Source organism: Triticum urartu, chromosome 1A (genome assembly GCF_056163025.1).
Source record: "Triticum urartu cultivar PI428250 chromosome 1A, HENAU_Tu73, whole genome shotgun sequence".
Taxonomy (NCBI): Eukaryota; Viridiplantae; Streptophyta; class Magnoliopsida; order Poales; family Poaceae; genus Triticum; species Triticum urartu.
The window spans coordinates 423,620,483-423,764,661 of NC_141873.1; positions in this window are offsets into that span (position 1 = coordinate 423,620,483).

Consider the following 144,179-nt stretch of genomic DNA (forward strand, 5'->3'; position numbering starts at 1 on the left):
CATTGTTCCCCGCTTATTTAGTATACATGTATGGTAAGTATAAGTTGTTCAATATGACCATTCCAAGGCATCATATGTTTAGAGGATACAATATTTTGCATTGTTTGTTGTCATTTGAGTGTTTTCAAATCCCCACAAATCTTCTCACGACTGTCATCTTCCCTCCGAACTAGATAAGGAGATTCCAGAAAAAATTGTCTCACGCTCGTCATCTTCCCTGAGTCTGGTGGTAGGCGACGTGTGGGAAGCTCGCATCCATTACCGATGGAGAGGCTCGAGCTCGCGGGCGAAGGTCGGGAAGAGGGGTGGCGGAACTGCTTGGTCAGCACCGAGGATGGAGGAAGAGAGCGATGGGAGCCATGGCCGACTAGGAGCGGCGTGCAAGGTTAGAGGGGCAGCTCGCCAGCCGGGGCTAGCCGCCCGGGTAAGGACCGTGCTAGCTGCAGCCTGGCAGGCGTGGCCATCGCGTGGAAGTAGGGGTCACGGCTGGTGCAAGCGCGTTCTCGCCCGACGACCAGGCTGTAGGTACAACCAGGTTTGCATTACAATTTCAGAAATCATTTCAAAAAGCAACAAAAATTTGGCCAGTTTTAAACTACAACTCACAGAAATCTCATATGACCCTTACTTTAAACTACTAGGTTATACTTTTGCCTTGAAACACAAGTACAGATAGGATGGGTTGATGAGACGGTTGATCTATGCCAGCCTCAATCTAACATTTTGATCTTGAGATGGGTTGATCCCAACATCTTTCATCTTACCGGCCAGTCCGTGCTTCCTCCATGTCAGAGTAGGTCCAACATAATCATGTCATTTTTGTTTTGACAAAAACCATAGAGATTCAACTGTGTAAATTAACAACCAAACCAATTTCGTTTTGAGAACTTTGTATTAGGAATGTGTTGTTACGTCATGGATCAACGATTGTGTATCTTTGTTTACTCCCTAGTTGTCATTACAAAATTCAAACTTGGGATATATGTCAAATATTTGTGCGCTTGCCGGTCAGATCCGTCCTGCACCGGAACACGCAAGAGGGGGCGAAGGAGCCCTGCCACCGTCAAGCCCTCTAGCGGTGACAGAGGAGGGGGGGAGCGAGCGGCAGGGCGCTTGGAGGCGTCTACGGATCCCTCCCGTCACCGTCTGCAGCTTGCGCCACCTGGTGCTTGGGACCACGAATCTGGGTGAGATCACCACCGCCACCATGACCCAGCACATCCCACCACTCAAGGTCACCCGCCTCCTGACGTAGCCGCTAGAAAGCCAAATCGCGCAGCTGCGACCCTCCGCATCATGACGCGCTTACCCGTCAGATCCGTCCCGCATCGGATCCACGCGCGAGCGGGTGAAGGAGCCCTGCCGTCGCCGCTAGGCGGACTTTGCCCAGTCATGCCCTCTGGAGGCAACAATGAAGGGGAGGAGGGGGAGGCGGGATGCTGGGAGGCGGCTAGGGATCCATCCCATCGCCTGCGGGGGCGACTCTGGAGGGAGTGATCTCAACATCTTTCATCTTAGGAAAAATTCCATTTTAAACCTTGAACTTGTAGAGATTCGGCAAAACGAACCCCCACGTCGAAATCCCTGTCGATTGCACCCTGAACTATCAAACCCTGACAGATGTCAACCGAGATTCGCATGACTAGTGAGCCAGAAAGCGGCAGTATTGACCACGGCGCGCTGGGCCGACCCATTTTTTTATGTTACACTGCTAACAAAAATCTAATGTGTGAAACTTTTTTCCTTTTTATATAATCCGTGAAAAAATGTCTAGTGCGTGATTTTTTTTCTTTTTTATATAATCCGTGAAAAAAATATCTAATGCGTGAAACATTTTTCAACTTGTTTTTTAAATTTTCGAACCTTTTACAAATCTAGTGGACATTTTAGAATCCATGAAATTTTTCTGAAATCCGTGATTTTTTTCTAAATCCACGTTTTTTCTAAATTCATAAACTTTTTTTCTAAATTTATGAAATTTTTCCAAACTTGTGAATTATTGTTGAAAATTTATAAGTTCTTTTTAGAAAATCGATGTTTTTAAAAAAAATATGAACTTCCAGCCGCAGTGTTCACCATGGTGTGCACCCGTCCCCGTGCCGGGCCGGTCCATTTTTCTATTACACTGCTAAAAAATATTTAATGGAGATAACCTTTTCCTTTTTCATATAAACCGTGAAAAATTATTTAATTCATGTTTTATTTTTTTATTTCTTAATAATACGTAAAAATTACCTAATGCGTGAAACTATTTTAAATATGTTTCTTTATTTTGTGAACTTTTTTACAAAGCTCGTGCTATTTTTAGAATCTCTGAATTTTTTTAAATCCATGAACTGCTTTTTCTAAATAGATGAAAATTTTCCAAACCTACGGACTTTTTTTGAATATTGATGGGATTATTTGAAAATCGACGATTTTTACATTTATGAACTTTAAGCCGCAGTGTTGACGACGGTGTCGTGATTTTTTTGCCAAATTCATGATCTTTTTTTTCCGTGAACTATATCGAATTCTTAGAGTTTTTTCCATTTCCGTTAACTAAGGAAGGGTCAAATAGGACTAACTATTTTTTATTGGACTACTAAGTGAAGTTAACGTAGTGGTTAATGGCTACAACTCAGCGTACTGCAATGCAGTTCGATTCTTGCTACTCGCATATTATTATTTTTTCTTTTGCATTCTCTGTAGGTTGCTGGGCTTCAAAGACTGCACGAAGTGGATAGCCTGCTGGGCCAGACTAGGCTCGCCCAGTTTTTTTCGGCACGCTACTAATCCTGGGCACGATACACAATCCCTATATTCCACACGACCCTAGGGTTCGTTTTAGACCGGGATTACACAGTCTAGGGTACAATTGACAAGGATTTCGATGTTGGGGTTCATTTCGAAGTCAACATAGTGGTTAATGGCTACAACTCAACGTACTGCACTGCAGTTCTATTCTTGCTACTCGCATATTTTTTTTTCTTTTGCATTCTTTGTAGGTTGCTGGGCTTCACAGACTGCACGAAGTGGATAGCCTGCTGGGCCAGACTAGGCTCGCCCAGTTTTTTTCGGCGTGCTACTAATCCTGGGCACGATACACAATCTCTGTATTCCACATGACCCTAGGGTTCGTTTTAGACCGGGATTACACAGTCTAGGGTACAATTGACAGGGATTTCGATGTTGGTGTTCATTTCGAAGTCAACGTAGTGGTTAATGGCTACAACTCAACGTACTGCACTGCAGTTCGATTCTTGCTACTTGCATATTATTATATTTTTCTTTTGCATTCTTTGTAGGTTGCTGGGCTTCACAGACTGCACGAAGTGGATAGCCTGTTGGGCCAGACTAGGCTCGCCCAGTTTTTTTCGGCGCGCTACCAATCCTGGGCACGATACACAATCCCCGTATTCCACACGACCCTAGGGTTAGTTTTAGACCAGGATTGCACAGTCTAGGGTACAATTGACAGGGATTTCGATGTTGGGGTTCATTTCACCTAACCTCTACAAATTCATGGTTTAAAGTAGACTTTTTCCATCATCTTACCGGACAGTTCGTGGAGGGGTCCTCTGCGCCAGAGTAGGTCCAACATAATCATGTCGCTTTTTTAAACAAAAATCATAGAGATTCAACCATGTTAATTATCAACCAAACCAATTTAGTTTTGAGATTTACTTATTGACATATCACATATTTGTCAAAAACAACCTATTCTTTAATTTACTATAAAAAAGAAAAAATATATTCATACCTAGGCGTGCGGTTCTAGATGACTTGACGATAAGTGGACGTGTTACTGTTGTATTCCATCCACATGTGACTGTTGTAGGATCCTACAATGTGCTCCTGAGACGATGGGCGTGTGAGAATTTGTTGTTGGAAGAACTTCATTGGTCGGGTGGGCTGCAAAGCGAAGACTAAGATTGTGATGCTGTTCTGCCGTCGTGATGACATGACCTGGCTGGTTGTTGTCAAAATTTATTCAGAGTTTAACGAACCATATGATTCAACCTTTTTAAATCAACTTAATTACATGAACAACTAAATGGACAAGAGACACTAGTCATTGGTGGCTGAATTCTTTAACAGGTTGCAGCTCTGAAGTTTCGTTTCAGGTGCAGTTAACCTCACAGGTATAAGATATTTAGGATGAGACCCCCATAGTTTCAGCAACACATGTATAACCAAGTGGTTTGAACTTTGATCTGGATCGGCATTTTTCACACCAGGGCCCCTCTATTTTCGACTTCCATCTGACAAGTCCATGATTTTGGCAGAAAAAACAATAGTTTTAAAATGGCAACAACTTGCCCATTTCAAATCCAAATGTTAAAAAATTAAATATATATTCCTATCAAGAAAGTGTGTTCTATCCATTTATAAACTTTTTCCACTTTTTTGGTTAATTAAAATTTGTGCAATTAAAATATATTTTAATTACTCCTTAAAGCTTGCAAAAATAATAAATTAATATCCATAAATTCGAACAATATATTTTCCCATTGTTTTAGTTGTAACTGCAACGTCACACCGATGTTGCAATATCTTTCTGAATATTGCCACAAATAGTTATTCTGTTGAAACACGTAATCTCTATTACAGCAAAATGACTGCCTCGCGCAACGGAATTTGTTTGTCGCAATATCGCTACCATATTGCAACGCTGATGCGATTTGTTGCAATAGCTAGCCACTTTTTTGCAACAATATTTGTAACTAATGCAACGACACATCAATGTTGCAAATATTTTTCTGAATATTGCCACAAGTAGTTATTCGATTGAAATACCCAGTCCCTATTACAACAAAATGACTACCCTCGCGCAACGTAATTTTTTTGTCGCAATACCACTACCATATTGCAACACCGACACGGTTCGTTGCAATATGAGTCCTCTATTGCAACAAAGTTAGTATTTATCGTGACCAAACTAAGTTATGGCAATAAGCGCAGCCTATTACCACAACCGGAGAATTTGTGGTAATATTGCATTTTATTGCAACAAAATGTAGTTGCAGAAATAAATTTTGTTGCAATAGACCAGAATCTTTGTAGTGCTTACTCCTCGTCTGGAAAGTCTGCAACATAATACGTTGCAGCCCGAAAATGGGTCAACACATGGAATATGCTCGCAATATAACATAGTAGACCAAGAACTGAATAATGCTATCACTACATGCATATTTGGCTGGTGGAAAGGCTCTATGATTATAGTTTTGTGAAAAGACAATTTTTCCCTACAACAAAGGAATATATTTTATTTAACTATCATGGTAGTTGAAACATCATTGAGAAGGTTCCTCCAACTCAATCCAAATTAAAAGTTATTATCAACCCAACAATATTAAATTAGAGTGATGAGAAACATATGATAATCCAAGTACTAGATACTCAAGTTGTCCTTAATTGGGGACACGGCTAACCATGATTAGATTGTACACTCTGCAGAGGTTGGCGCACTTTTCCCCACAAGACTCGAACTCCTCCTTTGGATTTCTCGCACTATATGGTGTTTGAGAAATGGATAACCGAGACACAGTCTTTCAAAAGCATTAACTCTAACCCCGGGTAGCCAGTACCAAGCTACATCCCTCTACATCTGCTATCCTACCACTTGAAGAGGTCATGCAACTTACTCAACTATGTTAGAGCCCATAATAGCTTGTGGCTACACATAGAAGTTTCTAGCATGAAATATCTCAGTTCCCTTTGAGCCTGGGTGGCGGACTTTAGGATTATCACACGGGTACTCTGGGATATCCTAGGACAACACTGGATTCTCCAGGTGCCCGACAGGTAATCCACCCAGATGTGTATTAAAGTTGCCACCGTAAGTTGAACCATTGATTAACAATCTCGCATCTATCGTGGATTCACTCACCCAAACAATGTCTACGAGCATAGAATAGCAATATAAGCAATATATAGAAGTAACTCCCAAGGGTTTGATAATAACAGGGCAATAGGTTCTACCTCATGAACTACTTCCCAAACCCACATGTTATATCACAACCTAATCATGCAATGTTTGAGAATTGGAACTAATGCATAAAAACTGGGTGATAAATGGGTATGATCAAAGTGTTACTTACCTTGCTGATGATCCGCAAAACCTAGAGACTCGTTGTAGCACGCTTCGCACTCCGGGTGTTCTATCACAAACAAACAATAGCATACATAAGCAATCAAGAAAATATGCACTGGTAAAACATGAATAAGAAGGTCTAACCAGAAAGTTCAACTTAAGAACTCCGGTTTGCACAAAGAATCAAATCAAATGGAGCAACGAAACTCAAACTGCGGAAGAAACAAGATCCAATTACTAATCTGTACTAATGTCAAATTTTACAATACCAAAATCTTGTTCAAGTTGGTTAAACGGAAAGAGGGCTTCGAGATGAAGATTTAGGCGCTTGAATCGCCTGATTTCGATAAATGAGCGAAAAGATAAACTAAAATGAAAATCGGATCACAAATCGCGGTCCAAAATAACCGCGAAAAATCTGAGAAAAAGAAAAACTGACGAACAGGCTAACGAACGAACGTTCGTTGTCTGCGACTAATGGGCGAAAACCGTTTGTTAAAACGAACGTACGTACGAACGTCCGCTAAATAACTAAACCGAGAAAACCGGTGAACCGATCGTAAAAAAACTAAATCTAGGGTTTTTATAAAAAACCGACAGTTTTTACCTAAACCAAACAAACCCGGATGGCGAGATTTGCGAAATCCGGCGCAGCTCTGGCGGCTTCCGGCGAGCGGGGCGACGGCGGGGTGGTGTGGGTGGTGCGGCAGCGAGGCGGGCGGCGGCAGGTGGCGACGGGAACTGCAGGCGCCGGCGGCTGGTGGCGAGGCGAGGGGCGGCAGTAGGTGGAATTTGGCAAGGAAAAAATTATATAGTGTGCTGAAATTTACTGTCACTTGTTACTATGGAAAGTAATTCTCTGAGGGGCTTGTTCGGGGTATCTTCACCCCGTCCAGTAGAGCAAAGAGTTTCTCCTCAACCTACTGAACCTATTGAAAATAAAACTCCTTTTGAATTTCCTTCAGGTATGATGGAAAGACTGCTAGCTAACCCTTTTACAGGAGATGGAACAAAGCATCCTGATGAGCACTTAATATATGTGGATGAAGTTTGTGGACTATTTAAGCTTGCAGGTATACCCGATGATGTTTCTAGGAAGAAGGTCTTCCCTTTATCTTTGAAGGGAGACGCATTGATATGGTATAGGCTATGTGATGATATGAGATCATGGGACTATAAGAGATTGAAATTGGAATTTCATCAAAAGTATTACCCTATGCATCTTGTTCATCGTGAACGCAATTATATATATCATTTCTGGCCTCGCGAAGGAGAAAGCATCGCTCAAGCTTGGGGGAGGCTTAAATCAATGTTATATTCATGCCCCAATCATGAGCTCCCGAGAGAAATAATTATGCAAAGTTTTTATGCTCGGCTTTCTGAAAACAATCGCACCATGCTCGATACTTCTTGTGCTGGCTCTTTTATGATGAAGAATATTGAATTCAGATGGAATTTATTGGATATAATTAAACGCAACTCTGAAGATTGGGACCTCGACAAAGGTAAGGAGTTAGGTATGACACCTAAGTTTGATTGTGTTAAATCTTTTATGGACACTGATATTTTCCATAAGTTTAGCACTAAATATGGACATGACTTTGAGATAGTAGCTTCTTTCTGTGAATCTTTTGCTACTTATGTTGATCTCCCTAAGGAGAAGTGGTTTAAATATCATCTTCCAATAGAAGTAAAAGTACCTACACCTATTAAAGTTGAAGAAAAGACTGTCACTTATAATGATCCTATTGTTCCTACTTCTTATGTTGAGAAACTACCTTTCCCTGTTAGAGTAAAGCATCATGCTAAAGCTTCAACTATTGTTCGTAAAAGCAATATTAGAACTTATATACCTCCTAAGCAAGTTAAATTAGAACCTAATATTGCTATTGTTAAAGATCTCTTATCTGATAATATTGATGGTCATGTTATTCAGTTCGAAGATGAAACTTCTAGAATTGGTAAACCCCGTGATACAGATAAACCTAGACCTGTGGTAGGCATGCCTGTTATTTCTGTTAAAATAGGAGATCATTGTTATCATGGCTTATGTGATATGGGTGCTAGTGCTAGTGCAATACCTATTGACTTATACAAAGAAATTATGCATGACATTGCACCTGTTGAGTTAGAAGACATCGATGTTACAATTAAACTTGCCAATAGAGATACTATTTCACCAATTGGAATTGTTAGAGATGTTGAAGTCTTGTGTGGGAAAACTAAATATCCTGCTGATTTTCTTGGTCTTGGTTCCCCACAAGATAGCTTTTCTCCCATTATATTTGGTAGACCCTTCTCAAACACTGTTAATGCCAGGATAGATTGCGAAAAGGATGTTGTTATTATTGGCTTGGATGATATGGTTCATGTGTTTAATTTCTCTAAATTTAGTAAAGAACATCGCGAGGAAGAATTACCTGGTAAGGATGAAATTATTGGTCATGCTTCTATTGCTGTACTTCCTAGTGATCCTTTAGAACACTATTTGCTAGACCATGAAAATGATATGTTCATGAATGAAAGAAGGGAAATAGATGAAGTATTCTTTAAACAGGAACCTATTCTGCAACATAACTTGCCTGTTGAACTTTTAGGGGATCCTCCTCCACCCAAGGGTGATCCCGTGTTTGAGCTTAAACCTTTACCTGATAATCTTAAATATACTTATCTTGATGAAAAGAAGATATATCATGTTATTATTAGTGCTAACCTTTCAGAGCATGAAGAAGAAAGATTATTGAAAACTCTGAAGAAGCATCGTGCTGCTAATGGATATAATCTTGATGATCTTAAGGGCATTAGTCCCACTCTATGTCAACATAAAATAAAGTTGGAAGCAAATGCCAAACCAGTTCGTGATCCTCAACGACGTCTGAATCCTAAAATGAAAGAAGTGGTAAGAAAAGAAATACCAAGGCTTCTGGAGGCAGGTATAATCTATCCCGTAGCTGATAGTGAGTGGGTAAGTCCTGTCCATTGTGTCGCTAAGAAGGGAGGTATTACTGTGGTTCCTAATGATAAATATGAATTGATTCCACAAAGAATTATCACAGGTTATAGGATGGTAATTGATTTCCGCAAATTAAATAAAGCTACTATGAAAGATCATTACCCCTTACCTTTTATTGATCAAATGCTAGAAAGATTATGCAAACATACACACTATTGCTTTCTAGATGATTATTCTGGTTTCTCTCAAATACCTGTGTCGGCTAGAGATCAATCAAAGACTACTTTTACATGCCCTTTTGGTAACTTTTCTTATAGACGTATGCCTTTTGGTTAATGTAATGCACCTGCTACCTTTCAAAGATGCATGATGGCTATATTCTCTGACTTCTGTGAAAAGATTTGTGAGGTTTTCATGGACGACTTTTCCGTCTATGGTTCCTCTTTTGATAATTTCTTGAGCAATATTGATCGAGTTTTGCAGAGATGTGGAGAAACTAATCTTGTCTTGAATTGGGAAAAGTGCCACTTTATGGTTAATGAAGGAATTGTCTTGGGGCACAAAGTTTCTAAAGCCATGGTTGATGCTATTGAAAAGATGCCATGTCCCAAGGACATCAAAGGTATAAGATGTTTCCTTGGTCACGCTGGATTTTATAGGAGGTTCATTAAGGACTTCTCAAAAATTTCTCAGCCTTTGACTAATTTATTGCAAAAGATATACCATTTGTCTTTGATGATGATTGTGTAGAAGCATTTGAAATACTTAAGATAGCATTAGTCTCTGAACCTGTTGTTCAGCCACCTGATTGGAATTTACCCTTTGAAATTATGTGTGATGCTAGTGATTATGCTATAGGTGCTGTTCTAGGGCAAAGAGTTGATAAGAAATTAAATGTTATTCATTATGCTAGTAAGACTCTAGACAATGCTCAAAGAAATTATGCTACTACTGAAAAAGAGCTTTTAGCAGTTGTATTTGCTTGTGATAAGTTCAGTCCTTATCTTGTCGATTCTAAAGTAACTATTCACACTGATCATGCTGCTATTAAATACCTTATGGAAAAGAAAGATGCTAAACCTAGACTTATTAGATGGGTTCTCTTGCTGCAAGAATTTGATTTGCATATTTTTGATAGAAAGGGAGCTGAGAACCCCGTTGCAGACAACTTGTCTAGGTTAGAGAATGTTCTTGATGACCCACTACCTATTAATGATAACTTTCCTTATGAACAATTAAATGTTATAAGTACTTCTCGTAGTACTCCATGGTATGCTGATTATGCTAATTATATTGTTTCTAAGTTTATACCACCTAGCTTCACATACCAGCAAAAGAAAAAGTTTTTCTATGACTTGAGACATTACTCTTGGGATGACCCACATCTTTATAAAGGAGTAGATGGCGTTATTAGACATTGTGTACCTGAGCATGAACAGGAACAGATCCTACACAAGTGTCATTCCGAGACTTATGGAGGACACCATGTTGGAGATAGAACTGCACATAAGGTATTGCAATCTGGTTTTTATTGGCCTAGTCTCTTCAAGGATGCCCGTAAGTTTGTCTTGTCTTGTGATGAATGTCAAAGAATTGGTAATATTAGTAGACGTTAAGAAATGCCTATGAATTATTCACTTGTTATTGAACCATTTGATGTTTGGGGCTTTGATTATATGGGACCTTTTCCTGCCTCTAATGGATACACACATATTTTAGTTGTTGTTGATTACGTTACTAAGTGGATCGATGCTATTCCAACTAGTAGTACTGATCATAACACTTCTATTAAAATGCTTAAAGAAGTTATTTTTCCGAGGTTTGGAGTCCCTAGATATTTAATGACTGATGGTGGTTCACACTTTATTCATGGTGCCTTCCGTAAAATGCTTGCTAAATATGATGTTAATCATAGAATTGCATGTCCTTATCACCCACAGTCTAGTGGTCAAATAGAGTTGAGCAATAGAGAGCTCAAATTAATTTTGCAAAAGACTGTTAATAGGTCTAGAAAGAATTGGTCTAAGAAACTTGATGATGCATTATGGGCATATGGAACTGCATACAAAAATCCTATTGGTATGTCTCCGTATAAAATGGTTTATGGAAAAGCATGTCACTTACCTCTCAAACTAGAACATAAGGCATATTGGGCTATTAAAGAGCTTAACTATGATTTTAAACTTGTCGGTGAGAAGAGGTTATTTGATATTAGCTCACTTGATGAATGGAGAACCCAAGATTATGAAAATGCCAAGTTGTTTAAAGAAAAAGTTAAAAGATGGCATGACAAAAGGATACAAAAGCGTGAGTTTAATGTAGGTGATTATGTATTACTATACAACTTTTGTTTAATATTTTTTGCAGGAAAACTTCTCTCTAAATGGGAAGGCCCCTACATTATCGAGGAGGACTATCGTTTCGGTGCCATAAAAATCAACAACTTTGAAGGCACAAATCCGAAGGTGGTAAACAGTCAACGAATTAAACATTATATCTCACGTAATCCCATAAATGTTGAAACCAATATTATTGAAACCGTAACCTTGGAGGAATACATAAGGGACACTTTCCAGAATGTTTCAGACTCCGAAAAGGAATAGGTATGTGGTACGGTAAGTAAACCGACTCCAAAACAATTTTTAAGGCAATATTTCTCTGTTTTGGAATATTTAGAAAAATAGAAAAATAAGTAGCAGTCCAGGAAGGACACGAGGGCCCCACGAGGGTGGTGGGCGCGCCCCCTGCCTCGTGAGCACCTCGTGTGCCTTCCGGACTCTGTTTTCTTGCACGATATGTATTTTGGTCGGTAAAAATTTCATTATATAACCTCCCAAAGGCTTTGAGTCCCGTATCACGCAAACCTCCTCTGTTCTTGTTTCAAGCTGTTTTCTGTCAAGGTTTTCCAGGCTAGGCATCATGTCGTCTCCTTCCTCCAACAATGGTGACAACGATGCTTGGCTAATGAAGATAGATCTGAAGAGGGAAGAACCCACGAGGGTCAACAAGGATGGAAGGATCAAGAAGGCCACGGCGGATCAAGCTTCGGCAGCAAAAGACATCCTTCAACTTGATCATAACCTTCTTACCCCAACTGAGGTCGAAGCTTTCAATATGATTGAGTTAGCTTGTATACAAAACAAGTATCTCACACAAGAAAATATTTTATTGAAGGAGCATATTGTCACACTCAAGGGCATTATTCGCAAGCTGGAAGACCTCTTACGCTCGATGTGCGATTATCCATCACCACCACCGTCTTCACCGACAAAGGAGACATAATCACATGGGTATGGGCACTCCCCTTGGCAACTGCCAAGCTTGGGGGAGGTGCCCCAGTATCGTATCACCATCACAACTCCAATCTTTATTGTTTTTCTTAGTTCGATCCTATTAGTAGTATCTTGATCTAGTAGAATAAAGTTTATGGCATGATCTAGTTTTGAGTTTTGCTTTATGATCTTTCTTTGTAATCGAGTCCACGAGTTATATATAATAAAGATTAGTGTTGATTCAAGGGCTTAATTACTTTGCCATGATCTTGGGTGAATTAAAGAAAGAAGAAAAGAATAAAAAGTAACAAAAAGTTCATATTGATCTTATTGAGAGTAATGACTTCACATAGAAAGAGTCTGATGATTAAAAGTTCTTGGGTGGCAGACATAGCTTTGGTCATTGTTGCAATTAATAGGAAGTAATAAGGAAAGAGAGGTTTTCACATATAGATATATTATCATTAATATCTTTTATGATTGGGAGCACTCATTAAAATATGACATGCTAAAGAGTTGATGTTGGACAAGGAAGACAACGTAATGAGTTATGTCTTTCTTATATCTGAGATAAAGTATGTTGTCATGGTTCCTCTAACTTGTTGTGCTTTCCTTTCCCCCTCATGCTAGACAAATTCTCAGCAACCAGTAGAAATACTACTTGTGCTTCCAAATACCCTTAAACCAATTTTTCCATGATAGTCCACCATATCTACCTATGGATTGAGTAAGATCCTTCAAGTAAGTTGTCATCGGTGCAAAGCAATAAAAATTGCTCTAAATATGTATGATTGATTGGTGTGGGAGAAATAAGCTCTATACAATCTTGTGATGTGGAAGTAATAAAAGCGACAGACTTCATAATAAAGGTTCATATCACAAGGGGCAGTACAAAGTGACGTTCTTTCGCATTGAGATTTTGTGCATCCAACCATAAAAGCGCATGGCAACCTCTGCTTCCCTCTGCGAAGGGCCTATCCTTTATCATTATCTTCTACCTTATGCAAGAGTCATGGTGATCTTCACCTTTTCTTTTTCATTTTATCCTTTGGCAAGCTCAGCATGTTCGAAAGAACATGATATAGAACCATTATTGTTGACATTACCCTTGAGGTAAAAGGTTGTCGGGCAAAACTATAAGCCCCTATCTTTCTCTGTGTCCGACTAAAACTCTATAACCACAAGTATTGCGTCAGTGTTAGCAATTATGGAGGACTAAATGATAGTTGAGTATGTGGACTTGCTTTTTAGCTCTGACATAGACTCTTTCCGATGTTATGATAAATTTCAATTGCTTCAATGACTGAGATTATAATTTGTTGGAGACCAATAAGGTTTATGATTTATACTTTTGCATTGTGAATAGATCCTCACTTGAACATAAGTAATCATATGACAAAATCTATATATGTTGCTGTTATGAGAATAATCATGATGCCTCCATGTCCGTATTTTATTTTTATCGACGCCTCTACCACTAAACATGAGGACATATTTATTGTTATCGGCTTTTCGCTAGAGGACAAGCGAGGTTTAAGCTTGGGAGAGTTGATACGTCCATTTTGCATCATGCTTTTATATTGATATTTACTGCATTATGGACTATTATTTCACTTTATGTCACGATACTTATGGCTATTCTCTCTTATTTTACAAGGTTTACATAAAGATGGAGAATGCCGGCAGCTGGAATTCTGGGCTGGAAAAGGAGCAAATATTAGAGACCTATTCTGCGCAACTCCAAAAGTCCTGAAACTCCATGGAACATCTTAAAATAAATAAAGAAAAATCCTCGCCAAAGATGAAGGCCAGGGGGCCCACATCCTTCTCACGAGGGTGGGGGGCGCCCCCCCTAGGGCGCGCCCCCTACCTCGTGGGCCCCCTGGTGGCTCTTCGACGTCCATCTTCTCCTATATGAAGTCTTTCGATGAGAAAAAAAATAAGAAGGAACTTTTCGGGACGAGACTCCGCCGCCATGAGGCGGAACCTTGGTGGATCCAATCTAGAGCTCCGGCAGAGCCGTTCTGCCGAGGATACTTCCCTCCCGGAGGGGGAAATCATCGCCATCGTCATCACCAACGCTCCTCTCATCGGGAGAGGGCAATCTCTCCATCAATATCTTCATCATCACCATCTCATCTCCAAACCCTAGTTCATCTCTTGTATCCAATTCTTCTCTCAAAGTCTGGAATTGGTGCTAGTAGGTTGCTAGTAGTGTTGATTACTCCTTGTAGTTGATGCTAGTTGGTTTATTTGGTGGAAGATCATATGTTCAGATCCTATATGCATATTATTACCCCTCTGATTATGAACATGAATATGCTTTGTGAGTAATTACGTTTGTTCCTGAGGACAAGGGAGAAGTCTTTCTATGAGTGGTCATGTGAATTTGGTATTCGTTTGATATTATGATAAGATGTATGTTGTCTAGCCTCTAGTGGTTTTATGTGAACGTCGACTACATAACACTTCACCATTATTTGGGCCTAGAGGAAGGCATTGGGAAGTAATAAGTATATGATGGGTTGCTAGAGTGACAGAAGCTTAAACCCTAGTTTATGCGTTGCTTCGTAAGGGGCTGATTTGGATCCATATGTTTCATGCTATGCTTAGGTTTACCTTAATACTTTTGTTGTAGTTGCGGATGCTTGCAATAGAGGTTAATCATAAGTGGGATGCTTGTTCAAGTAAGAACAGCACCCAAGCACCGGTCCACCCACATATCAAATTATCAAAGTATCGAATGCGAATCATATGAACATGATGAAAACTAGCTTGACGATATTCCCATGTGTCCTCGGAGCGCTTTTCCAATTATAAGAGTTTGTTCCGGCTTGTCCTTTGCTACAAAAGGATTGGGCCACCTTGCTGCACTTTATTTACTTTTGTTACTTGTTGCTCGTTACAATCTATCTTATCACAAAACTATCTGTTACCACTTATTTCAGTACTTGAAGAGAATACCTTGCTTAAAACCGCTTATCATTTCCTTCTGCTCCTCGTTGGGTTCGACACTCTTACTTATCGAAAGGACGACGATAGATCCCCTATACTGGTGGGTCATCAGGGGTCATTACAATTAATGGAAACACAAAGCGCTCACTCCGCACGAAGGAGCACACCGCGGCCCTTGCAGCAGAAGTGCAAAGCAGCCTCTCAAGGCAATCCACCAGTTCGGCGTTTCAAGACCCGGACACCTTCAAGTGCGCTCGTAGTAATCGACAACTAGACCGCCTGGCACGATCTAAGATCATGTGGCAATGCAGCCCCCACCCTAGTCCTAGCCAAACAGCAAAATTCGTTCCACGCGTACATAATTACGCATTAAAAATACCATGGGCACATGCGGGGAGGGGGGCACAACTATGGCACGCCCCAATACGCGGCTTAAACCGCACTTGGGGCTTCTCGCTTTGTTGTTTTTCTCTTTCAATACTTTAATCTCTGGAAACCCTGTCCGGCAGCATGATTGCCGAACACATGATGCAGCAACCAAGGAGGCAGAAAGCTACGTCACACCATGGAACTCCTAGGTGGATTACGATAAAGAGTGAAATATTTGCTTTAATACTATTCCTCAGCTTGCCCTTGGGAGGGACGTAGTCCTACCTTTTGCTTATCGCACTATCTGTATCATTCTGCTTTAACGGACCTTTTTGAATAAACAATGCATAACATTACGACTATTATTGCATTCTTCTTTTATATATATATGTGTTCATTAATGACGCCTTGCAACCGTACACTTCGGTACGGCCAATACACCAGGGGCTTCAGTACCCCACACTATGGTGTGAGAAGTCCGAACACTTTCACAAGTGCGGCACCCCAAACTTATAGCATTATATGCATCAGCTCCGAATCATGTCTTTTGTCAAATGTTGGGTTTGCCTGGCTCCTATGTTTTGGTACCTTACGTTCCGCTCTATCGGCTAAGGTAGCACTAGGAGAACTACTGCGATTGTGCCCCGGTTCTGCTGGGCTAAGCACCTCAGTAGAGAAAGCTAAAACTAACTATCATGATAAGGCGAGAGACCGGTCGCTGTTCGGCGAGGTTTTGAGTCCCTAAAGACTTATGCCGCTTAGAGCGAGGAGCCGGACCCGTCCGGCTTAAAGGCGTGTATCGCGCACCGAATTCGGACTTCCGAATACCAGGGGCTTCGCCGAAATTTAAAATTATAGAATTCTATGGCTAAGTGAGAGTGATAAAGCATTATTAGTCCAGTTGCTTTGTTCGTTGTGCTGAGCGCCTCCCTCGAAGGACCCAAAGATGGGAACAAGAGTGCTCAGGTTTATCCCGAACACCCCAGCCCTTGTGGCATATTGGATAAACCGAGGACTAGCCAAACAGAAGGTTAAGCCGAGGACTAGCCATCTCTCAGATTGGATAAACAGCCAAACAGAAGGTAATATTTTAAATTCAAACAAGCGTTGGATAGCGCATATCAAACAAGTTTTCATCATACAGGATCACACGAGCAAGTTTACTCAAATATTACATCCTTCGAACATTCGTCCGCTACAAGACGGGCACCCTTCAGGACACCCTCATAATAAATTTCGGGGGTGCGATGCTCCTTGCCCTGCGGTGGTCCTTCCTTGATCAGCTTCACGACGTCTAGCTTGGCCTATTGCACCTTCACACGGGCGAAAGCCCGGCGTGCACCTTCGATGCAGACGGACCACTTGACGACTTCCAGCCGTGGGTAGGCATCCACAAGCCGCCTCACCAGGCCGAAGTAGCTGTTCGGAAGGGCGTCGCCAGGCCACAGCCCGACTATAAAGCCCTTCATGGCCTGTTCGGCCACCTTGTGTAGTTCGACAGCTGCTTCAGTTGGTCGCTCATAGGCACCGGGTGTTCGGTCCCTGTATACTGGGACCAGAACAACTTCTCCGTTGAGCTTCCCTCCTCGGCCTGGTAAAACTATGCGGCATCCGACACGCTGCGGGGCAAATCTGCGAATGCTCCTGGAGAGCTCCGGATTCGGGTAAGTAATAGGTAATTTACTTTCACATGCTTGCTCTGCATATAGAATGCCTTACCCGCCGCTATTTTCTACATCGCGTCAATCTCCTGGAGGCCCTTTTGGGCTTCATCCTTGGCACTCTTTGCGCTCTCGAGGGCCGCGGCAAGCTCAGACTCTCGCGTCGAGTCAAGCTCCAACGCCTCGTGCTTCGTCACGAGAGCCTGGAGCTCTTGCTGCACCTCGGCCACCCGTGCCTCTTGCCTCTCCTGATCGGTGCACTCCTTGGCCGCTTTATCTTCGGCCTCGGATAGCACCTGCTTTAGGGTCGCCACTTCAGTCGTGGCCCCTGGCAAATTCATGATGATCCTATCATTTTGCAATCGCATTCTTTTTGTACATATCCATAGACTAGGTACTACTTACCTTTGTTCTCCTCGAGCTGCCTCTTGGCAAGTCCTAGCATGTCCTTGGACCCTTTAAGGTCCTGCTTCAGTGCGGCGACCTCCGCAGTTAGTGCGGCAGATGCCAGCAGCGAAGCCTGCATACGCATATTGACATACTTATATTAGACTCATGTGATATTGTTTGATCCTCTGTTCGGATTTTCTTTGTGAACACCGAACAGAGCATCAAGCGCTACTGTCTATGCGGTAATATTTTTCCTATATTTTAAACACTTACCTCAAAGCCTGTTAGAAGGCTAGCATAGGCTTCAGTCAATCGCCTCTTGGCGGACTGAACCTTCTAGACCACCGCACTCATAATAGTACGGTGCTCCTCGTCGATGGAAGCACTGCGAAGCACTCCCAGCCGGTTGTCCGGTGCCTCTGGATAGACAGAGGTCACCGGCACAGGCGTCTTTCCCCTCTTGGAAGGAGGCCGCCTGCCCGAGTCCGGAACCACTGGAGGTTCCGGCACGGTGTTCGGCTGAAGGCCGAACTCGGAGTCCTTCCCTTTTTGGACCCTTCGGCCTCCCCAGTTGGGGCGGCCTTCCTTTTCTTGTCTCCCCCGTCTGGAGGGGGAGCATCTTCTTCTTCCTCCTCGTCTTCGGGGGAGGAGTGTGTCGTAGAGTTATCGGATGATGAGTCTGATGACGCCTCGCGTCAGGAACTCTTTCGGGTTCCCTTGACCTTCTTGGTCTTCTCCAGCACCTTGTAAGGAGCCGGAATCAGCATCTTCGTCAGGAGAGCGTCTGCTGGGCCTTTGGGCAAAGGAGCCGGACAGTCGATCTGTCCGGTCGTCTCCTGCCAGTCCTGTCAAAGGTACGGGAGCTTAGATCCCGCATAGAGCAAACTATGAAAGACAAGTATCCTGTGAAAGGTAAAACAGCTTACCGCACTCGCTTGGCGCTTCGCGCAGAATCCGCGATCCTCGGTAGTGGGAGGGGGAACCTCGGCGCCCTTGAATAGCACGTTCTAGGCATCCCCATGAGTTGTGTCGAAGAGCCTGTTCAGAGTTCGGTGCTGGGCCAGGCCGAACTCCCATAAATTGAAAGCTCGCTGTTGGCACGGGAGGATCCGGCGGATGAGCATGACCTGGACTACGTAGACAAGTTTGAGCTTCTTGTTCACCATGTTTTGAATATATGTTTGGAGTCTGCTTAGCTCTCCCGAACTACCCCAGGACAAGCCCTTCTCTTGCCAGGAGGTGATCCGCATGGGGATGCCAGATCGGAACTCGAGGGCTGCTGCCCATTTAGGGTCACGCGGCTCGGTGATGTAGAACCACCCCGATTGCCACCCCTTTATGGTCTCCACAAAGGAGCCCTCGAGCCAAGTGACGTTGGGCATCTTGCCCACCATGGCGCCTCTGCACTCCGCCTGGCGGCCGCTCACTACCTTTGGCTTGACATTAAATGTCTTCAGCCATAAGCCGAAGTGGGGCTTGATGCGGAGGAAGGCCTCGCACACGATGATAAACGCCGATATTGTCAGGACCCCGATTCCAATTCACATCGATCTAGCCGGTAACACCTCATATCACATTGCGGCCTCATGCACGATATCCCCACGGGTGTCCCCTTACCATGGCCAGGGACCGTTTGCGCCTTTTGGTTCACGTATATGATAGTGTTGCTAGCATCCATATGATAGAGAACCAAGGTCACATGGCTAGTCGTGAACCCAAAGCGGCACAGACTTATGGAGACAGGCATACATGAATCATATCGAGCATGTCGGTCAACAGCGTGTGAATCCGGGCTGTAGCACTGGGCTAACAGGACTTCGGGTAACCCGGGATGTAGCAGGCCAGGCAATACTCCGGATGTCACCGCGTGACATTTCCCCAAAGGGACAGACATAGGAACGAAGTGAAACACATGCCGGCCAGTCAAGTGTCCTGACCAATAGTGCCGGGCTAGCAGGACTCCGGTGAACCGGGCTGTAGCGGACTATTATGGCTCGAGGAGCACTAGACTACATTTCCCCATAAGAAAGGCTGCCAAGGATAAACAACTAGATTGTCAGATGCCACACATACCAAGCATTTCAATCATACACACAATATGCTCGATATGTGCAAATACAACATGGCATCACAGCAAAACTCTACAACTCAAGTACTTTATTTAAAGGCTCCAGAGAGCCATACATAACATGTTCATACAGGTAGGAGTCACATGACCCGACACTCAAGTCATACAAGCATACAAGCACATGCGGAAGCAAATAGTCTGAGTACATACACTAGAAAGAAAGAAGGCTTGTCGAAGCCTATCTATCTACATAGGGCCCTCCATGGCCAGGATCACCACCTGGGTGGCAAGTTACTCATCGACGTCGAGGTCTACATAAAACCCATCGGAGGGGGCGGTGTTGTCGTCTGAAAACAGTAATTAAAGCAACATGAGTACAAAGGTACTCAGCAAGTCTTACAACAGAACCTACTATACGTGCTCATTCTCAAGAAGGTGGTGGAGTTAATGCAACAAGCCAGCTTTGACTCTTTGCTAAGCTATCCTACGAGACACCACTAGTAAAAATAGTTTTCGCACACGAGTCCAGTCACTACAAGAAATATGTCAACTTATGACCTTATGTCAGTGACCCTCGAAGAATTGGTCATAAATTTATGACCATTTTAGACCAATTGGTTAAAAGCTATTCAGGGGGCTCCAAACCCTAAACCATTGCGACCATTTTGGTTGGAAAGGTCGTAATTTCCTTACACGAAATGGTCACAAAGCAAACAGTGCTAGTCTGCTGCCTTATTTCTAGTTGTTAATGACCAATATAGATGGTCATAGCCTTGTAGATTGTGGTGGGTTGTGATGACTAGGCGCCATCTCATCAGTTTTGCCTATGTGTCATGTCCATGTGGCAGTTTTTACCCTAGGTTGTGAAGCAACCTATATTTCTATCATTCCCAAAATTCCCAAAAAAATATCATAAATTCTTTGGGGCATATCTTCATCAAATATGTAAAAATCCTTCCTTGCCTAGTTCAAAACTAATTCAACAATATTCATTTTCCTATTCTGTTCACAACAACACTTTATGAAGGAAGTGCTATTTATATATTCTTGATTGCCCTCGGAATTTTTGGGCACTCTTTCCTATCCAAATCATTACCGCATGACAAAATTCAGCTCCATTTGCCTAGCAAATCTTCTTCGGCAAATTTCCAAAGTTTTTGTCCACCTAGAAGCATTGTGAAGGAAGTACGTTTTTTATGTCTCTAAATGACATGAAATTTATACAGTTCCTTCATATGTCCAAATTATCACCCTCCTCAAAATTGCAGCTCAGTCAAATCATCTATGTGAGCCCAGGTTCAATTTATATTTTATTGCCAAATTGGCACGTTGCAAAGCAAGTGTTATATAGACCCCTCCTATTACCCTCAAACTTTTCGGGCACTCTTCCATACCCAAATCATTGCCACATGATAATATTCAGCTCAATTTTCCTTGTAAATCTTTCTCGGGAAATTTCCAAAGTTTCTACCTCGAGAGAAGCTTTGTGAAGTAAGTACTAGCTAGGCTTACCCAAATGATCTGAAAATTTACTAGCGCATGACCATACCTAAGTAACTTACCTACACCAATTTTGAGCTCATTTCATTCATCCAATCTCTCTCACTAGTTTTCCCAAGTTTCTGTCCATAGAAGAGCATTGTGAAGGAAGTACTACTTTGGCATGTCCAAATGGTATCAATTTTCTACAATGCTTTCTTATGCCCAAATAACCATCCTTCACAAAATTTCATCTCACTCCATTCATTATTTTGAGCCCAGCTACAACATTCATATTTTTGTCCAGCGTGGTACTTTGCAAAGCAAGTACCACCTAGGATCCTCCTTTTGAGCTCAAAATTTGTGAAGACATTCTCCTTAGTAGATGATCATCCTCAGCCAAAACTCACGCCCAGTGGCCATGTGCATTTCCCGTACCGCTAATCAATCACTTGGCTGCTAATTCATGTTTGAGCATCGATCGGTCTCCTCGTGAGAATCTTATGTTGTAATTTTCTTCCTAGCACCAACCTGGGGAGTGCCCAAGCCACTAGACATGCCTAGGCCGCCCAAAACACATGGCAACATTACGGTCATGCGGTGACCACGCGACGAGCATGCGAGTTTACGCGCTCTAGAGTTGGGGCCCTCGGCCACCGTCCAAACCTCGACGTATCGCCACCAAACCATGTATTTATGATTAAATAGGTCCTTATGTAACTAGAAATGATTTTTGGAAAAAATAAATAGCAAACTATGAGGCAGCTGCAGTTCAAATTTGACCCGCTTCCATCTGAATCGGCGGAAATTTGTCTTTTTCACGAGAGGTGGATCAAAACTTTTTACACCCAACTATTTTGTCAATTGTGCATTAAATATGTCCTAGTATTTTAGAAAATTTATTTGGTCCAATTTTGCAACAATTATTTGGTAGTTCCTTCACAAAAAAACCTCCTTTCGGGCACTCGGAAAATGAAAAATGGTTTTTTCGTCCAAAGAAAATGAAAACTTCCTTAGGCAACATTGTTTGCCATTCCAATATGCACCCTTGTGCACAATATGAGATCATTTGAACAAACTATGCCATGAATGTGGCCATAAGATTGATCATTTGGCTTGAAAGCCATGAATCTTCAGAGATGATAGCTCATTTCTGAGAACACTTTTTTAAAATAATTGCCGTATTACAAGTTTGTTATTTGTCATGGGAACTTGGCCACATATAATGACACAATGCGAAGGTTTCCCAATTTTTTGATTTTTTTTGAATTTTTTATGCCCGTTTCAAAATGCGGTCAAAACGGCGGGCTTGACCGTTCCTGGCTAGTGGTTGAATCCTGGAAAACTTTTGGTGTTTCTCTGATTAAATAGGTCCTGATGTACCTAGAAATGATTTTTGGAAAAAATAAATAGTAAACTATGAGGCAGCTGCAGTTCAAATTTGACCCGCTTCCATCTGAATCGGCGGAAATTTGTCTTTTTCACGAGAGGTGGATCAAAACTTTTTACACCCAACTATTTTGTCAATTGTGCATTAAATATGTCCTAGTATTTTACAAAATTGATTTGGTCCAATTTTGCAACAATTATTTGGTAGTTCCTTCACAAAAAAACCTCCTTTCGGGCACTCGGAAAATGAATTCGTCCAAAGAAAATGAAAACTTCCTTAGGCAACATTGTTTGCCATTCCAATATGCACCCTTGTGCACAATATGAGATCATTTGAACAAACTATGCCACGAATGTGGCCATAAGATTGATCATTTGGCTTGAAAGCCATGAATCTTCAGAGATGATAGCTCATTTCTAAGAACACTTTTTTAAAATAATTGCCGTATTACAAGTTTGTTATTTTTCTTGGGAACTTGGCCACATATAATGACACAATGCGAAGGTTTCCCAATTTTTTGATTTTTTTTGAATTTTTTATGCCCGTTTCAAAATGCGGTCAAAACGGCGGGCTTGACTGTTCCTAGCTAGTGGTTGAATCTTGGAAAACTTTTGGTGTTTCTCTGATTAAATAGATACTTATGTACCTAGAAATGATTTTTGGAAAAAATAAATAGCAAACTATGAGGCAGCTGCTGTTCAAATTTGACCCGCTTCCAGCTGAATCGGCGGAAATTATTCTATTTACACGAGGTGGGTCAAAGATTTTGACACCCAACCATTTGGTCAATTGTATATTAAATATGGACTAGTATTTGAGAAAATTGATGGAGTCCAATTTTACAACAAATATTTGATAGGTTCTTCACAAAAACATTTTTGCCTCTTGGAAAATGATTAAAAATAGCTAGAAAGATCAGAAATGCGTAAAAATTGGTCCCTATCCATAAAATATGGTCTAATTCTAGTGAAAATTTGTGTGGTACCCTTTTGCAAAATATTTTTGATACCTACTTCACAAAATCCTTCTAGTTTTAGTAGTTCTTGGAAACTCTTTTAAATCACTGGTTTTCTGAACCAATCAGAACCATTCCCACGGATCGATGACATGGCGCCCATCCATCCATCCATCTCTCCATCCCACATCCATCCATCCATCTATCTACAGAAAAAAGGAAAAGGAGATAGCCCACCCGCAGCCCAAACCCTAGCTCAGATCCCCCATCTCCTCGCCGCCGCCGCCCCCTCCCGATCTCACCCCCACCTCTCCCCTCAACCAAGGACGACGGAGATCCAGTCCTCTCCCTGCGTGGCAACCCTTCCTCCCACCCACTGCCGACCTCGCCGTCCAACTCACCCACCGCCCACCTCGTCCCTCCCTCCTCCCTCTGCCCCTTGCCTCGATCCCCCAGATCCAATCGACACAACCCCGCCGCCCCCGCACCTCGTACTGTCCACCATGGCCGCCTCCTCCTCCTCCGGATCCCTGCACCAACCCACCACCCCGCCGTGGGGGCGTGTCTGCGGCGGCTGCCCGATCGCACATCATGCCTCCCTCTCCCTCGCACCAATTCTCGTCACCGCCACCAACATCGCCCAATCCCACCACCGATGGGCCAGATCCTGCCCGATTTCGGCATCCTCCGGCGCGCCCAACACACCACCGTGACCTCCTCCGTCCGTTCCTTCCTCCCATCGGTCCAGATCCGGCGCGCGCGTCCTCCAGAGGCCAAGCGCAACCCTTCCCAGCGGCTAGGGTTGTGGCTAGCACGTCGCCGTCATGGCTCCGGTGACTCAGGTGAGTCTCTCCACTCCTCTTCGTCACATACCTCCCTCTCTTCCTCACCTCTTCTTGTCTCCCTTGCAGATCTCGACATCTAGGTTTGTTTCTTGCTCTGTTGACGGCTAGGGTTCCGATGTGGTTCGGTTGTGGCATGGCGGAGCGGGCGACAGAGGTGTCTTGGAAGCCACCAACATCAACAGCGTGCTCCTACTCCAGCTTCTGGCCAGGGTTCATCGGCCTCTCTCTCTCTCTCTCTCTCTCTCTCTCTCTCTTCCCCCACTGTCTCTCTATTTCGACTTACCTATGTAAATTACGTCTCTCTACAACTGACCCCTTCTCTCCCCTCGCCTTGTGGATGCAGATCTGTCGAGGGATACATCATCGCCGGAATGTTGTCCTGGGTGCAGTCCTCCCTCATGCCACAACACCCACACTTGACTGACTCTATCTCCATTGCTGCTGGCTATGGCTATTGCTCTGTGGTGCGGTGTGCTGTGCTGAGCTGGCTGTGGTGTGGTCCTAGAGAGTGAACTCACTTCACAGATTCTTTCAATCTTCAATGGTTATGGTTTTTGCATTATAGATTCTTAATCTCAGCTGATTCTAGATTCTTCCAATTGCTAGCTAGCTCCAAAAGCAAATCGTCTTCATTTGGAAGATGCAACATTCTATCAGAATCCATTCTCCTGCTCTTTTTCTTGTACTGTATGTCATCCATTGTTCAAACCTATTGGCAAGTTCTTGTAGTGTGTCGTTCTGTTCAGAAGTGCATTTTTATTTTAGGATTTGCTTCCTGTGTGGTACTGGATGGCTGAGTATTAAAACAATTTGGTTACTATCAAAAGCACTATAATTCTCTGGAATTAAACTTTGACAAGCATGCATATATGTGTTTGTTTTTTTGGATTACGTGATGGCATTCTACGATTCTGTTTAACAACTTCCGTATTATCTTCTTATTTCTCTTGTCCTTGTGCAGCAGGATTTGACTCGGTACAATGGGTTCATCGTGCCAGGCTCCTCTTTTCTGCTGCTTCCATGCAACGGTGGTGGCGGTGGTGCTGTTTGGCATTGGCTACAAAAACACCCAAGGTGAGATCCTTTCCTTCCTCTGATCCCCACCTCTGTGGTTGGTCTGAGCTTGTCGTGTTCATGGAGCCATGACTATGGTGGTCGCTCTGCGTTCATGTCCATTGTGCCATGTGTATGCCTTCTACATCAAGTTAGCATCCTTCTGCACAAAATTTTGTATGTGTTATTGGTCTGTAGAGAAAATGCTTTGTGTCACATGCTCAACACACTTTGAACTATATACCTGGTTTAATTTTAGAGAATGCTCCTGGTTGTTTAACACACTTACTGAACTAATCAGCCTATTGACTAACTACCATCAGTATCCACCAAACGGCTGTGGAAATAACTTTTGCTAATAATCCTTTGTTTTAAACAAGTACTAATGTTTTGGTAGGACAAGAAGTTTCAAATTCTTATGCTGGTTTATGTTCTCTTTTTAGGTTATGAGAAGATATGCTGCTGGAAAGATGCTCTTAGCAAACTAGAAGGGTTGCAACCAAATCCAATTGACAACATGGCAGTGGTCTCTGAATATCTAAGCTAGTGATCATCTTTTCAGCGATTCCTTTTCTGTTTGGCCTTCTCGTAGGTAGTGTACATTAGTTGTCTGTTGGAGTTGTGATGGCAGTATATCTTCTTTGTTGCTTCGCTGTCGTTTGATATAGATGGCATTCTTTTAGTTGCTATTGCTTATGTATAGATAATCTAATGAAGATGTACATATGATATATGATTGTATGGCAAAACAAATATTGCTTTGATAGCAAAATAAAAAAACTCATATATTTCTCTGTTGTCCAGTCCTATGAATTAGCGGGCTGAAAATATTGATGGGTTGGAAGAGGCTTTGGCCCAAACAATGCTGGACAAAGATGGAACAAAAAAAGTCTCAAAAATAGAAAATGGACCGCAAAAAGGCTGAGGCCCAGAAAATGGAAAAGGCTTAGAAAACAAAAAATGCCATGTTGGGCTAGGCCCATGTAGCTAGCGAAAATTAACTGAAAAAAACATAAAATGGGCTGAATTAATGGGCTCATGTTGGGCTAGGGCCATGTATCTGACCAGAATTAAAAAGAAAAATAACATTAAATGGGCTGAATTGTTGGGCTCGGCCCATATAGACACCGAATTGGACCGGGTTGAATCTTATCAACGACCTTTTCAATTGGTCGCAATTTTGCCACGTCAGATTGCCACGTCGGATCCGACATGGCCTGGGGAGAGAGCTAGCGACCAAAACAGAAGGTCATAGGATCAACGACCTTTTGTTAAAGGTCGCTATAGTCAGTTTACGATGCCCAGCATTTGACCTTATGTTTTTGGTCACAAAAAGGTCATAAATGGAAATTTGTGACCATTCAGTGACCAATAGTGGTGGTCATAAGTTGACATATTTCTTGTAGTGACTAATCACCAACACAATACTCCACCGGGGATCCTCCCTCATCATCCTACGAGAGGGCCATCCTTGGTACTCACACTTATCTTGAGTCTTTTAGTAGTAACCATTAACTTGTCTATGAACTGTATAGGCAACCAAGTAGTCCTTTACCGTGGATGCGACTATTCGAATAGATGATGTTAACCATGCAGGGGTGTACTTCTTCATACACGCTCTCACCTCTTACCGTCGTTTACACGACATGTACTCGGCAACCTTTAAGCGGAAGCCCATAGAGGGTGTTGGCCATGGCCTACCTAAACACTCAAGTCTCTAGTCTAGGTTTATCGCCTATCGAGGTTCCGTCCGCAGGGAGTCTGGCCGAGGTTTCCACATACCGCCTCAAACGATGTGAATAGGGTCCCGAGACGCCAAACGGGCGCCCGGCATACCCGGCCACGGTGTATCTACCGCATCATAGCCCACCCCTAGGGTCAGCGCTACGCACGGCCGCCAACGCATAACCTACAAACACCAGAAACTAACTGCAACTCCTGGACAGAGTACTAGGGTGATTAAGAAGCCGAGAGGGTCAATTAAGGATCCCAATGCATGGTAGTAGCTGATTCTTAAAAACACACATACAGATCTCAGTTCTTAGGGACGGCCTCAATGAAACAACCCACCATGTACTCCTACATGGCCTCTCATCGATCCCTTTACCAAATCATGTTCAACATATCTCTCAGATTACCGACATAATCATTTCACTCTAGCCCATCACCCAGATGAACCAGACCTGACACAACTCTAAGCATAGCAGGCATAGCAAGGTATGAAACACATAGATGGCTCAATCAACTCCTACACATGCTAGTGGGTTTCATCTAGTTACTGTGGCAATGAGAGGTCATGCAGAGGATAAGGGTTCAACTACCGCAGCACACAGCAGTTTGAAACGTTGTTGTCTTAATGCAGTAAGTGAGAGCAGAAGCGAGAACATGGGATTGTATCGATATGATCAATGGGGATGCTTTCCTGATGGAGTGGTAGTAGGGTACTACCCTTCAGTTGGATACTCGAAGATATACTTGGAGGCAGAACCTACCACTACTAGGAAAAGGGCTATAGATGGAAATGACACTAATGGCGAACTAGACATTTGGTGCGCCATTAGTATATACTAATGGCGCACCTTGTGTTGGTGCGCCATTAGTGTCCAAATACTAATAGCGCACCACATCCACGGTGCGCCATTAGTAACAATTTTTTTTTTGATTTTTTTTCAAAACTAGTAATGGCGCACCGTGGGAGTGGTGCGCCATTACTAGTTAAACTAGTAATGGCGCACCACATCCACGGTGCGCCACTAGTAAATTATTTTCAAATATTTTTTTCCAAATTTTTTTTATTTATTTTTTCAAAACTAGTAATGGCGCACCAGTGGACAGTGCGCCATTACTAGTTAAAACTAGTAATGGCGCACTGTCAACTGGTGCGCCATTACTAAGTTTTTTTAATAAAAAATCAGAATTTGTTTTATTGTTTTTTCAAAACTAGTAATGGCGCACCACACCCACGGTGCGCCATTACTAACTTGGCCCAAAACATACCGAATGCACCCCCCCCCCTCCCGTGGACCGCCTTTTTCAGTTTAAAAAAATAAAAGAAAATGATGGAAATGTCAAAAAAAAAGAAAATAAGGTTCCTATGTGATATGTGGTCTAGTTGTTGGGAAAATTTACAAATATGAATTTCGACTTTATTTGCAAAATATCTCTGAAATTTGTAAAATGGGCATAACTTTTGCATACGAACTCGGATTAAAAAGTTTTTTAATATGAAAAATCATCTACTCAAAAAGTCACATCCAAAAATCATCCACCGTCACAAATGAATGCAACTAAAATTGCAAAAAAACAAATTTGATTATATTTTCAAATAACAAATTTGATGATATTTTATAAAAGATTATTACTTCTTTTATAAAAAATATTACTGTTATGATTTAAACAAGTTTGAACATATTTAAACACAAATAAATATCAAACAACATTTTAAATGCATAAAAACAAAAATTGGGGAGCCTGGGAATCAAACCCAGGACCTCCTAGTGTGTGTGCTACGTGCTGACCAGTCGGGCTAGTCGGCGTGTTCTGATGGAGATAGGGTTAGGTGGAATATAACCTGACCAGTCGGGCTAGTAATTAAAACAAAATTCTAATGGCGCACCAGGGGGAGGTGCGCCATTAGAATCGTAGTACTTATGGCGCACTAGGGGGAGGTGCGCCATTGCTAACCCTCCCCCACTCCACCTATTCCCCTCACACTGTGTGGCCTCCCTCCCTCGCCAGATCCCCCCTCGACCCCAAACGTACGCCGCCGCCCCCTTGCTCCGCCCCCTCTGTCCGCCGCACCTGCACGCCGCCGCCGCCGCTGTGGTCTTGCGCTGCCCCGACGCCGCCGCCCCGACCCCCGCGGGACTCCACCCCCGCCGCCGCCGCACCCCCCGAACGGGATCGGCCGAGCGCGCACCGCCCGCTCCTCTCCTCTCCTCCTCCCTCCGACGAGCGAGGGCCTCCTCCGGCCCCTCCAGCTGCCGGCGAGCGTCGCCCCGACGCACCCACCCTTCCTGCCCCTGCCGTCCTCCACCACCGGCCCCTGCTCTCCTTCGACCGCGGCGAGCGAGGACCCGAACGAGCTCGGACCCCGACCCCTCCGGCGACCAGGTACCTCTCCTCCTTCCTCCTTTCTCCCTCTCTCCACCTTTCCCCATTCCGCTGCTGCCTCCGGCAGCCGCTCGCTGCCTTGCACACCCGTGCACGCACCTAGCCGTGCCGGCCCTGCTTGCCGTCCCGCGCGCGCCCCTGCGCCTGCCTGAGCTGCTTCTGCTGAAGCTCTTACCCTGCTGCTGCTTACTGTACTGCTAGCTAGCTTTTCAATTTTTACATTGACTAACCTCCTAGACAGACCCTAATCTATGGTTAAACAACTGGTAAAATGACTGAATAAAATATGAGTAGGTAGTATATGATCAATAGGCAATACTAGTGGATATTAGGCATTTTTACAGGCAATAATAGCGGGTGATGTACCTGGATGTCTGTGGGCGATGCTCAGGTGGTATGTATGATGTCCCCGCTTTTTTTGAGATTGCTGCTGCTATCTCACCAGATTATATGTAGTGTGTCATTCTTGCTATGGTCATGTAAGAGAAATGCTTTGCCTTGGTAATTTTACCATGAGATTTGGGGTAATCAGCTAGTTCTGGTCAAAGCAAGTGGTTTTCCTGAGCTATGCCTTGGTTAGAAAATGATGCATGATGGTTTGTTCAGAAGAGGAATAATCCCAAGATAGCACGTATCATGGGGTCAAACCTGGGACCCCTATTGTAATTTGATTTTGATTATTAATTTTTCTGTGAGCAGATGAAATACAGTGTTTGTGTTGTAATGAAACTTGAGCTGAAATAGAACTTGGCAGCCTGTACAGTGAATATATACAGTCATTGTAATTTTTGGGAGTAATTTTTGGTGTCAAATCACTCAAGCAGTAACTGAATTTTTAAACTGAACTTGACACAATATTATTCAGTTAATTTTCTTGGACAGTAGTATGTGTGCTCATCACTTTATGTATGGTGTTATGCCCTGTTATCTCTGTTTAGTTGACTAATGAAGCACTAGGCTCATCCATGGTACAAGTTCACCTGTGAACACTTGAAATTAGTTAGGACATCCCATACTGATAGATGTAAATTGTGTCCAGTAGGCTTTGAAGCACCGGTTTTTCCTGTTTCTAACTCTGAATCTGATATAAACCATACTGTTGGCATAAGTGGTCTTTTGTATATGTGCTGATGCTTTGTTAATATAAAGCTATAGATGATGTTATACTTGTGATGATGCTACTTGTGATCTTCTGAAATGACCCATTGGCGACTTCATTATGCGGGGATAATGATATTGCAGGTACCCGGAGAGGCCCTTGAGTTTGCCGGAATGTCGATTAACTTCCGTTCCGGCAAATTCGGGTACTCCATAGGTCCTATTTTCAGCAAAGGTCATGCTGAAATTTTCCGTGAATTTTAGCATGATTTTGCTAAAAATAGGACATATGGGGTACTTGCGACTAATGTTGATTATCTTCTGCTCAAAATTTATGCTGCTATAATGTTGTAAGGGTACTAATTGGTCTCTTCTGCTGCTTATGAGAGATGGGGGGAAGCAGCCACCGCCGCTCTGCCTCACCAGAGTATGAGTTGGATGCTTTCGAGTTCTTCACTATCATACTTTCTTCTTCAGTATCAGCCACGAGGCAGGTATATAAAACGAGAGATCTCCCCTTCACCCATCTCATTATGATAACTCTGTTGTTTGCTACATCACTCCTTGTCCCAAATTGCAGAGGCTGCCTGACGCTTTTATGAAGATGCTGGGTGAAGATCCGCCAGATAATGTGAAGCTCTGACAGGCCGGCAGCGGGGTTCGCAGGCTGTGGGACATGGAGTTCGTGATCGAGGAGGGCCACATGTACCTGTGCCGTGGCTGGGAGAAGTTCTATAGTGCCTACGACCTGTGGACCGGGTACTTTCTTCTCTTGAGGTACGACGATGACGCCACAATGCTCATCGTGAAGGTTTTCAACAACACTATGTGTCGCATGCGCTATGCTGAAGACGAAGATGCCAGTGCATTCTGCCTCTTCTTATTCCTCCATATTTGTCTTTGTCTCACATCGATTGTTAACGGTCATTGTTGCATTTGGACAGGCAATGGGAGCAGCAGCAGTGACACTGTCAACAGCCAAAGCAGCAGCGATTATGGCTATAGCAAAAGCAACAGCGATTCTGGCCTTAGCGAAAGTAGCAGCGATTCTGGCAGCAGCGAAGACAACAAGAAGGATGATCCGGACTAGAGTGGGGGAGAAGAGGAGCAGAGTGGGGATGAGGAGCTGCAGGATGACGATGGGCATCAGGCTGAGGATGACCTAGCGCTGGTGGTGGCTGACCAAGGGCAAGAGATGGTGGTGGCTAACCAGGTGCAAGAGATGGTGGTGGCTGACCATGGGCAAGAGATGGTGGTGGTTGACCATGGGCAAGAGATAGTGGTGGCCGACCATGGGCAAGAGATGGTGGTGGCTGAGGGTGGCCTCGCGATGGTAGTGGTGCCTGACAATTACCACGCACCGGTGGTGGCGCCGGCGATCCCACAGCTGGGCGACATGACCACGCCAATTGTGGTAGAAGACTACATCCCACAACTGCCTCCCCTGCCTCCACCGCCTCGCCGCTCTTGGCGCATCAGGCTAAGGAAGGAGAAGGAGAAGAACAATGAGAACTGAACTATGTCAGGTATGTCAGATCTCCAAAATGATATATATATATATACTTAGTTACCTATTTATCTCTAATATGCTTAGTTTCCTATAGGTTAGCTCCAAAATTACTTATGTTAGCACAAAATGATCAAGTTTACATAATAAGCTTATAGTCTTCTTCTTATTCTTCCTCTTATCCAAAATGACATATGTTAGCTTCATTTTACCTAAGTTGGCTCTAATATGCTGACTTAGAGCTTATATGCTTAGTTTCCTATAGGTTAGCTCCAAAATTACTTATGTTAGCACAAAATGATCAAGTTTACATAATAAGCTTATAGTCTTCTTCTTATTCTTCTTCTTATCCAAAATGACATAGATTAGCTTCATTTTACCTAAGTTGGCTCTAATATGCTAACTTAGAGCTTATATGCTTAGTTTCCTATAGGTTAGCTCCAAAATTACTTATGTTAGCATAAAATGATCAAGTTTACATAATAAGCTTATAGTATTCTTCTTATTCTTCGTCTTATCCAAAATGACATAGGTTAGGTTCATTTTACTTAAGTTGGCTCTAATATGCTAACTTAGAGCTTATATGCTTAGTTTCCTATAGGTTAGCTCCAAAATTACTTATGTTAGCACAAAATGATCAAGTTTACATAATAAGCTTATAGTCTTCTTCTTATTCTTCTTCTTATTCTTCTTCTAGTCTTCTTCTTCTTCTCTTCTTCTTCTTCTTCTTCTTCTAACTTCTTGTTTATCATTTTGCAGATTGATTTAGTTCACGGAAGCTTGCATGGATGGAGTGCTTCTTTTTCATTTGTGTTTTTATTTTGTATCAATGTGAAACTTTTGTGAATTGATGGATAACGGTGTTGAATGAACATAGTGAAACTTTTGTAATATGTAACGATGGAACTATGTGTTGGCTATGTATGTATATATGATGAAACTTGTGTGTTGGATATGATCTGGTGGACGCAGGTAACATGGTTACATATGGCCCCCTGTATGTAAGCTAAGCAGATATGTGTTGTATGTTATCTCTAATATTTTTTAACTTGTGAAAATATCAGAAATGAAGAAAAAAATCCCTAATATTCATACTAGTGGCGCACCACACAAGACACTAATGGCGCACTGTTATAATCACACTAATGGCGCATCACCCAACAGTGCGCCATTAGTATGCCTAAGCACATGGTTAAATATGGCCCCCTGGGAGGCATACTAATGGCGCATGGTGTTCTATACTAATGGCGCACTGCTCGGTGCGCCATTAGTATACCAGATACTAATGGCGCACAGGTGGTGCGCAATTAGTAAGAAATACTAGTGGTGTGATACTAATGGCGTACCAGCAGTGCGCCATTAGTGGGCAAAACTGGTGCGCCATTACTAGCCCTTTTCCTAGTAGTGTACCACGAAAGACACCACAAAATATAATCAACACATGGCAATATGCAACAATATGATGCATGCTATGACATGGCAAAATGAGGTGTCCTGCCTAATGCAATGTGAAACAAGTTGAAATGGGTCCATTTGAATCAAAAAATCAAATGTAAGCTTAAGTGTATTAGCTTGTTTCACCTAAACAGATGGAAAGATTGAATTTTACTGATCATTTTTCATATATAATTTGTTTGATTTGGAGCTATGGTTGATTTTCTATGATTTTTAGAAGTTTTGGCTATTTTGTGGAATTTCTTGTAAAAGAATAAATCCAGTAAATACTTTATTGCGTTAGCAGTGCATCAGCGTGACGTCAGCAGTCAACTGGGACGGTCCAGGTCAAACCTGACTAGTGGGTCCCGCGTGTTAGTGTCATAGTCTAACTAATTTTTAGTTAGTCCTAATCCTAACTTAATTAGCAGGCGGGTCCCATCTGTCATAGACCGGGGGGTCAAACTGGGCCCACCCGGGTTAACTCAGTCAGCTGGGGTCAAACCCCTGGTCTGCAGGGTCAATCCCGCCGGCGTTGAGTCACCGGAGAGGCCGAGACGGCGGAGAGCGTCGAAAACGCTGCTCCAGCCACGGTTCGATGCGCGGGTGGGTGCTACGGTTAGCTGGCGATGTGGCGCATCCAACGAAGGCGTTGGTTGGTTCCAGGGTGGCCGGGAACGATGACGGCGTCGAGCTGGGCAGCGGCCGGAGCTCGGCCGTAGGTGGTTTTGCTGCTGCAGCGAGCTAGCGGGGAAACAGATGCACTAGCGAGGCGCTACGACGTGCGGTGAGTGCGTCAGGCACCCGCGCCTGACCAAATGGTCACCGGAGTGACGTCGGCGACGAGTTTGGTGGCGGCCGGAGCTTGGGTTGTTGGAAATATGCCCTAGAGGCAATAATAAATTGATTATTATTATATTTCATTGTTCATGATAATCGTTTATTATCCATGCTAGAATTCTATTGATAGGAAACTCAGATACATGCGTGGATACATAGACAACACCATGTCCCTACTAAGCCTCTAGTTGACTAGCTCGTTGATCAATAGATGGTTACGGTTTCCTGACCATGGACATTGGATGTCGTTGATAACGGGATCACATCATTAGGAGAATGATGTGATGGACAAGACCCAATCCTAAGCCTAGCACAAAGATCGTGTAGTTCGTATGCTAAAGCTTTTCTAATGTCAGGTATCATTTCCTTAGACCATGAGATTGTGCAACTCCCGGATACCGTAGGAATACTTTGGGTGTGCCAAACGTCACAATGTAACTGGGTGGCTCTAAAGGTACACTACAGGTATCTCCGAAAGTGTCTATAGGGTTGGCACGAATCGAGACTAGGATTTCTCACTCTGTGTAAATGGAGAGGTATCTCTGGGCCCACTCGGTAGGACATCATCATAATGTGCACAATGTGACCAAGGAGCTGATCACGAGATGATGTGTTACGGAACGAGTAAAGAGACTTGCCGGTAACGAGATTGAACAGGGTATCAAGATACCGACGATCGAATCTCGGGCAAGTATCGTACCACTAGACAAAGGGAATTGTATACGGGATTGATTGAATCCTCGACATCGTGGTTCATCCGATGAGATCATCGTGGAACATGTGGGAGCCAACATGGGTATCCAGATCCCGCTGTTGGTTATTGGCCGGAGAGTTATCTCGGCCATGTATGCATGACTCCCGAACCCGTAGGGTCTACACACTTAAGGTTCGATGACGCTAGGGTTATAGGGAATAGATATACGTTGTTACCGAATGTTGCTCGGAGTCCCGGATGAGATCCCGGACGTCACGAGGAGTTCCGGAATGGTCCGGAGGTAAAGATTAATATATAGGAAGTATGGTTTTGGCCACCGGAAGTGTTCCGGGCATCACCGGTAGTGTACCGGGACCGCCGGAGGGGTCCGGGGGTCCACCAGGTGGGGCCACCTGCCCCGGAGGCCAACATGGGCCAACAGTGGGAAGGGACCAGCCCCTATGCGAGCTGGGGCGCCTCCCCACCAAGGACCATGCGCCTAAGGGGAAGAGGGGGCAAACCCTAAGGGCAGATGGGCCTTAAGGCCCATGCCTGGTGCGCCTCCCTCTCCCCCTCCACTTGGCCGCCACCCTAGATGGGATTGGGGCTGGCCACCGCCCCTAGGGTGGAACCCTAGGTGGGGCGCACCCCTCCCTCTCCCCTATATATACTTGAGGACTTGGGGCTACCAACAGATGAGTTCCTCTCCTTCTTGGCGCAGCCCTACCCCTCTCCCTCCTCGTGTCTTGCGGTGCTTGGCGAAGCCCTGCTGGAGTACCATGCTCCTCCACCACCACCACGCCATCGTTCTGCTGCTGGATGGAGTCTTCCCCAACCTCTCCTTCTCCCCTTGCTGGATCAAGGCGTAGGAGACGTCACCGGGCTGTACGTGTGTTGAACACGCAGGTGCCATCCGTTCGGCACTAGGATCATCGGTGATTTGGATCACAACGATTACGACTCCATCAACCCCGTTCACTTGAACGCTTCCGCGTAGCAATCTACAAGGGTATGTAGATGCACTCTCCTTCCCTCGTTGGTAGACTTCTCCATAGATTGATCTTGGTGATGCGTAGAAAATTTTGAATTTCTGCTACGTTCCCCAACAGTAGCATCATGAGCTAGGTCTATGCGTAGTTTCTATGCATGAGTAGAACACAAAGTAGTTGTGGGCGTTGATTTTGTTCAATATGCTTACCGTTACTAGTCCAATCTTGATTCGGCGGCATTGTGGGATGAAGCGGCCCGGACCGACCTTACACGTACTCTTACGTGAGACTGGTTCCACCGACTGACATGCACTAGTTGCATTAGGTGGCTAGCGGGTGTCTGTCTCTCCTACTTTAGTCGGATTGGATACGATGAACAGGGTCCTTATGAAGGGTAAATAGCAATTGGCATATCACGTTGTGGTATTTGCGTAAGTAAGAAACGTTCTTGCTAGAAACCCATAGCAGCCACGTAAAACATGCAAACAACAATTAGAGGACATCTAACTTGTTTTTGCAGGGTATGCTATGTGATGTGATATGGCCAAGAAGAATGTGATGAATGATATGTGATGTATGAGATTGATCATGTTCTTGTAATAGGAATCACGACTTGCATGTCGATAAGTATGACAACCGGCAGGAGCCATAGGAGTTGTCTTTATTTATTGTATGACCTGCGTGTCATTGAACAACACCATGTAATTACTTTACTTTATTGCTAACCGGTAGCCATAGTAGTAGAAGTAATAAGTTGGCGAGACAACTTCATGGAGACACGATGATGGAGATCATGATGATGGAGATCATGGTGTCATGCCGGTGACGATGATGATCATGGAGCCCCGAAGATGGAGATCAAAAGGAGCAATATGATATTGGCCATATCATGTCACTATTTGATTGCATGTGATGTTTATCATGTTTATACATCTTATTTGCTTAGAATGACGATAGCTTAAATAAGATGATCCCTCACTAAAATTTCAAGAGAAGTGTTCTCCCTAACTATGCACCGTTGCGGAAGTTCGTCGTTTCGAAGCACCACGTGATGATCGGGTGTGATAGATTCTTACGTTCGAATACAACGGGTGTTGACGAGCCTAGCATGTACAGACATGGCCTCGGAACACATGCGAAACACTTAGGTTAACTTGACGAGCCTAGCATGTACAGACATGGCCTCGGAACACGGAGGACCGAAAGGTCGAACATGAGTCATATAGAAGATGTGATCAACATGAGATGTTCACCGATGATGACTAGTCCGTCTCACGTGATGATCGGACACGGCCTAGTTGATTCGGATCATGTATCACTTAGATGACTAGAGGGATGTCTATCTGAGTGGGAGTTCATAACATGAACTTAATTATCCTGAACATAGTCAAAAGGTCTTCGCAAATTATGTCGTAGCTCGCGCTTCAGTTCTACTGTTTAGATATGTTCCTAGAGAAAAATTAGTTGAAAGTTGATAGTAGCAATTATGCAGACAGTAGAAGGCTTATGTCCTTAATGCACCGCTCAGTGTGCTGAGCCTCGAACATCGTCTGTGGATGTTGCGAACATCTGACATACACGTTTTGATGACTACATGATAGTTCAGTGCGTAATGCTAAATGGTTTAGAATTGAGGCACCAAAGATGTTTTGAAACATCGCAGAACATATGAGATGTTCCAAGGACTGAAATTGGGATTTCAGGCTCGTGCCCATGTCAAGAGGTATAAGACCTCCGACGATTTTCTTAGCCTGCATAATAAGGGAGAAAAGCTCAATCTTGAGCTTGTGCTCAGATTGTCTGAGTACAACAATCGCTTGAATCGAGTGGGAGTTGATCTTCCAGATGAAATAGTGATGGTTCTCCAAAGTCACTGCCACCAAGCTACTAGAGCTTCGTGATGAACTATAACATATCAGGGATAGATATGATCCTTGAGCTATTCGCGACACCGTGAAAGTAGAAATCAAAAGGGAGCATCAATCATTGATGGTTAGTAAAACCACTAGTTTCAAGAAGGGCAAAGGCAAGAAAGGGATACTTCATGGAACAACAAATCAGTTGCTGTTCTAGTGAAGAAACCCAAAGTTGAACCCAAGCCCGGGACTAAGTGCTTCTGTAATAAGGGGAACAGTCACTGAAGCAGAAGCACCCTAGATACTTGGTAGATGAGAAGGCTAGCAAGGTCGACAGAAGTATATTGGATATGCATTATAATGTGTACTTTACTACTACTCCTAGTAGCACCAGGGTATTAGATACCGGTTCGGTTGCTAAGTGTTAGTAACTCGAAACAAAAGGCTACGGAATAAACGGAGACTAGCTAAAAGGTGAGATGACGATATGTGTTGGAAGTATTTCCAAGGTTGATCAAATATCGTACGCTCCCTCCACCATCGAGATTGGTATTAAAACCTAAATAATTGTTATTTGGTGTTTGCGTTGAGCATAGACATGATAGGATTATGTCTATCGCGATACGGTTATTCATTTAAGGAGAATAATGGTTACTCTGTTTATTTGAATAATACCATCCCGATCGTAGTGATACACATTTTCATGCCAAAGGTATAAGATAGTAATGATAGTACCACACAAATGTGACACTGCAATTTGAGTCATATTGGTATAAAACGCATGAAGAAGCTCCATGTTGATGGATCTTTGGACTCACTCAATTTTGAAAGGATTGAGACATGCGAACCATGTTTGTTGGTAGATATGCATGAAGAAACTGTATAAAGATGGATCGTTTGGACTCACTTGATTTTGAATCACTTGAGACGTGCAAATCATACCACATGGGCAAGATGACTGAAAAGCCTCATTTTCAGTAAGATGGAACAAGAAAGCAACTTGTTGCAAGTAATACATCTTGATGTGCGCAGTCCAATGAGTGCTGAGGCGTGTAGTGGATATCGTTATGTTCTTACTTCACAAATGATTTGAGTAGATACTGAGTATATTTACTTGATGAAACATAAGTCTGAATTATTGAAAGGTTCAAGTAATTTCAGAGTAAAGTTGAACATCGTCGTGACAAGAGGATAAAATGTCTATGATATGATCGTAGAGATGAATATCTGAATTACGAGTTTGGCACAGAATTAAGACATTGTTGAAATTGTTTCACAACTAATACAGCCTGGAACACCATAGTGTGATGGTGTGTCCGAACATCATAACTGCACCCTATTGGATATGATGCATACCATGATGTCTCTTATCGAATTACCACGATAGTTTATGGGTTAGGCATTAGAGACAACCACATTCACTTTAAATAGGGCACCACGTAATTCCGATGAGATGACACCGTATGAACTATGGTTTAGAGAAACCTAAGCTGTCATTTCTTAAAAGTTTGGGGCTGTAACGCTTATGTGAAAAAGTTTCAGGCTAATAAGCTCGAACCCAAAGCGGATAAATGCATCTTCATAGGACACCCAAAACAGTTGGGTATACCTCCTGTATCAGATCCGAAAGCAATAGGGATTGTTTCTGAAATCGGGTCCTTTCTCGAGAAAAAGGTTTCTCTCGAAAGAATTGAGTGGGAGGATGGTGGAGACTTGATGAGGTTATTGAACCGTCACTTCAACTAGTGTGTAGCAGGGCACAGGGAGTTGTTCCTGTGGCACCTACACCAATTGAAGTGGAAGCTTATGATAGTGATCATGAAACTTCGGATCAAGTCACTACCAAACCTCGTAGGATGACAAGGATGCGTACTACTTCAGAGTGGTACGTAATCTTGTCTTGGAAGTCATGTTGCTAAACAACAATGAACCTATGAGCTATGGAGAAGCGATGGTGGGCCCGGATTCCAAAAAAAATGGCTCGAGGCCATAAAATCCGAGAGAGGATCCTTGTATGAAAACAAAGTGTAGACTTTGGAAGAACTACTTGATAGTCGTAAGTCTGTTGGGTGCAGATGGATTTTAAAAGGAAGACAGACAATAATGGTAAGTGTCACCATTGAGAAAGCTCGACTTGTGGTTAAGATGTTTCCCGACAAGTTCAAGGAGTTGACTACGATGAGACTTTCTCACACGTAGCGATGCTAAGAGTCTGTTGGAATTATGTTAGCAGTTACTGCATTATTTATGAAATCATGCAGATAGGATGTCAAAACATTGTTTCCTCGACGATTTTCTTGAGGAAAGGTTGTATGAGATACAACCAGAAGGTTTTGTCAATCCTGGAAAAATGCTAACAAGTATGCAAAGCTCCAGCAATCCTTCTAAGGACTGGAGTAAGCATCTCGGAGTTGGAATGTACGCTTTGATGAGATGATCAAAGATTTTGGGTTTATACATAGTTTATGAGAAACTTGTATTTCCAAAGAAGTGAGTGGGAGCACTATAAAATTTCTGATGAGTATATGTTGTTGACATATTGTTGATTGGAAATGATGTAGAATTTCTAGAAAGCATATAGGGTTATTTGAAAAGTGTTTTTCAATGGAAAACCTGGATTAAGCCACTTGAACATTGAGCATCAAGATCCATAAGGATAGATCAAAACGCTTAATGGTACTTTCAAATGAGCACATACCTTGACATGATCTTGAAGGTGTTCAAGATGGATCAGTCAAAGAAGGAGTTCTTGCCTGAGTTGTAAGGTATGAAGTTAAGACTTAAAGCTCGACCACCGCAGAGTAGAGAGGAAGTACGAAGGTCATCCCCTATGCTTAGACATAGACTCCATAGTATGCTATGCTGTGTACCGCACCTGATGTGTGCCTTGCCACATGTCTGGCAAGAGGGTACAAAGGTGATCAAGGAGTGGATCACCAGACAACGGTCAAAATTGTCCTTGGAGAAAATAAGGACATGTTTCTCGATTATGGAGGTGATAAAGAGTTCGGCGTAAAGGGTTACGTCGATGCAAGCCATAACACCTATCCGAATGACTCTGAATAGCAAACTGGATACGTATAGTGGAGCAACCATTTGGAATAGCTCCAAGTGGAACGTGGTAGCAGCATCTACGATATGACATAAAGTTTTGCGAAATACATAGGGATCTGAATGTTGCAGACCCATTGACTACAACCTCTCTCACAAGCATAACATGATCAAACCCAGAACTCATGGAGTGTTAATCACATAGTGATGTGAACTAGCTTATTGACTCTAGTAAACTCTTTGGATGTTAGTCACATGGCGATGTGACCTGTGATCACATGGCAATGTGAACTAGATTATTGACTCTAGTGCAAGTGGGAGACTGTTGGAAATATGCCCTAGAGGCAATAATAAATTGATTATTATTATATTTCCTTGTTCATGATAATCGCTTATTATCCATGCTAGAATTGTATTGATAGGAAACTCATATACATGTGTGGATACATAGACAACACCATGTCCCTAGTAAGCCTCTAGTTGACTAGCTCGTTGATCAATAGATGGTTACGGTTTCCTGACCATGGACATTGGATGTCGTTGATAACGGGATCACATCATTAGGAGAATGATGTGATGGACAAGACCCAATCCTAAGCCTAGCACAAAGATCGTGTAGTTCGTATGCTAAAGCTTTTCTAATGTCAAGTATCATTTCCTTAGACCATGAGATTGTGCAACTCCCGGATACCGTAGGAATACTTTAGGTGTGCCAAACGTCACAACGTAACTGGGTGGCTATAAAGGTACCCTACAGGTATCTCCGAAAGTGTCTGTTGGGTTGGCATGAATCGAGACTGGGATTTGTCACTCCGTGTAAATGGAGAGGTATCTCTGGGCCCACTCGGTAGGACATCATCATAATGTGCACAATGTGACCAAGGAGTTGATCACGGGATGATGTGTTACGGAACGAGTAACGAGACTTGCCGGTAACGAGATTGAACAAGGTATCAGGATACCGACGATCGAATCTCGGGCAAGTATCGTACCACTAGACAAAGGGAATTGTATACGGGATTGATTGAATCCTCGACATCGTGGTTCATACGATGAGATCATCATGGAACATGTGGGAGCCAACATGGGTATCCAGATCCCGCTGTTGGTTATTGCCCGGAGAGTTATCTCGGCCATGTATGCATGACTCCCGAACCCGTAGGGTCTACACACTTAAGGTTCGATGACGCTAGGGTTATAGGGAATAGATATACGTGGTTACCGAATGTTGTTCGGAGTCCCGGATGAGATCCCGGACGTCACGAGGAGTTCCGGAATGGTCCGGAGGTAAAGATTAATATATAGGAAGTATGGTTTTGGCCACCGGAAGTGTTCCGGGCATCACCGGTAGTGTACCGGGACCACCGGAGGGGTCCGGTGGTCCACCAGGTGGGGCCACCTGCCCCGGAGGCCTACATGGGCCAATAGTGGAAGGGACCAGCCCCTAAGTGGGCTGGGGCACCTCCCCACCAAGGCCCATGCGCCTAAGGGGAAGAGGGGGCAAACCCTAAGGGCAGATGGGCCTTAAGGCCCATGCCTGGTGCGCCTCCCTCTCCCCCTCCACTTGGCTGCCACCCTAGATGGGACTGGGGCTGGCCGCCGCCCCTAGGGTGGAACCCTAGGTGGGGTGCACCCCTCCCTCTCCCCTATATATACTTGAGGACTTGGGGCTGCCAATAGATGAGTTCCTCTCCTTCTTGGCGCAGCCCTACCCCTCTCCCTCCTCGTCTCTTGCGGTGCTTGGCGAAGCCCTGCTGGAGTACCACGCTCCTCCACCACCACCATGCCGTCGTGCTGCTGCTGGATTGAGTCTTCCCCAACCTCTCCTTCTCCCCTTGCTGGATCAAGGCGTAGGAGACGTCACCGGGTTGTACGTGTGTTGAACACGGAGGTGCCATCCGTTCGTCACTAGGATCATCGGTGATTTGGATCACGACGAGTATGACTCCATCAACCCTGTTCACTTGAATGCTTCCGCGTAGCGATCTACAAGGGTATGTAGATGCACTCTCCTTCCCTCGTTGGTAGACTTCTCCATAGATTGATCTTGGTGATGCGTAGAAAATTTTGAATTTTTGCTACGTTCCCCAACATGGGTGAGCTCAGACTCGTCGCTAGGGGAAATGGAGAGGCGCGTGGGTCAGTGCGTTGAGTTCCTGGGGGTGCGGTAGGGCTAGTGGTAACGGTGGCGCGGCCGTTGGGTGGTCGGAGCCTCGTCAGCGACGAGCTCCGTTGCGGCGCGTGCGGGTGAGCTACGTGCAGTCGCTACGGGGCTCGAGAGAGGGAACGGAGAGGGTGGGGAGGTAGCTAGGGTCACGGCGGTTGCGACGGAGCTGACGGTGAGGTCGGGGATGATCTGCTGCGATGATGACGGCGAAGGGGGTCTCCGGCGGTGGCGGAGTTGGGCGAGGTCGATGCGGTGGCTTCGGGGCACGTGAGCGCTCAGGGCTCGGCCTGCTTGACGGAGAGGAGGGTGGCGGAGCTCGTGGACACGGTAGGGCGGCGCAGGAACAACAGTGGCTACGGCTAAGGCGGCGGGACGGCGGCGGCTGCGTCGGCCATGGCGTCGAGGGAGCGAGGGAGAGAGCAGGGGGGAGTGTTAGGTGTCCAGGGGGTCAGGGGCGCGACGTGGAGGTCGTACAGCCCGTCCAGCGGTGAAGTGGGAAACATGAGGTGGCGCACGGCGGTTTGCGCGCGTCGGGCACGCGCCTGTCCTCCTGGCAAAGGAGGAAGACGATAGGGGAGGAGGCGGTGGTGGGCTGGGCCGGCCAGGTGGGCTGCATGCAGGTAGGTCCAGGTAACTCTCTCCCTCTCTTATTTGTTTCTGTTTTCTATTTTTCTATTATTTCTGTAACTTTAGGGCTTTATTAAAAATGCCAAGGCATTTCCAAAAATCATAAAATTAATCATGGCTACTGCTTAGAATATATCCAACAGTAAACATTTTAGTTTATGATTATTTGAACATTCAAAATATTTTATAGCATTTAAATGCCCAAATGCAAATACTATATGAATTAATCCAATGACCTTAAGATGTCCTAGAAAAATGTTAACCATTTTTGTCAAAGGTTTTAACCCAAAACAAAAAGGGTGGGCTTTTTAGAAGGGCATTTTAGGTTCATTGAAAAGTTTTTTTAGTAAACCCTAGTTGTTCCAGGGGGGTGCTGGGGGTTCTATCATCCCCATTTCACCTTTCTGGGAAATTTAAACATGATGCAATCACTCTAATGCATGAACTAGCTAGGGTGTGATAACTCACCCCCACTCAAAAGAATCTCGTCCCGAGATTTAGGATCCGTTGGGAAGAAGGTGGGGTACTCGAGTCGAAGACAATCCTCCCTTTCCCAAGTGGCTTCCTTTTCGGAATGGTGTGACCATTGAACCTTAAGAAACTTGATGTTATGGCGTCAAGTGGTACGCTCAGCTTGATCAAGGATACGAACGGGATATTCCCGATATGAGAAATTATCTTGTAGATCAAGCGTTTCGTGGTCTGCTCCATGGATAGGATCCGTGAAGCAACGCCTGAGTTGAGAAACGTGGAAGACAACGTGAACTCTGGAAAGATGCAGAGGTAGTTCCAATTGGTAGGCAACTTCTCCTTGTTTGGCAAGAATGCGAAAGGGTCCAATGTAACGAGGAGCCAATTTGCCTTTGATACCAAAACGATGGGTTCCCTTTAACGGAGTAACCCGAAGGTAAGCCTTCTCGCCGACTTCATAAGTCATGAGCTTATGTTTACGATCATATTGGCTCTTTTGACGAGATTGGGCTGTTTTCAATTTCTCACGAATAACGCGAACCTGCTCTTCTGCTTCCTGAATCATATCCAGGCCAAAGAGTTATCTTTCACCGGTTTCTGACCAGTTAAGAGGCGTTCGACATTTTCGTCCATAGAGAACTTCGAAAGGAGCTTTGCCCAAGCTAGCTTGATAACTATTGTTATAAGCGAACTCCGTGAATGGAAGGCATTTCTCCCAATCCATTCCGAATGAGATGACAGAAGCTCGGAGCATATCTTCCAGAATTTGATTTACTCGCTCTACTTGACCACTTGATTGGGGTTGGAAGGTGGTGCTAAAAGTGAGACAAGTTCCCATAGAATTTTGGAAACTTTCCCAAAATTGGGAGGTGAAGAGACTCCCACGGTCTGAGTTAATTTGCAATGGGACACCATGAAGAGACACTATTCGGGAGATGTATAAATCAGCTAGTTGGCTAGCGGTGATACTCTCACGAATAGGTAGAAAGTGGGCCACCTTGGAAAGACGATAGATCATGATGAAGATGGCATTATTCCCTCTATTGGTCATGGGAAATCCAGTAATGAAATCCATACTGATTTTATCCCATTTCCACTCAGGAATAGCCAAAGGTTGAAGGGTGCCAGCAGGCTGTTGATGCTCTGCTTTAACACGACGACAGACGTCGCAACTAGCAATGTATTGAGCAATTTCTCTCTTCATCCTAGTCCACCAAAACCTCTGGCCTAGGTCTTGATACATTTTAGTACTACCAGGATGAATGGTAAGAGGGGATTCATGAGTTTCCTTAAGAATCAACTGGCGTAGATGTTGTTTCTTGGGAACCACCAAGTGGTTCTCGAAGAAGACAACACCTCGCTCATCCACGGAAAAACATTTAGCAACTCCGCTAGCGATGTTTTCCTTAATCCGGGATATGCCCTTATCATACCACTGGGCGGTTATGATATGATCCATAAGGTTAGGCTTCGCCACCAGGGTGGATAGGAATCCTCGACGAACTATGTGAAGGTTAAGCTTACGAAATTCCTCGTGGAGAACTCTTTGACTTTGTTGTAACATCAGGTTGTTACAATAAGATTTACGACTTAGCGCATCAGCCATGACATTGGATTTGCCCGGGGTGTAAGTTATTCCTAAGTCGTAATCCGATATCAACTCGAACCAACATCTTTGCCTGAGATTCAAATCCGGTTGGGTGAAGATATATTTTAAACTTTGGTGATCGGTGAAGGTCTCGCAACGATTACCGAGAAGGTAATGTCGCCAAGTTTTAAGTGCATGGACTACCGCTGCAAGCTCTAGATCATGTGTGGAATAGTTTTCCTCATGTGGATGTAATTGTCGTTAGGCATAGGAAATTACCTGACGATCTTGCATGAGTATGCAACCTAGTCCTTGTCGCGAGGCGTCGCAATAGATAATAAAGTCCTTGGAGAAATCCGGTGGTACTAGTACGGGAGCAGATGTCAGGCGTCTTTTCAGTTCCTGAAAGCTGAACTCGCACTGTGGGGTCCACTCGAACTTTTTATCTTTCTTGAGGAGTTCAGTTAGAGGTTTAGCAACCTTGGAGAAATTCTCGACGAAGCGGCGACAATAGCTCGCTAGGGCAAGGAAGCTCCGAACTTGCTTGACCGTTTCAGGTGGAGTCCAATCAAAGACGGCTTGAACTCGCTCGGGATTGACAGCAATACCCTTACCAGAGATTACATGGCCTAGATAGGTCACTTCTGGCAACCAAAATTCACACTTGGAGAATTTGGCATAAAGGTGACGCTCTCGAAGTTTCGTCAATACCAGCCTTAGATGTTCGGCATGTTCCTCTTCATTCTTGGAGTAGATGAGTATGTCATCGAGGTATACTATGACGAATTTATCCAAATACTCCATGAAGACCGAGTTCATTAGTCGAGAGAAGGTGGCTGGGGCATTGGTTAAACCGAAGGACATGACGGTGTACTCGTATTGGCCATAGCAGGTAACAAAGGCCTTTTTGGGAATGTCCCCGTTTCTGATTTTGATTTGATGGTAGCCCAACCTCAAATCCTTCTTGGAAAAGACTGAGGATCCAGCGAGCTGATCATACAGATCGTTGATCCTGGGAAGCGGATACTTGTTCTTGATAGTGACCAAGTTGACAGGTCGGTAATCTACAACCATCCGATCCGTTCCATCCTTCTTCTTGACGAAGAGGACGGGGCAAGCCCAAGGGGAGGAACTAGGACGGATGAAACCCTTTTTCAAGGACTCATCGAGTTGGTTCTTAAGCTCGGCTAGTTCTAAGGGTGCCATCTTATATGGTCTTCTAGAAATTGGAACAGTTCCTGGAACAAGGTTTATCACAAACTCGACATCTCTGACAGGTGGAACACCTGGCAGTTCTTCTGGAAAGACATCAGGAAAGACTCGGACTACCGGAATATCTTCAAGGTCTGGAAGGGATTGGCATTTAGGCAATAAAGCTGGCGCTTGGCCACTCGAGTTAAGACATTGACTGTCTTGCCTGATGGGTAAGTAAGTTGAACAGTTCTAGTGGCACATTCAATCTTAGCATAATGAGCTGACATCTAGTCCATACCCAAGATGATGTTTATGTCCGAGGACTTGATAGCTATTAAGGATGCAAGGAAGATGAGTCTATCAACAAGAATTTCGTTCCCATGGCTCACTCTAGAGGTTTGCCATCTAGAGCCAGGGGTTTGAATTTCCATGGTAGCGGGCATGTCACAGAATGCCGTGTTATGCAATCGAGCATAGCTCTCAGATATGAATGAATGAGATGCTCCAGTATCGAAAAGAACAGATGCCAGATGGCAGTTAACAAGGAGCGTACCAAGGACGGCGTTAGGATCCTCATGAGCCTCCTCAGCTGAGACATAGTTGACATGGCCACATGAAGTGGTGGCTGGCTTGGCGTAGAAGGTATTTCCCGTTGGCTTACCATGGCCAACGGACTTTCCAGACTGATTGGGGTTGTTGTTCTGAGGACACTCCCGACTGTAGTGACCCGGCTCTCCACACTTGAAACATGCCACAACATTGGGGTGTGGAGCAGCATTAGCAGCGGGGCCACCATAGGGCTTAGACGGTGCAAACTGCTGGTTGGGGCGAGGCGCCTCAAAGGATGGCCTCGGAATGAACCTGGGTGGCAGCGCTGTGCTTGGGATCCACACCCGGCGCTTCTGAGATCCGGAGCCGGATGAAGAACCAAAATCACGAGAGTGCTTGCGTGAAGCGTCACAATCAGACTGGCCTGTCTCAGCACTGATGGCTTTATTGACCAACTTCTGAAAGGAGGTGCACAGGGCTAAGTCCCTTGCGGAACCTTTCCTGCTTCTTAGCGTCGGTGGATACCTCTTCAGGAGCATATCGTGCCAGATTCCCAAACTCACGACTATATGCATCCACAGTCAGTCTTCCTTGGGTGAAATTGCAGAACTCTTCCCTCTTACGATCTATGAGACCTTCCGGGATGTGATCCTCACGGAAAGCCTCACTGAATTCATCCCAAGTAGTGATTTGGCCGACCGGGCGCATAGCCTCAAAGTTTTCCCACCAAAGGCTAGCGGGGCCTTCAATGTGATAGGCAGCATAGGTAACCTTATCAGCTTTGGCTACGTTAGCGGAACATAGCTTGTGGGTGATGCTGCGAAGCCAGTCATCCACGTCGAGGGGCTCGACGGAATGATTAAACTTTGGTGGGTACAACTTGATAAAGTCATTGATTGACACCAAGTCATTTCGTTGATGGCGTGCAGTGTTCTGCTCAATCCGCTCCAGCAAGCGGTTAGTCTCACGCTTGTTTCTTTTCACCTCCAGCATAACTTCGGCCAGAGAAGGCGGGTGAGGCAGATTTTCACCCCTAGCTGCACTGCCTTCCCCCTGCTCTGGGGTAGTAGGGTTGCTGCGAGTGTTGACCATCCTAGGAAAAGCAAGACAAAACCGGTTTAGACAAGGATGGCACAAGCTTAGCAAGGAAGTGCAGAATGTAATGGATAACATGGAATGCTAAGATGTTCATTGCACGACATGGTAATATAGAAACTGCCATATGTATACCATTGGTCATACACACTGTACATAGTTTAGTACAAGCCTAGGCTAGAGTACAACTACGGTGAAAGACATTACATCTCATCGGAGGCATTCCAAGCTCATATACATTATTTTTCTACACCTCCGGAGCGTGATACACACCAAGTCATATCCCACAGGTCACGCAGGACTGTGGAGAATACAACTATTACAGTACTAGTGAAACTACTACTAGCTCAGACGGCTCCGTAGTAATCCTCATAAAAGTCACCACCAAAGCCTGGAAGTGGAACATGGTCATCCGGGAACAGACGGTCCTACGGAGCCTGCGGACCATAGGGACTCGGATGTGGCCTTGTTTCCACAGGCGGTGGCAGACGGGGACCACGAGGAGGGGTGATGCCTCCTACATCGCGCCAGTCCATACAGTTTGGCAATCCAGACTGCACAGGGTATAGGTCCATCATGTCCATGTATCCTGCCTGCACCGTAGGTGCAAACCGAGTCAAAGTGGCCTAATGATCAGAATGAGTGTGGAAAAGCTCCATACGCAAGGCCCGATTTTCGCGGTCCTTGTCCTCGAGCATCTCGGCAGTGGTGCGGAGTAGTGACACCTCATGTGCAGAGGCATAGTACAAAGCCTGATAGTACCCCTGTGCTCCAGGAAGTGAGGCTGGCATGTAGCGGAAGTCGGTGTTCTGAAGCAAGGCAGTCCTGGCTCGAATGATAGTCATCATTGAGTAAGCTGCATCCTGCATAGACATCTCAATAGTGACCCCAAGTCCATAGGAACAGTGAAGGGGCTCAGTGGCTCCAGGATAAGAGGGATATATCTTGACGGTACAAAGGTACTGGCTCTGGTTGAAGTCGCTGAACTGCTCCTCGACGGTATATTCCGGATACCACCGATAGCCTGACTCGACCACCACTCGAACCAACATGGCCGTGTGGCCGGGCACATCGAGGCACCGGGTCAGACGAACCACTTGGTTTTGGGAACGGGTGGCCATCTGAATGCACAGAATAATGCAAAGGCATTAGAATTTTCTAGGGGAAATCGGACAGCATAACGGTTGTAAATGCTCAGAAAAAGATTTGAGACATCCACAACAGTTTGCAATACCAGTCAACAACAACATATCAAGGTTTTGATTCAACTGACAACATACTAAAAGTAGTAGAAACTGTACTGATGCTTGTAACAACAATCCTATAAGCTACTACAGATTAGTAACACGTGAGCCTGATAGAACAAGAGAGCCTAGTCCTTAACCCACGTAGAATGAGAAGAGAATGACTTAGATCAGAGGGCATAAGGTAAAGGAGTAAAAGAGCCTTACGTTCCCTCCCACAATCAATTCCCCTACATATAACTAAAGCATTTCTAGACTCGACATCAACTAGTTTGGCTCAACGAACCTACAGGCAGTCCGGCTCTGATGCCAACACTGTCAGGACCCCGATTCCAAGTCACATCGATCTAGCCGGTAACACCTCATATCACATTGCGGCCTCACGCACGGTATCCCCACAGGTGTTGCCTTACCATGGCCCGGGACCGTTTGCGCCTTTTGGCTCACATATATGATAGTTTCGCTAGCATCCATATGACAGAGAACCCGGGCCGACATGGCTAGTCATGAACCCAAAGCGGCACAGACCTATGGAGACAGGCATACATGAATCATATTGAGCATGTCGGTCAACAGCGTGTGAATCCGGGCTGTAGCACTGGGCTAACAGGACTCCGGGTAACCCGGGCTGTAGCATGCTAGGAAGGACTCCGGATGTCACCGCGTGACATTTCCCCGAAGGGACAGACATAGGAACGAAGTGAAACACATGCCGGCCAGTCAAGTGTCCTGAGCAGTAGTGCTGGGCTAGCAGGACTCCGGTGAACCGGGCTGTAGCGGACTACTATGGCTCGAGGAGCACTAGACTACATTTCCCCATAAGAGAGGCTGCCAAGGATAAACAACTAGATTGTCGGATCCCACACATACCAAGCATTTCAATCATACACACAATATGCTCGATATGTGCAAATACAACATGGCATCACAGCAAAACTCTACAACTCAAGTACTTTATTTAAAGGCTCTAGAGAGCCATACATAACATGTTCATACAGGTAGGGGTCGCACGACCCGACACTCAAGTCATACAAGCACATGCGGAAGCAAATAGTCTGAGTCCAGACACTAGAAAGAAAGAAGGCATGTCGAAGCTTGTATATCTACATACGGCCCTCCATGGCCAGGATCACCACCTGGGTGGCAAGTTACTCATCGACGTTGAGGTCTACATAAAACCCATTGGAGGGGGCGGTGTTGTCGTCTGAAAACAGTAATTAAAGCAACATGAGTACAAAGGTACTCAACAAGTCTTACAATAGAACCTACTATACATGATCATTCTCAAGAAGGTGGTGGAGTTAATGCAGCAAGCCAGCTTTGACTCTTGGCTAAGCTATCCTACAAGACACCACTAGTAAAAATAGTTTTCGCACACGAGTCCACTAATCACCAATACAATACTCCACCGGGGATCCTCCCTCATCATCCTACGAGAGGGCCATCCTCGGTACTCTCACTTATCTTGATTCTTTTAGTAGTGACCATTAACTTGTATATGAACTGTATAGGCAACCAAGTAGTCCTTTACCGCAGACGCGGCTATTCGAATAGATGTTGTTAACCCTGCAGGGGTGTACTTCTTCATACACGCTCTCACCACTTACCGTCGTTTACATGACATGTACTCGTCAACCTTCAAGCGGAAGCCCAACGAGGGTGTCGGCCACGGCCTACCTAAACACCCAAGTCTCTAGTCCAGGTTTATCGCCTATCCAGGTTCCATCCGCAGGGAGTCCGGCCGAGGTTTCCACATACAGCCCCGAACGATGTGAACAGGGTCCCAAGACGCCAAACGGGCTTCCGGCATACCCGGCCATGGTGTACCTACCGCATCATAGCCCACCCCTAGGGTCAGCGCTAAGCACGGCCGCCAACCACTAAAAGAAATCTGTTAATCCATGACAGATTTTTGATGACGTTCCTGAAAACCGTCACGAAAACCGTCATGGATCAGCAAGAGGCGAACAGCCGCCAAAGCGGTAGCCCCTTCATGACGGACATCAAGGAGCCGTCACGAAAACTGTCATCGATCGACTAGCTCGGCCTCGTTTCTTCTTTGTTATACACAATCCACACGGTCACGGGTGGCTCTTGTTGATGTGTCGTACATGTTGTTTATTTGGCTCACATGTTAGTTGGTTGATTTGTCTATAAAAAATAAAAGGATAGCAAGAAAAGGAAGGGCGCGCTAGAATTTGGGTGGCGCGAGGAAGGCGCACGCGAGGAAAGGAGGGAGCGTGCCTAGAATTCCATTAGCGCACGCGGTGGTAAAAATTTCAAGCCCACTAAAGCCCATCTGAGCCATTCACAGTATAAGACCTAACCCTAAGCTCCGTCTTTCTCCCTCCGCCGCCGCCCCCATCCCCAATCTCCTCTCCCTTCTCCGTCGCCCCCATCCCCAATCTCCTCTCCCTCCTCCGCACCCTCTCCATCTGGTGGTCGCTCCTTTCACCACCCCTTCCTCCACCTCCCGGCTGAGCCCTTTCTCTTCCCCGGCCTCTCCCGTACCTCCTCCATTCCCATTCCCAGTGGCACCTCTGCGTCCTCCACGGCGTCACCCTATGCTCTACCATTCCCGATGACCCTCACTCCGCCCCATCCTCTGATCCACAGCCTGTGCTGTAGATTAAGCGAGTTCGATGGCGGCAACAAGGAGCGATGACAACGGCGTCTTGGGTGCGCTGGATCCAGCATCGATCTCAACACCGACAGTAGCCTTGTCCGAGCAGAGCAGCTGTGCGATGGCCAGTCTACCGCGACGACTCCCTGGAGGCGGCAGCGAACTCTAGTCGCCACTGGCCACTTGTTACCGGCTCAACGCGTTCGACTGGAGGCAGAGCAATACTGTCAACAAGGTAAGTACCAAGGCAGCTGCGGTGAGTGTGCACATCGGCAGATATGCATGGTGAGCTTATCCGCTTCCACACCAACTTGTGATTTTGTTCTTTCATGGCCGATGTGTCTATGCAGACACTGGCTCTAAATTTAGAACCTGCTACTTTTATATTCCTTGATTTTTTGCACGCATGGTTACTGCTAGCTTAACACAACACTTTCTGATGTTTCTCTGGTAACATGCATTGAGTTGATGTACTGGTGGTTGGTTGAGTGTCCGTACGTGATAGATCTATGTTTGAGTAATGATCTAGAGCACAAACTTAAGTTGCCGGATATATCTGTGTATATAGAAGCTTCTCATGTTTGCATGTTAATGTCAACTAGCTATGGTGTACTAGTGATTTTACTTGATTGTGCCAAAAATTACATGATAGAGGTGTCTTTGATTTATTGTCAACTGATGGTGGTTGGTCATCATGCAAGCCACCCCTTCTCTGTTATTTTGTACAAATATGTGATTTTTCGTACAGACTTTTGTTCTTGCAATCTATCATACATGGGCTTTGTTAATTATATATGCCATACATGTTCATCGACATCATTAGTGAACAAATCATTTTGCTCTAGAAACAACGAACAATTTTGAGAGTTCTATGTTCAGTTGTGTATGATTGTTTTTTTGTTGTTGCGCTATCTTTGGCTATAATTCAATTCATACTCAAAATGATAAGCTCAGAGCATATTTTCTCTTTCTCCTACTAAGAAAATATTGTGTTTATAATTTATATGTTGAACAGTACTTGTGCTATGCATATATCAATGGGTCATGAATTTAAAGTGAATGTGAGTGTTGTGCATATGTGATTTTTTTTCATTTCAGCTGAGCGTGAAGTTTGTGAAATTTGCTTGAGGGCCATCCTGTCAAGTCCATCATGAAGAAAAGGAAGGTAATGCCCCACCACCCGCTGTTCCTTGTTCCTTCTGAGTTCTGTTTGTATGCATTTGGATCATTTTCTTTTAAATTCAGTTAGTAATTTAAGATGCTTGGGGTGACATAGTTCTTTAAGGATTAGTTTCAATGTGGACTCTTTTATAGTTCCAGTGCAAGAATTAATTTAGATCGGTGGGAGTAACACTTTTTCCTCTACAAATATTGTATTATACCGTTTTCAGGACTACAGAAATCATGTCAAGAACATTGACTGAGAAGGTTTTACTGTAATTAACGTAGTTATTGTCTGCTACAAGAACCAGTAAAGATATGGGTAACTTGATATGGTACTTGACAGTCTACACAGCAATATTTATGTCAAAAATAGAAGTCGAAATTGGAGAACAAAATAAAATACGCATGATAGTACAATCTGTACCTTAAAATTCGACTTCGGTATGGACGGCCGGATCTGTGGCAAGAAAAGTGGATTGATGGGGGCGGTGTTCGCTGTACAGTAGCATAGTGTTCTCCAAAACATGCTTGTAAACTTGATGTTTTTTTTGGTATTTTCTTTTGGGTCCTGTAGTGGTGTACTTTTGGTTGTGTTTGTGTAATTTTCTTTTTTAGTGACATGAGCATGTATTTTCTGTAAAATACTTATTGGCTTAAAGATTCAATGGACGCAGAGAAATGAGAGATGAGCTAATTTTCTAGACTGAAATTAATGAGCCTTAGATGAAATTAATGCACTTATATTCTAATTGGCTTGATTACTATATGGGCCACTACTCTTACATCTAGCTGAAATTTACTGGGCCAAAATTTAAATGGGCTGAGCATTACATAGGCCGCCATGTCAGATCCATGTCACATGTTGACGTGGCAGACAAGTTAATGATGTTATGAGCATGTCCGTTAAGTTCCATCCATGACAGACAAGATCCTTCATGGAGTGTACATTGATTAAATTATGACGCGATATACATGACATATTTTAAGTCTGTCATGCATGCCCTACCACGACAGTTTTGTGAAGGTCTGTGATGGATTGATTTCGTCATGTATTAACAGGATTCTTATAGTGAACACATAACCTAGAAACACTAGAAACTAATAGCAACTCCTGGACAGAGTACTAGGGTGATTAAGAAGCCAAGAGGGTCGATTAAGGATCCCAATGCATGGTAGTAGCTGATTCTTAAATCACACATACATATCTCAGTTCTTAGGGACGTCCTCAATGAAACAACCCACCATGTACTCCTACATGGCCTCTCATCGCTACCTTTACCAAATCATGTTCAACACATCTGTCACATTACCGACATAATCATTTCACTCTAGCCCATCACCCAGATGAACCAGACCTGACACAACTCTAAGCATAGCAGGCATAGCAAGGTAGGAAACACATACATGGCTCAATCAACTCCCACACATGCTAGTGGGTTTCATCTAGTTACTGTGGCAATGACAGGTCATGCAGAGGATAAGGGTTCAACTACTGCAGCACACAGCAGTTTGAAACGTTGTTGTCTTAATGCACTAAGTGAGAGCAGAAGCGAGAACATGGGATTGTATCGATATGATCAATGGGGCTGCTTGCCTGATGGAGTGGTAGTAGGGTACTGCCCTTCAGTTGGATACTCGGAGATATCCTCGGAGGCAGAACCTACCACGAAAGACACCACAGAATATAATCAACACATGGCAATATGCAACAATATGATGCATGCTATGACATGGCAAAATGAGGTGTCCTGCCTAATGCAATGTGAAACAAGTTGAAATGGGTCCATTTGAATCAAAATTTCAAATGGAAGCTTAAGTTCTTATGCACTATAAGTGTATTAGCTTGTTTCACCTAAACAACAAGGTTAAAGTGTTTTGTCATGCATGAAACCATTACAGATGGAAAGATTAAATTTTTCTGATCATTTTCATATATAATTTGTTTGATTTGGAGCTATGGTAGATTTTGTATGATTTTTAGAAGTTTTGGCTATTTTCTGGATTTTCCTATAAAAGAACAAATCCAGTAAATACTTTATTGCGTCAGCAGTCAACTGGGACGGTCCAGGTCAAACATGACCAGTGGGTCCCGCGTGTTAGTGTCATAGTCTAACTAATTTTTAGTTAGTCCTAATCCTAACTTAATTAGCAGGCGGGTCCCATCTGTCATAGACTAGGGGGTCAAACAGGGCCCACCCAGGTTAACTCAGTCAGCGGGGGTCAAACCCCTGGTCAGCAGGGTCAATCCCGCCAGCGTTGAGTCGCCAGCGAGGCCGAGATGGCGAAGAGCATCGGAAACGCTGCTCCAGCCACAGTTCGATGTGCGGGTGGGTGCTACGGTTAGCTGGCGATGTGGCGCATACAACAGTGGCATTGGTTGGTGCTGGGGTGGCCGGGAACGACAACGGTGTCGAGCCGGGTGGCGGCTGGAGCTCGGCCGTAGGTGGTTTTGCTGCTGCAGCGAGCTAGCAGGGAAACGGACGCACTAGCTAGGCGCTATGAGGTGCGGTGAGTGCGTTAGTCACCCGTGCCTGACCAAATGGTCATCGGAGTGACACTGGCAACGAGTTTGGCGGCGGCCGGAGCTCGGGTGAGCTTGGACTCGTCGCTAGGGGGCACGGAGAGGCGCGTGGGTTAGTGCATTGAGTTCCTGGGGGTGCAGTAGGGCTAGTGGTCAAGGTGGCGCGGCGGGTGAGCTACGTGCAGTCGCTACGGGGCTCGAGAGAGGGAACGGAGAGGGTGGGGAGGTAGCTAGGGTCACCGTGGTTGCGACGGAGCTGACGGCAAGGTCGGGGATGACCTGCTGCGACGGTGATGGCGAAGGGGTTCTCCGGCGGTGGCGGAGTTGGGCGAGGTCGATGCGGTGGCTTTGAGGCACGCGAGTGCACGGGGCTCGGCCTGCTCGACGGAGAGGAGGGTAGCGGAGCTCGTGGACACGGTAGGGCGGCGCAGGGATGAAGGTGGCTACGGCTACGGCGGCGGGACGGCGGCGGCTGCGACAGCCATGGCGTCGGGGGAGCGAGGGAGAGAGCAGGGGGAGTGTGAGGTGTCCAGGGGGTCGGGGACGCGACGTGGAGGTAGTACAGCCCGTCCAGCGGCGAAGTGGCAAGTAGGAGGTGGCGCATGGCGGTGCGCGCGCGTCGGGCACGCGCCCGTCCTCCTGGCAAAGGAGGAAGACGACAGGGGAGGAGGCGGTGGTGGGCTGGGCTAGTTGGCTGGGCTGCCAGCTGGGCCGGCCAGGTGGGCCGCAAGCAGGTAGGTCCAGGTAACTCTCTCCCTCTCTTATTTGTTTCTGTTTTCTATTTTTCTATTATTTCTATAACTTTACGGCTTTATTAAAAATGCCAGGGCATTTCAAAAAATCATAAAATTAATCATGGCTACTGCTTAGAATATATCCAACAGTAAACATTTTAGTTTATGATTATTTGAGCATTCAAAATATTTTATAGCATTTAAATGGCCAAATGCAAATACTATATGAATTAATCCAATGACCTTAAGATGTCCTAGAAAAATGTTCACCATTTTTGTCAAACGTTTTAAACCAAAACAAAAAGGGTGGGTGTCGGTGTCAAAACCGGCGGATCTCGGGTAGGGGGTCCCAAACTATGCGTCTAGGCCGGATGGTAACAGGAGGCAAGGGACACGAAGTTTTACCCAGGTTTGGGCCCTCTTGATGGAGGTAAAACCCTACGTCCTGCTTGATTAATATTGATGATATGGGTGTTACAAGAGTAGATCTACCACGAGATCAGAGAGGCTAAACTGTAGAAGCTAGCCTATGGTATGATTGTATGTTGTGATTGTTGTCCTACGGACTAAAACCCTTCGGTTTATATGGACACCGGAGAGGGTTAGGGTTACACAAGGTCGGTTACAAAGGAGGAGATATCCATATACGTATTGCCTAGCTTGTCTTCCACGCCAAGTAGAGTCCCATCCGGACACGAGACGAAGTCTTCAATCTTGTATCTTCATAGTCTAACAGTCCGGCCAATGGAGATAGTCTGACTGTCCGGACACCGCCTAATCCAGGACTCCCTCAGTAGCCCCTGAACCAGGCTTCAATGACGACGAGTCTGGCGCGCAGTTGTCTTCGGCATTGCAAGGCGGGTTCCTTCTCTGAATACATTAAAGAAGAAGTTGAATACGAGGATAGTGTCTGACCCTGCAAAATAAGTTCCACATTCCACCGCAGAGAGAATAATTTTTCCGCATATCTAATTTGCTAGCTTGTTTTGACAGCATGACGTCATGTCATGGCCTAGTGATTATTCGAACCGTTTCTCTTAACCAGCTCCACACATAATGCGAGGCGGTTTCTTGACACGTCTTGCCGAAGCGGAGATCGTGTTCCCCTAATTACGGGATTCTCATTAATGCGGTTCATGGGTAACCCAACCGTGTCCAGGACTCCTAGATTATAGGTAAGTCCTAAACGGCTACATAGAGGACGCTTGATATTCACCCTCTTTATAAGGGGACAAGGTTTTCGCTTTTTCCCTCCCGTGCTCAATCAAACCCTTCCCCCGCCTCGAGTTCTAACACCCAAAGCTCTGGTTAGGTGCTCCGGGTCTTCAACCATGTCCGGATCCAGCCTTCAAGGCCGATGGACGCCCTCCTCCGTTATGGCAGAGGACATTAAGAAGTTGAGGGAGGCCAGATATCTGACCGCCGAGGTTTCGCATCGGCTGCCTGCTCGAGGGAAGGTCGTCCCTACTCCCGAACCCAACGAGAACGCTGTGTTCATCTCCCACTTCCTCCGAGGTCTAGGCCTCACTCTGGATCCTTTCATTAGGGGCTTGATGTTCTATTATGGGTTAGATTTCCATGATCTAGCCCCGGACTCCTTTCTCCACATCACGACATTTATTGTCGTGTGTGAGGCCTTCCTCCGGGTTACCCCTCACTTTTGCCTGTGGCCCAAGACTTTTGAAGTAAAGCTGAAGATGATAGAGGGGCAACAAGCAGCGTGCGGAGGTGCATCAATAGGCAAGATGGCAGGAGCTCCATGGCCGAGTGGTTCCTTTCTAGAGGTGCCCAAATTATGGGAGTGGTTTTACGTCACAGCTCCTAGAAGTACCAAGTGGGCGGCTGCCCCCGCTTTCCTCTCGGGCCCCCCACCACAACTGATGTCATGGATTAGCAGGGGTCTGAGCTGGGGTCCAGCCAAGGACGTGCGTATATTGCAAAGCCGCATCCGAGATCTCTTCGAGGGAGATTTCAATTTGGTTGCGGTAATACAAGTTATGCTGGTTCGCCAAGTCCAGCCTTGCAAACGCCGGCCCCTACGTTTGTGGTTGTTCAACCCAGAGGGACCATGTGTCATTCAAAGTTTCCTCGGCCTGACGCACGAGGAGATGTACAAGTCATTCTTCGGAACTCAAGTGGAATGTCCGGATATCACCGAGGACGTGGGCCTGAGCAGTAACCGCATCGCCGAACAAGTAAGAAATCCTCTAGCCGAACACACTGTCTTTTATTCGAGGTTATTTCTGAGAGTTCGCCTTTTGACCAGGACTGGCTAACGAAGGAGAAGATGATTCGGTGTTTGGCCCCCCTCCCTGAGGGTTTGGAAAATCCGGTATTGAAGAAGATGCTCGAGGTCGCACCATGCCCAGAGCCCTTGATGGAAGATACCGAGGGGGATAATATGGGTGAACGCGGGCCCCCATCGCTACCCGCTCCGACCGAGGGAACGAGCGTCTCCACGAAGGAGGATGACTGGGGGAGGAAAAGGATTGCTTCCGAGGATCCGGAAGCCGGAGCCTCCAAACGGGAGAAGTAGTCTCCCACAGAGGGTCCTGCCTCGGGGGGTGCTTTTGCCGCACAAAGTCCGCGAGGGGATCAGCCCTCGAACGAGTCGTAAGTGATCCAAAATATTTTAATAGTCAGAGTATGATATCTTTTTCCTCTGAGAAAACAACCACCGCATATATCTTGCAGTTCGGGCCTCAGCCCCTCTCAAATGATTTCATCTTCGGGGGATCTTCTTCCGGATATGATGGAGAGCGAAACGCCTCCCCCGGACTCCTCCGCTCCAGAAGCGGGTGACCCCGAAGTGTCGTCGCGGAGGGCCTCTCTGGATCCGGTGAGGCCAAAAGATAGTCCCATAGACCCCAGAAGTCCCCAGTGGCCAGCTCCCAAAGAGAGCACACGAAAGAGTCCGGCACCGCCTGGTGTGCGGTCGGATGTTCTGAGGGAGTTGGTGGGGCGAGCGGCCATCTCAGAAGAGCACAATATATTGATGGGTACGGTGATGGAGAGAATCTCGTCCGCTGAAAGCGGATTACATGAAGCCTTTATGATTCTACTGACAGGCTTTGAGGTATGTGAGATAATATGTGATAGTACTGCACATGTTAGGTGTGCCCTGTGTAGATAGTAGCCCCTGAGACTCTGGTTGTCGTCGAGAATGGCGGCGAACAGAGGATCGTATTCCCAGGAAATAATCAGACTGCCTCTATGTGCAGGTGGTGGAAGCTCCAGTGGCTAGCCGGACTAATGAGTTTGCCCAATTAAAATGGCAACTGGATGCGGCAGACGCCGACATCGAGCTTGTTAATAAGAGGCTTGACGAGGCACAGGGTAAGTGTTATCATCCGGTGAACGCCACATAGTAAGAGCAGCATAATACCAGTATCTTTAATATGTTGTGACTGCAGATGGAGCTGCCACCGTGGAAGCCTTGCGGGCGGAACTTGCCCAAGCCAAGGAACAAGCGAGGATTAGTAATGCGGCTGCTTTGAAGGCAGCCGGAGTGTTGAAAGCCGAGAAGGCCGCACATTGCGGGAGCTAGGAGAAGATGGCCATGATGGCCGTAGAATTAAAAGACACTGCCGACCATTGTCGGGTCGTTGAGAAAGAAAATCAAGCGAAGGCAACGGACCTTGAGAAGGCTGCGGCGGCAGACAAAGACACCCGTTCTGCTATGAGAGCGAATAAGGAGGAGCTGCGGGAAGTCGGGGATATTGCGGCTGGGAAACCCTTCATGTTATGGAGGAATTTCGGAGATCCACGGTATGCCCCTCTGGATCGGCTGTGGAGCTCGGCAGATGCGTATATGGATTTGGCGGTGAGCGCTGCCGATGCGGCCATGTACTTGCAAGATCAGACAGATCGTGAAGTGGACAAGCTGTTCTGGACGCAATTCCACGTTCCAGAGCATCCGCTTTCATTGATTGACCAGCTAGCCGAATGGGCCGAACTAAATAGGTTGTCCGGACTTGCCATTAGGTCTGTTGTGGATCAGCTATGGACGGAAGGGCCTAAGCCGGACAGCTATTTCATCTTAGTGCAACAGTTCCTTGATGCGGTGCCGCGCATTAATGCGATGAAGAGGTCGGCGTGCATAGAAGGCTCGCGGATGGCCCTTGCCCGTGTTAAAGCATACTGGGCGGAGATGGACGCTACCACTGTTGCGGCGCAGGGTTCGGCCATAGGCCGTGTGGCTGCCGAACACTATTTCGAGGAAGTTCTCGAGGGTGCTCGTTTGATACAGGCCAAGTGCACGAAAAATATTATGTTTGAGTGATATGTATTCTCATTGTAAACAGAATGCTTTTATGAAGTTTTTAAAAGGCTATGTTTATACTTTTGCCTAAAAGTAGTATGATGCCTCCTGTGCGGCCGTTTATGTATACATGTGTATAGCATGAAAGATTGCAGCCGTCGACTTCAACCCACACGCATATAATGCAGAGGTGCTCGCAAAAAAAGAGTGTTCACACTTAACCCAACGTCTTGGTCCTGATAATGAGGTGATAGCGCAGCGAGCGAGGCAACCGGACTATAATGCTTGAACACTTTCACTTAGCCATAGGAGTTTGACAGTGGGGCTACTAGATAGCCCCTGGTGGCTCCGCACTCTCCCGATCGCGGGGTGCGTATATGCCTGGCCGAAAAACGGCCCTTCGTTAAGGCGGAGGAATTCTAACATTCCGATAGGTCATCGAGTGGTTGACCAGTCTCACGCTATATCATGACAGTCAGTTTTCGGCTTTCTCTACTGAGGCGCTCATCCGGATGAACAAGGGCACAATCGCAGTAGTTCTCCTGGTGCCACCTTAGCCGGTAAAGCGGAACGTAAGGCACCAAAATGCAGGAGCCCGGCAAACCCAACATTTGAACAAAGACAATGATTCGGAGTTGATGCATATAAGGCCGAACTCGCTACGCCGAACACTCCCTAAGTTATTCGGTCTTTATCATATAAACCGGGCCAAAATAGTGCTGCTGGTAAGAAGCCCCTTGTGTCCAGGTACGTGCATTATTTTTACGTGGCTACATGCCAAGACGTCAGCATCCTTCTCAATTGTGCTGAGAATTCGGTGGATATGCATCAACAAGAGACAGTAAAAAAGGAATACGCAGGGTCTTAATCTAAAAAGAATCCTTGAAGCGGGTCCCTGCTACACGTCTGTGCCTGTGTCTCCGTTGTGCCGTATCCTGAACGGGTGTAGCACGATGATTATCTGTAAAAGAGAGGAGCTTAGGTAAAAAAGTTGTCGTGCAAAAAGATAGTTTTTAAATAAACCATGTATAATTCAAGGTGGGTTAGAATTGCCACTTGTCTGCGCACGTTGAGCCCCTTGTATTTGTAATAGGGGTGTGATCATTGATCCGGTATAACTTGCATATAGCTGCACCGGACTCGTCTAAGTGTGCCCAAGGTCGTGATTACCTGCTAAATGTTTTAGTTGGTGAGGCCATTTTTAGTGTGTGGTTGTCAAGGCAGCCGCACGCTCTTCGACACGCATAAATCGCTTAATATTTCCGTTCACTGTAATGATGCCACGTGGACCGGGCATCTTGAGTGTGAGGGAAGCGTAGTGTGGTATTGCATTAAAGCGAGCGAAAGCTTCGCGTCCGAGTAGTGCTTGATAGCCACTTTGGAACGAAGTGATGTGGAAGGTTAGATGTTCACTACGGAAGTTATCGGGGAAGACGAATATAACTTCTAGTAGCAGGGAGCCCGTGCAACGACCCCTGGGCCTGGCGTTACTCCTTTAAAGGTAATATTGCTATGGCGAATTTTTGTTGGGTCTATCCCCATTTCGCGGATTGTATCGTGGTATATCAGATTTAGACTGCTGCCACCATCCATTAGGACACGTGCGAAGCGGAATCCGTCAATTATTGGGTCTAATACTAGGGCAGCCCATCCTGCACGCCGGATACTTGCTGAGTAATCACGACGGTCGAAAGTGATCGGTTGAGACGACCAGTGGCAGGACTCCATGGTGATAGGCCTTCGGGCGTATTTCTCTAGGAGTGACATTTTGTTTCTTCCATTGATCACGTGTAACACCTTTACTGTTTTGACTTCTGGTGGAAATTTCTTTTGTTCCTAGCTGCTCCCTTGAGAGGCTCATCCTCATCTTCGCTTGGTGTATCCTCCCCCTTGTGTACGGCGCTGAGCTTTCCGGACAGCTTGAAGACCCAACATTCTCTGTGGGTATGGTTGGCTGGTTTGCCAGTGGTGCTATGCACCTGACATATTTGGTCCAGAATTTTATTCAGGCTGGACAGTTCGTCTCCGGCGCCTTTAGTGGGCGGCTTCTTACCTGGCCGAGAGCTTTTGAATTCGGCGTTTGTTATTGCTGTTGCACCGTGATTTCTCGTTTCCATCTCTAACTTCGGATGTACTGGGGTCACTGGTGCTGCATCTGGCTAGCCAGCTGTCCTCACCCGTGCAAAAGTGGGTCATGAGGCTTGTTAATGCTGCCATCATTCTCGGCTTTTCTTGGCCGAGCTGTCTGGCAAGCCATTCATCATGGACGCTATGTTTAAAAGCTGCCAAGGCTTCGGTGTCCGGACAGTCGACAATTTGGTTCTTTTTAGTAAGAAATCTGTTCCAAAGTTTTCGGGCTGACTCTCCAGGCTGTTGAGTTATATGGCTCAAATCATCCGCGTCTGGAGGCCGGACATAAGTTCCTTGAAAATTTGACCGAAAAGCGTCTTCAAGCTCTTCCCAACTTCCAATGGAGTTTTTGGGGAGGCCTTTAAGCCAGTGGCGGGCTGGCCCTTTGAGCTTGAGGGGTAAGTACTTGATGGCGTGGAGATCATCTCCTCGAGCCATATGGATATGGAGGATATAATCCTCAATCCAGACCCTAGGGTCTGTTGTTCCGTCGTATGCCTCTATGTTTACGGATTTGAATCCCTTTGGAAATTCATGGTCCATCACCTCATCGGTGAAACATAGGGGGTGTGCTGCACCCCTGTATCTGGGTGTACCGCGTTGTTCGGATGTTTGTTGTGTTACATTGTAAGCTGGGGCGCGCTTGCGTGGTCCGTAGATGGATCTGGTTGCGTCGTCCTTTTGGTGCGAGCCCTCGCGTGGGTCGCGTATTGGCTTGTGAGTGGCGTTGTTTGCCGCTTGATGTTGTCCGTGAGGTCGCCTATCCGGCCAGGTGGCCGTTTTGATTTTTGGTTGTGAGGCGTCTGAGGCCTCCTCATCGAATTCAGGTCAGCAACTTCCGCTTTGGGTAGCTCTTGGTGGGGCGATTGTCGCCGTACTTCGCTGCTGTGTTGGGTACTTTACTCCATCTGATTTGGAGTGTGTCCTGCGCAGCCTTGAGCCTTTGCTTCTGCTTTTTTAGACTCCTCGCGGTGGAAACAAGCCTTTGACGGGCATTCTGCTGCTCCGGGTGCCTGTCCGGCGTTGTGTCGTCCGGACTATTATCTTTGACAGAATTGGTTTGTTCGGTTTGATTCTCCGTATTGCCGTGGTCCGGCTGTGGTTCGCCCTGCTCCAACGCTGGGTCTGTGTGATTGTTATTTCTGGCGAGGCGGGATTTGGGGCGGCGCTTGCGCGCCGCTTTGACTGCTTCTCGGGGGAACAAGCCTTCGGTGCGTCCTTCCGTTCCTCGTCGTCGTCTTCTTTTGGTGTGTCCACCATGTATATGTCATATGATGAAGTGGACGTCCAGCGCCCTATGGGCGGTGGTTCATCTTCGCCTCCCTCATCGTTGTCCATACCGTCGATGTCTGCGGAGTCGAAGTCGAGCATGTCGGTTAAATCATCGACAGTGGCTACAAAGTGGGTGGTGGGTGGGCGTCGAATTTCTTCGTTGTCCGCATCCCAATCTTGTTGGCCATAATCCGGCCAGGGCTCTCCTGACAAAGAGAGAGACCTTAGTTAATTCAGAACGTCGCCGAAGGGCGAGTGTTGAAAGATATCCACGGCGGTGAATTCCATGATCGGCGCCTACTCGGATTCGATTGGCAGGGGCGCGGATGGTTCGGGGTCAGGAAGAGAGTCCGGCACCTTGGAGTCACGGGCTGTGCAGAGATTTATGCTGGTATTCGGCTCGATCGCCGTTGAGACTGCAACCCCTGAGGCGGTGTCTAACCACCCGTCCTCGATTGGCATAGTTGGGTTCGAACTAAGGGTCGGAGCTGATGCGGGCGCGGCTTCTGGGGTACTGTTCAGTGGCAGAGCTAGGTCGTACCTATCGCGACAGTGCGGCGCGCCCGGCTGTGGCTCGAATCCGTCGAAGATCAAGTCCCCACGGATGTTGGCCGTGTAATTCAAACTTCCAAATCTGATCTGATGGCCAGGGGCGTAGCTTTCAATCTGCTCCAGATGGCCAAGCGAATTAGCCCGCAGTGCAAAGCCGCCGAATATGAAGATCTGTCCGAGGAGAAAAGTCTCACCCTGGACCGCATCGCTATCGATGATAGTAGGAGCCATCAAGCCTAACAGCGATGACACAGAGGAACTCTCAATGAAAGCACCAATGTCGGTGTCAAAACCGGCGGATCTCAGGTAGGGGGTCCTGAACTGTGCGTCAAGGCCGGATGGTAACAGGAGGCAAGGGACACGAAGTTTTACCCAGGTTCGGGCCCTCTTGATGGAGGTAAAACCCTATGTCCTACTTGATTAATATTGATGATATGGGTGTTACAAGAATAGATCTACCACGAGATCAGAGAGGCTAAACCCTAGAAGCTAGCCTAAAGTATGATTGTATGTTGTGATTGTTGTCCTACGGACCAAAATCCTTCGGTTTATATAGACACCGGAGAGGGTTAGGGTTACACAAGATCGGTTACAAAGGAGGAGATATCCATATACGTATTGCCTAGCTTGTCTTCCACGCCAAGTAGAGTCCCATCCGGACACGAGACGAAGTCTTCAATCTTGTATCTTCATAGTCTAACAGTCCGGCCAATGGAGATAGTCCGGCTGTCCGGAGACCCCCTAATCTAGGACTCCCTCAGTGGGCTTTTTAGAAGGGCATTTCAGGTTCATTGAAAAGTTTTTTTTAGTAAACCCTAGTTGTTCCATGGGGGGTGCTGGGGGTTCTATCATCCCCATTTCATCTTTCTGGGAAATTTAAACATGATGCAATCACTCTAATGCATGAACTAGCTAGGGTGTGACAGATATGTTGAGGATGAAGTTCGAGGCCCCCGGACGAATGGGTGGAGAGGGAATCCCAGTCCACGGAGGAAGTGGGTAAGGAACACTACCCTCTTGTGGGGCCTAGGGGTGGGGATGAGCTGCCGCACTTCTGGGAGCTGGTGCGCAATGTCGTCGGGCAGGTATCCGGCTCTCCTCAGCTTCTTAATGTGTCCCTCCATGACGGAGGAGACCATCCACCTGCCTCCCACTCCGGACATGGTTGGAGAGGGTTGAGGTGGGAAATGCGGACTTGGGTGCTGGAGCTCGAGTGTGCAAAAAAAGATGGACAAACGAGGAAGAAGGCGTGGATGAAAAGGTGAATCCTTATCCCTTTATATGGGTGGACGAAACTATGCGCCCCCACTAGCCTGGTAAAACTCGCTTATCCCCCAAGCGCCGTAATCGATGGCGCGGTTGGGTTACCCACGCCCGTATAGATGACAATCCCGTGATAAGGGGACACGATCTCTGCTTTGACGAGACGTGTCAAAAAACTGCTTTGCGTTATGTGCGGGGCTAGTTAAAGGAAACAGTTCGAATAATTACCGGGCCATGACATAATGTCGTGTTGCCAAAACAAGTCAGCAAATTAGATTTGCGGAAATAATATTCTCTCTACGGTGGTATGTGGAACTTATTTTGCAGGGTCGGACACTATCCTTGTATTAAAATTCTTCCGTGGTATATTCGGAGGAGAAACCCGCATTGCAATGCCAAAGACAATACTGCACGTCGGACTCATCGTCATTGAAAGCCTGGTTCAGGGGCTACTGAGGGAGTCCTGGATTAGGGGGGTCTCCGGACAGCCAGATTATATCCTTTGGCCGGACTGTTAGACTATGAAGACACAAGATTGAAGACTTCATCTCGTGTCCGGATGGGACTCTACTTGGCGTGGAGGGCAAGCTAGGCAATACGGATATGTATATCTCCTCCTTTGTAACCGACCTTGTGTAACCCTAGCCCTTTCCGGTGTCTATATAAACTGGAGGGTTTTAGTCCGTAGGACAACATACAATCATACCATAGGCTAGCTTCTAGGGTTTAGCCTCTCTGATCTCGTGGTAGATATACTCTTGTACTACCATATCATCAATATTAATCAAGCAGGACATAGGGTTTTACCTACATCAAGAGGGCCCGAACCTGGGTAAAACATCGTGTTCCCTACCTCCTGTTACCATCTGCCTTAGACGCATAGTTCGGGACCTCCTACCGGAGATCTGCCGGTTTTGACAACGAAAGGTAGCAAGAAGGATTTCTGGCGCCGTTGTCGGGGAGGGCTACGTAAAAGTCAACATACCAAGTACCCATCACATACCCTTATCTCCCGCATTACATTATTTGCCATTTGCCTCTCATTTTCCTCTCCCCTACTTCACCCTTGCCGTTTTATTCGCCCTCTATCTCTCTATCCTCCCTCTCTTTCTCTATTTGACTCTTTTTGCCCGCTTGCTTTTTGTTTGCTTGTGTGTTAGTTTGCTTGCTTGTCACGATGGCTCAAGCTAATACTAAATTGTGTGACTTCATCAATGCCAACAACAATGATTTTATTAGCACTCCGATTGCTCCTCTTACCGATGCTGAATGTTGTGAAATTAATACTGCTTTGCTGAATCTTGTCATGAAAGATCCATTTTCCGGCCTACCTAGTGAAGATGCCGCTACCCATCTAAATAGCTTCATTGATTTGTGTGACATGCAAAAGAAGAAATATGTGGATAATGATATTGTTAAATTGAAGCTATTTCCTTTTTCGCTTAGAGATCGTGCTAAATCTTGGTTTTTGTCTTTGCCTAAAAATAGTATTGATTCATGGAACAAGTGCAAAGATGCTTTTATCTCTAAGTATTTTCCTCCTGCTAAGATCATCTCTCTTAGAAATGATATTATGAATTTTAAGCAACTTGATCATGAACATGTTGCACAAGCTTGGGATAGAATGAAATTAATGATACATAATTGCCCTACTCATGGTTTAATTTGGGGATGATTATACAAAAATTGTATGCCAAATTGAATTTTGCTTCTAGAAATCTTTTAGATTCGGCCACGAGAGGTACTTTTATGGAAATCACTAAAGGAGAAGCTACTAAACTCCTAGATAATATTATGGTTAATTATTCTCAATGGCATACTGAAAGATCTACTAATAAAAAGGTGCATGCGATAGAAGAAATTAATGTTTTGATTGGAAAGATAGATGAACTTATGAAATTATTAGCTAATAAGAGTGTTTCTGGTGATCCTAATGATACGCCCTTTTCTACTTTGATTGAGAATAATAATGAATCTATGGATGTGAATTTTGTTGGTAGGAACAATTTTGGTAACAACCCGTATAGAGGAAATTTCAACCCTAGGTCTTATCCTAGTAATTCCTCAAATAATTATGTTAATTCCTACAACAATTCTTATGGAAATTATTGTAAGATGCCCTCTGATTTTGAATCTAATATTAAAGAATTTATTACTTCGCAAAAGAATTTTAATGCTATGATTGAAGAAAAACTGCTTAAGATTGATGATTTGGCTAGGAAAATTGATAGAATTTCTCTTGATGTTGATTGTTTGAAACTTAGATCTATTCCACCTAAGCATGATATCAATGAGTCTCTCAAAGCCATGAGAATTTCCTTTGATGAGTGCAAAGAAAGAACCGCTAGGATGCGTGCTAAGAAAGATGCCTCTATAAGAGCGTGTTCTTCTAGTTCCTATGAAAATAAACATGAAGATCTAAAAGTTATTGATGTGTCCGCTATTAAATCTTTGTTTTGAAATATGAATCTTGATAATGATGGGAATGAATATGATCCACCTTTACCTAGAAGGCGTTCCAAGAATTCGAAATTTGTTGATCTTGATGCTAAATTTGGTAAAAGTGGGATTGAAGAAATTAAAACCCTAGATGTTGCTAAACCCACTATTATGGATTTCAAGGAATTTAACTATGAAAATTGCTCTTTGATTGATTGTATTTCCATGTTGCAATCCGTGCTAAATTCTGCTCACGCTTATAGTCAAAATAAAGCGTTTACTAAACATATCGTTGATGCCTTGATGCAATCTTATGAAGAAAAACTTGAATTGGAAGTTTCTATCCCTAGAAAACTTTATGATGATTGGGAACCAACTATTAAAATTAAAATTCAAGATCAGGAATGCTATGCTTTATGTGAGTTGGGTGCTAGTGTTTCCATGATTCCAAAGACTTTGTGTGATTTGTTAGGTTTCCGTGATTGTGATGATTTCTCTCTAAACTTGCACCTTGCGGATTCCACTATTAAGAAACCTATGGGTAGAATTAATGATGTTCTTGTTGTTGCAAATAGGAATTATGTGCCCGTATATTTTATTGTTCTTGACATAGATTGCAATCCTTCATGTCCTATTATTCTTGGTAGACCTTTCCTTAGAACGATTGGTGCAATTATTGATATGAAGGAAGGAAATATTAGATTCCAATTTCCATTAAGGAAAGGCATAGAACAGTTTCCTAGAAAGAAAATTAAATTACCTTATGAATCTATTATGAGAGCCACTTATGGATTGCCTACCAACATGGCAATACCTAGATCTATTCTTGCTTGTTATGCCTAGCTAGGGGCGTTAAACGATAGCGCTTGTTTGGAGGCAACCCAATTTTATTTTTATTCCTTGCTTTTTGCTCCTGTTTAGTAATAAATAATTTATCTAGACTCTGTTTTGGTTGTGTTTTTTGTATTTAATTAGTGTTTTTGCCAAGTAGAACCGTTGGGAAGACTTGGGGAAAGTCTTGTTGAACTTGCTGTAAAAAACAGAAACTTTAGCGCTCACGAGAACTGCTGTCATTTTTATTTGGAAAGTGATATTTGGTTAATTCTTTTTTTCAGATGATTAATAGATAAATTCTTCACGCCCAGCAGTTTATTTTAGAATTTGTGGGGTTCCATATCTTGCGCTAGCTACAGATTACTACAGACTGTTCTGTTTTTGACAGATTCTGTTTTTCGTGTGTTGTTTGCTTATTTTGATGAATCTATGGCTAGTAAAATAGTTTATAAACCATAGAGAAGTTGGAATACAGTAGGTATAACACCAATATAAATAAATAATGAGTTAATTACAGTACCTTGAAGTGGTCTTTTATTTTCTTTCGCTAACGGAGCTCACTATATTTTCTACTTTATGTTTTGTGTTGTGAAGTTTTCAAGTTTTGGGTAAAGATTTGATGGATTATGGAACAAGTAGTGGCAAGAGCCTAATCTTGGGGATTCCCATGGAACCCCCAAGATAATCTAAGGTCACCTAAAAGCCAAAGCTTGGGGATGCCCCGAAAGACATCCCCTCTTTCGTCTACTTCTATCGATAACTTTAGTTGGAGCTATATTTTTATTCGCCACATGATATGTGTTTTGCATGGAGCGTCTTGTATTATTTGAGTCTTTGCTTTTTAGTTTACCATAATTATCCTTGCTGTACATACCTTTTCAGAGAGCCATACATGATTTGGAATTTTTTAGAATACTCTATGTGCTTCGCTTATATCTTTTGAGTTATATAGTTTTGCTCTAGTACTTCACTTATATCTTTTAGAGAACGGTGGTGGATTTGTTTTATAGAAACTATTGATCTCTCATGCTTCACTTAGATTATTTTGAGAGTGTTAATAGCATGGTAATTTGCTTAAAATCCTAATATTCTAGGTATTCAAAGTTAGTAAAATTTTCTTAAGAGTGTTTAGAATACTAAGAGAAGTTTGATGCTTGATGATTGTTTTGAGATATGGAGGTAATAATATCAAAGTCGTGCTAGTTGAGTAGTTGTGAAATTGAGAAATACTTGTGTTGAAGTTTGCAAGTCCCGTAGCATGCACGTATGGTAAACATTATGCAACAAATTTGGAACATGAGGTGTTATTTGATTGAATTCCTTATAAGTGGCGGTCGGGGACGAGCGATGGTCTTTTCCTACCAATCTATCCCCCTAGGAGCATGCGCGTAGTACCAAGGTTTTTGATGACTTGTAGATTTTTGCAATAAGTATGTGAGTTCTTTATGAGTAATGTTGAGTCCATGGATTATACACACTCTCACCCTTCCATCCTTGCTAGCCTCTTCGGTACCGTGCATTGCCCTTTCTCACATTGAGAGTTGGCGCAAACTTCGCTGGTGCATCCAAACCCCGTGATAGGATACGCTCTTTCACACATAAACCTCCTTATATCTTCCTCAAAACAGCCACCATACCTACCTATTATCGCATTTCCATAGCCATTCCGAGATATATTGCCATGCAACTTTCCATCATTTCGTTCATCATGACACATTCATTATTGTCATATTGCTTAGCATGATCATGTAGTTGACATAGTATTTGTGGCAAAGCCACCATTCATAATTATTTCATACATGTCACTCTTGATTCATTGCATATCCCGGTACACCGCCCGAGGCATTCATATAGAGTCATCTTTTGTTCTAGTATCGAGTTGTAATCATTGAGTTGTAAATCAATAAAAGTGTGATGATCATCATTTTCTAGAGCATTGTCCCAAGTGAGGAATAAAAAAAGAGAAAGGCCATAAAAAAAGAGAAGGCCCAAAAAAAGAGAGAAAGGCCATAAAAAAGAGAAGACCCAAAAAAATGAGAGAAAAAGAGAGAAGGGACAATGTTACTATCCTTTACCACACTTGTGCTTCAAAGTAGCACTGTAATCTTCATGATAGAGAGTCTCTTGTTTTGCCACTTTCATATACCAGTGGGAATTTTTCATTATAGAACTTGGCTTGTATATTCCAACAATAGGCCTCCTCAAGTGCCCTAGGTCTTCGTGAGCAAGCAAGTTGGATGCACACCCACTAGTTTCTTTTGTTGAACATTCATACATTTATAGTTCTAGTGCATCCGTTGCATGGCAATCCCTACTCCTTGCATTAACATCATTTGGTGGGCATCTCCATAGCCCATTGACTAGCCTCGTTGATGTGAGACTTTCTCCCTTTTTGTCTTCTCCACATAACCCTCCTCATTATATTCTATTCCACCCATAGTGCTATGTCCATGGCTCACGCTCATATATTGCGTGAAAGTTTATAGGTTTGAGATTACTAAAGTATGAAACAATTGCTTGGCTTGTCATCGGGGTTGTGCATGATGAGAGCATTCTTGTGTGACGAAAATGAAACATGACTAAACTATATGATTTTGTTGGGATGAACTTTCTTTGGCCATGTTATTTTGAGAAGACATAATTGTTTAGTTAGTATGCTTGAAGTATTATTATTTTTATGTCAATATGAACTTTTGTCTTGAATCTTTCAGATCTGAATATTCATATCACAATTGAGAAGAATTACATTAAAATTATGCCAAGTAGCACTCCGCATCAAAAATTCTGTTTTCATCATTTACCTACTCGAGGACGAGCAGGAATTAAGCTTGAGGATGCTTCATACGTCTCCAACGTATCTATAATTTTTGATTGCTCCATGCTATATTATCTACTGTTTTAGACATTATGGGGCTTTATTATCCACTTTTATATTATTTTCGGGACTAACCTATTAACTGGAGGCCCAGCCCAGAATTGCTGTTTTTTTGCCTATTTTAGGGTTTCGAAGAAAAGGAACATCAAACGGAGTCCAAACGGAATGAAACCTTCGGGAACGTGATTTTCTCAATGAACAAGACCCGGGAGACTTGGACCCTACGTCAAGAAAGAAAAGAGGAGGCCATGAGGTAGGGGGCGCGCCTACCCCCCAGGCGCGCCCTCCACCCTCGTGGGCCCCCTGTTGCTCCACCGACGTACTCCTTCCTTCTATATATACCTACGTACCCCCAAACGACCAGATACGGAGCCAAAACCCTAATTCCACTGCCGTAACTTTGTGTGTCCACGAGATCCCATCTTGGGGCCTGTTCCGGAGCTCCGCTAGAGGGGGCATCGATCACGGAGGGCTTCTACATCAACACCATAGCCCCTCCGATGAAGTGTGAGTAGTTTACCTCAGACCTACGGGTCCATAGTTAGTAGCTAGATGGATTCTTATCTCTTTTTGGATCTCAATACAATGTTCTCCCCCTCTCTTGTGGTGAACTATTTGATGTAATCTTCTTTTTGCGGTGTGTTTGTTGAGACCGATGAATTGTGGGTTTATGATCAAGTCTATCTATGAATAATATTTGAATCTTCTCTGAATTCTTTTATGTATGATTGGTTATCTTTGCAAGTCTCTTCAAATTATCAGTTTGGTTTGGCCTACTAGATTGATCGTTCTTGCAATGGGAGAAGTGCTTAGCTTTGGGTTCAATCTTGCGGTGTCCTTTCCCAGTGGCAGTAGGGGCAGCCAGGCACGTATTGTATTGTTGCCATCGATGATAACAATATGGGGTTTTCTTCATATTGCATGAGTCTATCCCTCTACATCATGTCATGTTGCTTAAGGCGTTACTCTGTTTTTAACTTAATACTCTAGATGCATGCTGGATAACGGTCGATGAGTGGAGTAATAGTAGTAGATGCAGGCAGGAGTCGGTCTACTTGTCTCGGATGTGATGCCTATATACATGATCATACCTAGATATGCTCATAACTATGGTCAACTCTGTCAATTGCTCAACAGTAATTTGTTCACCCACCATAGAATACTTATGCTCTCGAGAGAAGCCACTAGAGAAACCTATGGCCCCCGGGTCTATCTTCATCATATTAATCTCCTACTACTTAGTTATTTCCTTTGCCTTTATTTTACTTTGCATCTTTATCATAAAAATACCAAAAATATTATCTTATCAAATCTATCAGACCTCACTCTCGTAAGTGGCTTTATAGGGATTGACAACCCCTATTTGCGTTGGTTGCGAGGATTATTTGTTTTGTGTAGGTACGAGGGACTCGCGCGTAGACTCCTACTGGATTGATACCTTGGTTCTCAAAAACTGAGGGAAATACTTACGCTACTTTGCTGCATCATCTCTTCCTCTTCGGGGAAAACCAACGCAGTGCTCAAGAGGTAGCAGTAGTATTACTCAAACTAGTAGTAATCACCAATTCGTGAAGTGGTGTTGGCAGCCTAGGTCTTAAAGACCGTGCCTGGAAAAGGAGTATTGTTTAAATGTGTGAGTCATGGTACTGTTGTTGGTTTGCATTTATCAGAAGGAAGATTGCAAAGGACCTGCAGCAGAACTAGGAGCCGGATTTAAAAAGGAAAAGAAGGGAATGTTCCTGATATATGCTCCACCGAGCTAGAGTCTGGTCGGCCTTGTTACACTGCGTGTGTGGTCTCCTTGGCTGAAACGTCGCTGGTCAGATCGCCAATTTTTTCCTTTTTGCATTGACATCACATCTGCAAGCTGCTATCGGGATCCAATCATACTGTCCGACGACGTACACACGCCGCCACCGCCATTGTTATTGCTTCGATCCCGATCCATCTGTAAATAATAATACGACGCGACCGCGATGCTTTTGCAAAGAGATAATTTACATGAAACAGATCTTTACAGAAAAATATCACTTGATTACCCAACTGAACCGTGACGATCACCTAGCAGGATCTCAATGAAAGCACCAATGTCGGTTCAATATCTGGCATATATCGTAGTAGGGGTCCTAAGTTAGGTGTCTTGGAGCGATGGTAACATGGACACGGGATTTACCCAGGTTTGGGCCCTCTTGATGGAGATAAAACCCTACGTCCTGCTTTTGATTGTATTCATATGGGTGTAGTACAGAGTACATATGTCTACCACGAGACTGATCTAATGAATATGAGATTGTCTATTGACTAGCCTGGCCTCGGTTTATATGACACCGGAGGCCTTGGGTTTTAGGAGATTCCTTGTCTTGGACGCCAAGTCTTGTGGTGTCTTCCTTGTATGCGGCATGGGTTGCCCGAACTGGCCCAATAGTGAACCACCATGGGGGTCCTCGGCCCGATACACCTGTTCGGGAGACGACGTGTTGAGTACCCCCTAGTCCAGGACACCGTCAGTGGGAGCCAACATAGGAATAGTGTCGGACTGTCCTTTGGACGAGGGTTCGGAGAATATGTCCGTCACCAACTCGGAAGTGGACAGCGCCATGAATCATCGGTGCTGCAGGGCTGTTTTACGAGACCCTGAGTTTTTGGAAGAGGCATTCAATGCCTTCAACTTGGCTGATGCGTATATCCGAACTGCTCGAAACAGGCTTAGTTGTGCCACGAAGCAGTACTTAACAGATGTGCGGGTAAGCTTTCTTTGTCCGAATAAGATAACCAGATGCCAGTAGCCCCCGGGACTGAAAGCAGTTGGTACAACTAACTTAAGGACCATTGTATTGCTAGTTTCTTGCAGAGAAGAATGACCTGCTAGCCCAAGAGCTGGAACAGTGTTGGGCGCAGTTAAATGCTGCTACCACCAAACTGGTAAATTTGAAGAAGTTGTGACTTGTAATGTTCCCCCGTCGTTAGGAATAGTGAAAGTATACCAATTGTGCTTAATACTGCCACTGATCGTATAATAGGGTCACCTGATCAATTTAAGAAGGAGTTGAAGATTGCCCAAGAGGGAGAAAAAGAGGCGAAGAGGCAACACGCCGCAGGCGAGCATGTGCTGACCCGCATCAGGGACGAGAAAAACAAGCTGCAGGATTCCAACACTAAGTTGGGTGAAGAATTAAAGGATGTGTTGGCCCAGCTGTCCGACTCTGTAAAGGAGAATAAGAAACTGTGGGGCGGCATGTTTAGTATGTTTCCGAATTTGTTTATTTTTAGTGGTTCGGAGAGATATGAAACTGATATAGCTATGCTTGCAGGTATATTGACGGGCCGTCCTGAAGGGGAGGTGTCCGGATCATCGAGTGATCTGCTGCTTAAGCTGTCACAGGTGCATGAGCAGGCGAGGCTGGCGATGCGGAGTGTTGCCAAGGCTCTATGGGCCTCCGCCTCCCCTCCAGGAAGTATGGAGGAGCTTGTAGAGAGGTTCAAAGGAGCGCTGCGGCTTATCCGGCTATGGAAGATATCGGCCTGTCGAGAGGGTCCGCGAGAAGCCTGGGCCATGGTGAAGACTCGGTATACCAAGCTTGATCCTAATCACATGGTGTGTGTCGGACTGGTAGGGTTGAATGGGGAAGAAATTCCCGTTTGTTTAGTATATGACCAAGTAGAGGTGGCCGCCAAATATTCTCAACAGGATTGTAAGTTAGATCGCCTGTTGGACGGTATAGAGGAGGAACTGTTTGAGTCCAAGTGACTATGTACTTTCCTTAGAGTGTGGAATTCTAGCTGAATTGTATATCATTTGTCATGGCAGACCTTTTCGCTTCAACCTTCGGACTCAAGCGTACGAAGTGTTTCCAGATACCCTCACGGCCGAATAGGCCGGGGCATGCCTCGAAAACTAGGCGTAGGGGTCATAATTGCTTGAACAGACAAGTTGTATTCTACTACTTATGTTATATTACATTTGATTTGTATGAAACATCTTCCAGAGAGAATAGTTCCGTTAAGGGTTCCTTTCCCTGGGTGTGCCTGCATTAGTAGACATGTCCGAATTGTGATGTGAAAATCACAGTATGTATAGCTTCTGGGGGTTCACAATAGAGTGAGTGCAAACGAGACTTTTCTTCCACTTGACGAATATTCCCTTAAGAACGCTAGCTTTCGGCTTCACCCAGTCTGAGGTACACATCAGGATGACCCGGGATTAACAATCGCATGGGTGCTCCCTTTACCACCTAGCCAAACAATCAGGAACGTATGGGTAAGCACATGAGCCAGGCAATGGCGAAGAGAAGACATGCGGAAGAACGCGCATGTGTGATGAGCTTGATGCTTGGAAAATAATATTAACAAGCTTCTGTTAGAGAAGCCCCCAGGTATAATGGGCGTACATGTGTAAAGATGTGTACATCAGCAGTGTTCGGTCAAGTCGAATGAGTGCTTTAAAGTGAAAAAATTGTGTAAAACGGATAAAGAGTAATGGAAACTATGGGGGAGAAGGAGACTAACAAAGAGTTCGGTGCTAGGCATAGAGCCTTCAGAGTCTGACCGTGTTCCAGGGGTTCGGCTCGAGGCGATTGTCTGAGGCGTCACGAAGACGGTATGCTCCTCCGGTCAGAACTTCATCGATTATGAAGGGACCCTCCCATTTGGGCTTGAGCTTGTCCTTTTTTTTTCTCTAGCAAGCATAGAACGAGTTTGCCAACATTGTAGGTCTTGGCCCGTACCTCTCTATTGTGATATCTTCGAGCTTGCTATTGATAAAATGTTGAACAAGATTTGGCGACGTCGCGCTCTTCCTCCAGGGCATCTAGGCTATCCTACCGATCCAACTCGGCCTCTTTCTCCTCGTACATACGCACTTGAGGTGAGTCGTGTATAATATCGCAGGGCAACATGGCCTCTGCACCGTACACCATGAAAAAAGGTGTGTATCCGGTAGCACGGTTGGGCGTGGTCCGCAGCGCCCAGAGTATGGAGTCGAGCTCCTTGACCCAATGTTTGTTTGATTCTTCTAAAGAACGCACTAGTCTGGGTTTGAGGCCGCTCATAATAAGACCATTGGCTCGCTCGACTAGACCGTTTGTTTGTGGGTGGTAGACAGAGGTGTAATCGAGCTTAATGCCAAGATTAGCACACCAGGTTTTCACCTCATCAGCTGTAAAATTCGAGCCGTTATCAGTGATGATGCTGTGTGGTACACCGTAACGGTGTACCACATCGGATATAAATGCAATCACCGGTCCGGAATCGGCCATTTTAACCAGTCTAGCCTATATCCACTTGGTGAATTTGTCCACCATGACCAACAGATATTTTTTCTTATGGCTTCCCTCTTTAAGGGGTCCGACAATGTCTAGGCCCCAGACCGGAAAGGGGCATGTAATGGGGATTGTTTGTAGAGCGGTTGGGGGCATATGGCTTTGGTTGGCGAAGAGTTGGCATCCGACACAACGTTGGATGAGGTCCTCTGCGTCTGCCCGGGCCGTGGGCTAGTAAAATCCTAAACGGAAGGCCTTGCTGACAAGTGGTCGGTCTGCGGCGTGATGTCCACCGAGACCGGCGAGAATTTCTGCAAAAAGTTGCCGCCCCTCCTCCTCGGAGATACACCTTTGAAGGACTCCGGTAGTGCTTTTCTTGTAGAGCCTCGTTCTGATCTTCTGGGAGCTCCTTCCTATTAAGGTAGGCCAAGAATGGTTCAGTCCACGGGGCAATTGCTGTCATGATGAGGTGGGCCGATGGTCTTACTTCGGTGGTTGAACCTCCGATGATATCAGTGTGTTCGTTATCTGTGTTTGTGTTCGGAACGGGACTGTCATTGCTATCTCCCCCTTGCCATAGCACGGATGGCTTAAAGAGCCGTTCGAGGAAGGTGTTAGGTGGGATGGCGTCGCGCTTAGCAGCGATGCGAGCAAGGACGTCTGCCGCCTGGTTACTTTTGCGAGCGTTGTGATGAAATTTGAGCCCCTCGAACCGAGCTGACATCTTCAAAACGACATTGCGGTAAGCTACCATCTTTGGATCTTTGGCATCAAAGTCTCCATTGATTTGGGATATTGCGAGGTTTTAATCCCCGCGCACCTCCAGGCGTTGTACGCCCATTGATACGGCCATCCTGAGGCCATGTAACAAGGCCTCGTATTCGGCTGCCTTTGTTGGAGTCCGTGTATAATATTTGGAGTACGTACTGGACAATGTCTCTTGTGGGGGACGTTAATACGACAGCCGCCCCTAGCCCTGCCAACATCTTGGAGCCGTCAAAATGCATCACCTAGTTGGAATACACGCCGTACTCTTTAGGGAGTTCGGCTTCTGTCCATTCGGTGTCAAAGTCGGACAGTACCTGGGATTTGATGGCTCTACGCGGTTTGTACATGATGTCGAATGGCAGGAGCTCGATGGCCCATTTAGCAATCCGGCCCGTTGCATCCCGGTTGTTAATTATATCATTGAGGGGCAATTCGGAGGCCACCGTGATAGAGCACTCCTGAAAGTACTGTCGCAATTTTCAGGATGCCATGAAGACTGCATATGCTATTTTTTTTGATAATGAGGGTACCGGGAGTTGCATGGTGTGAGGACGGTGGATACGTAGTATACTGGCATCTGGAGCAGGAATTTGTGTCCGTCCTGTTCTCGTTCAACGACGAGTACGGCGCTTACCACCTGGTGTGTTGCTGATATGTATTAGAGCATTGTCTCGCCGGTGTTTGGCGCGCCCAGGATTGGGTTGCTCGCCAGAAGGGCTTTTATTTCTTCTAGTCCGGCCATCGCCGCGTCTGTCCACTCGAAGTTGTCAGTGCACCGTAGAAGGCGATAGAGCGGCAGCGCCTTTTCTCCCAACCTGGAGATGAAGCGGCTTAAAGCTGCCATGCACCCACCGAGTTTTTGGACCTGCTTGAGTTTGGTTGGCATGGCCTATTGTGACAAAGCTCGGATTTTGGCTGGATTTGCTTCAATTCCTCTATTGGAAATGATGAGGCCCAATAGTTTACCGGCGAGGATGCTTTAGACGCACTTTTCCAGGTTAAGCTTGATATTGTATGTGCGGAGGTGCTCGAATGTGAGATGCAAGTCATCTATTAGTATTTCAACATATCTGGTTTTAATGACGACGTCATCCATGTAGGCCTCCACTGTTTTGCCGATCTGTTTCTCGAGGCATGTTTTGATCATGCGTTGGTAGGTGGCACCGGCGTTCTTGAGCCCGAAAGGCACGGGGTTGAAGCAAAACTGCCCGTATGGTGTAATGAATGTTGTGGCAGCTTGATCGGACTCCTTCATTTTGATTTGATGGTATCCGGAATATGCATCAAGGAAGCATAGCGAGTCGTGACCTGCAGTGGCGTCAATGATTTGATCAATGTGGGGAAGAGGGAAGGGATCCTTAGGGCAGGCTTCGTTAAGGTCTTTGAAACCGACGCATAGGCGCCATGATTTATCCTTCTTTCATACCATTTACCAAGTTTGCCTGCCAGTCCAGATGTTTAATGTCTTTGATGAATCCATCCTCGATGAGTTTGGCTAGCTCCTCCCCCATAGCTTGTCGTTTGGGTTCGGAAAAGCGCCGTAGAGCTTGCTTGACCGGCTTGTATCCCTTTACTATGTTGAGGCTATGTTCGGCCAACTCGCACGGGATTCTTGTCATATCGGAAGGATGCCAGGCGAATATATCCGAGTTTTCATGCAAGAAGTCTCGTAGTGCGGTGTCGACTGCAGGGCTGAGCTGTGCTCTGATAGATGCTGTCTTCTTCGGGTCTGTTGGATGGACCTGAAATTTGACTATTTCTTCTGCTGGCCTAAAGGAAATGGATTTGGGTCCTTTGTCCAGGATCACATCGTCCTTATCCATGGTGGCGCGTAGTGCGCTTAGTTCTTCGGCCGCAAGGGCCTCAGACAATGCCTCGAGGGCCAAGGATGCGGTTTTATTCTCGGCGCGGAGGGCTATGTCCGGATCGCCGACGAGGGTGATTATTCCATTAGGTACGGGCATTTTTAGCTTCATATACCCATAGTGAGGTATGGCTTGAAAGCGCGTGAAGGTTGTGCTACTTTCCTCGATGCGGCTCCTGTCTATTTCCATCTTGTGGAGCATATCATCGTAAATGAGGTTTAGTCCGCTACCGCCGTCCATGAGGACTTGTGTAAGTCGAAAGCCATCCATGATGGGACTGAGGACTTGGGCAGCTAGCGCTCAGACTGTTCTATATTTAGGTTCGTCACTGGCGTTGAACGTTATGGCCGTGTTGTTCCAGGGGTCAATTGCAGCGACCTGGCAAACTTCGGCGAGATCACGCAGGGCCCTATTACGCTTGTTTTTTGAAGCGAATGTCTCGAAGACTACCAATACTCTATTGTCGTTGTTTGCTGGAGGGTGTTGTTCTGGGGTGTCCTTGGTAAGGATGGCCTCGACGCTCTTGTGTCTTGGCTACCTGCTAGAGTATCCAACATGCTCTAAGGCTGTGGGTCGCCATGGTATCCGGCGTCGTGTGTATTTTGCATGGGCCATTGATCCATCCCTCCAGAACGGTGCCGTGCACCGCAATAGGTTTATGTTTTTTGATTGTTCCTCTAGGCGTGCTACGGGGGTGCGCCCTTTTCGCCTATAAGGGGAGCCGGGATGGCTCCCAGCCAGCTGCCTGAGTTTTCCAGGCGCTGTCCATTGCACTGTACTTTTGTACAATGGTTGCTAGGTCAGCAAACTTGAGTATGCGGTGGCGATTGATGGCGTTAAGGATACCTTCGTCCGCGCAGTTGTTGCAAAATGCTGCTATCGCGTCTTCGTCGCGGCAGCCTTTTACCTTATTTTTGACAAGCAGGAATCTATCCGAGAAGTGGTGGACCGTTTCCTGAGGTTGTTGTTTGATGCCTCTGAGAGCATCTATGTCCGGGTGGGTGGGTGGAATTGAATTTGAACCCTGACCTGGTTTTGGATCCGGAGTTTGGAGGCCTACCGACCGGATAGTTCGGGCTCCAGGATATCGACTGATTTTTTAGGCTCGTCATCCGATTTTATGTTCGGAGGAAGAGACTTGACCTTCTGCCAGAAAGTATCCGGCTCTTCAAGATCGGTGATCCGAACATAGTTCATCTTCAATATAGTGGAAGAATTGCTCCGCTCCTCGACTACTGCAATCTGATGGGTGATCGGTGGAGTTTTAATTTCTCTCTGGTCGGGTTTAAGCCCGACCCGATCGTCTATAGCGACCCCGAAGGCGGCCATGCGATCCAGGAGTTTGTTCAACGACGACAACTCCACTGGATCCATGCGGGCGGAGTATTCGGGATCAACACGGAGGTGATTTTTGATGACTTGAGAGGTCATCATCGGCTTGATGGCCGAGCAGGCGGTCATGACGAAGCCGCCGAGGCGGAGGGTCTGACTTGGGGCCAGGGCTCCTCCAGAGATGATATTATCCTTAACAACAAGGCGAGCCATCAACCCTCTTAGCGACGGCACAAAGGAACTCTCATTGAAAGCACCAATGTCAGTGTCAAAACTGGCGGATCTCGGGTAGGGGGTCCTGTACTATGCGTCTAGGATTGATGGTAACAGGAGGCGGGGGACATGATGTTTATGTAACACCCTCGATGCGGCTATATCTCCTACGTGTCGAAGCACGACTTGGAGGCATAACCGCATTGAAATCAATGTCGCAATTAAGGTAATCTACACAACAACCCATGTAAATAAATAATAGGGGAAAAAGGTACATAGTTGGCTTACACTCGCCACGTCACACAAATACATGAATATCATTACAATCATCCAATACACTCATGGTCTGACTACGGTACCAAAATAAAAGATCAACCCCATTATTGCGACATGGTCCCCGATCGCCCCAACTGGGCACCACTACTGATCATCTGGGAAGACACATAGTAACGGCGTGAGTCTTCGTCGAACTCACACTTGAGCTCATGCGCATCATCTGGAACGGAATCATCGGTCCCTGCATCTAGTTTGGAAGTAATCTGTGAGTCACGGGGACTCAGCAATCTCGCACCCTCGCGATCAAGACTATTTAAGCTTATAGGTAAGGCAAGGTAATATGTGGAGATGCAGCAAGCGACTAGCATATATGGTGGCTAACCTGTTCGCAAAAGAGAGCGAGAAGAGAAGGCAAAAGCACGGTCGAACAACTATGATCAAGAAGTGATCCTAGAACAATCTACGTCAAGCATTACTTCCCGGACTCCACTGAGAAGAGACCATCACGGTTATACACGCGGTTGATTCATTTTAATTAAGTTAAGTTACATGTTATCTACAACCGGACATTAACAAATTCCCATCTGCCCATAACCGTGGGCACGGCTTTCGAAAGTTCAAATCCCTGCAGGGGAGTCCCAACTTAGCCCATCACAAGCTCTCACGGTCAGCGAAGGATATTCCTTCTCCCGAGACATTCCGATCAGACTCGGTATCCCGGTTTTACATGACATCTTCGACAATGGTAAAACAAGTCCAGCAACACCGCCCGAATGTGCCGATAAATCCCGATAGGAGCTGCACATATCTCGTTCTCAGGGCACACTCAGATGAGACATCCTACGAGTAAAACCAACCCTCAAGTTGCCCCGAGGTGGCCCCGCAGTATACTGGCCAGGGGGGGTTTAAATAAAGATGACCCTCGGGCACCGGAAACCCAAGGGAAAAAGAGGCTAGGTGGCAAATGGTAAAACCAAGGTTGGGTATTGCTGGAGGAGTTTTATTCAAGGCAAACTGTCAAGGGGTTCCCATTATCACCCAACCGCGTAAGGAACGCAAAATCCGGGAACATAACACTGATATGACGGAAACTAGGGCGGCAAGAGTGGAACAAAACACTAGGCAAAAGGTCGAGCCTTCCACCCTTTACCAAGTATATAGATGCATTAAGATAACAAGATAATATGGTGATATCCCAACAATAAACAATGTTCCTACAAGATGTACTTGAGACTCTTGTGATCAGTGAAGATGTCCACTTTCTTCCAAATAAGAGATGTCTCCAAGTCAAAAGAGCATGCACAACTGCCGCCAACTCAAGGTCACGAGTGGGGTAGTTCTTCTCGTTGGGCTTCAACTGGCGAGAGCTATAAGCCACAACTTTCTTCTCTTGCATCAACACTGCACCAAGACCTTGGAGAGAGGCCTCGCAGAAGACCTCGAACGGTTTGGATTCGTCAGGAGGAGTCAGAACTGGAGCAGTGACCAATTTCTCTTTCAAAGTGTTGAAAGCGATGTCACATTCCGGAGACCAAACGTACTTGACGTGCTTCTGGAGAAGGTTTGAAAGAGGCTTCACGATCTTTGAAAAGTTCTCAACGAACCTTCGACAGTAGCTTGCGAGACCAAGGAAGCTGCGGAGTTGCTTCATGTTCTGAGGTGGTTCCCAATTCACAATTTCAAACACCTTCTCAGGATTCACCGCTATGCCCTTGGCAGAGATGATATGCCCAAGATAAAGAACCTCGCTAGGCTCCTAGGCTCCTCCTAGGCGACTCCAAGGCGATCTTGCACCGGTGGCCACTCCGGCCCCGGCGGCCACCTCTCCTGTTGAAGGCCACTCCGGCCTCAATAGCCACATCCGAAGATGGCTCCTTTTCCCCTCAACTTTGATCGTGGCAGAAAGTTCCAAGCGGATATGAGAACCAAGTTTGGTCATCCAGTGGTGTTCTCTCCTGGCTTTCGTCAACAAGAATTTATCTTGGTGGTTTCTTTCTGTCGCGCAACCTTCAAGTTTGATGTGCACACGGTTAGTGTCTCTCTCCTGGCTATGTTTGGAGGTTATGCCCAAGGTTTTAGGGTTCGTCATTTGAGGGATAGAACTTTCAAGTTTTTGGTGGCCTCTAAGTCTGTTGGTTTTGAGATTTACAACAACGGTAGAATTGTTGAGCAAGATTTTGAGGTTGTTTTTAGTTTCTGGAATTATGGTGGGCCAAATTGGATTAGGGAAGAACAAGCTTTTTACAAAGAACTAGATGCTGATTGGACTTTGGTGGGTAGAAATGGCAAGGCTGTCGTCGACAACTCCGGCGATTGTCGGAGTTACAACACGGTGGTCAGAAACGGTCGATCGGTGTTTGAGCGTTTATCGGGTCCCATTCATTCCACAGTCAATCAGCAGCAAGCTTTCAATTCCCCCCCTATTAACTATGAGGGTTATGGGTCTCTTAATCAGACGCAAATGTCGCAACGTTCTGCAGCTCACGCGAACATAGTGTGTTTTGCATGTGGAGGGCACGGTCACTTTGCACGTAACTACATGGCTCCCAAGCTACCTGGGCTTTGGCCTTTTTTATAGTTCGATTCTTTTGCAAGCCCGCCCGAGGCGGCCAGGGCTGATGGTGAGGTGGAGGCCTGGTTCAAATGTGTCGGCCCAGCTCAACCGATTAGGCAGGTCTCGACATTTGCGGAGCTGGTCAAGGACTTATTTCCAAATTTCCAACCGCGATCGCAGGCTGCCTCCTCGCATTCCTTTGTTCTTACCAACTCTACCTATTCCACTGCTTCTGCCTCGGCAAAGCTCGCCGTCTGCCACACTGTCACCTGAGTGGGCATTGGTGGTCTGTTCATCGGAAGCTTCGACATCGACCATGGCCAACATTCCCATTGATCCGGCTCCATTTGTTCCTCATGGATTCCAGATTTTTGAGGTGGAGGGCCGCACTGGGGTTTCGAGGGCTATTCTGCCGCATCGTCTCGGAGGCATGAGGACTGGGCGATTGCCACCATTCAGCCGCATCTTAATGAGGTATTTTTTCCCAACGTTAGAGAAGTTCTTGAGGATTTCTTTCAAGGGGTTTAAGAAGTGGGGTTCAGAGAAATCCAGCCTTGTCCGTTTGGAGAGGCCTATGTTCAGTTCAGACATGTTAGGGACAGAGATTGTCTCATCAGGCAGAGCCCGCACCCATTTGGAGATGTTTTTATCTCTTTCACTAAGCACAATCAAGGCAGGAACTGGCGCAGATTGCACTTCAATAGGACCATTTGGCTGCTGTTTGTGGGTGTCCCATTTGACCACTGCAACACCGACGATATTGCAGCCGCCATTGCCAAGTGGGGAAGAATTATTAGTTGGGAGAGAGAGGATGCTCTAAAAGGGATGATTTTGGTGAAGCAAGAGTCACTGAACTTATTGACATCCCCAAAAGTATAAGGTGGTCCGAAGGGGAGTGCTTTGAGGAGGAATCATGGACTAGTTCTGTGGAGGTTTTACTAGAGGAAATGCTGGGAGGTGGCCCAGCTGATGAAGATCCTATTCCACGTCCTGGAGTGGACCCTCACCCTATCCCACAACATGCCAATGATTTCCCTGGCTTCCATCCAGCTCCAATTCATAATGAGCCTGCTCAACAGGAAGACTGGGATGATTGGGAAGAGCAGGAGGAGCAAGGACACTAGGCATTCCCTCAGGCCAATATCCCTCAGGCTCAGCCACCACAGCAACAAGTGGAACTGCCAGTTTTACAAGAGGATGGTGCTCCCAATAGCAGCATTACCACTACAGTCTCCTTATTAGATGGTATCTGGTCTAACACTCACACTGCCAGTGAGGAGGTTAATCAAGGTGCTCAGAACAATCCTTTGGCCATGGGCTTACAGAACATTCTTAATGCTTATCAAGCAGATGGGGAGGAGTAGGATCTTGGGAAAGACATTGCAAACATACCTATTATTGAACAGCAGGTGGTTCAGGGGGTTCTTCTGGCTGTTAATGATGTGGAAGCTGTTCGTCATGTTGTGAATCCAGGGGCTGTAGTTGTTCCTGCTGCTGTTGATAGAAATCTTGTGCCAGATGTGTCTCCTGTTCAGTCTGTGGTTCCCCTTAATACAGCCAATGTTCAGGTTGAGGTGACTGAAGAGAATTCTACATCTGCTTCTCAGCTCAATGTTTGTCCTCTGGGCATTGATACTATGGCTGCAAATAATTTACCACAAGGAATTCAAGTAGCACAAAGCTCAGAGCCCAGAATGGATTTAAAGGGAAAAGCAGATGTCCCTATTGTTCAGGTTGGTACTTCCACTGGTGGGCCAAGTAAAGGTATGAACATCTTTCATCCAACTAATTCCCCTACTCTACTAGAGATTCATGAATTAGTACAAAACCATACCTTGGATATTATTGATGGTGCCCATTTGATTTCTGAGGAAGGCTTGGACCTATGGATTCAACACTTTGCTCCAGCAACCCAGGCAGAAGTAAACACCTTCAAAATTACCATACCTGTAAGTTGGTTTAACTTCATAATTCACCTTCTCCTCACTCCTGACAAATTTGGCTGGGTGATGCACCTGTTGAAATCTGAGCTGTGGAAAATGCTTACTGCAAACTCTGGCGCTGAAGAGACTATCTTATTCCATATACCTGACAAACCTGCTACCTCACAGGCTCCAAGTTGTAAAGAAATCATGATGGGTCTAGGAAAGGAAAATGAGGGTATAAGCCCTGTTGCTCACTCCTCAAGTGGAGCTGGAAGTCCACTCCAGCAAGTGTCCCCCAATAAAGTCATACAGTTGTCACTTGGTGAAGTTGTCTCAAGGAAAAGAAGGGACAAAGAGCCACTTGTGGAGACCCAGGTGAGAAGGACTGATCGAATTAAGAAAGACAACAATGGGTATAGGAGGAAATCATGTGATGCTAGCTCTTGCTTACCTTGTAATGCTATTCCTCCCATTGTGCATAATAAAGTGGTCAAAATCTGACAAAAACTTTTTGCAAGGTGTCTGAGGATGAGGAACAGGACATGCTTTCTAAAAGGCCCAAGAAGAAGGGGCAGGAGGATGTGGCCAAGGTCTCCAAGGTCACTGGTGCTACAACTCCCTAGGATGTGCCACCATGAACTGTCAAGTTACTAATAGTCCCAGGAATATTTTGAGAAAGGCTAGTTTGATAGTGGTTTGTATGAAGTCTGGTATGATTGATGTAAGCAGAACATGTTTAGTGTCTGTAATGAAAACTTGGTACCTTCTTTTGTCTACTGCTATGTTGATCTGTTTGACTATGCTCTGGAATTGTGGATGCCATGAAGGATTTAAAGTTTTGTGCTCTCTAGCAGGAATGTTGTGTTTCATCTGTTACACTTGGGTTCAGACACCTCAAACTGTACTGGGTCTCATTCACACAAATGCTATGCTTTGCATATGTATGGCCACATACCAGGAGATGGGGCCTGGTATCACACTCTTTTCCACCCAGTTAGTTAATCATGAGTAGAAACAGATCCTGGAACATCTTGAACTGGAACATTAGGGGCTTGAATTCTCCTGAAAAATGGCTGGCCATTAGGCAAAAAATTGAGGAAAGTGTTGCTGGTATTTTGTGCCTTCAAGAAACTAAGAGACAAGCTTTTGATCTGGCATATATTCATAACTTTTGTCCACAAAGATTCAATAAATTTGAATTCCTACCTTCTATTGGGGCATCAGGAGGGATCTTGACTGCTTGGTATGAGGCTCTTTTTAATGGGCAATTGCTCTTTCAGAATAAATTTTCTCTATCTATGCAGTTCACTTGTACTTCAACCAACAAACCATGGATCCTCACAAACATTTATGGACCTTGCAACCTTGAAGAAAAATTGGAATTTATTGACTGGTTTACAAATATTCAAATGCCAGATGATGTTGATTGGATATTTATGGGGGATTTCAACTTCATTAGGTCACCTGAAGACAGGAATAGACCTGGTGGAGATGTCAATCAGATGTTACTGTTCAATGAAGCCATTAGTAATTTGGGGTTAATTGAATTACCTCTAAAAGAAAGACAGTTCAGTTGGAGCAATATGCAAGAAACTCCACTTCTTGAAAAACTGGACTGGTTTTTCACTTCTGCTACATGGATGACTTCTTATCCTGACACAACTGCTTTGCCCCTTGCAAAACCAATATCAGACCACTTACCTTGTGTAATTAAAATTGGTACTTCTATTCCTAAGTCAAGGGTTTTTAGATTTGAAAATTATTGGTTGAAGCACAGCTCTTTCAAAGATATTGTTCAATCTGCTTGGAACATCCCAGTTGGTTATACTGATCCAGCAAAGAAGATTAATGCTAAATTCAAGAACTTGAGGAGAGCACTCAAACTTTGGGCAAAAAATCTTTCTTGTCTTGAAAAGCAGATTGATGACTTGAATGAATGTATTTTCCTATGGGACTTCTTGGAGGAATTCAGAGACCTCACTATAACTGAGCATAACTGTAGGGAGCTTTTGAAAGAAACATTGCTAACTGTCCTCAGTAATCAGAAGATTTATTGGAAACAAAGAGGAAAAAATCAAGGGGGTCAAATTTGGTGATGAAAATACAAAATTCTTCCACACAAAGGCTTCAATAAATCACAGGAACAACAAAATTGCCATGCTCATGAATGAGGACCAAGTGGAAATTACTGATCATGAAGGGAAGGCTGCAATTCTTTGGGAAGCCTTTAAGAAGAGACTGGGACAATCCAATGGCCATACTATGCACTTCAATTTACAGGATCTGTATGATAACAGAGTGGATCCACAAATATTCCAAGACCTTGAGAAACCTTTCTCTCAGGAAGAAATTGGAGAGGTAGTTAAAAACTTGCCCACAGACAAATCTCCAGGCCCTGATGGATTTAATAATGAGTTCCTCAAAGCTTGTTGGGACATTATCAAACTGGATGTTACTGAACTTATCGTTGCCTTCCATGCTGGAAATGTGAATTTGGAGAGCATAAACACTTCATATATCACACTCATTCCTAAAAAGGAGGTACCTTTATCCACTAATGACTTTAGGCCAATTTCACTGCTTAATGGGGTTCTCAAAATCATTACTAAACTGCTGGCAAACAGATTACAAAAAGTCATTCTCAAGATGGTTCATATCAATCAGTATGGATTCTTAAAGAACAGAGTAATTCAAGATTGTTTTGGTTGGGACTATGAATATACTCATCAATGTCACAAGTCAAAAGAAGAATTTCTTGTTATCAAACTAGATTTTGAAAAGGCTTTTGACACTGTTGAGCATCATGCTATAATTGACATCCTAAGGGCTAAGGGATTTGGTGAAAGGTGGATAACCTGGATGCACATGCTATTCAATTCTGCATCCTCTGCTGTAATGTTAAATGGGGTGCCAGGGAAAAAGTTTTACTGTAAAAGGGGAGTTAGGCAAGGAGATCCCCTTTCACATCTTCTGTTCATATTGGCAGCTAACTTGCTTCAATCAATTTTCAATAAAGCCATGGCTAGGGATCTAATAACACCTCCACTACAAGTGACATCATGCCCTGACTTCCCTATTGTGCAGTATGCAGATGACACTCTTGTTATTTTGCAAGCAAATGCCAGACAGCTTGTATGCCTCAAAGCTCTACTCAACACATTTGCAGACGCCACAGGCCTCAGCGTAAATTATGGGAAATCAATCATGGTGCCATTAAACATTGCATAAGACAGAGTAGATATTTTCACTAACACTTTGCAATGTGCCAAAGGCCAATTTCCTTTCACTTATCTGGGGATACCTATGGGCATTTATAAGCCAACTGTAGAGCAGTGTTTGTCCATAGTCAATAGAATTGCTAAGAGGATTATTGGCATTTCCAATTTCATGACTCAGGTAGGGAAGATTTTATTGGTCAAATCTGTGTTAGCTTCTTTAGCAGTTTACTTCATGTGTTGTCTTGACATTCCCATCACTATAAAACACCAGATCATCAAATACTTAAGGCACTGTCTATGGTGGAGCCCTGACCTGGAAGATAGGAGGCCAGCACTAGTGTCTTGGCACACAGTTTGCAAACCTAAAAATCAGGGTGGCTTGGGTGTTCTAGATATCTTCACAGAAAATAAAACTCTGCTCATGAAAAACCTTCATAAGTTTTACAATAGACATGACATCCCTTGGGTCAATCTAATTTGGGAAACATACTACAACAATGGCCAACTTCCAGGAGATCAAAAAGTGGGCTCATTTTGGTGGAAATCCAATCTTGCACTCATTGATCAGTTCAAAGCTATAGCAAGATGCAATGTGGGAGATGGAAAAACTGCTTTGTTCTGGGATGATATGTGGGATCAATTTATTCTCAAGCACATGTTTGATCATTCATACTCCTTTGTTAGGAACCCTCAGACAAGTGTTCAACAAGTGATCAATACTGAATATCTCCAAGACTTATTCCATCTGCCCCTAACTGCACAGGCATATGCGGAGTTCCTACAAATGGAGGACATGTGCATTTCCATGAGACAATCAGAATACTTAGATGCTCTGGATACTTGGAGTTACATCTGGGGGAATGAATTCTATTCCTCAATTAAAGCCTATAAGGTGCTAATTGGGCACAAACATACCCCACCACATTTTTCATGGATTTGGAAAAGCTCTTGTCAACCTAAGCATAAAGTTTTTTTCTGGATGCTACTACATGACAGAGTAAACACAAGGAATCTTCTAAGGAGGAAAAACTTTGAATTGGAAGTTTACAATTGTGCAGTGAGGGATTGTCAGCAAGAAGAAACTCTGCATCATCTTTTTTGGGGATGTCCTTTTGCCATCAGATGCTGGGATTTTATTTGTCCTTCAAGAACACCAAACTTGTCAGTTCTGGAGGCATTTCAAGACCTCAAAGACAAACTCAGATACCCCTTCTTTATGGAGATTATCATATTGGGATCATGGGCCATCTGGATATCTAGAAACAACAAAATCTTTGATAATATCACTCCTTCATTTAAGGGCTGGAAGCACATTTTTACTAAGGAACTCAAGCTTCTCAAACTCAGGATCAAGAAGAAATATGAAGTGCAATTTTCTGCTTGGCTGGATTCTTTGCTGTAATCTGTATAGATCTCCTTGCTTTTCTTGTTAGGGTTTTTTTAGTTCCTTGTGCTTAGTTTTTGTATAGCTTCCCTTTTTTTGTAGTTTCTCTCTTTTCTTGTCTTCTTTGTTTTTTAGTTGGGCTTAGCTCAAGCCCAACAGACTATTGTTTTTAGTTGGGCTTAGCTCAACGCCAAGTTCTCAAGTTGCAGTGGGGTGTTTACCCTACTGTTTATAGTCTAAAAAAAGATAAAAAACCTCATCAAGCCAAAAGTTGCACTTTGAGAACTTGGCGTAGAACTGATGTTCCCTGAGCTTATCGAGCACCAAACACAAGTGCTTGGCATGATCTTCCTTGTTCTTGGAAAAGACCAGAACGTCATCGAGGTAGACCAAGACGAAGTCATTTGTGTAGGCGTTGAAGATGAAGTTCATCATGCGAGAGAAAGTCGGAGGAGCGTTGACAAGGCCAAAAGACATGACAGTGTATTCATATGAACCATAGCTTGTTCAGAACGCTGTCTTGGGAATATCTTGCTCACGGATTCGAATCTGGTGATAGCCAATACGGAGATCAAGCTTGGAGAATACATGAGCACCTTTGAGTTGTTCAAACAGCTCGTTGATGTTGGGAAGTGGGTACTTGTTCTTTATAGTCTTCTTGTTCAATGGACGGTAGTCAACACAGAGTCGGTCCATTCCATCCTTCTTCTTCACAAAAATAACTCCACAACCCCACGGAGAAGAACTAGGTTGGATGAGACCCATACGCTCTTGAATATCGAGTTGCTTCTTCAGCTCCTTCAACTCTTCAGGTCCAAGCTTGTAAGGACGTTTGCAAACAGGTTCCGTGCCAGGCTCAAGGTCGATGACGAATTCAACTGGCCGGTGCGGAGGCATTCCTAGAAGCTCTTCTGGAAAGACATCTTGATATTCGCACACGACTGGAATTTGAGAGATGGCATCCAGTTCACCCTTCTCATTGAGAGAAAACAGACGGATTGTATCATCACGAGCGGCAAAGACAATTACATCCTTAGACGAATGAGTCAATTGAATCTGCCTGGCAGCACAATCAAGATGCGCCTTGTGCTTAGAAAGCCAATCCATTCCGAGAATAATATCAATATCCGAGTTTCCAAGAACCACCTTAGAGGACAGAAACTTGTAGTCGCCCAACGTGATAGAGACATCGGGAGCAACCAAACTAGAAGTCAAAAGCTTGCCAGGAGAAACAACTTGCATGACTTTGGGCATAACCTTGGTATCAACATTGTGCTTCAATGCAAATGGGAATGACCAGAAAGAATGCGATGCACTAGTGTCAAAAAGTACTTTTGCAGGAACATCGTTAACAGGAAGGTTACCCATGATGACATCTGACGAGTCCTCTACCTGAGCTGCATTCAACAAGTTGACCTTGGCGTGCTTGGGGTTATGCTTGACCACAGCTGTACTTGCCGATCTCGCAGGAGGAGGAGGAGGGAAACGTCTCTGATTATAGCATTTGTTGGCATAGTGACCCTTCTGTTGGCACTTGTTGCACGTGACCTCTGAAAGCAGACGGTGATACGGAGCACTCGATCTTGGAGCTTGAGACGAAGTCTTGTTCTGAAAGCCAGGGTTGGGTGGGTGGGAAGATCCACTGCCACCTTTGCTCTTTTGTGATAAGGCGGACGGAACGGAGGAGGAGGAAGCTAATACTTCTGCTGCTTAGCCACTTTAGTTGAGGAAGAAGGAGTAGCATCTCTGACTCGCTTCTTGGAAACATCGCACTTCAGTTGAGCAGTCTCTTGCTTCATTGCCATGTTGTAAAACTCATCGTACCTCCTCGGCTCAAAGAGGAAAAGAGCTAGCTGGATTTCTTCTCTGAGACCACCCCTGAACTGGTATATCATGTTCTTCTCATCAGGGACGTCCTGCTAAGCAAAACGGGCGAGCTTCTGAAACATCTTGTTGTACTCATAGACAGACATAGAGCCTTGCGTTAGGTTGCGGAATTCCTCACGCTTGCTTTCAACCACGCTCTGAGGAATATGATGAGCTTTGAAGTCTTGATGGAATTCATCCTAGGTAATCACACGGCCTCCTCTGGAATCTTTGTACTGCTGAAACCATTCTGCAGCTTGGTCTTTGAGTTGGAAGGAAGCGAACTTGACAAAGTCCTCAGGCCTGACGTTACTGCACTCGAAATGCTTGCATAAGTCCACGAGCCAATCATCAGCGTCAGTTGCCTCAACGCAATTGCTAAAGGTCTTTGGCTGGTTAGCAAGGAACTGGTCGAGTGTAGCAAAGTGATTCTGATTGTTGCGTTGGTTCCCTTGGTTGCGCTCTTGAAGAAGTTGCATGATCAACTGCGTGTTTGCATTGGTAGCGGCCATCACAGCTTGCCATGCCTCCGGAGGTGGAGGTGGTGGTGGCGGATTAGGATTCAGAGTCGTGCGCATTGGCGGAGCCATCCTGAAGAGGTTGACATCCATTAGCACATAGATAGACAAGTATTGAAGCTGAATCAGGCAGGTTGAAATTGCAACATATAGTCTTCACATCCGAACAAAATGAACGAATGCATTCCAATTGAAATGGTCAGATATCCATAAATTGAGAAGCCACTTAGAATTGAGGAAGAAGAATAAGAATAAAAAACAACAAGGTACGGACCAAGAACGAATACTCGGTAAAGATCACCCAATCTCAAACCAAATATCCATGGAAGAAGAACTAGAGCTACAAGAATTCGCACCTATGAAACTCCCGAACCTTTCCGGTTATGCAATCAGGTGTTGGGGATACAGGGGAAGCATAATATCTCACCCCAATCTAGCAAATCCTACATCCAGCTGTATCCATCCTTCAACACATAACCGAGAAAAACTTCGGAAATCGTCTACCTCAACCTTCGAAAATCATCCGTTATACAAGTTATGGCAATACTCCCGAACTCCCGCCCCAGTACTAGGTGGAGTCGAGGTTATCTCACCAACAACTGCATAAAAGAGATTTTCGATGTCGGCGAACCTAAACTCAGGTATTCCAGAACTGCAACGATAAAATTGTGACGACAACACCTCGGAGCTCAACTCCCCGGGACACTGCCACAACCCCTAAATGACAGGAGGCACCAAGAACAATGTTCTCGTCACAAATCGATCGGAATGATTCCAAGATACCCGTGTGATCCTAAATTTTTTTTAGTGAAATTTGATAAGAGAAGAGTCAAAACTCTACGTCAGGATGCCTTACCAGAGCGATGAAGGGACTGGGGAGTAAAAAGAATTCCTAAACTCTCCGATATATAATTCCTAAATAACTCAAAAAAAAATTCTAGACTCAACAACGCCAGCTATTCGATCAAGCAGGGGGGCTCCTAAGGTCGGGGAAGGCTCTGATTACCAACTTGTAACGCCCTCGATGCGGCTATATCTCCTACGTGTCAAAGCACGACTTGGAGGCATAACCGCATTGAAAGCAATGTCGCAAGTAAGGTAATCTTCACAACAACCCATGTAAATAAATAATAGGGGAAAAAGGTACATAGTTGGCTTACACTCGCCACGTCACAGAAATACATGAATAGCATTACAATCATCCAATACACTCATGGTCCGACTACGGTACCAAAATAAAAGATCAACCCCAACATTGCGACACGGTCCCCGATCGCCCCAACTGGGCACCACTACTGATCATCTAGGAAAGATACATAGTAACGGCGTGAGTCTTCGTCGAACTCCCACTTGAGCTCAAGCGCATCATATGGAACGGAATCATCGGTCCCTGCATCTGCTTTCGAAGTAATCTGTGAGTCACGGGGATTCAGCAATCTCGCACCCTCGCGATCAAGACTATTTAAGCTTATGGGTAAGGCAAGGTAATATGTGGAGATGCAGCAAGCGACTAGGATATATGGTGGCTAACCTGTTCGCAAAAGAGAGCGAGAAGAGAAGGCAGAAGCATGGTCGAACAACTATGATCAAGAAGTGATCCTAGAACAACCTATGTCAAGCATTACTACAACACCGTGTTCACTTCCCGGACTCCGCCGAGAAGAGACCATCACGGTTACACACGCGGTTGATTCATTCTAACTAAGTTAAGTTACATGTTATCTACAACCAGACATTAACAAATTCCCATCTGCCCATAACCGCGGGCACGGCTTTCGAAAGTTCAAATCCCTGCAGGGGAGTCCCAACTTAGCCCATCAAAAGCTCTCATGTTCAACGAAGGATATTCCTTCTCCCGAGACATTTCGATTAGACTTGGTATCCCGGTTCTAGAAGACATCTTCGACAATGGTAAAATTAGTCCAGCAACACCGCCCGAATGTGCCGACAAATCCCGATAGGAGCTGCACATATCTCTTTCTCAGGGCACACTCAGATGAGACATCCTACGAGTAAAACCAACCCTCAAGTTGACACGAGGTGGCCCCGCAGTCTACTCGGTCGGACCAACACTCAGAGGAGCACTGGCCCAGGGGGGGTTAAATAAAGATGACCCTCGGGCTTCGGAAACCCAAGGGAAAAAGAGGCTAGGTGGCAAATGGTAAAACCAAGGTTGGGTATTGCTGGAGGAGTTTTATTCAAGGCAAACTATAAAGGGGTTCCCATTATCACCCAACCGTGCAAGGAACGCAAAATCCGGGAACATAACACCGATATGACGGAAACTAGGGCGGCAAGAGTGGAACAAAACACTAGGGAAAAGGCCGAGCCTTCCACCCTTTACCAAGTATATAGATGCATTAAGATAACAAGATAATATGGTGATATCCCAACAATAAACAATGTTCCAACAAGGAACGATCTCCAATCTTCACCTGCAACTAGCAACACTATAAGAGGGGCTGAGCAAAGCGGTAACATAGCCAATCAACGGTTTGCTAGGACATGGTGGGTTAGAGGTTTGGAATGGCAATTTGGGAGGAATTATAAGCAAGTGGTAGGCATCGTGGCATAGGCATAGCAAAAGAGCGAGCATCTAGCAAGCAAAGATAGAAGTGATTTTGAGGGTATGATCATCTTGCCTGCAAAGTTGTCAAAGTTGACTTGATCCTCGTAAGCAAACTCAATGGGCTCCTCGTTAGCGAACTCGTCTCCCGGCTCTACCCAAACAAGATAAACAAGCCAAAGGAACACAATCAACCACGTGCAAAGCTCAAACAACATGATGCGAACATGGTATGCTATGCGGGATGCGATATGTGATGCATATGCAAGATTTGACAAGGAATGATTGAACCTGGACTCAACATGGAAATCCAAGAGTGCCACTGGAAAGGTGAGGTTATTTCAGTTGAAATCGATATAAAGATAACCGGAATTGGATGCACGGTTTGGAAATGGCAAGCAAAACAAATATGGCACCGGTCTGCGATAATCAGCAAGTAGCCATATAAATGGATCAAGATAATTACGCTACAGCACTCAAACATGACAACAAAATACATGGCAGGGATCCATTCATGATGCTTGACAAAAGATGAACACTGAGCTACGGCCAATTCATCCATTAACTGGTTCAAACAAGCATGGCAATAGTGCAACTGCTAAACATGTTTCAGACTTTGTGAAATTAACACAAGTCTGGAATTTAACATCAGGTAGCACACTTTGGAGCATGAAAACTATATGCTACAGGAACTTAACATGGCAAATAAAGGCATGACATGAAGCTACTCAAAGCACTTAACAAAAGTCCTTTAGTGATCTTGAGCCAAAAGGGATCAGATAATACAATTCCAAGCATGTGAACATGGCAAAAACATAAACAGATTACAGACTTGGTGAAAAACTAGAGCATGCAAATCAGGTAGCGAGTAGGCATGTTCACGAGCTCGATGCACTCACTACAGAGCATGACATGACAAACTAAGCATACACCCATCACGGATACATATCATAGAAGCTAGACATGGCAATAAAAACAACATAGCATGCACGGATCAACAACATTCTCGGCAAAATCGCTAACAAGTCAACAATCTGCCAGGATTCACGAAATAGCAAAAGTAGAGCTTGATTGACTAAAGCTAGGGTGCTCCATAAATGCAAACAAAGACATGTATGGATAGAGCACCACAATGTTAACAAATCATCCTTATTGATCATCCTCAAAATAGGCACGGATCACTAGGAAACAACATGAACATATGGCATATTGACAAAATCAGATCAAGGACTTAGTGAAAAACTAAGTCCCTGAAATCAGCATTGACGAATGCACTACTTTGCAAGCTTGTTCTAGTCACCACACATGTCACAAAAATACATGGTAAGCACCTCTGTAGAGATGGCATGGCATATAACAAAACTCATGTAGAGCTCAGGAGCATATCATGCACACATTAATCATGGAAAAAATGACAAATAGCTATTTGATGAAACAGATCTGACAATTATATCACATAGTCCTCTTCCAACAGCATTTCAGGCATCAAGATGAGCTCAAATGAAAATGATCCAATGAGATGAAATGATGTACTCTCCGAGTTGAACATTTTGATATGCTACACGCGCAAATCGGAGCTACGGATGCGGAGTTATGATGCAATGAACAATGCAAAAAAATATGCAGACTTGGGGGAAAAACGAGGTCAACCCCTAGGGTTTACTGTAGCACCGAATCTAGATCCCGCGGGCACGCGAACCGAGAATGGCCGGGGAGCTCGCGGGAGCACTCTGTTCACCGGAGTTGAAGCGGGGGCGGCCGACTCTCGTCGGAGAGGAGATGGCCGGCTAGATCTGGAGCGGGGCGGCGCGCCGCGGCAAGGGGCGGCGGACGGCGAGGTGAGGCGGCGTGGACGCGCCGGACGACAACAACGGCGAGGCGGCGCCGGCATCGGGGAAGAACCGGGGGGAGCGGGGCGGCGAAGAGGTGGATCGGGCGGCGCGGGCAGACCGGGCCTCGGGGGCTCTCCCCGGGCCGGGTGGGCCGGCGGCGGGGGAGACCCGGCGGCGACGGACGTGTCCGATGGCGGCGGAGCTGATTTCTAGGGTTAGGGGAAGAGGAGATCTGGGAATTTCGGGAGGGGATCTATATATAGGCATAAAGGGAGCTAGGAAGCTCCATATGGAGTGCGGTTTTTGGCCACGCGATCGTGATCGAACGACCGAGATGATGGAGAGATCTTAGGTGGGTTTTGGGCCACTTTGGAAGGGTGTTGGGCTGCAACACTCACAAGGCCTTCTTGGTCTCTCGGTTAACTGTTGGAGTATCAAACGAAGTCCAAATGGCACGAAACTTGACAGGCGGTCTACCGGTAGTAAACCAAGGCCGCATGACAAGTCTCGGTCCAATCCGGAAATGTTTAACTCCCACACATGAAAAGAGGTAGAAAGAAGCACCAGAGGAGGTAGGAGCGCCGGAATGCAAAACGGACAACGGGGAAAATGCTCGGATGCATGAGACGAACACGTATGCAAATGCAATGCACATGATGACATTATATGATATGCATGACAAAGGCAACAACACACGGAGACAAAAACCCGAACCCGAGGAAAATAAAATAACTTAGCGCCGGAAACGGCAAGAGTTGGGATACATATAAGGTAAATTACATCCGGGGTGTTACAGTGTACCCAGGTTCGGGCCCTCTCTATGGAGGTAATACCCTACTTCCTGCTTGATCGATCTTGATGAATATGGGTGTTACAAGAGTTGATCTACCACGAGATCGGAATGGCTAAACCCTAGAAGTCTAGCCTATGAGTATATGGTAATGAATCTGTCCTATCCGGACTATGATCTCTGGTTTATATAGACACTTGAGAGATCTAGGGTTACAGGAGGTCGGTCGTTACATAAGAGGGAATCTTCATAATCGGTCGCCTAGCTTGCCTTCTACGCCAAGTAGATTCCAATCCGGACACGGGTATATTCTTCGGTCTTCATGTCTTCATAGCCCATCGGTCCGGCCCAACAGATAACAGGCCGGACGCCCGAGGACCCCTTAGTCCAGGACTCCCTCAAAGCCCCCAGGTATAATAGACGTACATATTTGAAGATGTGTGCGTCAGGGGTGCGCGGTCTAACCGCATGAAAGTTTAAAGACAAAAAAAAAGAAAAGACGAAAAGAGAGAAAAGGTGAAGGAGGCAACAAGGAGAAGGGGACAAACAAAGAGTTTGGCTCTAGGCGTAGAACCTTCATAGTCTGGCCGCGTTCCAGGGGTTCGGCTCTAGGCGATTGTCTGACGCATTACGCAGGCGGTACGCTCCTCCAGTGAGAATTTCGTCGATGATGAAGGGACCCTCCCACTTGGGCTTGAGTTTGTCCTTTTTCTTCTCCGGCAGGTGTAGAACAAGTTCGCCAATGTTGTAAGTCTTTGCCGACAGTTCTCTGCTTTGACACCTGCGAGCCTGCTATTGATAAAATGCGGAACGGGCTTTAGCGACGTCGCGCTCTTCCTCCAGGACATCTAAGTTGTCCTACTGATCCAGCTCGGCCTCTCTCTCTCTTCGTACATGCGCACTCGAGGTGAGTCATGAATAATGTCATAGGGTAACACTGCCTCTGCCCCGTACACCATGAAGAATGGTGTGTATCCGGTAGTGCGATTGGGCATGGTCCACAACCCCCAGAGTACAAAGTCGAGCCCCTCAACCCAGTGCTTGTCTGATTCTTTCCAAGACCACACTAGTCTAGGCTTGATGCCACTCATAATAAGACCATTGGCTCATTCGACTTGACCGTTTGTCTGCGGATGATAGACAGAGGCGTAATCGAGCTTGATGCCTAGATTAGCGCACCAGGTTTTCACTTCATCGGCTGTGAAGTTGGAGTCATTATCAGTGATGATGCTGTGTGGAACACCATAATGGTGTACTACGCCGGATATGAATTCTATCACCGGCCCGGAGTCGGCCGTTTTAACTGGTTTGGCCTCTATCCACATAGTGAATTTATCCACCATGACCAGCAAATATTTTTTCTTATGGCTTCCTCCTTTAAGGGGTCTAAATATATCTAGTCCCCAGACCGCAAAAGGCCAAATGATGGGGATTGCTTGTTGGGCGGTGGGGGCATATGGCTTTGGTTGGCGAAGAGTTGGCATCCGACGCAATGTTGGACAAGGTCCTGTGCATCTCCTTGGGTCGTCGGCCAATAAAACCCTTTACGGAAGGCCTTGCTAACAAGGTCCTGTGCATCTGGGGTTGTGTTCGGATCCGGACTAGCGTTGTCGCTTTCCCCTTGCCACACCACTGGTGGCTTAAAAAGCCTTTCTAGGAAGATATTAGGTGGTACGGGGTCGCGCTTGGTGCCGATATGAGCAAGAACGTCCGCCGCTTGATTACTTTCTCGGGCCACGTGATGGAACTCGAGCCCCTCGAACCGAGCCGACATTTTTCGATGGATTACGATAAGTTGCCATCTTCGGATATTTGGCATCAAAATCTCCATTTATTTGAGATATTGCAAGGTTTGAGTCCCCGCGCACTTCTAGGCATTGTATGCCCATGGAGACAGCCATCCGGAGACCATGCAATAAGGCCTCGTATTCGGCTGCCTTGTTGGAGTCTGTGTATAGTATTTGGAGTACGTACTGATGTCACGTCCCTAGCTTATGGAACTGCCTGGTGTTTTGCATCTTGTTGCATCATGTTTAAATTCTATTTAAGTTGAAATAGGGATTGACCAAACCCTAGCATCAGAAAGAATTCAACTAGGTTCAAATAAAAATATTTTCAACGAACCCAAAATGCCTTCCCAAAAATGTTCGTCATCTTGGGATTGGTGTAGAACCTCTGCCAAAAATGGTGCACATTTTTCTAGGACACTTTGGATTTTTGAATTAATCCATAAGTATTTGAATTTGGACATTTAAATCTTATAAATATTTTTAATTGTCCAAATAATCCTGAAAGTACTTGAGGGCTGTTGGGAAATATTTCAAAGGTGCCTAAAATTATTTTCAGGATTTTACCAAGTGGTTTAGTATTTTTACTAAATCACAAACAACAGCAGAAAATAGAAAAAAACAGAAATAGAAGAGAGAGAGAGAGAGAGAGAGAGAGAGAGAGAGAGAGAGAGAGAAAGAGAGAGACAACCTGTGTTACCTGCAGGCCCAGCCCACCTGGCAGCCCAGCCACCTGGCCGGCCCACCGAGGGCAGGGGCGTCTTCTTCCTCCTGCCAGAAGGCAGAGGGGAAGACAGCCACGGCGTCGCGGCGTGCCACGCCGGCAGCTGCCTGCCTGGCTGCCCCCTCGTCGCTCTGGACTCCCTCCGCGATGCCACGCACTCCCTCTCGACCCCCTCGCTCTCTCCCTGGACCCCCTCCCCTTCCTCTGCTCTCTCCCCAGCACCACCGAACGGAGCCGTCGCTACCATCACCGTTCGTCATGGCCACCAACCTCCCCACGCCAAGCCAGCTAGCCCACGAGCACCGCCTCGCTGCGGCGCACCTCTACGCCCAGTCCCACGAGCCTGGATGCCTTGAAGAGACGCCTTCGAGCTCGTCTTCTACCTCGGACCAGCCAGTCGCCGTCGCCCGATTTGTTGAACTCCAGTCGCCTCCGAGCTCGCTGACCACCTCTTCCTCTCCACTGTGAGCTCCTACGCCTCCCCTCTCTCTTCCCGAGCTCGATTTCGCCACGTAGCCGTCGCCTCTGTCGATCCCGAGAACCCGTCGCCGCCGTGGCTAGAGCTCACGCACGTCGCGTCTGAGCATACCACCGTGCTCAGTGTGATGCCAAAAGCCCAAAACCCCCACCCACTACTCCTGCCGTTCGCTATAGCGTCGTTTCTGCCGCCGCCCAAGTGCTCGCCATCGTCAACTCCGGCCACCTCATGCCCTCCCCCTGCAACCATTGGATGTGCATGAGCCCCAGCTCCTTGTTGATGGGCTCGGCCATCGATTTGGTCGCCGTAGCCGCCGTCCCGATCATCACCGTCGCGTTCCCAGGTCGTCGGCGTTGAGCTCCGGCGATGCTGCCGTGGCAGTCTCATTAGCTGCTAATGACCACTCTAAACACCCCCTTGAGCCACTGCCATGTGGGCCCCTGAGCCTAATTAGGTTAGTCTAATTTTTCTGTTAGATTAGTGCTAATGCCGTGGACCCCACGTGTCATCTCTGACCATGGCCTAGTCAGCGTTGACCGGGCCCACCTGTCATCCACCCAAAGCAGCCCGGAGACACTGACATGTGGGTCCCAGCCGTCAGGTTTGACCTGGACTGGCGTTGTTGACCTGCTGACATCGTGCCGTCGTCATGCTGACGCTATAAATCATTTTCTAGATTTAAGTTTATTCAAGAAATTCCAGAAAATGCCCAAAACTTCTAAAATCGTAGAAAATTATCTATAACTCCAAATAAGATAAACTATATATGAAAAATGATCAGAAAAATCCAATCTATCCATCTGTACTGGTTTCATGCATGTTAGAGCAACTTAAACTTGCTGTCTAGCTCAAAACATGTTAATGCACTTTATAAACCCATAACTTGAGTTTGTATTCGAATCTTTGATTCAAATGAGCTCAAACCACCCTGGTTGTAGATGCATTAGCCCAACCCACTCATTTTGCCATAGCATATTCATGCATCCTATTGTTGCATTGCATTGATTGTGTTCTCTCTCTGTTGCTGGTAATTGTCCCCTCTCAGTAGACGTTGCTTCGATGATGTGATCATTGACACTGATGAAGACCCAATGCTATCTTCAGAAGTGTGAGGCAAGCACAACCCCCTTGTTCATTCCGATACAATCCCACTCTCTCGCTCCTGCTCTCTTTTACTGCATTAGGACAACAACGATTCGTCTGTTACTTGTTGCGGTAGTTGAACCCCTTATCCTCTACATGACCTGTCATTGCCACAGTAAATAGATGAAACCAACTAGCATGAGTAGGAGTTGTTGGAGCCCTGATGTGCCTACTCATTCATGCTTGTTTGTCATGCCTGATATAGCATAGAGTTGTGTCAGGTCTGATTCATCGGGAATGAATCGGAGGTGTGTGAACATGTCCTATTGTGTGTGAGCTAAGTGTGTGAACACGTTTTGGTAAAGGTAGTGGTGAGAGGCCATGTAGGAGTACATGGTGGATTGTCTCATTGAAACCGTCCTCAGGAACTGAGTTATGTGTCTGTGATCCATGAACAGCTACTACCACGAATTGGGATCCTTAATTGACCCTCTCGGCTTCTTAATCACCCTAGTACTCTGTCCAGGAGTTGCAACTAGTTTCTGGTGTTTGTAGGTTATGTGTTGGCGGCCGTGCGTAGCGCTGACCCTAGGGGTGGGCTATGACGCGGTAGATACACCGTGGCATGGTGTACCGGGCGCCCGTTTGGTGTCTCGCGAACCCTGTTCACATCGTTCGGGGCCGTATGTGGAAACCTCGGCCGGACTCCCTACGGATGGAACCTGGATAGGCGAAAAACATGGACTAGAGACTTAAGTGTTTAGGTAGGCCATGGACGACACCCTCGTTTTGCAGAGTGACGTCAGTCTCGCTAGTAGTTCCGCGTGGACTTCGACATTTAGCTTGTTACCTCAGCTACGATCTTGTACCTTGGGAGGGTCATGTCGATAGTCAGGCTTCTCAGCCTTTTTCATTTGTAGTTGTCTATACTCAGGCATGTTTTCCTTCCGCATGTGCTTGTTGCTTGTATGCTCTGTATGTCGGGTCATGAGGCCCATGTTTGTAATATCTCGCTCCTCGGAGCCTAATGAATAAATACTTTGAGTCGTAGAGTCTTGTTGTAATGCCATGTTGTATTGCACATATTGAGCATATTGTGTGTATGATTGAAATGCTTGGTATGTCTGGGATCTGACAACCTAGTTGTTTATCCTTGGTAGCCTCTCTTATGGGGAAATGTAGTCTTATGCTTCCATGAGCCATAGTAGTACGCTACAGCCCGGTTCACCGGAGTCCTGCTAGCCCAGCACTACTACTCCGGAACACTTGACTGGCCGGCATGTGATTCACTTTGTTCCTGTGTCTGTCCCTTCGGTGAAATGTCACGCGGTGACATCCGGAGTCCTTCCTAGCCTGCTACAGCCCGGGTCATCGGAGTCCTGTTAGCCCAGTGCTACAGCCCGGATTCGCACGCTGCTGACCGACATGCTCGAAGTTGATTCATGTATGCCTGTCCCCGTAAGTTGGTGCCACTTTGGGTTCACGGCTTGTCATGTCGGCCCGGGTTCTCTGTCACATGGATGCTAGCGACACTATCATATACGTGAGCCAAAAGGCGCAAACGGTCCCGGGCCATGGTAAGGCGACACCCGTGGGAATACCGTGCGTGAGGCCGCAAAGTGATATGAGGTTTTAACGGCTAGACCAATGTGACTTGGAATCGGGGTCCTGACAACTGAACGATGTCTCCAATGGGGGACGTTAAAACGACGCCCGCTCCTAGCCTTGCCAGCATTTTGGGGCCATCAAAATACATAAACCAATTGGAATATGTGCCGTACTCTATAGGGAATTCGGCCTCTATCCATTCGGCGACGAAGTCAGCAGTACTTGGGATTTAATAGCTCGGCGTGGTTTGTATGTAATGTCAAATGGACGGAGCTCAATGGCCCATTTGGCAATCCGGCCCGTGGCATCCCGGTTCTTTAGTATGTCGTTGAGTGGTACTTCGGGAGCCACCGTGATCGAACACCCTTGGTGTTGGGGAACGTAGTAATTTCAAAAAAATTCCTACGCACACGCAAGATCATGGTGACGCATAGGAATGAGAGGGGAGAGTGTTGTCTACGTACCCTCGTAGACCGGCAACGGAAGTGTTCACACAACATAGAGGAAGTAGTTGTACGTCCTCTCGATCCGACCGATCCAAGTACCGAATGTACGACACCTCTGAGTTCTGCACACGTTCAACTCGGTGACATCCCTCGAGTTTCGATCCAGCAAAACGTTGAGGGAGAGTTTCGTCAGCACGACGGTGTGATGACGGTGCTGATGTTCTACCGACGTAGGGCTTCGCCTAACCACCGCTACGATATGACCGAGGTGGAATATGGTGGAAGGGGGCACCGCACACGGCTAAGGAACGATCATGAGGATCAACTTGTGTGTCATGGGGTGCCCCCTTGCTTCAGTATATAAAGGAGGGAGAGGGGAGGTGCGGTCGGCCCTATGGGTGCGCCTGGAGGAGTCCTACTCCAACCGGGAGTAGGACTCCCCCCTCTTGCCTTGTTGGAAAAGGAAGGAGGATGGGCGAAAGAGGAAAGGGGGGCGCCGCCCCCCCTTCCATGTCCTATTCGTACTAGGGGGGAGGGGGCGCACGGCCTGCCCTGGACGGCCCTCCTCTTCTCCCTTATGGCCCATGTAGGCCCAATAACCCCCGGGGGGGGTTCCGGTTACCCCCTGGTACTCTGGTAAAATCCCGATTTCACCCGAAACATTTCCGATATCCAAATATACGCTTCCAATATATCAATCTTTATATCTCGACCATTTCGAGACTTCTCGTCATGTCCGTGATCACATCCGGGACTCCGAACAACCTTCGGTACATCAAAACACAAAAACCCTAATTACGATCGTCACCGAACTTTAAGCGTGCAGACCCTACGGGTTCGAGAACTATGTAGACATGACCGAGACACGTCTCTAGTCAATAACCAATAGCGAAACGTGGATGCTCATATTGGCTCCTACATATTCTACGATCTTTATCGGTCAGACCGCATAACAACATACGTTGTTCCATTTGTCATCGGTATGTTACTTGCCTGAGATTCGATCGTCGGTATCTCAATACCTAGTTCAATCTCGTTACTGGCAAGTCTCTTTACTCGTTCCGTAATACATCATGCCGCAACTAACTCATTAGTTGCAATGCTTGCAAGGCTTATAGTGATGTGCATTACCGAGTGGGCCCAGAGATACCTCTCCGACAATCGGAGTGACAAATCCTAATCTCAAAATACGCCAACCCAACAAGTACCTTCGGAGACACCTGTAGAGCACCTTGATAATCACCCAGTTACATTGTGACATTTGGTAGCACACAAAGTGTTCCTCCGGTAAACGGGAGTTGCATAATCTCATAGTCATAGGAACATGTATAAGTCATGAAGAAAGCAATAGCAACAAACTAAACGATCAAGTGCTATGCTAACGGAATGGGTCAAGTCAATCACATCATTCTACTAATGATGTGATCCTGTTAATCAAATGACGACTCATGTCTATGGTTAGGAAACATAACCATCTTTGATCAACGAGCTAGTCAAGTAGAGGCATACTAGTGACACTCTGTTTGTCTATGTATTCACACATGTATTATGTTTCCAGTTAATACAATTCTAGCATGAATAATAAACATTTATCATGATCTAAGGAAATAAATAATAACTTTATTATTGCCTCTAGGGCATATTTCCTTCAGTCTCCCACTTGCACTAGAGTCAATAATCTAGTTCACATCGCCATGTGATTTAACATCAATAGTTCACATCACCATGTGATTAACACCCATAGTTCACATCGACATGTGACCAACACTGTAACATCCCAAATTTTCAATTTGGAATGTTATACATTGGATCATCATGCATATCATATTTTCTTGCATTTTGGTCGATCCTAGAAATTTCACGCAACTCAAGGACCCTCGGAGAGAGAGTTGGAGATTTCGTTATTTTCGTATTTGAGAGTTTTCTCAAACTTGAAAAGAGGATCATTTGATTTATTTATTTCATCTTCAATTATTTTTCCAATATCAAAATATGAGAGAGGGAAATAATATGACTTTTCACAAATTTAGGAAAAATGAAGATTTAGTAAATAAATCAAAATTTTGTTTTTCCGGTGTTTATTTGCATTTTATTTGGATAGGGAAAAATGTGTGTTTTCGAAAATTGCATTCTAGGCCTGGAGAAAAGTTCATTTTGTTCGACTCATTTTTAGGAGTCGGGGAAAATTTACTTTAGAATTTTTGGAGTTCGTTTAGATTTTCTTTCTTTTGTTTTTTTTTCACGCATAACCGATTTAAAAAAAAGAAGAGGGAGACCGTAGGCCCAGCCGCCTGGGCCAAGGATGGCCCAGCCGCGCGCGCCAGCCGCCAGCCCCGCCGCCAGGCCAAGTCCCAGCGGGACTCCAGCCGCCACCGCCTCCTCTTGCCCCCTTCCCCAAGTCTCTAGCCCCCCCTCCTATATAAATACCCAACACCCCCCCTCTCCTCCCCAAGCCGCCACCCGCGCCTATAGCCGCCGCCTTAAGCCGCCGCCGCCGCCTTAAGCCGCCGCCGCCGCCCTAAGCCGCCGCCCGGAGCCCCGCCTCCTGAGGTAGCCCCGCTCCGCACCTCTCTCTTTTTCCTCGCCTCGGTTCGGTTTTATTTTAGAAACCGTTCCGATTCTTTTCCGGTTCTTCGTTTTGGTTTTCTTTTCCGAAACCCTTGATCGGTTTTCGTTCTTCTTTCGGACCGTTCGTCTCAACGAACGTGATCACCAATTTTTCCCGGTTAACGAACGTCCGTTCGTTTAACCGTTCTTCGTTTTCTTTCTCGTCGGATTTATTCCGCGATCGCGATCTCAGATCCGATCTTCGTTCTTGTCTTTCTTCTCGCTCGTTTCTCGGAATCAGGTGATTCAAGCGCCTGGAGTTTCGTTTCGAAACCGCCATTCCGTCTAATCAACTTGAACAAGTTTTTGCCACAATGAAATTTGACCTAGTTTCAACTTGCTAGAACCGAGTTGTTTTTTTTCCGCCGTTGGTTTTTCCGTCGTCTGTTCGGTTCTTTCTTTCTTTGCAACCGGAGTTCTTAAGTTGAACTTTCTGGTTCATTCTCTTGTTCGAGTTTTACCTGTGCATTAGATGAGTACTTATTGTGTGCTTGTTGTTTGTCTGCGATAGATCACCCGGATTGCGCCGCTTGTTACTTCGAAACCCTAGGTCTCGCAGATCATCAGCAAGGCAAGTAACACTTTGATCATACCTTTTCTACAACCCATGTTTTATTGCATTAGACCAATCCTCTCACATGGCATTATTAGGATCTAACTAAATTGTGGGATGGGAAGTAGATGAGGTAGTACCTATTACCTGTATTATTATGAAACCTTTGGGAGTTACTTCTACGTTTGCTTATTATGCCATGCTATGCTAGTAGACGTGGATTGGGTGAGTGATATCCATGAAAGATGTGAGATTGATAATTTAATGGTTTACCTAAGGTGGCAACTTAAACACACATCTGGGTGGATTGAGGCACTTGATGTCTATCAGGACTTGCCTGTTTTATTTCGGACCGCCACCTAGGCTCAAAGGGATCATAAGATCATTCATGCTAGTAACTTCCGTGTGCAGCCACAAGCCATTATGGGCTCTGGCCTAGTTGATTAAGTTGTGCGAACTCTTACGGGTAGGCTAGCAGATGTAGGGGAAAGTAGGTGTACCGGTGTACCCACTTGTAAGGTGCTAGTGCTTCTGAAAGACTATGTCTCGGTCATCCGTCTTCTCAAACACCCTGCAGTGCGAGAAACCAAACGGAGGCGATCGAGTCTTGTGGGGAAAAGTGCGCAAACCTCTGCAGAGTGTACAAACTAATCATGATTAGCCGTGTCCCCGGTTATGGACAACTTGAGTATCTAGTACTTGAATATCATGTGAATCTCATCACGTTACCTCTAATTAATGTTGTTGGGTTTTAATTGTTCACTTAATTGGGATCGGAATGCTGTCAACCATTCTCGATGTTTAACAACTACCTTGATAGTTAAATAAATTTATTCCTTTGAAGTAGGGAAAAACTAGCTTTACGCAAAACTGTAACCATAGAGCTTTCCACCAGCCATATATGCATGTAGTATAGCTGTTTCATTCCATTACTCTCTATGTGTTACATTGCCAGCATATTCCATGTGCTGACCCGTTTTCGGGCTGCAACTTCTCATGTTGCAGACCTTTCAGACGACGAGTAAGGTGCTTTTAGGTCGTGGTTCTATACTCAGTGATGCCGTTGGAGTTGATGGACCCATTTATCTTCCGAGTCTTCCGCTGTTATCGTTATTAGATGGCCTTAAGCCATATTTATTGTAATAAGTTCTATTTGAGACAACGATGTAATAAGTGTGTGATTGCTACTCTGCTATAAATCCTTCGATGTACTGTGTGGTGTCAGCATTACTGATCCAGGGATGACACTGGAGCACAGTAGACTTGATCCATTCGGGTCGGGTCGCTACAAACACCCAAAGGGTTAACTAGAGTCAATAATCTAGTTCACATCGCTATGTGATTAACACCCAAAGAGTACTGAGGTGTGATCATGTTTTGCTTGTAAGAGAAGTTTAGTCAACGGGTCTGCCACATTCAGATCCGTAAGTATTTTGCAAATTTCTATGTCAACAATGCTCTGCATGTAGCTACTCTAGCTTATTGCTCCCACTTTCAATATGTATCCAGATTGAGACTTTGAGTCATCTGGATCAGTGTCAAAACTTGCATCAATGTAACCTTTTACGACGAACCTTTTCTCACCTCCATAATCGAGAAACATATCCTTATTCCACTAAGGATAATTTTGACCGATGTCCAGTGATCTACTCCTAGATCACCATTGTACTCCCTTGCCAAACTCAGGGTAGGGTATACAATAGATCTGGTACACAACATGGCATACTTTATAGAACCTATTGCTGAGGTATAGGGAATGACTTTCATTCTCTCTCTTATCTTCTGCCGTGGTCGGGTTTTGAGTCTTACTTAACTTCACACATTGTAACACAGGCAAGAACTCCTTTTTGACTGTTCCATTTTGAACTACTTCAAAATCTTGTCAAGGTATGTACTCATTGAAAAACTTATCAAGCGTCTTGATCTCTCTCTACAGATCTTGATGCTCAATATGTAAGCAGCTTCACAAAGGTCTTTCTTTGAAAAACTCTTATTCAAGTATCCCTTTAAGCTATCCAGAAATTCTATATCATTTCCAATCAATAATATGTCATCCACATATAATATCAAAAATGCTACAGACCTCCCACTCACTTTCTTGTAAATATAGGCTTCTCCAAAAGTCTGTACAAAACCAAATGCTTTGATCACACTATCAAAGCGTTTATTCCAACTCCGAGAGGCTTGCACCAGTCCATAAATGGATGGCGGGAGCTTGCACACTTTGTTAGCTCCCTTTGGATCGACAAAACCTTCTGGTTGCATCATATACAACTCTTCTTCCAGAAATCCATTCAGGAATGCCGTTTGGACATCCATTTGCCAAATTTCATAATCATAAAATGCGGCAATTGCTAACATGATTCGGACAGACTTAAGAATCGATACGAGTGAGAAACTCTCATCGTAGTCAACACCTTGAACTTGTCGAAAACCTTTTTGTGACAATTCTAGCTTTGTAGATAGTAACACTACTATCAGCGTCCGTCTTCCTCTTGAAGATCCATTTAATCTCAATGGCTCGCCGATCATTGGGCAAGTCAATCAATGTCCATACTTTGTTCTCATACATGGATCTCATCTCAGATTTCATGGCCTCAAGCCATTTCGCGGGATCTAGGCTCATCATCGCTTCCTCATAGTTCGTAGGCTCGTCATGGTCAAGTAACATGACCTCCAGAACAGGATTACCGTACCATTCTGGTGCGGATCTTACTCTGGTTTACCTACGAGGTTCAGTACCAACTTGATCTGAAGTTACATGATCATCATCATTAGCTTCCTCACTAATCGGTGTAGTAGTCACAGGAACAGATTTCTGTGATGAACTACTTTCCAATAAGGGAGAAGGTACAGTTACCTCATCAAGTTCTACTTTCCTCCCACTCACTTCTTTCGAGAGAAACTCTTTTTCTAGAAAGGATCCATTCAAAGCAACGAATATATTGCCTTCGGATCTGTGATAGAAGGTGTACCCAACATTTTCTTTTGGGTATCCTATGAAGACGCACTTCTCCGATTTGGGTTAGAGCTTATCAGGTTGAAACTTTTTCACATAAGCATTGCAACCTCAAACTTTAAGAAACGACAGCATAGGTTTCTTGCCAAACCATAGTTCATACGGTGTCGTATCAATAGATTTAGATGGTGCCCTATTTAACGTGAATGCAGTTGTCTCTAATGCATAACCCCAAAACGATAGTGGTAGATCGGTAAGAGACATCATAGATCGCACCATATTTAATAAAGTATGGTTATGACGTTTGGACACACCATTATGCTGTGGTGTTCCAGGTGGCGTGAGTAGTGAAACTATTTCACATTGTTTTTAACTGAAGGCCAAACTCATAACTCAAATATTTTACTTCTGCGATCATATCGTAGAAACTATTATTTTTGTTACGATGATTCTCCACATCACTCTGAAATTCTTTGAACTTTTCAAATGTTTCATACTTGTGTTTCATCAAGTAGATATACTCATATCTTCTCAAATCATCTATGAAGATCAGAAAATAATGATACCTGCCAGGAGACTCAATATTCATCGGACCACATACATCAGTATGTATGATTTCCAACAAATCTGTTGCTCGCTCCATTGTTCTGGAGAACGGAGTCTTAGTCATCTTGCCCATGAGGCATGGTTCGCAAGCATCAACTGATTCATAATCAAGTGATTCCAAAAGCCCATCGGCATGGATTTTCTTCATGCGCTTTACACCAATATGACCTAAACGGCAGTGCCACAAATAAATTGCACCATCATTGTTAACTTTGCATCTTTTGGTTTCAATATTATGAATATGTGTATCACTACGATCGAGATCCAATGAACCATTTTCATTGGGTGTGTAACCATATAAGGTTTTATTCATGTAAACAGAACAACAATTTATTCTCTTACTTAAATGAATAACCTTATTGCAATAAACATGATCAAATCATATGCATGCTCAACGCAAACACCAAATAACACTTATTTAGGTTCAACATTAATCCCAAAAGTATAGGGAGTGTGCGATGATGATCATATCAATCTTGGAACCACTTCCAACACACATCGTCACTTCACCCTTAACTAGTCTATGTTCATTCTGCAACTCCCGTTTCGAGTTACTACTCTTAGCAACTGAACTAGTATCAAATACCGAGGGGTTGCTACGAACACTAGTACAATACACATCAATAATCTGTATATACCTTTGTTCACTTTGCTATCCTTCTTATCCTCCAAATACTTGGGGCAGTTCCACTTCTAGTGACCCGTCCCTTTGCAGTAGAAGCACTTAGTCTCAGGCTTAGGACCAGACTTGGGCTTCTTCACTTGAGCAGCAACTTGCTTGCCGTTCTTCTTGAAGTTCCGCTTCTTCCCTTTGCCCTTTTCTTGAAACTAGTGGTCTTGTCTACCATCAACACTTGATATTTTTCTTGATTTCTACCTTCGTCGATTTCAGCATTACAAAGAGCTTGGGAATCGTTTCCGTTATCCCTTGCATATCATAGTTCATCACGAAGTTCTACTAACATGGTGATGGTGACTAGAATTCTGTCAATCACTATTTTATCTGGAAGATTAACTCCCACTTGATTCAAGCGATTGTAGTACCCAGAGAATCTGAGCACATGCTCACAGCTTGAGCTATTCTCCTCCATCCTTTAGCTATAGAACTTGTTGGAGATTTCATATCTCTCAACTCGGGTATTTGCTTGAAATATTAACTTCAACTACTGGAACATCTCATATGGTCCATGACGTTCAAAACGTCTTTGAAGTCCCGATTCTAAGCCGTTTAACCATGGTGGACTAAACTATCAAGTTGTCACCATATTGAGCTAGCCAAATGTTCATAACATCTGCATCTGCTCCTGCAATAGGTTTGTCACCTAGCGGTGCATCAAAGACATAATTCTTCTATGCAGCAATGAGGATAAACCTTAGATCACGGATCCAATCCGCATCATTGCTACTAACATCTTTCAACTTAGTTTTCTATAGGAACATATCAAAAATAAAATAGGGGAGCTAAATGCGAGCTATTGATCTACAACATAGATATGCTAATACTACCAGGACTAAGTTCATGATAAATTAAAGTTCAATTAATCATATTACTTAAGAACTCCCACTTAGATAGACATCCCTCTAATCCTCTAAGTGATCACGTGATCCAAATCAACTAAACCGTGTTCCATCATCACGTGAGATGGAGTAGTTTCAATGGTGAACATCACTATGTTGATCATATCTACTATATGATTCATGCTCGACCTTTCGGTCTCTGTGTTCCGAGGCCATATCTGTTATATGCTAGGCTCGTCAAGTTTAACCTGAGTATTCCGCGTGTGCAACTGTTTTGCACCCGTTGTATTTGAACATAGAGCCTATCACACCCGATCATCACGTGGTGTCTCAGCACGAATAACTTTCGCAACGGTGCATACTCAGGGAGAACACTTATACCTTGATAATTTAGTGAGAGATTATATTATAAAGCTCCCGTCGAACTAAGCAAAATAAGATGTATAAAAGATAAACATCACATGCAATCATAATATGTGACATGATATGGCCATCATCATCTGTGTGCAAAGCACGTCGATAGAACCAGTCTCGCGTAAGCGTACGCGTAATGTCGGTCCGGGCTGCTTCATCCAACAATACCACCGAACCAAAGTATGACATGCTGGTAAGCAGTATGACCTATATCGCCCACAAATCACTTGTGTTCTACTCGTGCACAACATCAACGCATAAAACCTAGGCTCTGATACCACTGTTGGGGAACGCAGTAATTTCAAAAAATTTCCTACGCACACGCAAGATCATGGTGATGCATAGCAACGAGAGGGGAGAGTGTTGACACAACGTAGAGGAAGTAGTCGTACGTCTTCCCGATCCGACCGATCCAAGTACCGAACGTACGGCACCTCCGAGTTCTGCACATGTTCAACTCGGTGACATCCCTCGAGTTCCGATCCAGCAAAACGTTGAGGGAGAGTTTCGTTAGCACGACGGCATGATGCCGGTGATGATGTTATACCGACGCAGGGCTTCGCCTAAGCACCGCTGCGATATGACCGAGGTGGAATATGGTGGAAGGGGCACCGCACACGGCTAAGGAACGATCATGAGGATCAACTTGTGTGTCATGGGGTGCCCCCTTGCCTCAGTATATAAAGGAGGGAGAGGTGGAGGTGCGGCCGGCCCTATGGGTGCACCTGGAGGAGTCCTACTCCAACCGGGAGTAGGACTCCCCCCTCTTGTCTTGTTGGAAAAGGAAGGAGGAAGGGAGAAAGAGGAAAGGGGGGCGCTGCCCCCCCCTTCCTTGTCCAATTCGGACTAGGGGGGAGGGGGCGTGCGGCCGACCCTGGCTAGCCCTCCTCTTCTCCCTTATGGCCCATGTAGGCCCAATAACCCCCGGGGGGGTTCCGGTAACCCCCCGGTACTCCGGTAAAATCCCGATTTCAGCTGGAACGTTTCCGATATCCAAATATAGGCTTCCAATATATCAATCTTTATGTCTTGACCATTTCGAGACTCCTCGTCATGTCCGTCATCACATCCGAGACTCCAAACAACCTTCGGTACACCAAAACACAAAAACCCTAATTACGATCGGCATCGAACTTTAAGCGTGCGGACCCTACGGTTCAAGAACTATGTAGACATGACCGAGACATGTCTCTACTCAATAACCAATAGCGGAACCTGGATGCTCATATTGGCTCCTACATATTCTACGAAGATCTTTATCGGTCAGACCGCATAACAACATACGTTGTTCCCTTTGTCATCGGTATGTTACTTGCCCGAGATTCGATCGTTGGTATCTCAATACCTAGTTCAATCTCGTTACCGGCAAGTCTCTTTACTCATTCCGTAATACATCATCCCGCAACTAACTCATTAGTTGCAATGCTTGCAAGGCTTATAGTGATGTGCATTACTGAGTGGGCCCAGAGATACCTCTCCGACAATCAGAGTGACAAATCCTAATCTCGAAATACGCCAACCCAACAAGTACCTTCGGAGACACCTGTAGAGCACCTTGATAATCACCCAGTTACATTGTGACGTTTGGTAGAACACAAAGTGTTCCTCCAGTAAACGGGAGTTGCATAATCTCATAGTCATAGGAACATGTATAAGTCATGAAGAAAGCAATAGCAACAAACTAAACGATCAAGTGCTATGCTAACGGAATGGGTCAAGTCAATCACATCATTCTCCTAATGATGTGATCCTGTTAATCAAATGACAACTCATGTCTAAGGTTAGGAAACATAACCATCTTTGATCAACGAGCTAGTCAAGTAGAGGCATACTAGTGACACTCTGTTTGTCTATGTATTCACACATGTATTATGTTTCCGGTTAATACAATTCTACCATGAATAATAAACATTTATCATGATATAAGGAAATAAATAATTAACTTTATTATTGCCTCTAGGGCATATTTCCTTCACCTGGAAGTAGTGACATAGCTTTTGGGATGCCATGAAGACCGCGTATGCTATCTTTTGATAATGAGGGTACTGGGATTGGCATGGTGTATGGACAGTGGATACATAGTATACTGGCTTCTGAAGTGGGAATTTGTGTCCGTCATGTTGTCGTTCAGCGATGAGCACGGCGCTCACCACTTGATGTGTTGCCGATATGTATAGAAACATGGGTTTGCCGATGTTTGGCGCGGCAGGATTGCGTTGCTCGCTAGAAGGGTTTTTATTTCTTCTAGTCCAGCTGTTGCCGCGTAGAAGGCGATAGAGTGGCAGTGCCTTTTCTCCCAATCTGGAGATAAAGTGGCTTAAAGCTGCCGCACAACCCGTGAGTTTTGGGACTTGCTTAAGGTTTTTTGGCGTAGCTAATTCTGACAGAGCTTTGGATTTGGCTAGATTTGGTTCAATTCCTCTATTGGAAATGATGAAGCCCACCAGTTTTCCTGCGGGGACGCCAAAAACACACTTTTCCGGATTGAGCTTAATGTCATATGCGCGGAGGTTGTCAAATGTGAGACAGGTCGTCTATTAGTGTTTCGACATGCCTTGTCTTGATTACGACGTCGTCCACATAGGCTTCAACTGTCCTTCCGATATGTTTCCCCAGGCATGTTTGGATCATGCGTTGGTAGGTGGTGACGGCGTTCTTGAGCCCGAAGTGCATGTGTTGAAGCAGAATGGCCCATATGGGGCGATGAATGCTGTTGCAGCTTGATCGGACTCCTTCATTTTGATTTGATGGTATCTGGAATATGCGTCGAGGAAACACAGTGAGTCGTGTCCTGCAGTAGCATCAACGATTTGATCGATGCGGGGGAGGGGGAAGGGATCTTTAGGGCAAGCCTTATTGAGGTCTTTAAAATCGACACACAGACGCCAGGATTTATCCTTCTTTGGTACCATCACCAGGTTTGCCAGCCAGTCCGGACGTTTGATTTCTCTAATGAATCCGGCCTCGATTAGCTTGGCTATCTCCTCTCCCATGGCTTGGCGTTTGGGTTCGGAAAAGCGCCGCAGTGTTTGTTCGACCGGTTTGTATCCCTTTAATATGTTGAGGCTGTGCTCGGCCAACTCGCGTGGGATTCCTGGCATGTCAAAAGGGTGCTAGGCGAATATATACCAATTTTCATGAAGAAAATCCCATAGCGCAACATGGACCATTGGGTCTAGCTGTGCCCCAATAGATGTTGTCTTCTTGTGTCTGTTTGATGGACTTGGAATTTGACTATTTCTTCCGCTGGCTTGAAAGAGGTGGATTTTGGGCGTTTGTCTAAGATTACATCGTCTCTGTCCTTCGTGGAGCACAGGGCGGTTAATTCTTCAGCCGTGAGGGCTTTAGATAATGCCTCAAGAGCCAGGGATGCAGTTTTATTTTCGGCGCAGAGTGCTATGTCCGGATCACTGGCGAGAGTGATTATACTGTTGGGCCCGGGCATCTTAAGCTTCATGTACCCGTAATGAGGTACAACTTGGAAGCATGTAAATGCCTCTCGCCCAAAGAGGGCATGATATCCGGTGTTGAAAGGGGCCACTTGGAAGGGTATTTCTTCTGACCGGTAATTCTCTGGCGCGCCGAATACCACACCGAGTTTTATTTTTCCCGCACACCGTGCCTCCCGACCGGGAATGATTCCTCCAAAGGTGATGCTGCTTTGCTCGATGCGGCTCCTGTCTATTTCCATTTTGTGGAGTGTATCTTCATAGATGAGGTTTAGTTCGCTGCCGCCGTCCATGAGAACCTTGATGAGCCCAAAGCCGTCCACGATTGGACTGAGGCCGAAGGCGGCTGGTGCTCGGACTGTCCTGTATTTTGGTTCGTCACCGGCATTGAAAGTTATAGCCGTGTCATTCCATTGGTTCATTGCTACTATTTGACAGACTTCGGCGAGTTCGTGGAGTGCCCTTTTATGCCTATTGTTTTCAGGCGAATGTCTCGAAGACTGTCAGTACTTTGGGGTCGTCATCTTCTGGGGGGGTGTTGTTCTGTGGTATTCATGGTGAGGATATCCTCGCCGCTCTTGGCCACTTATCGGAGTATCCAACATGCTCTAAGGCTATGTGTTGGTATGTTATCCGGTGTTGCATGTATTCTGCATGGCCCATCGAGCCATCCTTCTAGAACGGTTCCGCGCCTCATACTGGACTTATATTTCTTTACTATTGGACCAGGCATGTTACAAGGGTGCGCCCTTTTCTCCTGAATGAGGGATTGAGTGGGGACCGATGGTTCCCAACGGGCTGCCTGAGTTTTCCAGGCGCTTTCCATTGCGATGTACTTCTGTACAATAGTTGCCAAGTTAGCGAACTGTAGTATGTGACGGCGGTTGATGGCGTTGAGGATTCCTTCGTCCATGCGACTGCTCCAGAACACTGAGATCGCTTCCTCGTCGCGGCAATCTTTTATCTTGTTTTTGACAAGAAGGAATCTGGCCTAGAAGTGGTGGACCATTTCCTGAGACTGCCGTTGTATGCTCATGGGAGCTCTTATATTTGGGTGGGTGGGTGGTTTTAAATCTGAACCCTGACCCAGTTTTGGTTCCGGAGTCTGAAGGACTTCAGGACGTAACAGATCGGGCTCCGGGATATCCAGTGATTTCTGAGGCCCGTCGTCCGATTCTATGTTCGGAGGGCAGGATGCATCTCCTCACAAGTGGGTGTCCGGCTCTTCGAAGCCGGAGATCCGGACATAGTCCGTCCTTAGTATGGATGAAGAGTTGTCGTCTCGCTCCTCAACTATCGCCATCAGGTGGGTGATCGGTGGAGATTTGATTTCTCTCCGATCGGGTTTTAGTCCAATTCGATCATAGTCTGTGGCGACCCCCAGGGCGGCGATGCGATCTAGGACCTCGTTTAAAGACGAAAGCTCCGCTGGATCCATCTTCTTAGAGTGTTCAGCATCAATACGAAGGGGATTTTCGATGACCCGAGAGGTCGTTGTTTGCTCAAAAACCGAACGAGCGGTCATGGTAAAGCCGCCCAGCTAGAGGGTTTGGCTCGAGGCCAGTGCTCCTTTGGCGGTGATATTGTCCTTGAGAACAAGGTGAACCATCGATCTTGTCATTGATGTCACAGTGGAACTCTCAATGAAAGAACCAATGTCGGTTTCAAAACCGACGGATCTCGGGTAGGGGGTCCCGAACTGTGCGTCTAGGATCGATGATAACAGGAGACGGGGGACACAATGTTTTACCCAGGTTCGGGCTCTCTCTATGGGGGTAATACCCTACACCCTGCTCAATTGATCTTGATGAATATGAGTAGTACAAGAGTTGATCTACCACGAGATCGTAATGACTAAACCCTAAAAGTCTAGTCTGGTTATGATTATGAGGATTTGGGGTATCTACGGACCTAGCCCTCCGGTTTATATAGACATGAGAGGGATCTAGGGTTACACAAGGTCGGTTTCAGAGAAAGGAATCTTCATAGTTGATCGCCAAGCTTGCCTTCCACGCCAAGGAGAGTCCCATCCGGACACGGGTAGAGTCTTCGGTCCTCATATCTTCACAGCCCATCAGTCCAGCCCATATCCAATAGGTCGAACGCCCGAGGACCCCTTAGTCCAGGACTCCCTCAGCGGCCTCTGTGCATCATGGTTAGCAACATGAGTCAGTTTATTGTCCATGACGGTGGTGCTTCTATGCTTGGCGTCAGCTTCCGAGAAGCATATCCGAGACCGTGGAAGACGGTGCCGGGGAAGAGGCTCTGTGTACGACGATGATGGTAGACCGGCTCCAATGCGGCGTACGAGGTCGTCGATGAGGCAGATGCGCTGCAGTGGACGAGTGCGTCGATGTAGGAGGGGAGGAGCACAAAGGCTGCGGTGTCGTGGAGAAGTCTAGTTTGCTGTGGGGATAGAAAATGGGGAGTATTCAGGTGTACTACTCTGGGTGCCGGGGTGGGGTTGGCTAGGAAGGCTGAACCTAAAGTTATGAAAACAACCCCCTACCAAGCGTTATTTGTAGGCCTATTCCGAAGGTTATGATGGTAAGTTCGCACTGCTCGAATCAGGGTCACGGGAGATTTTCCCACCAACCTCAAAATTTTGTGACACTGAACTCCGTGTGTGGCGTGTTGGGTGATTGGGCTAAGAAACTAGCAAGTAGTACTAGTAACTACTACCTAAAGTTTATTAACTCTGCATATTAGGTTTGACCGAAGTCAAACTTCCTAAAGTTTGACCAAGTGTATAGACAAATATAAATATTTACCATAACAAATATGTATGATGTGAAAGTACATTCAATAATGAATCTAATGGTATTTATGTGTTATTGTATATATTAATATTTTTTGTTATAAACTTTCTGAGAGTTTAAAAAACTTGACTTTGACAAATGCTAATACGTGGACTTAAATAAAAATAGAGGGAGTACACATTTGTTTTCTTAGTTTGTAGTGAATTAATCATTTGTTGTAACTGTGAAATATATATATATATTAGGCTACGGACTTCGAATGTAATGGTCTATAAAATTGAATAGTTACAATCATTGTTGAATTCCAAGATGTATACGAGGTCTATAGTACTTCACAATATGCTCAAACTCACATAATCCTAGTCAAATTAGAATCTAAATGCATTTCATAGTTATTATTTTTTAGGATGCAATAAAACCAACCATAACTGTACATCATCCATTACAAAAAGCAACATTTTGAACAAATCCCAATGTGTGAATGAAACATGTAGAGAGAGTTTGCGAAGATGGAGCAGATAGGGCAGGAAAGATTGTGTGTATGTGGACAAGAGAGTAGGAGACAAACCTAACGAGAGAGAGAGAGAGAGCGAGAGAGAGGGAGAGAGGGAAAGAGAGAGGAAGAAGTTAGGTCTGTGAGAAAGATGGAGACATGTAATATATGTGAGATGTTTGTGCATCCAGATTCTGTACACGTGGAAGGAGAAGAGACAACAGTTTTGATGGGAGAGCTAGAAAACATGGACGAGAGGGGAAGGATCTCGTGGGTTGAGAGATTGCTATTTTTGTGCGGGAAAGAGAGAGGGATTGCTTTATAACCTTGGATGGGGATGAACTGTGTGCTCGGGGGAGGGGGAGTGTGTGTGCGGTGTGTGTGTCAGATATTGAGAGAAATCAAACCTATGGAGATAAATGTGTCTGTATATGACGGAAAGCTACATGCTAAATAGGGTTTTCACAAAGAGATTGTGCGTGCGAGACAGAGAGCGATGTGCGAGCCTTGAGGTGGGCAGGGGCCGGGCGAGGGTGTCAAAATGTGTGCGTTGATGCATGTGTTACATGCGGTCGTGCGAGGGACGGACGAATCGAGAGAGATGGTTGTTGTGTTATGGATGCTCCTCTCTCTCACACACACATGTACAAAATAGAAGACCGTTCTCTCATGTATACACATTGTATCAGCATTTGTCTATCTCTCACTCATGCATGATCATTTGCACATTCACACCTTTCTATCACTACAAAAAAGACACATCCGTGAAATTTTGGGCCGAACGAAATTTTTTTCTGTCATACTTATGAAACTTTTATGAAAATAATTATGACAAAACATGGTATCATCATAGATGTGTGGGCGGGCCGGAGACGCGGCTGCGTGACATTCTTTGGGCCGTCCATGACGGAAAAAACCATGGTAGAAGCGAGGGCGAGGAAAATATCGGGGTGTTCTCGATTACAGTGGGTGGCCGGGGCCGAGTGATGCGCGTTTCTCTCGTACACGCACGCGTGTGGGTGCGAGGTGTTGGGCTCTAACTAAACCCAAGAGAGGCGTTGGCTCTAACTGAACCCGAGCGATTGCGCTGCAGGCTATGCGTTAATGAACCCGAGTGCTCGGTCGATGGCTGTTAACTGAACCCGATCGAGCGATTCCTTCGCTACTGCTGCTAACTGAAGCCGATCGATGCTGCCTCTGGATGAACAGTGAGCGTTGCTGGGGGTGTTTGGATGAACAGTTCCCGGTGGGGGTGGATGACAAGGACCCTATGGTGTTGCCTCTGGATGAACAGGACCCCGATCGATCGAGCTGGTTGGGGCTAGATGAACAGGACCCCGTGGAGGGCTGGATGAATAGGACCACCCAGTGGAGGGCAGGATGAACAGCAGATGGTGGAGGGCTGGATGAACAGTAGCAGGTGGAGTAGCGCGTGGTGGAGGCTGGATGATCAGGAGCCCGTGGATGAACAGTCGCAGGTGGAGGCTGGAGGAGGTCGACGGTGGATGAACAGTAGCCCGTGGAGGCTGGAGGGGTTCGATGGTGGAGATGAAAAGTAACCCGTGGAGTCCCGTTTTGTGGTACGCCACACCCCTCCCGATGAACAGGACCCCCGTTTCGATCGTAGCGCCCCAACACAAGTTCGTTTCCTCCATTTTGTGGTACGCCACACCCCTCCCGATCAACAGGACCCCTGTTTCGACCGTAGGAGGTCCGTTTCCTCCGTTTTGCGGTACGCCAGATCCCTCCCAATGAATAGGGTCCCGTTTCGAACTTGGCCGGTCGAACACAATGTTGTTTCCTCCGTTCTGCGGTATTTCAGGCCTCGTTTCCATCGGTTGTTCCATCTATGCCCTCCCGACGAACACAACGATGCATTCCGTTCTGACCTAGCCGATTGGCTCCCCATGAACACAACGACGATGTAGTTTCTCCGTTCGGACCCAGCCATGTACACGAGCCCTGGCCGTACGTATGCGTGAGTAGGCGTTCGAGACCCTGCCTGTATGTACATACGTGGCCATATTTTCTTTCTTGCACATTGGCCGTTGTACGTATGTGTACATGCTATGTGCGCGCCGCTACTACGACAGATGCATGCCTCTACATCGACCAGCATGTACGTACATGTGCGTGACCAGAATGACAACGCTACGTGCGGTTCGACCTGGTGGGTCCCGACTGTCATGCACTTCGTTGCGTGCGAAGATGTAGATGGTGGGTCCCAGCAGTCAGGGGGGCGAATCGTTTTTTTTGCCCGGACGCACTTCCTTCCGTGCGTAGATGTAGCTGGTGGGTCCCAGCAGTCAGGGGAAAACATTTTTTTTGCGAAATATGGTGGCCCGTCTGGTGGGTCCCCGCTGTCAGGTGGAGGAATATTTATTTTGCACATAATAAGGAGGCACTTCCTTGCTGCGGCCGTGGACCTAGTTGGAAGCAGTTCCTTGACCATGTTGACCATGCCGCGCCGAGAGCACTAGGGCGGTGGACGACGGCGAGGCCTAGGAAGGGGACGACGCGGAGCCGGGGAAGACGCGGCAGTGGAAGCCCGCGCGAAGAGGAGTACGAGGGTTCACTGGTTCGGCTGCGGTGTGAGGCTGCCGTCGCCGCAGAATAACAGGGGTTGTGGGTGAGTAGAGGGATGGCCTGGCTAGCGGTGGGATAGTAGGGGGCGGTGAGGCCTCCGCGGCATCACAACCGGCAACGGGAGGCAGGAGCACGCAGCACGACCGGCGCTGGCTTGGGCGGCTGGAGCAAGAGGACTAGAGGGTGAAGAAGCACTACGACCGTTGGATGGACATCGTACGGTCACAGGAGCTAGAATCCTTCATATAAACTAAGTTGACAAAGCCCTCTGTCCTCGTCAACTTAGTAGGCCCAAAAGTCAGCCTCCCACCAAGGTGGGTCCCAGCTAGCAGGGGGAGTATTCATTTTTTTTCTGTGTAATAAGGAGGCACTTTCGGTGGTCCGAGCTGGCATCGGGGCGAATGTTGTTTTTGCAGAATATGGTGTCCTATCTGGTTGGTCCCTGCTGTTAGGTGGAGGAATCATTATTTTCCGCGTAATAAGGAGGCACTTCCTTGCTGCGGCTGTGGACCCAGCCCTCGGCCTCTCCACGTACAGTACACTTCCGATGGAAGTCGTTCCTTGACCACGTTGACCATGCCGCGTTCCGTTGCATGCATGCGTCCATGGGCGTGGTGCGTCCCCACTGTCAGCCTCTCACGTACACTCATCTTCCGATGACTCTCGGTTGTTGACCATGTTGACCACACCGTGTCGAGCGAACCAAAGGCTGGTGGACGACGGCGAGGCCCTAGACTGGAATGACCCAGAGATGGGGAAGACGGGGCAGTGGAGTCGTAGATGGAGAGCAGTGGGAAACTCAACTTGTTCAGGTGCGCGGCAGCACACCCGCGGTGCCGCCCACGGGAGACAGGAGCAAGAACAGTGGTTGAAGAAGGAGCACGGCTGTTGGATTAACATCCAACGGTCCAGCTGCTAGAATCATTTGTTGATTAAGTTGAGAAAGCCCTGCGTACACGTCCGCTTAGTAGGCCCACAAGTCGGCCACCATATCTAACGGGTCCCAGTTGTCAACGGGAGGAATAATTTTTTCGCATAACAAGGAGGAACTTCCTCCCGTGCGAAGATACAACCGGTGGGTCCCAGCTGTCTGGTGGAGGAAACATTTTTTAGCTTAATAAGGAGGAACTTTCCTTGCGTGCGACCATGGACCTCGTGCGTCCCAGCCGTCAGGCTCTCCACATACAGTCCTCTTCCGATGACTCTCGTTTGTTGACCACACCGCACAGAGCGCAGCGAGGCGGTGGACGACGGTGAAGCCCCGGACGGGAATGACTTAGAGATGGGAAGACGCGGCAATGGAGTCGCAGATTGAGTGGAGGAGAAGGGTTATAACTGGTACTGGTGCGGCGTGGGGCTACAGTCAGTGGAGAATAACATGAGGTGTGGAGGGGTGGAGGGATAGCCTGGCCGGCGGTGGGGTAGCGCTTCGCAGCGATGCGTGCTAAGCAGAGCCGCTAGCCAGCGGAGGCCGGACCAGGTGGTCCTGGCGATGCTGGAGGAAGAAGACGAGAGATTGAAGGTGCATGCCGACCAAGTTTACAACTCCCTGCGTAGGCTTCAACCTATTGGCCCACATGTCAGCCTACAAAAATGTGGCATATATTTAACCCATGTTTTCTAGAATGTAGAGTCCATTTGCTGGGCTGGGTGAACAAATAATTTCGCGTCAATGCGGCCCATTTATATTATCTATTAAATCCCAGCCCATTTGCACTTCCTTTAAATACACGAATTAGCTGGGCACATTTTTACATTGGTCCTTAAAAGCTTCGAAAGCTTTTGTACGCAATTAACAAATTAACAAATTAGCGAGTTTATGTTAGAAGGAGCAATTAATATGAAAAATAAACCAGAGAGGCACATTTTTTATATACATAATTAACAAATTAGCGAGTTATTTCTCAAAATAAAATAAGCGCGTTATTATTACATTCGTCCTTAAAAGCTTCGCAAGCTTTTGTACGCAATCACCAGGATTTTCCTTGCCTATGAGTCGAAAACAACCAGGATTTTCCTTACCAACTTCTGTTAAAAATTTATTTTTTTAAGTTAATAACACGTGGGATGTTTTTATAATGTATATATAAGTATATATAAAATATACAATAATAGTAATAATATAAATATATATAATGTGGTTAAAAAATACATTGGGCTGCCGATCTTTAAGAAAAAGCCCATAGGCCGGTATGGACCTCAAAAAATAAGTTGAAACCACTGTCACTGTATGTCGTGGCCTACGCATGTTAAAATACAAAAAATAGGACTATCCGATACTTGTTCGCCCTCTATAAAAAATGATACCAGATCCCCGAGAAAACTAGATTATAGAGGGGGCCGGTGGCACGACTAAAGAAGCACATCAGGAGCGATTTATTTTCTTTAGTGGATGGTTCTTGATGCCATTTTTTTACTTGGCTGTGCACCATACAACTTGTATTTTTAGCCTCCCAGTCCGTGGTGGACCAGCAGCCCATTTGCTGGGAGGGCCAACCTACAGAAACTAGCACTCGATTTTTCATCAAGCCCCAAAAATAAACGCAGTACTATGTTTGTTTGGAGGCCGAAAACATTACAGCAGGGGTTGAGCGGGGGAGGGGGTAAGACAGAGCAAAAATATTAAAAAGAGCTGATGCGCCGTTGCTACCCTAACAAAGCAGGTGCAATTCTTCTCGGGAAGAAGGTGTGATGTTGACACCCACACTTCACATACCCCACAGTAGGCATACTAACAAGTTCACACCCAAGCACAACAGAAAAGGTAAACATCCATATCAAATTCGGGTTCACAAGACACGTTCATATTCATAACAAACATTCACTCTCAACAACTCAGAAGATTCATACATACACAAATTCAGCATGTCTATGGATCCAAATGATTGATAGATCACACAACAATATTCATAGATAATTAACAAAAATATTCAGATATACACATGTTCAGTATGTTGATGCATCCAAATGATTGAGATCACAGCCAATATGATTCATGGACGAACTTTAATTACCTAGGGTACAGACTGGTAAATGGTGTTCAGTCGGAGGTACTTCTTGCTAAAACTAATGCTTGTATGAGTAAACTTTCGAGTACATAAGAGGCAACACAGACAATCTGGACTTCGCTTGTAGGTTTATCCTCAAATAGTGGCCTCGTGTCGAGGGAGGTTTGAGCAACTTGGCCAGTACTTTCATCCAACTAGTTCACTGGCTCATCTTGGTCCTCTAGCTTGCCAAAATTCTACATTGAAGACTGGTAAATGGTGTTCTGTCGGAGGTACTTCTTTCTAAAATTAATGCTTGTACGAGTAAACTTTTGAGTACATAAGAGGCAGCACAGACAATCTGAACTTTGCTTGTAGGTTTATCCTCAAATAGTGGCCTCCTGCCGAGGGAGGTTTGAGCAACTTGGCCACTACTTTCATCCAACTAGTTTACTGGTTCATCTTGGTCCTGTAGCTTGCAAAAATTCTACATTGCAGACGAGAAAGGAGGCGGTTGAGAAAATGAACCACCCAAATTTTTTGTGCAGTTCAACTGAAATGGAGCATCCCTAGCGTGCAGACTGATTAAGTGCCAGATGAATATACGCGTCAACCAACTTGTCTAGAATCTTTAGACTCCATGCCATATAGTTCGCTACCATCTCTGTCGATAACCAAAACGCACAAGTTGGGACCAGAGACTCGACTGTGTTTTTCTTGGCTATGCGCCAAGCAATATTTTTAGCGTTCACTCTCCTAATACATGGAGTTTGACAACTGGTTGACGTCGGTTGATACTCGAAAGAATATAGGCACTTCTTGTCAACATCGATGCTTGTCTGAGTGAACTTTGGAGTACATAGCAACAGCATAAGTATCTGTCCATCTGATCTTTTTGTGCAGTTCTACTGAAATCACCCAATGCAATGATTAGCCTGCGAGTTTAGGCTCCAAGTTACTCCTTTATAAAATCGGCAAACAGTAGCACAATACCAAATTACCAATACATGACAAGCACAATAATCAGGATAAAGACCAGTACCAACCTGTGTGAGGTAGCATATCAATTACTTTTTCCTTTGACTGGAAGCCTAGATAAGCGAAGTGACTGACAGCAAAGGAAGAAAGCAGGCTCAGATTAGCGACTGACAGGAAAGGACGGAAGTTGTTGAGGCAATGAAGCACCCAAAGTTTTTGTGCCGTTCCACCAAAATCGAGCTTCCCTGTTGGCACACATGTTGAGAGAGTGAGATTACTGTAATAGTGGGACTAGTTGATGAAACATACACTAATAAAATAGAAGCACCCTCATTATCTTAATGGGTATAGTTAGCAACATAGTAGTCTTGCTTAAAGAGAGGTATTAGTTTATTTAATCAGTGCCAATTAGCTCAACACTCGAAGCATTGCCATGTATCATAGGTTGAAAAACTTTAACGTGCAAAGATAAAGGAGTTTCTCATGACAGTAGCATGATACAAATAGAGATGACAACAAACTAATATGGATGAAGGCCTTAGGCCCGTACCAACCTGAGGAAAAAAGCTTATTCATGTAGTCCCATAAGAGATGATAAAGCACTCACTAGAATCACTCAATAGTATATATTTTTGTGCACTTCAAATGTATGGTTGAAATCACTCTTGTTTACCAGTGCTGAGATTATATAGAAAGATTATCAAGAACTTCCAGCAGAATTAAAGCACAGGTTGGGATACAGTTCATTGTTTTGTCTTGTGTATTTCCACTAGAATGTATGATTGGCACAACATGATCCCTGTTTGCACAAGTAGGTACAAGGTGAAACCTTCATTAGCTTAGTGAGAAAGGACAAAAAGACATTAGCATATTACTCTAACAGTAGCATCAAATTCATGATGGACAATACGCAAAACATTGCCTCATTGAACCAATGGCAATAAATTGACATGCAAAACAATATAACTATTATGTCATGAAACTAATAATATTCCCTCCCTGCTCCACCACATGATTCACCTCCATAGACAAACATACACACGTACATGATTCAGCATAGGGTGCTACTAAAGATTTGTTTAACTCCGACAGGAAAATTAGGCAGCAATAAATAAGTGGTACTTAAGTACTCCTAATTAATTAAGTGAGACATCAGAAGTGGAAGGGCTCCCTGGATGATCGTCTCACATGTAAGGTAGTCATTGCCGGAGCCCTTGAATGGCCTCGACTGAGGCCTCTAGCTTCAGCAAGATCGCCTTGGCACTGTTTATTCTTCTTCTTCTTCCTCTTCATGCTCAGTTTCTCATTCTCCTCACCAGTTGGTGAAACCAAGTACATGATTGGCCTTCTATTTCAGAATTGGTTTTGTAAGTGTGGGAGTACAAGTGTACTGGTAAAAAATAGCATTATTTTCTCATGGTAGTCGGAAAATAGAGATGTACACATGCATTAAATATCATTCTTACCTAAAGGAAGGTTATGGTGCCAATATGGATGAGGAGGATTAGAACACAGATCTCCCTTTGTGCAGGTCCACAGAAATGAACCAACTGTTCCATTCTGACATTCCAGTTAAATAGTACAAAAGTCACTCCTTTTAAGAGGACCTTTTAAGAAGAGTTTTGTGCAGTGCACCAAAAGGTCACAACAGTAACCAGGTGAAATGGATATCCTTGTTTACACAAAAAGCTACAGAGGAAACAGTCAGAGTCTCAAACAATTAGATGCAAAAACATTTGGCTAAACTTGTCATGGATTATAACAGTGACATGGCTTCATTTTTACCAGGGGCATTTGATTAAGAACATCTAAATATTTGGTATAAGGGTATGGGACAGTGGGTGCACCAGCAGTCCAACACCATGTACCTAAACATGGGCATAAAGTGGTGATTCATAGTTTGTTGCCCCGAGAAACAAACACCCAAGAAACATATCTGGGTTGGTCCCATTTTTTTCACTCTAGCCACCTACTCCTATGTGTGGATAGCAAATCTAGTCCTGGTCATACCACTATGTTTAGCGTTACCCCTATATTTCCCTTTTCGACCAAGAGACCGGTTGGATGACCAGTCTGTACTACTTTCACCCCCTTTCCTTCCTGTTTGTACCAAGTCCGATGTACTATGTTTGGTTCTAGGCCTAGTATTGGCATATTTTGCCACACATTTTTGCCAACCTTGCCTAAGTTTAGGGGTTGTTTGGTTCTAGTCCTAGTATTGCCATATTTTGCCACACATTTTTGCGAAAATGAAAGCCACAAGTTGGCAAGCCTAAGGGAATCTTGTCGCACTTTTTGTGTGTATGCCATGTGGGGCTCAAGTGTGACTTGCCTAAGGTGTGGCTTGAACCAAATGCTCACCTAAGTTAGTCATACATGCCTAACCTTATGCGTGGCAACCTTTGGCAAAGTTAGTCAGAAAACAAACAACCCCTTCTTGTTTGAACCAAGTACAAGATTCGACTCCATGAAGTAGCTTTACCTCTAACAATAGAAGAAAAAAAAGTGACGTTGGACCATCCGATCGAGAGGGGCTGAGAGGTAGAAAATGATGCACATGAAGCGACGTAGTGACCTGGCGAAGTAGAGCTAAGGCGGCTTCGAAGGAAGATATACCTGAAGCTCGTCGGGATGTGGATAGGTGGGCGGCGGGAGGCCGAATCCGCCCACACTAGGGAAACAATGAAGGGGTCGGAGGACCTACCACGCCGACGCTCGGCCAGAGATAACGGTGCGGCCGACAGTGGGTCTCCTCCCTCGCTATCGACGACTGCCTAAACGCTGCCCCTCCTCCCCTTCACCGGCAGAGGGGGATACGTCCGGATCTGTAACCAGCGGTTAGGATAGAAAGACAGTGTTTTCTGAAGGGAGAAAGAGAGTGTTACCACCCCTATCTTGTTTAGATCTGGAGAGGATGAGATTGTGTGAATAGAGCAACGCTAGCAAGCAAGCGTAGAGGCTCCGGCCTATATATACGTAGTGGGGCAGTTTTCCTTTTTCATTCCATCAAAACAATCGTTTAAAATTGTGTACTACGTGCCAGGTCGCCATTTTTTAGTTGTTGATTGTTTTTTGAGATAGCTACCCGCTTGTTCCAAGTGGTGTTACGGTGTGCTAGGTCGCACTTTGCATCGTTCAAGTCTGGTACAAGTCCCTCCATTAAATGAACAACCACCCCCTTGCAAAAATTGTGAACAAGCCCACGGCTAAAATTATTGGAAATGTGGGTTGCCCCAACATACATTATTATTTATATTTTCTACTCCCTCCATTCCTAAATATAAGTCTTTTTTATTAGCCACACCTAAGACAAGAATGTTTTTTATTAGAAGTGAACCCCATATGTCATAGACACAAAAAGTGTGGCAAGATTCCCTTAGGCAAGCCAAAGTGTGTCTAACAATTTGAGCAACTCAAGTTAGGCAAGTTAGGCAAGTGTGGGAAATATAATGTGGCAACATAAGACAAACATAGTCACAATCCAAACAGCCCCGTAATTTTTTGGGACATGCATGAAAATTTGGTTAGTTAAATAGTCAAAATTTGGCAAGGTGCATCAAATCAACACATGCAAGTATCAAAAGGGAAGTCACGACATGCATGCATGCATTGTACTCCCTCCGTTCCAAATATAAGTCTTTTTATAGATTGCAACAAGTGACTACATACGAATCAAAATATGTCTACATACATCCGTATGTAGTTGTCCATTTGAAATGTGTACAAAGACTTATATCAAGTGCAATGCTTTGATCTGTCGCGTCGACTCGTACAAGACAGAGAAGTTTGATTACTACAATGCCCTCTCCCTCGCGGACTGAGCTCCAGTGCCTTAACTACAGCTGCCTTTGGCTACATGACATGTGGGCCAACCACCTGTTGGGCCCACTTGTCATAGACGCAAAGGCAGGAGCAGTCAGCCAATGAAGCTGTGTCCCTCCCTCGCGCATGAGTGTGGTGGCTGGCATGACTAGAAGGAGCTTTCGCTACACGCTTCTTGACGGCGGTGAACTTGCGGATCGAGTTGACCATCATGTCGTCCATGCGAGAGGCGAAGCCGGCGTCAGCGAGGGCTACGATGCTGGCGGTCGCCAGCATCGTCTGGAAGCGATGTGCGGTGCGGGGCTACAGGCCGGCGCCTCAGATGATTTGGCACAGCCGACTGCCGCTCACGACCATCGCCTCCATAGGTGCTTCTGGCTTCTGGTCACTTGGTCTTGGATTGGAGTGAGCAGTGTTGCACAGAGACTAAGGAGTAGATGGATTGGAGTGGTGGGGCACCTTTATATGAGAATCCAAACTATGTTGCATTCACATTGTGCTAGCTCTATTCTGTTTCTCCAATTAATTCCCTCTGCATGTAGTGTAATTTGAGGATGCATCATTGACCATTCAACGTCTCGGGAACCTCTACCCTCTCCCTCCTTGGCATTCAAGCACCTATGGAGGCAACTGCCACTCGCGTCTTTCGCGTGTCAGGAGACGTTCCCGTCGACGACGAGGTGCCTATGGTGACTTCGTAAATTTCAGGATGATAGTACTAGTATAGTCAATATTGTGCACCACGACCATGGCTGAGAGGAAAATGAGAGAACTACATATTTATTTTATGATGTAGATTCACTCATTTTGCTCCATATGTACTCCGTCTCGGTGTAGTCTAATCACTTTTTGAAATCTCTGGAAAGGCAAATTCTCATTTCTGGTTTACAGGGCTATACTAGCAAGTACTCCCACCGTCCGAAAATACTTGTCATCAAAATGGATAAAAAGATGTATCTAGAACTAATATACATTTAGATACATCCCCTTTTATTCATTTTGATGACAAGTATTTCCGGATGGAGGGAGTACTACAGTAGTGGGCTCACATAGCAATTATGTCTCATGCAAGAGCTTGGCTATATGCGTGCTCCAAGGTTCGCAACTGCCACGTTCGGGTTGCACTTGGCTCTTTGCCTCTTCGAGAAGACGAACAATGATGTTACTACTACTTCTTCTATAGTATCGAATCCACTGCTACATGTCCGTCCACCGCGAGCGGGAGGGATAGCTTGTTGTTGTACTATAAGCAAAAGCATGTCCTCCTCTGCGAGCCACCGCGCGCATGGGCGAGGGAGAAGGCGTGTAGTAGTAAAATCAAGCTTCTCCTCGTTGTATGAGTTGACGCTGAAAGACCCACAATGTACAATACTCCATTTGCAGCAACCGCTAACATTCACCCCACCACAAATTAAAATATATATTCCTATCTTGACCATATGAGCGTGCAAACTAGAATCACCAAGATGACAGGTAGGGCCAGAAGATTATTTTAATCAAAAAATATAGCATGGAGCCGACCCCAACGATTTTAAGCTTACATGCACGGTACACGCTATCCTAGACTAATCTACACATGAAACTGCCATACGAGCATCCGAGCTGCGCTTGGCTCTTCGCCTCTTCGGGGGTACTACTGAAGTGGAGGAGTACTACAGTATGCTTCTGGCCATCTGACACCGATTGAACTGCTGCATGTCCATCGCGTACGGGAGGGAGAGCACGCAGCGAACGAAAAATCTTCTCCTAGTCGAGCCAGCCACCACGCTCATGGGTGAGGGAGGGACGCAACTTCATTGACTTACTGCTCCTGCCTTTGCATCCATGATAGGTGGGCCCAACAGGTCGGTGGCCCACCTATCATGTAGCCAAAGGCAGGTGTGGTTAAGGCGAGAGGGCGTTGTAGTAATCAAACTTCTCGGTCTTGTATGAGTTGACACGACACATCAAAGCACTGCACTCGATATATTTCAATAATTTGCGTTTACCGATGCATTAATTACAACGCATGCATGCATGCCGTGACTCTCCTTTTGATACTTGCATGTGTTGACTTAATGCACCTTGAAGTAGTATGAATATGTGACGGTAAAGCTTTGTAATGCCCCGACCCTAATAAAGCGAGAGATGGTTGTGCACGAGGAGGGCGAGATCATGCAGACGGAACAGGACCCGACGATGGAGCTCTATATGGTCTCGATGGACCTCACCTTGCTCCACTGCCCCTTGTGCCTCCGCCCCTTGAAGCCTCCAGTGTATGATGTTCAAATACACCTCGTCTGTTCGGCTGGTCAAGCAAGGTGCAGGTGAAAGGACCGAGAAGAGGTGTTTAGAGGGGGGTGATTAGACACTAAGTACCAAAAGTTGCAGTTTTTAATTTCTTTAAGTTGAAGTGGAGTTTTGGCACAAGTTTAACAAACACAATACATATCAAGCAAGCATGCAAAGAGTATATGAGCAGCGGAAATTAAAGCATGCAACTTGCAAGAATGTAAAAGGATGGGACTAGAGTTGGTCAGGTAAACTCGGTGGGACCGATTTTCTTATTTCGGTGAGAGCGAAATGTTACGAAAAGGAACCAGAGAGTTTACATTGCTATCTCGGTAGGACCGATTATGCAAACTTGGTGAGACCGATTTTGGTAATAAATCCATACAGAGAGGTTGCAATCCCATCTCGGTGAGACCGATTTGCCTAGGGTTTGTGGCCTTGGCTATGACATCTGTACTCGGTGGCGCCGGATAGAAAGAATCGGTGGGGCCGAGTTTGACTTTTGGTTTAGGTCATATGTGGATGCGAGAAAGTAGTTGAGGGCTTTAGAGCATATCACTAAGCATTTTGAGCAAGAGCCTCATTAAGCAACACCTCATCCCTCCTTGATAGTATTGTCTTTTCCTATAGACTCAATGTGATCTTGGATCACTAAAATAGAAAATGTAGAGTCTTGAGCTTGGAGCTTGAGCCAATCCTTTGTCCTTAGTGTCTTGAAGGGGTTCCACATCCTCTAGTCCATGCCACTTCATTGTTGAACTTATCTGAAACGTACTAGGTAACAGTGTTAGTCCAACAAGAGATATGTTGACATTAATTACCAAAACCACCTAGAGAGCACTTGTGCTTTCAGCAGGTTTCTTGATTGATGTGTTGTTCGATTGATTTATGCAGTGCAAGGGAGGGCACCTGGCTTGTGTGAACTGCCACGTCGAGTGCCCCGGGAACCAGCGGCAGTGCCAGAATTGCGAGCGTGGCAGTGACTTCGACGTGTGGAACATGGCGGTGGACGCCATCCTCTCCTCGGTGAGGGTGGAGGTCCTGCACGAAGGCTATGGGCTCTACATCACTTACCACAAGCTCGCTGATCACCAGAGCGTGTGTCCGCTCGCGCCCTGCAAATGACCTGTGCCCGTCTGTGGCTACGAAGGCCCGCCGCCGGTGCTGTCCCACCACATCAGCATCGTGCATCCCATGCCCATGCACAGGATCTAGTACGACAAGGCGCTCCAGCTACAAGTGCCACTATCGGAGCCATGGCTTTGCTGTTCGCGGAGGTGGACGGCCCACGCGTTTTTCTTGGTCAGCGGCGTGCTTGACATCGGCGCACCTATCACCGTGTCGGTCGTCTACATTAGAGCAGGGGTGTCCCCGCTGTCGCACTACGTGGCCAAGCTGTGGGCGAACGGCCCGTCAGGGGAGCCCGAAGGCAGGACCGACGTCGTCAAGGTGGAAATGGAGGTGACAAGCAGCAGGGATCCCGGCGACGTCGCCATGCAGGAGCTGACCTACTTCACAGTTCCGCCCAAGCTACTGGCCGGGGCTAAGCTGGTGTCCCTCCACATTCAGATTGACAAGCTCACATCCTAAATGATTCTACAGTGTCTTCTGTTTATCTTAGTAATATGTTAATATAGGGGTTAGCTCGGTCTACATTAGCTTAAGAGATGGTGGGTTTTGGTGGCCATGCAGCAATTACCTCAACATCAGATCAGAAGTGAAATAATTTTGAATAGTCAAATGGATATTTTGTATCTGTTAGATATAAAGATCCTTTGGGTAAGAAGTAACAACTTATATGCTTTTTTTAGAAACAGAACAGCGATACTAGTATAATTTTTGTTGACATGCACTAATATCTTTGAAACGGACGTCAGCCTGTAGCTAGAAGGGCGGTTGGGACGTGGCATTGGCCCATACCGCGGTCACCCACGATTGGGACGCACCGACTATGGATTTTCTCCCTCGCCGATGTCGACCGCGTCTACGCAGAACATTATTCCCTTCCACCAGCTGCGGGATCAGGCCGGATATGTGACCAGCGGTGTGGCCACCGTCGTTCTATGCTTGTGAAGAGAGCAACCCAAGCAAGAAGGCTTGTAGCTTAGGCTCCTGCTAGTGTATATATAGTGGTTTTCTTTTTCTCTCCATATCAACCATTTTATATTGCGTACGTGTCATTGAAGAGTGAAATGATGGTTGCTTCTTCCGACTAACTTACTGTGTGATTTGACTGCTCCTTTAGTGGCCCCTACATGTACTCCCCATACGTGTATGCAACAGTCACATGTACACATGGACGCAAAAACATGCGTGACGCCCTAATTCATGAATGTCCGAGCACACGACGGAACACACACGGTCATGCTCAAGTGCTCAACCTACACGTGCATGCACACACATACTCCGCCAGGGTGAGCTTGTGACCGTATAAACAGCAGAAAATGTATATATTGAGCGCAATGAGCATATTATGAAGTCCACTGACCGTATTTTTACAAATATACAGTGACAGATAGTGTATTTATCTCGTTTGAAATTAAGCCATATTAACCGGAGAGGAGGCAGTATGGACTAGCTTTACTTTCTTGAGTCCTGTGAACTTGCCGAACGAGGAGAAGCTTGCAGCACGGGAGAAGCTTGCGCGCGGTGGCTGGCAGGACAAGGAGAAACTTTTGACTAATGCAAGCTCTCCTTCGCTCAGGCGGTGTACGTGCAACAGTTAATTATGTGTCAAATTGCCAGAAGCATACACTCTACTAGTATTATTATTGTTGCACTTCCCGAAGAGGCGAACAGCCAAGCGCAAAGTTTACTAGTAGTACTACTACTATAGTCTATAGAGGTATGTACTATACTAGTACTAGGAACTGGATGGAGGAGCATCTGCACTCTTATTATATTTTTAAAATGTGATAAATCAATCTTCAACACATTTGGTTCTCTTCGAGGGTGCTCGCATGTGATAATGGAAGTTGATTGCATGGAACACTCGCCACAATTTTCGCTTAATTCTGGCTCATATCCTGTTCCAAATAGGAGCGCTCAGTAATATTTCCTCTTTTTCGTTATTCAGCATGTAAACAGGTCAGCAAACCTTGCGGCACATCTTTGTGCGAACCGTGCTTGCTGCACTTTGAATGTGGCTGAGAGTTGGCTTGATGAAACACCTCGCTTCCTACTTCTTTTTTTGCGGGGTACCTCGCTTCCTAGTGACCATTGTCTTGGATGATCGTCCTAAGAATGCTTATATATGAATAGAGCTCTCTCATTTACCCGCAAAAAAGATTACGCCATATTAACCGGAAAGGAGGGAGTATGGACTAGCACTACTTGTTGGTGTGTCCCATCACTCGTAGAACGAGGAGAAGCTTGTAGGAAAAGCTAAAGCTCACTTACGCCTTTTGATTAATGCAACGTACCCTCGCCTGGGCGGTGTACATGCATCAATTCATTCGGTGTCAGGTTGCCGAAGGCATACACAGTACTAGTACTAAACATGCGGAGTACCATCATTGTTCGACTTCACGAAGAGGCGAAGAGCCAAGCGCAAGGTTTAGTAGTACGAGAAGTACTACTACTAGAACCGCATGGTGGAGCCTCTGTATTCTTTTTTTAATCTCTGATAAAGTACACATTTATTTCGGAGAAGGGCAGAAAACGGCAGCCCAACATGTAATGATGATATCGATCAACCATGCTCGAATATATCTTGGCGTCCGTGCGAGCCCGTCTGTGTGTTCTCGCTCCTCGTCTCTCTCAAGGAATGGCGGGTTGGCCATTTTGCCGTCAATTGAGATTGGTTTCCTCAAACTCCGGTCCCACATGTCAGTGATATGCCAAGAGGAGGTGCGTTGACCGGCTGGCCATACGCGTACTTGGTTTTGCACCTTCATACTACTCCTCCCTCCCTCACAGTTTACAGGGCGCTCTTCATTATGATGCATTTCTCTCAATGCATTTCCTCCACTAGAGAGACTTTAGACGTGTTTGGTTTAATTCTCAATTAATTAGGGAGTGGTAACCGCAATTTTTTCTCGATGCAGTACTATGGAGTGGAGTAAGTGCATGCATGTGTGTACCCGGGGTGGAAGCACTGCATGCATGCGTGTACGCATTATTTCCTCTAGTAATAGATGTCGTGCTATAACTACCAATGCTATTTTTCAGGCCGATCGCTAGTCGCCTTGGTCCTAGAAATTTTCTCTTTTTCTGAAGCGCCCTCTATAAACAGTGATGGAATGTAGTAGTATGAGCGGATTCAAAGAAGAGTGTATTGATGGTTGCTTCTTCTAAGCAAGTTATAGTGGGAAAGGTGGGGCTTATGATTTGACTGCTCATTACTCACTATTAATGCGACGCAATGACCATTCTGAGTCTCCCATGCGGCTATGAACTACCCCCGCGGTTCTTAAATATACACCAGAGTATTGCTCCTTCTAGAGATTTCAATGAGTGACTACTCAAATATTTGTCTTTTTAGAGATTCGAATGGACTACTACATACGGATGTATATAGACATATTTTAGAGTGTAGATTCACTCATTTTGCTCCATATGTAGTCACTTGTTGAAATCTATAGAAAGACAAATATTTAGCAATGGAGGGAGTACACATATGAAGCAAAATGAGTGAATCTATACTCTAAAATATGCCCATTTGAAATTTGTAAAAAGACAAATATTGTTGATGACAATTGCGATGACAAAAAAGAGGCATATTACTTGTCCTAAGGGAAGATAACAGCACGGTCGTGTTTGTCTAAAACGGTGTGAGGACGAGATTGCAATATGGAAAGTACACCGGAGGAGCTACATTTTGTGCAAAGAACTATGGAAGATCCACATGCAGCAACGTGGGAAGACGGGCAGTGGAGCAAGGCATGAGGGGATACCTGGAGGTCGTCGGGTTGTAACTAGGGGAGCAGCGGCGGGCGAAATCTGCCCATCCTGCGGTAGCGAGCAGGTGGCGTAGGCCCTACCACGCCTGAGCTTGGTCAGAGAGAACGGTGTGTACCGGAGATCGGGACGTGCTGCCTCGGCGCCATCGAACGGAGAAATGATGCACGTCCTCCCTTTCCGCCGGCGGACGGGATGCGGCCGGATCAGTGACCAACGGTGAGAGAGAAAGGCCACCGCAACCTTGTGTGAGATACTCTGAAGAGAGACAAACCAGGCTGGGAGGCTCCATTGCATATAGTGGAGCGGACTACCTTTCTCTCCATAAAAGTCATTTTATATTATGTGTACCTGCCATTGAGCGATATAACTTTATTTAAAAATAACGCGCCAACGCATCAAGTCGAACTTTGTTTCGTGCATGCGTGGTACACGACCTCCGTAGGTAAACAACCGCTACACGCGTTCAAATTAGCACATGGGCTGCCATTTCGTACAGAAATGAGCTCCACCATGTACCCGGGCGGGTGTGGCTGGGCACGAAGCGTGAGTACGTGCACGGTCACCTATTCTCTTCTTGTATACGTACACCACCTATGTGGGGTTGTGTGAGAGAGATACAAACGTAGAGAGATATAGTGTGTGGGTTCGTGAGAGTTTTGGGGGGGTCAATCAAAAAATGTAACTTATGCAATGTGTGTGAAATAGAGTCCTGGATATATCATATACATAGAGGGGGCAATCCACGAGAAGAGAGTGGAGGTATCATCAACTTGAAGTGTCCATAGAATCTAAGAGAGGGATGATGTGTGTGTGTGTGCGCACGCGCTCGATAAAGAGTGCCATCGAATTTGTGTGTGCCCATGTCAAAGATATAGAGTGGCTGGCCTACTAGAACGAGAGAGGGGACAGGTGCAGTTTGTCTCTGTGGCACGGATACCTACCTACAGCGCTCGACTATCAGTGTGTGGTGGGGTGGGGGGGGGGAGGGAGGCCTAATTAACTATAGAGGTACAATGGCTGGTATATGTGTGCAGGAGGAGTGTCAGAACCCCGATTCTAAGTCACACTGATCTAGCCTGTAACACCTCATATCACTTTGCGGCCTCACGCACGGTATTCCCACGGGTGTCGCCTTACCATGGCCCGGGACCGTTTGCGCCTTTTGGCTCACGTATATGATAGTGTCGCTAGCATCCATATGACAGAGAACCCGGGCCGACATGACTAGTCATGAACCCAAAGTGGCACTAACTTACGGGGACAGGCATACATGAATCAACATCGAGCATGTTGGTCAGCAGCGTGTGAATTCGGGCTGTAGCACTGGGCTAACAGGACTACGGGAACCCGGGCTGTAGCAGGCTAGGCAGGACTCCGGATGTCACCGCGTGACATTTCCCCAAATGGACAGACACAAGAACGAAGTGAATCACATGCCGGCCAGTCAAGTGTTCCGGAGCAGTAGTGCTGGGCTAGCAAGACTTCGGTGAACCAAGATGTAGCGGACTACTATGGCTCATGGAAGCACAAGACTACATTTCCCCATAAGAGAGGCTACCAATGATAAACAACTAGGTTGTCGGATCCCACACATACCAAGAATTTCAATCATACACACAATATGCTCAATATGTGCAATACAACATGGTATCACAACAAGACTCTACGACTCAGAGTATTATTCATTAGGCTCCGAGGAGCGAGAGAGTGGGATTGTATCGGAATGAACAAGGGGTTTTTTTCTTGCCTGGCACTTCCGAAGATAGTATATCTCTTCATCAGTGTCATCGAACTCATCGCCGGAACAACATCTACTGAAGGGGGACAAATACCGGCAATAGAGAGGAAACACAATCAATGCACTGCAACAATATGATGCATGATCATGACATGGCAATATGTTGTGATTTGGGCTAATGCAACAGAAACTCATTTTAATTGAAGTGGAATTCAAAACTACATCAAATTCCAACTCCAAACCTATTTTCAAATTTTCCCTAATCATGTTTCATCCTAAACAGTAAGGTTAACTTTCTCAAACATGCATGAAAATGCCATAAACAGATTCCTTGAATTTTTCTGATAATTTTTCATATATAACTTATTTCATTTGGAGTTACGGTTGAATTTCTATGATTTTTAGAAGTTTGTACTATTTTCTGGAATTTTCTGGTTATTTAAATCAGCCTAAATCCAGAAAATGCATTACTGCGTCAGCTCTGCGTCAGGGTGACATCAGCAGGTCAACACGGTCAGCCACGGTGAAACCTGACGCGTGGAACCCACATGTCAGTGTCGCAGTGGCTAAACTAGTTAACTAAACTGCCCGGGTTTAATTAACATGCGGGGCCCACTGTTAGTGGCACGGGTCGGTGATTAGTGGCTAATTAAGCCAGCCACGTCAGCACGGCTGGGAAGAGGCCATCGGCGACCATCCGGTGCGGTGGAGACACGCCCGAATCACGCTGCGGCGTCGGCTGGACGTGACAAGGGGATGTGCGAGGAGCTCCTGCTCATCCGCATCCATTGGACCAGACGAGAGGCTGCGGGGAGGCCGGGAGCAGCGTCGACGGCGAGCGAGGCGGTGGCCGGAGTTCCGTGTGCGAGCAAGCGCGGCTATAGGGCGCTAGTGGCTAACCAAAGGGGTCCTCTGGACTCCTGGCATCTTGAGGAACACGACCATGCGCTCGGGTGCGTCTAATGCATGCTATAATGATGACGGCGACGGGGTCGCCGGCGGTGAGCTCACGGATGTGGTGGTGCTACCAGCTAGAGGACGCATCCGACGACGGGAGTAGGGGATAAGATGGGCGGCCTCACAGCGGTTGCAGCACGCGTCTCGGTGGGCTCGGGGAAGGTCGGACGACGTCGGGACGGCGAGGCGGATCTTCGGCAGCCGAAGAAGGGGATGATGGCGACGGTGGCGTTACGGGGCGCTCCGACTAGCTTCCTTCTGTGGAGAGGCGTAGCGCGAGGTGGCGGAGCTGCTGGGCATCCTAGCTAGGCGAGGAGGGCTCGGTGGCCACGCCAACAGCGAGCGGCGTCGACGAGCTCCATTCGCAAGCGAGCGGAGAAGGGGAAGGGGTTCCAGAGAGAGATAGAGAGGGGGAAGACGCAGGGGTCGAGGGAGGTGCGTGGTGACGCGAGGGAAGGTCCAGGGCGACGGGAGGACAGCCAGGCAGGGTGGAGGTGGCGCGCGCGCGACGAGCACACGCCCTCCTACCTACTGGCAGGAGATTGAAGATGGTGGGGCGGCTGGGCTGGGCCAGCTATAGTGCTGGGCCACAGCTGGGCTGCACAGGATCTAGGTCAGCCAGGTAAGCCCACATAAGTCCCTCTCTCTTTTATTTCTGTTTTTTCTATTTTCTACTGATGTTTCTGATTTAGGAAAAATACTAAACCACTTGATAAAATCCTGAAAATAATTTTAGGCACCTTTGAAATATTTTCCAACAGCCCTCGAGTACTTTCAGGATTATTTGGACAATTAAAAATATTTATAAGATTTAAATGTCCAAATTCAAATACTTATGGATTAATTCAAAAATCCAAAGTGTCCAAGAAAAATGTGCACCATTTTTGGCAGAGGTTCTAGACCAATCCAAAGATGATGAACATTTTTGGGAAGGCATTTTGGGTTCATTGAAAATATTTTTATTTGAACCTAGTTGAATTCTTTCTGATGCTAGGGTTTGGTCAATCCCCATTTCAACTTAAATAGAATTTAAACATGATGGAACAAGACGCAAAACACCAGGCAGTACCAGCAGCTAGGGATGTGACAAGGAGAGAGGACTACCTCATGTATTAAGGGAGATCGATCTACCTCATGTATTAAGGGAGATCGATCGACATCCATGCATATGTGTAGGAGAGGAATAAGGCTGGAAGATAGACAGACCTAGAGTGTTGGAGGTGGTGGTAGTGGAGTTGCTTCTAAGAAATGGTGGGATAGGCTTCATGGACAACCGGAGGGCACACCTGCAATATCAGTAAGAGAGGGGATGGCTGCCTGTCTATGCACGTGTGTGGGAGAGACGGGTCAGGAGGCATGCACGAATGATGAGGGGGACGATTTGGCTGTGGTAAGAAGACATAACTACATAAGAAGATCAATCATCCTTTGTCAGAGAAAGGAGAGACATAACTTGTGAGGTACGTCGATCGATGGGGTGGAATAGTTAAAGTCGACATAGGTATATGTTGGAAGATCGATCGGTATACATGCATGTGTGTGTTAGAAGCAAATGAGGCACAGGGAGAAGGATAGAGAGAGAGAGGGGTGCATCTAGGAGGTGGTGTGAGAGTCATACTATATCGAGGGGGAAGGAGTGTGCGAGTACGACATCGATTAAAAGAGTGGTGGGAGTGAGGCATGGACGGTGATAAGAGAAGAGGGGAAGCTTGTGTTTTGTGCTAGGCACACATGGCTAGAGAGGCATACCGATCGATGTGTGTCGTAAAGAAGGAGCTGGGGGGCCTACACACATCGTGGGTGAACGACCTAAAGTGAAAAGATGAATTTGCGCGATGGAGCTAGAGAATGTTGAGGGAGGGTGAGAGGGATGCGGGCGTGTGCATGCGCGAGAGAAAGTTAGCGCTAGCTAGCTACAAAGATAAGAGGATTGTGTGGGTGTAAAAGACGAATAGAGATCATACCTCATTATAAAAAGCGAATTCGTATATTTGAAGAATTTATCATAGTGTTTTAAACCAACGCATGTCTGAATATATATAACGGTGATACACATGGTGTGGTTATGAACATGTTATACTACATATAATATATTTTATCTCTACTCTTATAAAAAATAGAGTTGTTGATGATGGTGTGCCTGCCATCCCCCAATATAGGCCGTCCGATTTATATATGACGGATAGGAAGGAAACAATGTGTCACATCCCTAGTCCTGGTAATGCCTAGTGCTAACATATGGTGTTGCATCATGTCTACGTTACTCAGCAAATTGAAATGGAGATGACAGAACCCCCTGCACCCCATTAATCCAACTAGGATTTACTAAAATCTTTTTCAATGAACCTGAAATGCCCTTCTGAAATGTTCATCATCTTTGCCTTGGTCTTAAACCTCTGACAAAAATGGTGCACATATTTCTAGGACATCATAGGGTCACTGAATTAAATCATACTCTATTTGCATTTGGGCATTTAAATACAATAGAATATTTTAGATGTCCAAATAATCCTAAACTGAAATGTTCCATGTTGGTTATATGCTAAACAGTGGGCATGAGCAGTTTGGTGATTTTTGACAGTGCCTAAGCATTTTTAGAAAAGCCATAAAGTTGCAGAAAAATAGAAAACAGGAAATAAAATAGAGAAAGGAGAAACGTACCTAGCGGCCTGCTACTGTAGTCAGCCCAGCTTCTGAGCAGCCCAACCAAGCCCACCTGGCAGTGCAGCTACCTGGCCTGACACTGTTGGCCCAGCCCACCAGCGCCACCATCCTCAAGCTCCTTCCAGGAGGACGCCGAGCGCGTGCTCGCCATGCGTGCGCGCCACCTCCTGCCTGCCTGTCTCCGTCCCCGATGTCCTGGACGTCGCCACGCGATCCCCCTCTCACTTCCCCTCTCTCCCTGGACCTCCTCCCCTCCTCTGTCTCTCGGCCCCAAGCGAGACCGAGAACCGCCGTCGCCGCCGTTTGCCGTAGCCGCAGCCTCCGCCTCCCCTTTGCCTTCCCACCTTGTCCGAGAGCTCCGCCTCATCTCTATCGTCCTCTACGCCGAGTCAACCGACCCGGGGTGCACTGCAGCATCGTCCTTGATGTCGTCTTCAACCTTCGGATACCAGAGATCGTCACCGCCGTACGCCGTCATCAGGCCTTCCGCGAGGCCGCTGGGACCTTCTACGGCTTCGCTGTGAGCTCCTACGCCGTCCCTCTCTCTCCCCGTGCTCGATTTCACCGCATAGCTGTCATTTCTATCGAACCCGAGAACCCATCACCGTCGGCCGTGTCGTCGCCGTGGCTAGAGCTTACGCGCGTCGTGCCCGAGCACGCTACCATGCTCAGCACGTCCATAGCAACACACTAACACCACCATCCCGCCCAGAGACGCCCAATAGTGCCAAACCAAGCACACCCGTAGCTCCGGCCGCCGCACTTGTGGTCGCC